This window comes from Haemaphysalis longicornis, unplaced genomic scaffold (genome assembly GCF_048455015.1).
Source record: "Haemaphysalis longicornis isolate Haplotype H1 unplaced genomic scaffold, Haemaphysalis longicornis Haplotype H1 scaffold_1, whole genome shotgun sequence".
NCBI lineage: Eukaryota > Metazoa > Arthropoda > Arachnida > Ixodida > Ixodidae > Haemaphysalis > Haemaphysalis longicornis.
In genome coordinates this window covers 107,667,723-107,802,906 of record NW_027526203.1, presented here as the reverse complement: position 1 = coordinate 107,802,906, position 135,184 = coordinate 107,667,723, and the positions used below count along the sequence as shown (strand labels likewise).

At 47.0% G+C, this 135,184-nt stretch overlaps 1 protein-coding gene and 1 non-coding gene across 2 annotated transcripts; both read left to right on the top strand.

Annotated features, from left to right (window-relative positions):
• Nucleotides 1–26,755: 26,755 nt before the first annotated feature.
• On the top strand, nt 26,756–26,827 carry Trnag-ucc (transfer RNA glycine (anticodon UCC)). The gene has a single exon. It is a non-coding gene; the product is annotated as a tRNA-Gly (tRNA).
• A 10,146-nt stretch (nt 26,828–36,973) lies between these two features.
• LOC144165275 (uncharacterized) lies at nt 36,974–112,539 on the top strand. Its single transcript, XM_077695406.1, has 9 exons — nt 36,974–37,276; nt 67,954–68,060; nt 71,653–71,759; nt 75,890–75,945; nt 81,592–81,683; nt 85,923–86,117; nt 103,438–103,548; nt 108,293–108,347; nt 112,420–112,539. The coding sequence occupies exons 3-8, from the start codon at nt 71,668–71,670 to the stop codon at nt 108,302–108,304; spliced, it is 558 nt and encodes a 185-aa protein (XP_077551532.1). The 5' UTR covers nt 36,974–37,276; nt 67,954–68,060; nt 71,653–71,667; the 3' UTR covers nt 108,305–108,347; nt 112,420–112,539.
• Nucleotides 112,540–135,184: the final 22,645 nt, after the last annotated feature.

Here is a 135,184-nt window from a genome sequence, read left to right as displayed (position 1 = left end):
CGACGAGAAAGTGACTGGCAGGTTGCCGCTTATTCGCCTGTTTTCTTCTATCCAGTATATGTGTTTAAAATTTGGGTTCTAGTTGTGATCATTGTTACTGCGTCAAGGCAGCAGTTTGAATGAACCAAAATTGCATTGTGTCTTCGTGGCCTATTCAAAGCCAGTCAGCGTGTATCTGCCCCTGATTAAAGGAGTGCTTGAGCCGTTCTTAGATTTATGCACTTTGCTAGAAACTACGCGGTATACTTACAGAGAAAAGGAAGTATATTGCACAAGCCGTGACTCCGACTTCGTTGTTGTACCGCATGCGGAGGTACTGCAAGCAAGATTTGCAGAATAAAGTTATTCGAGTGCCCTCCTTTTAGTAAGTTTTGAAATAAGGAAACCCAGTGCACTTGATCGCCGTTATTACAGCTGATGTTTCTTTCGGATCTGCGTACTGAAAATTTCCAGTTTTCGGCAAATCGCTTTCAACCGATTGTAATTGAATGTAATCTGCTTCTTCGGAACCCTCACAGTTTCGAGACGGTGCTACCAGGCTCCAGGGAAATGGAAACTCTCATGCGCAATTCTAGGCGCACTACGTTTTGATGGTTAACATCGTAATATACCTAATGGCTCTACCACGTTTCCTTGAGCCATTGGTCGTCAGCATGAAAGCTTGCTGATTGCAAAAAATTAGTGTGCGAAATTATTCTCTCCGGTTCGTAACACTTGCGCGATATGTCCAGAACAGGGGATTAAAATAGAAAGATGATAATCTCACACAATATGGAAAAGTAACGCAGTTTTTAGACTCCCCAAAACAGAAGACGATGATCTCGCATCAAGCGACTTTAACTACGCGATAACAATTTCTTGAATACACAGTAATACTTCTGTGTGGAGTTGGGCAGAGCCTTCATATCTATTGGCTAGACTTTCTCAGCACTTAGATATTGGACACATGACACACACTTATTTCCCCAGAAAAATGCAGTAGCATAAAAGTTGCTTTATGCAACGGGTATTTTTAAGTGCGAATGCACTTCTTAAGCGAGCCTGAAGCGTCCGCCGCCGTCCGCATAGCAACAGCTGCTGGTGCGCGCGCTCCTCGTCTTCCTTGGCAACGGGGGGAGATGGGCGCGCGCTGCCTGGCCGCTGACATGGCACATACCCACGTGGTGGATTGGCCAGGAATCCCCTCGTCTTCCTTGGCAACGGGGGGAGATGGGCGCGCGCTGCCTGGCCGCTGACATGGCACATACCCACGTGGGGGATTGGCCAAGAATCGGGCGTGAGAAGGGCTAATGCACCCGCTTAAAGGAGTACTGACACGAAATTTCAAAGTTGAGATCCGCTCTAGCAATCAAGTACAACGACAACACAAATAGGTGTCTGTGAACAAATGCATCTTTCTTTCTTTGTAGTTGTGTGTGTGTGTGTGTGATCTCTCTTTCGCGAACATTACCGAACCGCGCAAACGCAACTCGTGCATTCGCACTTTCACATTCTTCCCCTCGGGGAAATGCGGGGAATTTTTGTTTGCAAATGTTTCTTTCACAACTTTGTTGTCCTCTAAACGGCCATGAAATGCGAATGATTCTTGTACGATTTCCTACACAGGTGGTAGCAGCCCAGAAATCCGATTCCAATACCTGAAAATGCTACTCAGTTTTGTTGTGTATTTCAATCGTAATACCCAGCAATACCCAGCAACGATGTTACTTCTAAGCCTGTAAGGCACAATATTTCGAGCTTTCACGCCAGGAACTACTCGGGTAGTTCACCTCAACCCTGCCCGTTTGGACAGTATAAAATTGTCTCCGTAGAAAAACTCCGGAGTCATTTACATAGGGACGATGACAGGATAAGTACGATAGGGGAATGAGGCGTAATAATAAAACCAACGCTAATGTAAACAAATACTGTAAAGAAACCCTATCCAAATTAGTACAGACGTACGTCGGTTTCCGGAGACAGAATAATTCTTTAGGAGATATACTATTGGAAATCAAGGGTGAAGCATCAGGTAGAGCCGCAACAGTAGTTTCTTCCGTGCACAGTGGAGAATTGCAGTTCGCTTTGAAGACCATGCACGTGCTTCAGTCAAATGCGCTATAATTTGCTGCGCAAGTATCTATTGGGCCGCTGTGGCAAAGCACATTAATGTAAAATTTCCTGACGTCATCCATGGAACTACTTACCTGAAAGACCGATGTAATTCGGAGATTGTACACGACCGGCACAAATGTGTGGGCAACCGCCGGCGTCAAAACGGCAATTGAAGCGATGGCCCAAAGCGTGTTGAAGCCATAGGCGTAGTACAGCGCACCGAAGCTCACCACTGTCGTGGATGTCAGCGCTGAAGCAAATACAGACACAGACAGTGGTGCCACGAAAAGTCGCCGACTGCCCAGGAAGGCCTCCTCCTGCTCTTCCAAGCAGCGATCGATGGATAACACCGCAGCTACCTTAGAGCGCCTTGTAACGAAGGATACATACAGGCCGACGCCAATACCGAATATAATCAGCAAGACCAGCAGAACGTAGTCAGCGATGTGCAAGGGCAGAACGTCCATTTTCTTCTAGGCAGACTGCGCTCAAAAAAAAGGGAGAGAAGAGAGGGAAAGTAAGGGCAAGATTATAAGCTAGAAAAAGTTTGTTTGCCCTGGCAACCACAAAGGCGCTTCGCATAAAGCTTTTGCCCCTATGAACAATACTGCCAGCAAGGGTTCTCGCTTTATTTTTTCTGCACTGTCAGAAGTGTTGCATTTGAACCGCGAGCACAGCCACCGTACTTCAGACGGCTGAGATTGACAGATTTTGAGCGACACTCAAAACAACGGAAATTACATTGAAGTGACAAAACCAGCCTTGGCCCCACGTGCCGAAGTGGTGTGCCGGAATATTTAAGCGCGTTCTCTTGTTTAACGGTTAATTGCACTGAAACATGCCCGCATTGAAATAGCTGCATAAATGTTTTATTTATTGATATGCACTTTATTAGCGAGTAAATTTTATATTTCACACCAAACTATAGGGTTTTGAATTTTAGATTTCACGTTTTGTGGGTGCTAGGCAAACGCAATCATTGACAATGAGATGCATATTACTCAGTTCCTGCTGGTGTTTGGCTGCGCAACACCACGCTTTGATCTTGTAAAAAAACATTGCGGGACGAGCAACATCCGTTTCTTGACACTCGCGTATCAGGACCATACGGGCAACGCCGCCTGCAGTGCACCTTTGATCGGTACGAACTACAAATTCAACGCTTTTTGAAATCGTAAGTACGTGTCTCTGATTGCGAAGTCCAATATACAAAAAATTAGGCAAATCGCCCCAGCATTTGTGCAGAGTATCGGTGAGTTGATGTGGGGCTTTGGTGGCAAGGTTTAGTATTGTTATATTATTTTACGGGGTTTTCCTTTATAATTTTATTTGCTTTTGCTTTTCAGTGTTTTCGCATAACGAAATTCACCGCAATCATTCGGCCGGGCCGCTTTCAGATCATTTAAAATATTCCTATTACTTCAACTTTTCGTATTCCTCCAACAATTCCTTATTTCAAAGAAACTTATAGTGAAAGACACTGCTCCTGAAGGCGGTGTAACCGATTCAGCTTCCCCTGAAGCAGTTCCTTCTCAACATACCTTGCATGATATTTTTAGTCAGCTTCAACGAATTACTTACAGTTGCGACGATCCTGAAAGCAGGTTAAGTCCTTCCAACGAGATATTTTTCAGTTTAGAGGATGACGAAAAAGAAGATTGGGCCGCCTCTGAAAAAAGCTCTTCAAATTTTGCGAAGAAAAACTCGAACTTGCCACTACCAGTGTGCAGTTTGAACGTGTACACCGCCTTGGCAAATTTTTCAGTGAAAAAAACCGGCCCCTAATTTCAACATTATCTTCTATCAAGGACAAACAGATCATCAGGTCCGCAGCCCGTAAACTTAAGGGAACAACGTTTTCGTTTGGGGAAGACTTGACGCCATGAACACGTGTGGCTATAAGAAAGCTGGTCGCTTTTGCCAGAACATTTGACAAGCACTTCAAGTTGGTCCTCAACAAGCTTCACTCAGATAAAAAGGTATATGTGTACGATACCGTTAATGACTCAGTTGAAAAATGTACACATAGCTAGATGTAAGCCTAAACTCACAAGCGCCCCCTTTTGTGCCCCAAGCCGCTTTTTCGCTCTCGGTCGCATACACGAACATACGAAGTTTGTTACCCAAACGTGACACGTTTTGTTCATTTATAGATGATAGGGATTTGGACGTAGTCATGCTAACAGAGACATGTTTTAATCCAGATATTGGCGATAATTAAATACTACCACACAATGATCTTTACAAAATTTATAGGAACGACCGCAGAGATAGGCGCCGTCGCGGCGTACTTCTTGCTATAAAGAAAACACACAATTCGCATTGCATTGATTTTAAATCTTCCCCTGAAATTGTTTGAGCAGCTTTGTCTATGTCATCCAGTGTGGTATTGATTGGGGCTTGTTACCGTGCACCAGATTCTGACCATTCCTATTTGAAAGACTTGCGTCATAGCATCTCTCATGCCATTCAGTTGTGTCCATCTAACCATGTTCATCTTCTTGGTGACTTTAATTTTCCGCTTATCGACTGGGAACGCATCTCATTCTCATGTCACGCTTCTCTAGAACTAGTAAATCTAACTTTAGAGTTCAACCTCTTCCAAGTAGTCAAAGGTCTCACCTGTGCTTCCAATACCCCTGACTTGGTATTCACCAACACTCCTTACACAATACTTTCAATTTCAAATGTGTATACCCGCCGCGGTGGCTCAGTGGCTAAGGCGTTGCGCTGCTGAGCACAAGGTCGCGGGTTCGATTCCCGGCCGCGGCGGCCGCTTTTCTGATGGAGGCGAAAAGCAAAAACGCCCGTGTGTACGAGATTTCGGCGCACGATAAAGATCCCCAGGTGGTCAAAATTAATCCGGAGCCCTCCACTACGGCGCGCCTCATCGCCTGCGTTGCGTCGGCGCGTTAAACCCTACAATCAATCAAATCAATCAATTTCAAATGTGAGCGGTTTTCCTGACCATAACCTCTAATTTACTTCAAGCATCCCGAAGCCCGTATCTGGCACAACAAAATGAATTCGCGATTACACTAGAGGAAATTACGCTAAAATTACCACCGAATTAGAACAATTTTTTGTCAAGTGTTATTACCTACATTCAGTTGTCGATCAGTAAATGAAAACTGGGTACTCTAAGGGATAAATTAACTGCGCTTGTCGACCAGTTCGTTCCCTTATTGTGAATAACCAACGATAAATTAATCCCCTGGTTCAACAAGTCTCTTAGCAAACTACGAAACAAAAAGAACCGTTTCTACAATAGGGCTAAACGCTTGCGCACGGATGAAGCATGGCAGGCATACAAACTCTGTTTGAAAACCTACTGCTGAGCAATAACTTCACCTAAAGATAAATACTACTTGCAAGACTTACCATCCCTGCTTCAGTCTCTTCCCAAAAAATGTTGGCAAACAATATCACCTGCCAGAGATACTAACACTATTACTTTACATGGAACTGACAACATACCAATTCCTAGTGCCGATTGCCCCTCTGTGTTCAACACGTTTTTTTTACGTTTTCACTCAGGAGGATTATTGAAATATGCCTACTTTTCCTAGACTTGACGCCGCATAAATGGAACCCATTACTGTCACTGTTGCAGGCAACGAATCACTCATTATTAACAAAAATATCCACATCATCTGGTATCGATTACATTAATTCGACGATACTAAATAACACCCTCGCCATATCAAGCAAAATATTGTCACGGGAAGAAGAAGACGAGAGCTATCGGCCCCACCTCCGGAGAAGAAGAAAAAGACCCAGCTGGGTGGGCTCCCTCATAGCCGACATCGTGTAAATAGTGTAAATACATCACTAGCACCTTCTATGGTTTATTTTCTGTGTCCTCCCGCCACGTAACATGGTTTGGTGGAGGTTGCGGAGATCGTCCCCATCCTGGACCCAGCTTCACTTCGTCCCAGCCTCTGAACATCGCTTAAAGGGTCTTGGATAGCGTCAGCCCGCCCAGCTGGGTATTCTTCTTCTCCGGAGGTTGGGCCGATAGCTTTCGGCTTCTTCCCGTGACATTATTATGCCAAATTTTTGAACAATCTCTAACATCTGGCATGCTATCCGACGACTGGTTAATAAGAAAGATAAAACCAATTCACAAACCCGGAGATGTTCACTCGCCTGACAGCTATATATTCATATCTTTAACTTGCATATGCTGCAAAATGCTCGAGCACATAATCAATTCACGCGTGTACAGTCACCTCGAGACGAACTATTTTTTTCCTAATCAGCACACAGTTGTTTGAATTAACGACCGACTTGCACCTTAACATGATAGCAACCTTCAAACGTGCTGTATCTTTCTTAATTTTTTTAAAGCATTGCATCGCGTGCCCCATTTCCGACTAATCTTTTCTGCTCTACGACTTGACTCTAATATTTTCCTGGATTCGAAACTTCATTCCTTTTCGACAATACTTCACTGCTGTTAACAATTTATCGTCCCCTCTTTCTCCTGTTAATTCGGGCGTACCGCAAGGCAGCGTCCTTGGGCCCCTGCTCTGTTTAATCTACATTAATGACTTACCCTACGAGATTACTTCTTGCATGCGTCTTTTTGCCGATGATTGATCAATATACCGTTCTCAAAACTCCAGTAATGACCACTTAACCATTCAAGGGGATCTTAACCATATTGCTGACTAATGTGGCAAACGGCTCATGAAATTGAACTTTACAAAATGCGAGGCAATGTCCTTCACCCGTAAACAGTTAAAATCTGAATTTTCCCTTTACTTGAATAACACTATGCTTTGCCACTCTTTTTTATACAAATACCTTAGTGTTTTTCGTACAGCGAATCTTTTATGGGCCTTACACATCGCGTCTACATGTGCCAAAGCATCACGTTCACTGGGCTACCTGCGCCTCAACTTGCGAAATTCCCCTACTAACATTCGAAAAATACGCATCGTTACCTTTATTCTGCCAATACAGTCGAGTCCACTTATAACCATGCCGTTTATAACAATATATCGGATATAACGATGAACATCTATGGCACCGTCAACTTTTGTATATTTCTATAGTAAAATAAACCACTTATTACAATGCTCCAGTGCCACAATATCGGATATAACGATTGAATCCGGTGATATCGTGCAACAAAAGTGCAACAGTGACGACTCTAATGACGCGGTGGCGCAGCCTCCTCAGGTAGTGTCTTTGTAGGACGCCCAATGCGTGACACAGTCCCTCGGGGACTTTGTTTCCCCCAAGGACATTTACATCACCTAGGTGAAGCACCGGTAGATGCTCTTGGAAAAGACTTGCGCTAGCTTCACACGCGGCAAACAAATGTAACCGACTGTGGCTTTTTTTCCGCAAATTAGTAGTGGTACCACCTTGCTGGCATGCGAATAAAATGTATTACGCTCTGTTCCGGCTTTTTATTTCGCAGCCCGCTTATAAAAATTATCGGTTATAACGATGGGATTTCCTTGTCACTTGGATATTCTTATAAGTGGACTAGACTTTATTGGAATTCGCCTCAGCAATTCGGTTCCTTCACCAAAATTACTGAATCAGAATGGACAAAAACGATTCAAAATAGAGCAGCCCACTTCATATCAGGTAACTACTTTATCAGCTCAAGCATACCACAAATTAAATTAGTACTTAAACTGCCCCACCCTAGATAGTCGCCGCAATATTGCTCTCCTCTGCCTGTTCCAGAAATATATTACCCCTAATAAACGAACAAGGCTTCAGCTTCAAACACCTCACTCTTTTTCGTGCGAATTGCATAATCGGTTCTGCTTCATGCGCATATACAATAAAACTTATTTATTCAATTCATCACCACTACCTCGGCCATTCGTCTTTGGAATGACCTCCCATTACATAGCCTTCATATCTAATGCAGATACATTTCGCCGTCAGCTACAGCTGCAGATACATTTCACCGTGTGACATGTTCTTGAATTCTGAGTGCATTGCCTATTATGGCGATTAATATTTACGTTGTCTTTTATTTTTTCAAAATGTATCCCTGTTTCGCCATATTCAAGTCAACAAGGGGTGTATACCTTCATTACCTCACCCTGCATCGCGAAGTAAGTGATTTCGCGTATATTTTTGTTGTTGCACTGACCCTGCCTGTAAATTGTATGTTATCTGTCTGTACCTTTCGGCATTCCCCCTTACCCAATGCCCTGTTCTGAGGCCTGTGAGATTTTGTTTGAAGAAGGAGTACAGAACTAATCTCCCTCTCCTGTTGTCCTCTTAAACCTCACTTCACTCAAAATTTTCAGCAAATATTACGACTTCGAGTCAACGAGGGACTACTGTATATTTATACATGGTGTAATCCCTTGTTAAGGCAAACTCGAATATCTAAAAAAATATCGGTAAATAGAAACTTTCTTTCTGCATGCATGAAATAACTTTTCGGGAACAGGTATGTCTCGAAATGTTGACAGAGAGAACATATGACAAATGCTTCCGCAGCTAGCTGATAAGGTCTCCGTTCTAACGGTTAGCTCCCAGTGCGCACAGAATTTCGTCGTGAACGGCAAATTTACGCTGCATGCGGCCGATGCTCCCGCTAGCGGAATGCTGTCCGCCGCCAACATCATTCATAGAGCTGTGGACGATGCAGCTGATCACGCGGACAAACAGGAGCCCCGAGAAGTGTGCTTTCAACGACAGAAACAACAATTATGCTGTGCCTACTTCGCAACAAGGTAGAATGCAGCGTCTGCGATGAACAATTCATGCGATGCATTGAGCAGCTGGAGACCGCTTTTTGGGACCAAATGCGAACGTGAAACAGACGAGCATCACGGAGTTCTTCCTTCCGCAATAATTAAATATCCTGCTTTCCTGCTAACTATCTTTATTGAATTACGAATGTTTCGCTGCTTAGCGGAGGTTTTGTCACCAACTGTAGCTCTTATTGTAGTAACCTGGCTGGGCACAAAGTTTCAGTATTTCGCTTAACTGGAAACTCCGCTTACCTCAAAATGTTCAGCAGCGGAATTTTTGACTACACGTTAACGACGGATGACTGTGTATATGTGTATATATATATATATATATATATATATATATATATATATATATATATATATATATATATATATATATATATATATATATATATATCTTGTGGGGATCTTGTGGGGATCGCGACTTTCACGCGATCCCCTTTCTGGCAAGCTTCCCATCGCGGCCGGCGTGGACACGCGCCTCGCTCACGCGACGGGAACCATACGGGAGGGCGCCAGCGACCGGACGGTTTGTTGTCGCCCTGGTAGAGGCGTTGACCCCTTTCCCCTCTGCCTTACCCGAGAACCAGTTCTTCCTCGATACTAGCGCCACCAAAAGGCGAGGTGTGGTGGGTTGTCGGATGACGTGAGGACGGGCTCTTGTCTTAGGGATGCGGTAGCGCGCGGACGTTTCGGCGCGCTGGTCCTGACCTGGGGAACGCGCCACAAAGGACGCGTCCGGGCGAGCTGGGAGACTGCAACCGCGCTCGCACTACGCAGCGCTCCGCTACTCCGGTATGCCATGGGTGAGTCGAACCATCTCGATCTCTAGCGTTGTTTAATGCCTCGCTCCCAGTGTTACCATTATGGCCTACGATTAGTCTGTATGCAGTGTATTTGATTGCCTTTGTAGATTGCATTTGTATTTGTATTGCCTTTATAGAAGAATTCAACACAGTTCATCCTAATATCTCATTCACATACGAGTACTTTCGCACCGAAATTAGTTTCTTGGACGTTCAGGTTCATGTGCGGGCGGAGCCACTGGAGACGAGTGTGTACAGGAAACCTACAGACCGCCAACAATACCTGCACTTCAACAGCTGCCACCCACGCCATTGCAGAACGGCTATCCCTTATTCCCAGGCACATAGATTTAGAAGAATTTGCTCCAGGCATGAAGACTTTCGTTCGAACGCCAGCCGAATGCGGGGCGTCCTCGTCAAACAGCGTTACCCGCCGGCCCTTGTTGACGATGCCATTTCTAGGGCGGCAAGTTTAAATCGTAACACACTGCTACAGGGGTCGCAACTGAATGATGGGAATAATTCCCGCGCTAATTTAGTCTTAACTTTTACTAGTAGCCCACCGAGCGTGAATAAAATTTTAAAAAAGCACTTCAACATTCTTCAGCAGAGCGAACGACTTTCCAAAATTTTCAGTGATCCTCCGCGTGTAATATACAGGCGCGCAAAAAGCATAGGGGACTATCTTGCCCACGCCAAAGACAGGGACGCCCAGCAATTAGGCTGCCGACCATGTGGCAAAAACAGATGTTTGGCGTGTAAACACGTGCAGACCGCGAGCGTGGCAATTAGCACACATTCGGACTTCCGATATTCTATACGTGGGTCATTCGATTGTGAGTCGTCAAATTTGGTTTACCTATTGGAGTGTGGCGGATGTAATATGCAGTACATAGGACAGACGGATGGACCTTTTCTAGTGCGGTTTAACAATCACCGCTATCACACCAAGGCACTCCCAAACCTTCCCTTGTCCAGACACCTACCGATGCAAAATCACTCTTTCGATGACATTAAAGTCACGCTTCTACAGAGCAGTTTTTCTAGCTGTAGGGAGCGAGAACAATGTGAGTCTTACTTAATCTACAGATTTAATACCCGGAGGGGGGTCTTAATGAGAGTCCTGGGACTATGACTGTAATTCGTACGCTGCATGACCATTGAAGCATAGTGACCCCGGGACATACGAGACCTTGTAGTTTTGTTGTCCTTTTGCTATGCACACATTAAGCCCTTCGTGTGCATCGGCCCTTCCCGCGCAGGGCATTGCACGGTCTGAGGTTTACAGGCAGCCTGTTGCTCCAGGTGTGAGGTTGTACATTGTAACACCAACAACCTACCATTATGTTCCGCAGTCACTATAATTATCTCGTCCGCTACCGACCCCCTACCAACACTTCCCTTCCCGTCCCCGCTATTTTTATTTTTATATTTTTTTCTCTCATTTCCTTGTCTCAACGCCCAGCAAGCATAACATGCCTCATTAATAACCAGATGGTACCCATTGCCTGTTTATGTCACCATATGTCATACCCATTTTGTCCTTGAGAAATGTGAAACGGAATGTTGAAGCTTTTAGTTCCAACCGAGCGTGTAAGAAGTATTTTATTTTGGTGTCTGTTGTGGCTTTTGCCTCGGGTGTTTTGTAATCACATAGTGATCCCCAATGCTGGTGTTCACGGAGTGCACGCGTCCTTCCTGTCTTTCCACTCATGTTTTGCTTTGTTTCTCTTTTTCATTGTTTCCCTCTTTTTTTTTCTTCTTTGGTTGCCACAGAGTCACGCCACATACCGACGGTCGCCTCTCTCTTCTTGTTTTCATCTTTTTTAAAAAATTGCCGCGCTCCGACATACTTTCGTGGATTGGGCCCAGGGGTCCACGCGTGCCGGCGACAGCCGAGTACTAACGGTTAACAGGCCGTGCATTGACCTGGCGCGACACGACGCGACGCCGTGCACAAAGGGAGGCGTAGGCGGAGAAGGGGACGCCTCAAATGGGCTCCCCCATTGGCTTTTGTGGGACCCCCCAAAGTCGCGGAGGCTGCTTGCGCTTCAGATACAGTAATTGGCCCCGCTTGCATTCTTGACCATGCCGCTGAAGACGGTCAGTAGTTAATCCTTGTTACCGGTGACGCGCATGTAAACTCACTGCTCGTGGCGGAGTGTGCTTTGTAGTTTTTCCCTCCCGCAGACACCGGATGTTTTTGGGCCTTTCGCCACCCGTGAACTCGTCGCATTTCCTGTTATCCCCACCACCCGCGTTCATGCAGTGTGTTCCTCCTTGCCTCTTTCTTGCCTCCTCCTTTCCACCTTGTTCCTCCCTCTTCCTTTCGCCTTCTTCTCTTTTTTTTCTTTTTTTTCTTTTTCTTTTCTTTTTTTCTTTGAAGGCTCTTTTTCGCCTGCCTTTGGCAGAATAAGCTCTGTATGGTGTGTGTGGTCGTTTGTGTGTTAGTTTCCCATGTGGCTTGTGTTTCGGGGCGCCGCCCTCACTCTGAGTCCGTACGATTTTACCCAAAGCTTTCATTCATGAGGAAAACCTGTCTCAGGTTGAAACGTTGGAAATAAAGTCTCCGAAGAGCGTACTTCTACTTTGTATATATATATATATATATATATATATATATATATATATATATATATATATATATATATATATATATATATATATATATATATATATATATATATATATATATATATATATATATATATATATCTTGTAGCAAGTATGTATGTAGCGCACATGGAAGAGTAATTGTGACTAGCATCAGTCATAACGGGAAATCTCCGTATGTGGGTATGCGCCGGATGCCGACGAAGAAGAAGAGGACGCTCTTGTTCAAGCTCAGCCTCGCGAAAAGCTGGTCGTTCCAGCTCGCCCCTCCTGCGTTGACGCCTCGTTCACGAATAAACAAGCCCATCCTTCTACAGGAACGTCGAGTATCTCCTTTACAATTTGTGGTGGAGGTTGCGGTCCTGCTCGGGTCCCCATTTGTCTGCCCTGGAGCTGTGCAGTGGAACACTTCCCTCGACGATGCCTCACGGTAACCACCACGAGTCCACACCTCCTGTGGCACCCATCATCTGCCCTGGGACAGTCCGCTAATGGTATCCCCCCTTCTTCAACGCTCAGGACTGGCTCACCACTTTCGAACGGGTGAGCACCCATAACAACTGCGACGATAAACAGAAGCAGAACAACGTCAGTCTCTTTTACCGGTTTTGCAGAGACGTGGTATAAGAACCACGCGTCTGATCTCCGCACATGGTCAGACTTTAACACGGAATTTACCAAAGTGTTCCAACACCCGGCACTTCGGAAACTGCCCGCTGAACAGCATTTGTGCGAACACGCTCATCGCACGAATGAAAGCTCTACCTGTTATATCAAGGACATCCTTGAATTATGTAAAAGGGCAAACAACGCTATCACCGAAGAGGGAAAGATCGGGCATATTCTTAAAGGCATAGAAGACGATGCCTTCCAGATGTTGCTCGCGAAAATCCCTCGCACTGTTGCTGAAGTAATCAATGCTTGCCAAGACTTCGATGAACTCCGCAGAGAGAGGGCTCTCACTCGTAAACCCGCCCAACAAGACCATTCGCTTTGCAGCTTAGCCTCTGATGATAAGGGTGTCCTCTTCGCCCAGATTCAGCAGTTTGTTCGCGAAGAAGTGGCTCGTCAGCTTTCTCTCGTTGGCGACATAGCGAAGATGCATCAGCCCGATTTAGCCCCAACCCTCAAGAGCGTGGTCCAACAACAAGTCGCTGACGCACTTCCATGCACCCGGCAGCCCAATCTCGCGGTAGATCCAGTGGCTTACGCCGACATCACGACGCAAACGTCGATGACCGCTCCTCTGACTTTCGCCGACGCAGTACAAAATATGCCTATAGCCTATGCCGAGACCGTGGCACGGCCCTTCACTGGAGCCGTACCGTCAGCCTACCTTGCGACTGCTGCATACACTGGGAGTCATGCCACTGCCCGGGTTCAACGCATCCGGTCCACGCATGTCGTGCCGCATCCGGCGTCTCCATTCGCAAACCCTTGGCGCACGTCCGATAATCGCCCTATCTGTTATTCGTCTGGAATTGCGGGACATGTGGCACGCTACTGTCGCCGTGGCATGACGGGTACGCGGAACTCATCGTGGTCGTTTCCCTATGGGCCCTCACCACACATGACGCACGCCCCAGCCCCGTTTTCGACGATACCTATCTCGTCCGATGACCGTGACTTCGCCAGCCGTCGCTCGCAGTCTTCACGACGCCGCTCACTCTCTCCGATGCGCCGTCGCCTTACGACTAGTCAGACGGAAAACTAGACGCCGCAGTTGCGCAGGCAAAAACTGCGTCACCGTCGAAATGCCAAAGTCCTCCTTCTTCGCCGCCTAATTTAATCAATTTGTATGTTGATGGTGTTTCTACCCTGGCGGTCATTGACACTGGAGCTGCGGTTTCTGTTACTGACGATAAATTTTGCCGATCGTTTGAACGTCGCCTATACATCGTCTTACGCTGCGCACCGCTAATGCGCAGTGGAACCGCTGGCCGCATGCACTACTCGGGTGACAATTCAAGGGGTCGTCTACATCATCGGGCTCATCGTCCTGGCATCCTGCTCTCACAATCTCATTATCGGATGGGACTTCTTGTCACGACATCACGCCATCATTGACTGCGCGCGCGCTGAAGTAGAGCTGTTTCCGGTACTTGAAAATGATTGTGAGAAAGCCGCGGCAAAGTTGCTTGTTGCTGACGACACGGACATCCCACCAGATTCATCTGTGCTTGTGCCATTGTCGTGCAGCAGTGTTTCGGACGCCACAATCTTATTCGCTCCTTCTGGCCTCTTGCCGCTTCGCAAATCCTTTCCACTGCCTTTCGCTGTCCTCGACATCAAATCCGGTTCCTGTTCTGTGTCTGTCTCAAACCTAAATCCGTACCCCAACAAACTCTTTCGCAGTGAATGTGTTGGCCTTATAGAGAAAGTTGACCCTTTCGTTCATATCGACGTAGCTGAAGAAGTTTCTCCCGTTCATTAACCGCGCTTAGCTCCGGTCGCTTACGTGATATTTATTTATTTATTTAATACATACTGCCAGCCACCTCTTGGTGACCAAGGCAGGAGCGATACAAACTTGCATACTTGCAGCCGCGCAACACAGTACAGTTCACGGTACAGAAATAAAATCACCACATAACAGGCTTGCGTGGGACATGTATACTTGTATACATGTGTACTCGTATACATGTATACTCGTATACATCAGGTGGGACATGTATATCCCACCTGATGCGACTATGTTGCTCAACGCCATTGACGACTCTCTTACTTCGACCCAACGTGACCAACTATTGACCGTTCTACGACGCTTCAGTACATCATTCGACTGTCATGGCACTCCTTTGGGCCGCACGTCAACTGTTTCGCATCAGATCGACACTGGCACCCACGCACCAATGCAATAGCGGCCGTATCCTGTGTCTTCGAAAAAGCGTCGTGTTATTGAGGAACACGTGGAGGACATGCTAAAACGCGACGTCATTCGACCATCGATGAGTCCTTGGGCTTCTCCTGTGGTACTTATCAAGATAAAAGATGGATCCATTCGGTTCTGTGTGGATTATAGACGTCGCAACAAAATAACTCGCAAGGACGTTTACCCGCTGCCCCGAACTGATGACGCTCTGGACAGCTTGCAAGCGGCCGAGTACTTCTCATCATTCGATTTGAGGTCCGGCTACTGGCAAGTCCCCATGGCCTACTCCGATCGCTCTAAAAGGGCATTTGTAACACCAGATGGCCTCTACGAGTTCAATGTCATGCCATTCGGACTCTGCAATGCTCCTGCGACATTCGAACGAATGATGGACAACGTATTGCACGGTCTGAAATGGAAAACATGACTTTGCTACTTAGATGACATTGTCGTATTTTCACCAGATTTTACGACCCACCTAACGCGCCTGGAACGCGTATTGAAATGCCTGACTTCCGCCGGTTAGCAGCTAAACCTTAAAAAGTGCCGCTTCACTTCTCGGAAACTCACCATTTCGGGCCATGTACTTTCAAAAGATGGCGTCCTTCCGGATCCAGCGAAACTCCGTGCCGTGGCGGAGTTCCCAAAACCGACTACGATGAAGGACCTGCAAAGCTTTGTCGGCCTCTGCTCCTATTTCCGGCGCTTTGTACGGAACTTTGCCTCCATCATTGCTCCCCTCACGCAACTTCTCGGTGGAAGTTGGGACATTTCTGATTGGTCCGCTGACTGTGAAAACGCTTTTCTGAGGCTACGCCGTGTCCTTACGTCGCCACCGATACTCCGACATTTCGATCCGCGCGCACCAACCGAACTCCACACCGATGCCAGCGGTGTGGGATTGGGTGCAGTCCTCGCCCAACGACAGGACGGCTATGAGGAATACGTAGTCAGTTATGCGAGTCGTACATTGACGAAGGCGGAAGCGAACTACTCTGTGACAGAGGAGGAATGTTTGGCTATCGTTTGAGCCATCAGCAAGTTTCGCCCCTACCTATACGGACGCCCGTCCGAAGTCGTGACGGATCATCATGCTCTTTGTTGGTTGCAAGGTTCCCTCCGGTCGCCTCGCCCACTGGGCCCTCCGCCTTCAAGAGTATGATATCGGTGTTGTGTACAGGTCAGGACGCAAGCATAACTACGCTGACGCCCTTTCTCGCTCGCCGCTTCCATCGGACGTCGCGAGCTTGTCGATGGCAGATAACACCCTGGCGCCTCTCGCCATAGCGGACATGGCTGCTGAGCAGCGTAAGGACCCGTGGATCCCCCGATATTGAATATGTCTCATGCCCGCCGGCAAACGCTGCTCCAAGATTACTGCGCCGAAAAGCTGCCCACTGCACCGTTCGTGACGAACTCCTATACGGCCGCAACTACCACAACGACGGTCGAAGATGGCTGCTAGTGCTTCCTCGCCACCTACGCAAGGAAATTTGCTCTTCCTTCCACGGTGACGCGCAGTGTGCTCACGCTGGAGTCCTGAAAACGTACGAGCGCCTGACTTAAACTGATAGATGAGGTAGGACTCACGAACCTCGCGATTGTGATGAGTTTTAAAAACTAGATTTGAGAATGTTGCCTTCAGCTGTTCAAAAGAATTACCAGGAGTGTTAATATGCTTTAATAGAGGCAAAGAAGGGCAGGTTTTTGCATAAGAGCGGTGATTGGTAAACCTCAAACGGAAGGGTGTTTCACTCTGGCTGATCTATTGATTGCCCCAGAGGGTGCATTCCAGCAGGTATACGACGTTGGTAAGTTCCCTTTTAAATTAAAATAATAGTTTGAGGCTGTGCTGGCGGTGCGCTTGGTCGTGGTCATTTCTGGGCATAACTTACACAGTGGTTTGCAGCAGGGCATGCAACCAGTAGTCTGTGGTCGGCTGATGCTGGAGTTGGTGAGAACGTCGCCCGAATTTTTGCTGCGTCTATAAACAACGTGTGGCTGCTAGGGAAATATTCTTGTTATGCGTTCACTTTGAACAAGGATATTATGGTGTTTCCTTAGTAGGGATGCAACTTTCGGGGAAGAGGTCGAATGGGTCAAAACGAGGTTTGTTTGTGAAATGGGTTTCGGAGTTTTTTACCGAGAATTTCTGTGTGGTTCAACTAGTTAGCTCGTGTAATCGCGTCGTCGGTCACCTGCTCTGGGTATTTTTGATTCAAGATTGCGGTTATAAGTTCTCGGCAGTCAGAATCTAAATCCGCTTGGCTTGTGCAGGGCCGCCTAAAACGGTGAGATTGACTATAAGGTATTGCGGTCTTGCAGTTCCTGACATGGCTGCTATTGAAGTGCAAATACTGGCGCGTGTCCGTAGGTTTCCTATAGAGATTAGTCTGAAGCCTGCGCTGAGAAACTGTGACTAACATCCAGGACATTTATGCCGTGCGTAGAGTAGGAAATAGTGGGATGCGCAAGGTCAGAAGCCTAGATAAACGTAAGAAGTTCCATTTCACCATACTGCCATATCCTGAATATATCATCTATATACCTTTTGTAGTAGAGTGGCTTCAAATTTTGGTTTGCGAAGAAGTTTGGCTCTAGACATCCCATAAAGATATTCGCGTAGTTGCGCCTCATTTTGGTTCCCATTGACGTTCCGCTGACATGCACGGAATTCACACCATCAAACTCAAAATTGTTAAGCTCAAGGATAAGGTCAAGGTTAAGCTCAAGGATATATGCAGCGATGGCGTAGAGGTAGAACAACCGCCTCGCGTGCAGAAGGACCGTGGTTCGAATCCCGGTGCCGGACAATTCCCACCGGATTAAAAAAAATCTGCGTATTGATGGAATTGCACAAAGGGGCTTGGGGTGCGGCCGGACCCCGGCGACCATTGCCGGTATGCACTCCCTAACCAGAGCAGGATTGGCCACCCTGGTGTAGTAACGGCCACAACCTCCCATGAATACGCCAATTAACCCTCGGCCCTCAGTCCCCAGCGGCTGCGAAGCAACTGACCACGGTGGTGGTCAGACCTGTGACGCAGCAGAGGGTGCTAAGAATCCCTGGATCCGGACAGGCCGCCAATGGAATCTGAACCTGGCAACGTTTAACGCGCGAACCTTATCTAGCGAAGCAAGTCTCGAGGTGTTGTTCGAGGAATTAGAGGGCATTAAATGGGATGCAATAGGGCTTAGCGAGGTTAGGAGGGCAGGCGAAGCCTTTACGGTGCTGAAAAATGGACACGTCCTATGTTACCGTGGTCTAGAGGACAGAAGAGAACTGGGAGTGGGATTTCTAGTCAATAAAAGCATAGCTGGCAACATAGAAGTATACTATAGCATTAACGAAAGGGCAGCAGGTCTTGTAATTAGGCTCAATAAGAGGTACAAGCTCAAGGTGGTGCAGGGCTACGCGTCCACATCCAGCCACGACGACCAAGTAGTGGAACGCCTCTATGAAGATGTGGAATCGGCAATGGCTAAAGTAAAAACACAGTATACCGTAGTTATGGGGGACTTCAATGCTAAAGTAGGCAAGAATCAGGCTGGAGTCAAGGCAGTTGGGAACTATGGTCTGGGCTGTAGAAATAGCAGGGGGGACCTACTAGTTGAGTCTGCAGAACGGAATAACCTACGCATAATGAATACCTTCTTCTGTAAACGGGAGAGTCGGAAGTGGACCTGGAGAAGCCCGAATGGGGAGCACAAAACTGAAATAGAATTCATATTATGCGATAACCCTGGCGTCGTGCAGGATGTGGAAGTGCTCGGAAGGGTAAGGTGTAGTGACCACCGTATGGCAAGATCTCGAATTAGGCTAGATTTGAGGAGGGACCGCAACAAGCTAGTACGAAAGAAGCCGATAAATGAGCTAACAGTAAGACGTAAAGTAGAAGAATTCAGGATCGCGCTGCAGAACCGATATTCCGCCCCTAACGAGGAAGGCGAGCTTACGACACAGGAAGCCAGCGACAACCTTACACGCATTATCACGGAGTGTGCAGTAGAAGTCGGGGGCACTATGGCTAGGCAGAATACTGGTAAACCTTCACAGGAGACGAAAGATCTAATCAGGAAACGGCGAACCATGAGAATCTCTACCGCAGCTGACAGAATAGGACTAGCCGAGCTCTCGAAGTTAATCAATAGGCCTAAGACAGCTGACATACGTAAGTATAATATGGAGAGGATCGAATACGCTGTAAAGAACGGAGGTAGCCTGAAAGCAGTGAAGAGACGTCTTGGCGTGGGGAAAAATCAGATGTATGCACTTAAGGATAAGCAAGGCAATGTCATCACAAATAGGGATAAAATAGTCACAGTGGCCGAGGAGCTCTATAGGGATCTGTACAGCAACCGGGACATACAGGATAATGCCGAACGAGACAGTAATTCAGAGGAGATAGACATCCCACCAGTAACCACCGAAGAAGTAAGGAAGGCTTTGAAAGAAATGAAAGAGGGCAAAGCACCTGGCGAGGATCAGATAACAGCAGACCTCTTGAAGGATGGCGGCGAAATTGTACCTGAAAAACTGGCAAACCTGTATACGCAATGCCTAATGACCGCAATGGTACCGGAATCTTGTAAGAACGCGAACATCATCCTAATCCATAAGAAAGGCGACATGAAGGACTTGAAAAATTACAGGCCGATCAGCTTACTGTCAGTCGTCTACAAGGTATTTAACCGAATCTCTGCAACCTTAGATTTCAGTCAACCTAATAGAACAAGCAGGGTTCCGTAAAGGTTATTCAACAATGGACCATATTCACACGATCAATCAGGTGATAGAGAAGTGCGCTGAGTATACTGAACCCCTATATATAGCCCTCATAGATTATGAGAAAGCATTTGACTCGGTCGAAACCCTAGCAGTCATTCAGGCATTATGGAACCAGGGGGTAGATGAGCATTATGTAAGAATACTAGAGGATATCTACAATGGGTCTACAGCTACCATCATCCTCCATAGGGAGAGCAGTAAAATACCTATAAGGAAGGGTGTCAGACAAGGAGACACAATCTCTCCAATGTTATTCACAGCATGCTTACAAGAACTATTCAGAACGTTGGACTGGGAACAGGTGGGAGTAAGGGTTAATGGAGAATACCTCAGTAACCTCAGATTTGCTGATGACGTTGCCTTGCTAAGTAACTCGGGGGACGAATTGCAAAGCATGCTTTCCGCACTGAACGAACAGAGTAGAACCGTGGGCCTGAAAACTAATATGCAGAAAACTAAAGTAATGATCAATAACCTCGGGACAGCACAGCAGTTTGAGATAGGTGGTGAGGCAGTGGAAGTGGTAAGCGAATATATCTACTTAGGCCAAGTTGTGACCCCAGATCCCAACCATGAGGCAGAGATAATTAGAAGGATCAGAATAGGATCGGGTGCATATGGCAGACATTCTCAGATAATGAATAGCAGCCTACCATTGTCGCCGAAGAAGAAAGTGTATGACAGCTGCATCTTACCGGTACTCGCCTACGGGGCAGAAACTTGGAGGCTCACTAAGTGGGTTCAACTTAAATTGAGAACGACTCAGCGGGCAATGGAGCGGAAAATGATAGGTCGAACATTAAGGGACTAGAGGAGAGCGGAGTGGGTCAGGGAGCAAACTGGTGTTAAAGACATATTAGTAGAAATTAAGAAGAAGAAATGGACGTGGGCAGGGCATGTAATGCGAAGCAAAATAACCGCTGGTCATTAAGGGTAAAGACTGGATCCCTAGAGAAGGCAAGCGTTGTAGGGGGCGGCCGAAAGTTAGATGGGCAGATGAGATCAAGAAGTTTGCGGGGATAAATTGGTCACAGTTGGCACAGGACCGAGATAATTGGAGAATAATGGGAGAGGCCTTCGCCCTGCAGTGGGCGTAGATAGGCTGGTGATGATGATGAAGGATAATGTGATGAAAAGTTTGAAGGGTGAGAGAATAGATAGGTTTGTCACCCGCCGATTGCTCATACGCACGTGATACAGCGGTGAGTCCATCCGCATGCGGAATGTTAGTGTAGAGCGATACGACATCCAGGGTAGCAAGTAAACAGGAATTTCAATCTTCATGATATCCAAGATAAAATCATTTGTACAGTCAAACCCGTTTATAGTGAACTGCAATATGCACCGCGATTAGTTCGATATATCCAAAAGTTCGATATATCCGAACCCGCCTGTAACGAGCTTATTGTTACGAGTTCGCAATCCGCGGGAGCCCCCGCCCCCTCCCCAACTCCGCCATCCACGTATGCAGAAACGAACAGAGTACAGTAGCCATTACCATACCAAAATAATCCATTTATTGCAAGTAATAAAGCTACTTTCCGCCTTAACTGCCCACGTTGCAAAAAAAAACGGTGATTTTTGTTTTCACTTTCGTTTTGGCGGCTTCAACTACCATAGCATTCTCTACACGAAACATTGTTTGCACCAGTTCGAGTCCGTGTCCTCCAAAATCTAAGAGGCATTGCGGAGCACATTGACTGCCGAAAGCGCTTCATTATAAGCGTCGGACGGATTTCACTCGCGACATCATCGGTAACGTTGGCGAGCTCTTCCCACCGTTCACCGATGCTGCTTTCTTGGTCCGGACTCGCTGACTGGGCGTGTTCCGTCGCGAGTCCCGCGCATCGGAAACAGTTACGGAACGTATTGGGCGTCACGTCGCTCCGTGCGAGGCGCAATGTCTCAGGCGCGGCTCTTGCTCCGTGATCGCGGCCAATCCACATCTCAATCGCCGCTCGAGATCATGCATTTCGGCGGCCATCCTAGGCGCCCAGAGTTCGATATATCGGATGGAACTTCGTTATAAGGGATATGTTTCCCGTGTATTTCCGTAACTGAATTATTTTGGTTCGATATATAGCATAATTCGCTCTATCCGGGCTCATTATAGCCGGGTTTGACTGTATCGCTAATGAAGGGTGGAAAGCTGGGGGGAATGCCGCGAATGAGAGCGTCGACATAGCGCGAGAGATTCTCGGTTATAGTACCAACGCCAGAAACAATGGGGCGACCTGGGTTGTTATCTATATGAATCTTCGGGAGTAGGTAGAATCTACCGGCTACTGAGCTTAAGGGTATAAGAGAACGAGCAGTTGTTCCGGTTATTTCCTGATTTTGAACAAGCTCAGTGAGTTTATCTTTGACAATTAGCTTAGAATCATTAGTGGGATCACTAGGGAGTACTTTGTTGAACGTCGATTCTGATAGTTGTCTATGAGCCTCGTTGGCATAGTCAGCTTTGTCGAGGATCACGATGGCGCCTTTTTTATCGGCCGGTTTTATTACTATTTCGGGGCAGCCTGCGCGTTCCTCCAGGGCTTTTTTTTTTGTTGTTTGTGATGTTACGGCGGTAAAAGATTTGCTTTTGGTATGCTGTTCGTACATCGCGATGAACGGCTTTAATGTACATGTCGAGGCATGTATCGCGTTGCGTGGGAGGGGTCCAAAGCTTATGGCTAGGTAATGCAGTTCGGGCTTCGTCGGTTGGAGGACAGTGATGGAAGTAATCTCGCAGTCTCATATTCCTGGGGAAGTTATCCAAGTCATAAAAAAGTTGAAATTCGTCAAAACCGCCAGTTGCGGAGCAAGAGTTCAGACGTTTTGACAGGGCGCTCATCTGATCTGGTGACAGGGTAATGATAGAGATATTCATCACATTTCCAGTGAGATTTTTGTTAGCGTTGATAGCCTGGCGAGAGCTGACAGAAGGGGGATAAAAATTTGGGTTTGCGTTGGTAGACTGACTAGTACCGGCGCTAATGTGAGCTGGTGAATGCTGAGTATTTGACGCGTTAGTGGCGTTTAAGGGGTGATTTTCATGTGCATTTCCAGATAATGGACAGCCATTAGCAGTGGGGCTAACTTTGTTCTTACGGGTGTAGTCATTGTTAGGAATATTATCCCTGGAAAATTTACGGACTTTTGTTTCGGATATAGCGGATGCATTTTTAGATTCGTAGCTGCGTAGAAGGGCCGATTCTCTTTCGCTAAGCTCCTGACTAAGAATTTCCTCTTCCTGTCGGAGGGAATGGGACATAGTCTCGTAGTGATTTAGAATTATCTACGTTAATTGCAATGATGCGTTGTCTAGTGCCTGTTGCCACTTCCTCATGTTGGATGGGGAGAGTTCGGCAGTTGCAGGTCTCAGGCTAACCCTCAAACTCATGGGAGCTACCTCGGCAGACAAATAATGTGAAAGTACGGAAACGTGCAACTCGGAACGTATGCTTTTTTGAGTAATCTTTGTTAATCATAGGAACTGTTTTGACACTGGGTAGGAGGCTGCATTACCGGGTTTTCTGGGTCCTCGTCAGTTTTTTGGTGCAGAAGACACTTTTTTGCGGAGGTTGTACGGGCATGGGCTGGATTTGGTGCGTCCGGAGGCAGTGCGGATTGGCTGCTGGCGTTTTCCAGGGGCACGGTGGTCGTTGGGGCTCCGGTGACTGCTGTGGATCCAGAGGGTGGGCGCGGCAGGCTCTCGGCGCGACGCACTCTCGGGTTTGGGCTGCAGGCGATGCCTCGGTGCTCCGTGGCCGTGGCCTCAGCAGTACGCACGGATGGCAGGCTGCGGCAGGCGTCCGGAGACTCCGGGTGTAGGTCCCTGGCGCTCAGCCGAAGGCCCGTGGCCACGGTGGTCACGGGGCATGCGGGGCTGGCCGGTTGGCACGTGCGTACGGGGACGTCGGGGAGGGCGTTGGGCTGGAGAATAGCAGAGGCAGCGGGGGGAAGTTACTGTCAGAGCCACACCCTCGAACTTGGGGTGCAAGCCATCAGCAGCAAGGACTCGGCGGGCGGGAAGGGGCTGGAAGCCGTGGTCAATGAAGCGGACACAGGGAGGGTGGTGGAAGAATTAGCGCAGAAGAGAGTTGAAGCGTCGTGATTTTTGGTTGTAGCCAATAGCAAAGCGGGAGATTCGGTAGTCACGGCGGCGGTTAGCGAAACGCGGAAGAATCAAGCTGGCGTAGATAGTGGAGATGTTAGGCCGAGATTGAACAATAAGGTCAGTCAGCGAGCGGTAGTTATAAAAAGCACGTTCAGCAGAAGAAGAGCTCACGTAATTAGTTCCAACGCGCGGGAAAACTGTGGTAGAGGTAGCAGGTATGGGAGTCAATGAGTAAGCGTACGTCAGAAATGCATGTGCAGAAATGCATGCGCGCACCTCCAGGTGCCCGTCATGCGCGTGCACTAGCCTTCTGTTTTCTTTTCCTGAGTTGTTCGACACTGTTTTTTTCCCCTTCTTTTCTTTTTTTCCTGGCTTTTTATGCTCTTTGTATACGAAAGTACATTCATTTCCTGTCGAAACTGCCTGTCTGACTGCTTTTGTGCGTGACCCTTACCTCTCACCAAGAGAAGCCAAGTATAGTACTCTCATGTTTCTATGACCTGACTGATTCTTACAACGGATGTGTATGGCCAGATCTTCGCCTGGCCGTGTATGGCCGTGCATGGGCATATCCTCTTTTGACCCCTCTCTTGCCCCCAGTTGCCACGCGATACTAAAAATACCAATTACCTTCTTAATTTCTTTTTCTTCGCACTTCTTTGTCATGTTCGTACCAGGTGACTGTGATTTCTATGTTATCTTTGCTTTATGCCCATTCCAAAACCGTGAAGGGCATACCTTGTTTTCACCCTTCTCTTCCTCCCCCACCCCCTATTGCCAACGGGGAAAGGGTAATTACCTTTCTAAATTTTTTTTCGTTCTGTTTCTTCCTTTTTTCAGTTCTTGTTCTCTCATGTTCCTTCCGCCTGACTGATGTTTTTGCCGATGTCAAATGCGTGCATGGGCATATCTTGTTTTTACCCCTTTTCCACCCCTGTTGCCACGGGCGAAAGGGGAAATTACCTTGTTAAAAAATTTTTCGTACTGTTTCTTTTCGTTTTGGTTCTTTTTTTCTCATGTTCGTACCGCGTGACTGTGATTTCTTGTCATCCTTTTTCCCCCTTCCACTTCTCTCATTTTTCGCTTTTCGCTTCCCACCAACCATGATCCCATTCTACAAACTTTCCCTTCCCTTGCCCCCTGCCCTCGCCCTTGCTAGATTTCCTATTTTCCTATATATATATATATATATATATATATATATATATATATATAAGTGCAAGAATAAATGTTTCTTGGACACCGGCAAATATCAAGAAAAAGAAAGACACACGTCGAAAGAGGAATGGTATAACGTTTCGGCCGAGGGACCGGCCTTCGTCAGAATAACCAGAATAACCAGTTATTCTGACGAAGGCCGGTCCCTCGGCCGAAACGTTATACCATTCCTCTTTCGACGTGTGTCTTTCTTTTTCTTCTATATATATATATAAATATATATATATATATATATATATATATATATATATATATATATATATATATATATATATATATATATATATATATATATATATATATATAGGAAATCTAGCAAGGGCGAGGGCAGGGGGCAAGGGAAGGGAAGTTTGCAGAATGGTATCATGGTTGGTGGGAAGCGAAAAATGAGAGAAGTGGAAGGGGGAAAACGGATAACAAGAAATCACAGTCACACATATATATTGTGATGAGGTGTCGGTGGACGACGAGGAAGAAGAGTACACCGAGCGTGCAGCTGCAACGAGTGGGTGCACAAAATCGGATCGGGCCGGGGATGAGTGGACGCCTGTGACACGCTGAGCTGGAAAGCGCGCCCCTGTGATCGTATTCGGAAGAGAACCTGGGTCGCAACCGCTGCTGTGTCCGTGCGTCATCCGCCGCTGATCACGACAACCCGTGGGCTGGCCGTGCCTGGAGATGGTGACGCGCTGGGTGAGAGAGCGCGGGTCCGGATTCTCCTGAAGGTGGAACCCTCCGCTCACACCCGCTGCTATGCCATCGAGCCATGACTACGCCATCGTCCCATGCCTGGATGCGACGTGGCCTAGAGCCGGTCATCGAGCCAACCGCGCCGTGACGTCCCCGTCGACCCTGCACGCCTCGGGACTTCAACACCCCGAGGGGCTGCGACAAAACCCTGTAGGACGTTTCCTCTTCGTTATTGAGGTATTTTCCTGTTAGCCTCTTGTTTTCCTAACGCCTATATCTTTAGTCTCGCGTCTTTGCTTGCGTGCGCTATCTTCGGCTTCTTTTTGCGCCATGCATAAAGCCACGTTTCCTCGCGCATGCACTGGCCACTCGTGACTTTCACGCCAATTCTGGGCCTATTATATATATATATATATATATATATATATATATATACAGAAAGAAATGCCGGCAGTCTACAACGACAAAGAAGGCATAGAGGAATGGTTAGACTATTTTTTTACCGTTAGTGACAATACATTATTATTTTTTATTAATTACGTGAGAAAGAAAGAAAAAAACACGCGCCCCTCACTTCCAAACGATATTATCCTGCGAAAGCTTAGCGAGGGCTTCGGTTCTGGCAGCCTTGATGCCAAGGTAGCATAAGAGGGTTTCCCGCCAGTTACCCGCTTATGACAGGTTGTAGACGTTCGAGTCACGCCCCGGGGGCTGAAAAGAAGATCCCCTTCTCCCCGTGTAGTCTGAGTGGCGCTGGCTACCACCCTCAAGCGTCAGATACCGTTGTAGTAAATATAAATACCCCAGAAAGTAAAGGAGAACACAGTCGCCCAGATAGCCGAATTGGTAAGGCATTCGAGATCCCATCGAAAGGCGTGGGTTCCATCCCCACTCTGGGCGCGTGTTATTCTTTCTTTCTCGCGTAATTAATAAAAAATAATAATGTAATGTCACTAACGGTAAAAAAAATAGTCTAACCATTCGCCTATGCCTTCTTATATATAGAAATATATATATATATATATATATATATATATAGATATATAGCGTATGAATAAAGTACAATGGGGCCGGTAAAAATGTACAGTAAACGAGAAGACTAAAGGGTAACGAACGAACATGTATGAACGTTTCGGCTTGGGGCAAGCCTTCTGACGAAGGCTTGCCCTAAGCCGAAACGTTAATACATCTTCGTTCGTTACCCTTTAGCCTTCTCTTTTACTGTATATATATATATATATATATATATATATATATATATATATATATATATTTATAGATATATTGTTACGTTGCGCGGGACGTGCACTATGAGGTGAGAACGATGTATTTTACACCATTTACCGTAATTACCCGATTCTAACGCGCTCCCTTTTCCCGGAAAAATGGGCCGAAAAATCGCATGCGCGTTAGAATCGGATACGAAACCGAAACTGCCGAAACAGCGAAAATTTCGGCCCACCCATCGCCATCGCCATCTGAAGATGGCGCCAAAGCCTTTAGCTACATGGAGGAAAACTTCCGCCATGTTTAGCAACAATTTTTTGAACGGAGGACGCTAAAGCGCGTATGGTTTTCTATCGGCGTTCACACAAATCGTCAAATCGTTCCACTTGCGCACTTGATAAAAGCAATGGCAGCAGCGGCTCTCACGCGTTCAAAACGAGCGGTCAGCTGAAGCGGGCGGCTCTGGAGAAGCTCGCGGGATGGGCGTGCGAGGCGTGGGCCACTATCCCATCGACCATGGTTGAATGTTCGTTCAGGAGTGTGGCATCGCGAACGCTCTTGGCGGCACCGAGGACGAGATGTTGTGGTCAGCGGAAAGCGACGAGGAGTGAGATGAGTGAGATTATTTCGGGAAATAAATCGCCAATTTCTCCCGCATTCGTTTGTCTGGGTTATAAAGTTCCTGCGCGTTACAATCGGAGGTGGAAATTTTTTCGTTTTTTTGCCAGGAAAATCGGGTGCATGTTAGAATCGGGGGCGCGTTAGAATCGGGTAAGTACGGTACATGGTGGCTATCACAGTGCTCGCACAGGCTGCACGTTAGCCACTCCCTCGTCGTCGTCGATGGTGGGACATCTGGAATTGTCCACTTGTTCCGTAACATCACCTCCCGGCCAAAGACGACCGTCCCGGTAGCGCTCGGTCACGGTGAATGGATTGGTGCGTTGAGGAGGAGATGCGATGTGTATAAACAGTGAAGTCCTTCCCACGGCGAACGACGATGGCGGTCTCCCGTAAAGACTGGCCCCCGAACATCGACGCCCACAAGGCCACGATGAACATATGAGGGTGCTGGGAACCGCGCCGGACGAAAAGGCTGGGGACACGGCATGGGCGACACGCTTTGGCTGGTCACATCTCGTCGGGTCTCGGTTCTTGATCGGCTCCTCACGGCTGGGGACACAGGGCGGGGCATCGTCATCGTCATGCTGGAGGTGCCCGACACGGCCCGCGTACCCTCGGTGTTTGCGCCGGTACCGATACGGATCGATTGCGGGGCCATGACGGGGAGAAACCAGCACACTCCACCAAACATGTTACGTGGCACGGGACATGAACCATGAGGTGCGGACGATGTATTTTACACTATTTGCATGGTGGCTATCGCAGAGCTCGCACAGGCTGCTCCACGTCAGCCACTCCCTCGTCGTTGTCGATGGTGGGACATCGGGAATCGAATTGTTCCGTAACGATATATATATATATATATATATATATATATATATATATATATATATATATAGCAGTCAAGAAAACCTCGGAAAGCGAAGGGGAGGTTGTGGTGGGTCATAGAAAGAGATGAAGAATTTTTTGAGTCGAAAAGAAAGTGGTGAAAAAATGCCCGCCGGGTGGGATCCGAACCCACGACCTCCAGAATACCGGTCTGGTGCGATATATATATATATATATATATATATATATATATATATATATATATATATATATATATATATATATATATATATATATATATATATATATATATATATATATATTGTAACGAAGAACCTGAACATTAGCAGATGGACACTTTTCCAGTGGCTATGTCCTGTCGTGTCCTGTAGGTGGACAATCTTCCGATAAGGTTATGTGCCATGCAGCGCTTTTGGAAGGAGACGAAGTGTGTCCTCGCACAGCTCGAACCTCAGCTCCGGTGTCCTACGTCCGCTCTAACTCTGCCTGACTTGACGACGTGACCGTTCCCAGGTGTCAATAAACGTCACCACAATATATATATATTTAGGGAGCAGTTGAACTTTTGAAGATGGTAGAGAACACGAGAAAAGAAGCTGCATATATGTAATAATATATATATATATATATATATATATATATATATATATATATATATATATATATATATATATATATATATATATATATATATATATATATATAGACCGGTATTCTGTGTGACTGTGTGACGGATCCCACCTGGCGGGCATTTTTTCTCCACTTTCTTTCTTTCTTTCAAAATTCTTTATCTGTTTCAATGACCTACCAAATCCTCCCCTTTGCTTTCCGAGGTTTTCTTGACTGCCAACTCTTATTTGTGTGTTATTTTCAACGAGCCCCTGATTTCCTATTCTGAATCGCTATATATATCTATATATATATATATATATATATTTATATATGTAGTGACGATGATTTGCGCACCAGAGAGCGTTTCTCAACATCACCTGTAAATCTCCAATGATGCCCCAGTGGTGCCAAGTTGCTTCTTTGTACTTAATCGCCCTCACGGTGTGAGGTTTTTCGTTCTGCGGCTAGTTCGCTTCAATATATGGCTTCCGAATCTCTACCTTTCAAGTGGTGGAGCGTGCGATTCAATACTGCGCTCTACCCCTCTGAGTACACCCCTGGAGCTCTGTTCAGGTCATCGGCTACGGCAGGAGTCCATGCCCATGACAGCGGAACCAGCCAACGTTGCGTGTGCGCGTGCGGCCTTCGCACAGGGCTTCGTGACGATCCCCCCGCGCGACCCCCCCCCCCCTTTTTCACTGGACTTCGCGACGAAGACCTCGTAAAAGGGTGGACATACATCGGAGTCAGCACATTTAACAGGTGGGGCGACCGAGACAAGCTTACAAATGTGAATTTCTCTCTCAGAGAAGGTGCCAGAAAGGGGTTCTTTAACAACGAACGTTCGATCAAAGACTGGGCTGAGTTCCCTACTGAGCTGCGCCGGATCTCTGGGTCTTCCGCCGCTCGCTGCGCCTGTGCAAAGAGGAAGCTGGAGACCCGTGTGCAGCAAGCACTTGAGACGTACACCTCTTATAAAGAGGATGTACTTGCTCTTTGCCGCCGCGTTGACCGAGACATGGCCGAAGGAGACCGGGTGCGTCACATCATGAAGGGGATCGGTCACTTTGCTTTCACAGCTTTTGCCCTTCAGAGCCTGTCAACCGTGGCCACTGTTACCAGTATTTCCCAGAGCCTGGATAAGCTCCACTCGATGCGCCTCCAGCAGTAGCCTGTTACACCACAGCATCTCGGTGACGACAAACTCCGAGTTCTGATACGTGCCATTATTCGCGAAGAGCTGCGCGATCATGGGCTGCGTTTGCGTCCTGTGTCCCGCCGCGCTCACCTGCACCCAGCGTCCGCGAGATCGTTAAAGAGGAGTTCACGGCAATACCCGGGCTGTCGTCCCCTGACCCTACTGCTCCTCTGGCAGTACCTACTTATTGTGATGTCGGTCGACCACCCCTGCCAGTGACACCGGTCTTTGCTTAATCTCCTGCCGGCTTTGGGGACACCATTCCGACAGCTTTGGCTCCGCTGCATCCCTACCAATCTTGGCGACCACCCCGCCAAGATTACGCTGCTGGTCGGCCGGTTTGCTAATACTGCGGCATCCGCGGTCACATCTCCCGGTTCTGCCGCCGGCGTCAACAGGAGGAGCGACGTGGATACGACACATATGAGCGCGACAACATGCGCTTTAGCGATGGTTATTGACACCAAGCTTACCCACCGCCCACACGTCGTTCTTTTTTTCTACCCACTGACTCAGCTGACCTCTCTCGCAGCGCCCGAAATTCGCGACACCGTTCTCTGCTTTTCCGAATCCCTGCCTTAAGATATATATATATATATATATATATATATATATATATATATATATATATATATATATGTATATATATATATATATATATATATATATATACAGCGAGAAATGCCGGCAGTCTACAACGCCAAAGAAGGCATAGGGGAATGGTTACACAATTTTTTACCGTTAGTGACGTTACATTATTTTTTTTTATTTTATTAATTACGTGAGAAAGAAAGAACGAAAAACACGCGCCCAGAGTGGGGACCGAACCCACGCCTTTCGATTAGATCTCGAATGCCTTACCAAGGCATTCGAGTCCTCTCCCTGAAACGTCAGTAAACTTATTTTTATGTTCTAAGTCTTTCTCGTTTGTCTCTGTCTCTACTAACCTTATATATATATATATATATATATATATATATATATATATATATATATATTTCACGCACCAACCAAGTCGAGACCGATCGTCGTCGACTTCCTCTTCTATCAGTCCCTCTCTCCAGCAAATACACTCACGCATACCCGTCGGCTCAGTACCTAACTGAACATCTTCGTCACATAGCCCCCGGCCGGGAAAGCACCGACTCGGTGCTGACTAGGGTGTGCGTCCAAGCTGGGAGATTTGTAGGGCTTCAGCCGCAGTACATGCACGATGTCGGTCTTCCGCGTGGAAGACGATGTGGACGCTGCAACAGGACTGATCTCATACGTCACATCGGTGACCTACCGCATTACCTTGTAAGGGCCATGATAAGGCAAAAGAAGCCTTTCAGAGAGGCCCACACGGTGAGAAGGAGGCCATAACAACACGAGCGTTCCAGGAGGATAATAGACGTTGCGGTGCTAAAGGCCATAACGTGTTTTCTGCGAAACCTGCGAGGCCGAAAGGCGGGCGCGGGTGACCTCACGGCCTAGAGTTGCTCGAGAAATAGCTTCGAAGGCATATTCGGTGGGTGGAGTGATCGATGAGGGCATCAAGGTGTCAAGCGGCAAAGTTGGCTCACGTTCGTAGAGGAGATAAAAGCGTGAAAACCCAGCCGTATCGTGGCGCGGCGAGTTGTATGCAAAAATCACGTACGGCAACGTCAAGTCCCAATTTTTGTGATCCGCTGAGACATAAATAGACAGCATGTCCGTAAAGGTGCCGTTAAAACGTTCCGTAAGTCCATTGGTTTGGGGATGGTAAGAAGTGGTGAGCGTGTGTGTCGTGGAACTCAAACGAAGGGGATCAGGGACCACTTTGGACAAAACGTATCGTCCCGGGTCTGTGAGAAGTTGACGTGGAACGCCGTGGTCTAAAATGACGTCGTGAAAGAGGAAGTCAGCGACATCAGTACCACAAATTGTAGGTAGCCCCTGGTAATAGAAAAACGGGTAGCATAGTCCGTTGCCACGGCAATCCACTTGTTTCCGGAGGTTGAAAAAGAGAAGGGACCAAGAAGGTCCATTCCTATACGGTAGAACGGTTCGCTCGGCACGTCGAGGGACTGTAAGGGACCAGCCGGTGCCGTTGTTAGCCTTTTCCGTCGTTGGCAGGCGTCACAAGCACTGACGTAGCGTCGAACCGACCTATACAGTCCGGGCCAGAAGAAGCGCCACCTGACGCGGTCATAGGTGCGTGTCAGACCTAGATTACCTGCAGTAGGTGCATCGTGCAGTTGATAGAGCACGGACCGTCGAAGATGTTCCGGAACAACCAGGAGCAAAGCAGGGCCGTCAGGGCGAACGTTGCGGCGGTAAAGCACCCCATCTTGTACTACGTACGCCTACAGCGACGGATTATGTGCCGATGAGCGCAGATTGTCTACGATCGCACGTAAGGTGTACTAACGACTCTGTGCATCCTCAATATGAATCAAATCAGAAATAGCCAGGACACAGGCGTCGGAGTCGTGGGCAGAGGAACGCGTTGGATCGACGGGATGGCAGGACAAGCAGTCTGCATCTTGGTGTGTACGACCAGATTTGTAGGAGACAGTAAAGCAGTATTCGTGTAATGTCAAAGCCCAACGCCCTAAGCGGTTTGTAGGATCCTTTAAGGAGGAGAGCCAGCAAAGGGCGTTGTGATCGGTGACAACTGTGAATGGCCTCCCGTAGAGGCAGGGACGGAATTTTCCTACGGCCAATAAAAGAGCAAGACATTCGCGCTCCGTGGTAGCGTAGTTCCGCTCTGATGACGAGAGAAGGCGGCTGGCGTAAGCAATGCCTGTCGTTGCACCAAAACAGCTGCAATGCCGTGTCCACTTGCATCTGTACCTACTTCAGTGGGTGCCGCCTGGTCGAAATGTCCCAGAATGGGAGAAGCAGTGAGAAGGTTTGTCACCGTTTTGAAGGCTTCCGTTTGTTTTGATCCCCAAGAAAAGGTAGCGTTCTTGCGAAGGAGATCAGTGAGTGGCTGGGCGATAGTCGCGAAATTTCTAATGAAGCGGCGAAAGTATAAACACAGGCCAATGAAGCTTCGGGCGTCTTTGGGAAAGCGAGGCTGAGGGAACTCTTTGACAGCCCGAAACTTGTCAGGGCGGACTCCCGCGGCGTCAACTAGATGGCCGAGTACTGTGATCTCGGGACACCCAAAGCGGCACTTTTTGGAATTAAGCTATAGTCCTGCTCGTCGGAAAACGTCAAGGATCGCCGCAAGGCGTTCGAGACGGCTTTCAAACGTGGGCGAGAAAACAATGACGTCATCAAGGTTGCAGAGGCAAGTTGACCATTTAAAGCCCTGTAGCATGGAGTCCATCATCCGCTCGAACGTGGCTGGCGCGTTACATAAGCCGAATGCATTACTTTGAATTGATAAAGACCATCCGGCGTTACGAAAGCTGTTTTTTCGCGATCTAGCTCATCAACGGCAATCTGCCTATATCCAGTGCGTAGATCTACGGAAGAAAAGTACTTGGCTACGTGGAGGCAATCCAACGTGTCGTCAATGCGCGGAAGTGGGTACTCGTCTTAAGTGGTAACTTTGTTGAGATGACGATAGTCTACGCAAAAGCGCAATGTACCATCCTTCTTGACCAGGATAACGGGGGATGCCCATGGACTAGTGGAAGGCTCAATAATGTCCTTGCGAAGAATCTTGTCCACTTCCGCTTGAATGGCTTGGCGCTCCGTCGTGGACACCCAGGAAGGCCGTCTGCGTACGGGATTGGCATCCCCTGTGTGAATGCTATGCTGAACAGCAGTGGCCTTTCCCAGCGATCGTCAAGGTCAAAAATGTCTCTAAACGATGACAATAAATCATGAAGTTGCCTTGCATGTACAGTTGGCAGATCAGAGGCTATCATGGGTTCGAGATCGAGCGGCAGAGGTGCAGTGGTCTTGGCCTCACGCTGACAGTCTAGGCTGGTCGGCGGTAACGACCACAAGGCGGTAACGGCCACATCGTCAACTTGAATCTCCAGTAAATTTTTCCGTGTACAAAGCGTCAACAGAGGATTTTCGGTGGTCGTCGGATATGCTAATCGGCTAATGCATTCACCTCACACTGTGTAATTTTACATAGTGTAGCTAGCGACATTCCCTTTGGGATAACCTGCGGTATATAGCCGAAATTGGTGAACGGCAGTCGGAGGCGAACATCCAAAACCGTGTCGACAGCGTGCTGCGAAGAGTGTGTCGACATTACGCCTGAAGAGTGCGTCAGCAAGAGGCGAAGCGAAGAAATCACCATCAGGGACACGGGGGGACAGTTGCAAGGACACGGCTGTAGTAGCTAGGGGCGGTAAACGAACGTCGGCTGAGGAACAGAAGTGCTGCCTCCGGACATCGTCGTGACCATGATAAGAAGGCAGCTCCAAGTGGAGGACTCCAGCTGAACAATCGATGAGTGCTGAATGGTCCGCGAGAAAACCGAAGTCAAAAATAACGTCGTGAGAGCATTGGTCTAGCACAGTAAACAACACAACGGTTTGTCGGCCAGCAATAATAACACGCTCTGCGCACATCGCGGTGACCGTGGGCGTACTTCCATCAGCGACTCGTACAACATGTGAAGTGGGGGGCGTAAGCGACTTGCCAAGGCGGCGGCGAAGCTCCGAGTTCATAAGAGACATATGCGCACCGGTGTCAATCAAGGCGGTAACGGCCACATAGTAAACTTGAATCTCCAGTAAATTTTTCCGTGTACAAAGCATCAACAGAGGAGATTCGGTGGTCGTCGGATAAGCAGCATCACCTATGAGATCAGCATCATTTAGTTTTCCGAACGGGAGTTGTTATACGGCGTCGGCGAGAGTGGAAGCCGGGGCTGTGGCGGACGGGATTTAAGGCGCTGGGGTGGTGGCGATCAGCTGTATCGGCGGAACGGAGCGTTGACGTCTACTGCTTGCGGCGGGCATTTTTCTCCACTTTCTTTCTTTCTTTCCATATTATTTATCTGTGTCAATGACCTACCACACCCTCCCCTTTGATTTACGAGGTTTTCTTGACTGCCAGCTATTATTTCTGTCTTATTTTCAACCAGCCCCTCATTTCCTATTCTGATTCGCTACATGCATAGCGAGGGCCTCTCTTATGGCAGTCTTGGTGCCATAGGAAGCTTACGAGGGTTCAACGCTGGTGGACCACTCTTGACATGTCGTAGACACTCGAGTCACGGCCCGGGGGTTAAAAAGAAGGTCCCCTTCGCCCCGAGTAGTCCGAGTGGCGCTGGCTACCACCCACAAGCACAGGAAACAAATATACCTTAACATAAATACCCCTGAAAGTGGAGGGGAAAATCGCCCCGCCGGTAGCGCAGTGGTTATCGCACCAGACCGGTATTCTGGAGGTCGTGGGTTCTGCTCCCACCTGGCGGGCATTTTTTGCGCACTTTCTTTCTTTCTTTCAAAATTCTTTATCTGTTTCAATGACCTACCACATCCTCCCCTTTGCTTTCCGAGGTTTTCTTGACTGCCAAATATTATTTGTCTTATTTTCAACGAGCACCTCATTTGCTATTCTGATTCGCTATATATATATATATATATATATATATATATATATATATATATATATATATATATATATATATATATATGAATATATGAGTGGGCACGGTGGCAGTGTCGGGATGCCGGCTAAAAATCTGTTTCTCTTCCTCATCCAGACTTTCCTGGTGTCGTCAACCGATGCGCAGCTAATTAAGATTTTAGATGCGACTGCATCTCATTCACCCGCCTTGTCCATGCAGCGTCGGCGTTGTTGTCGTCCGCCGCTCCCCCATTCTCCTCGCCGCGCGAGCTGCGCTCTCCGCCGCTCACCCCCTCTCCTCTCCGATGCCCCTCCCTCGTCCACACCCCTCCCCTACACTATAAAAAAAATAACAGTTAGCGGCGCCCTGTTTCGATCCCACGACCCTGTGGGCGGAACGCGAGGTACATGGTGCTCTTCCCACTGCGCCACAAAACAGAGACAGAATCAAATGCTACGAACGCGCCTTATATCCTTGACTCATTCAAACTACGTCAAGAATCTACTGATACAACGCATGATGGGGCAATGATTAACACTTGCAATAAAAGAAAAGAAGCTCCCACTTACTGCAACAATGATGGAGTAAAGGTCGTTGCGACAGCGAAGCCCCAAGCATACCACTTAGAGAGATTGACCAAGACTGGCCAATAAAACATAATAATACTCATAAAACATAATAATTATACGCGTTCCCGACACGTTTCACGTGATTTCAGAATCAATCCAACGGAAACACCAAGTGAACCCCACGATGCGTCGCATCTACGCAGAGTTCCCCTCGCGGGGAGGGGGGCACAATTTTTGTACAACGACGGCGCAGAACGTGAATTGGTTTATCATTTTCCATCGTGGGAAGTACCGCACGGCATCACCCATGCCGGCACCGCTCTTCAACCGGAAGATGCCGTTTCGTCGCCAGCGCCATCGCAACTGCCCGGTATAAAGCAAGCCCCCCCAGGATTTCCCAGCAGTGGGCACGGCGGCAGTGTCGGGATGCCGGCTAAACATCCGTTTCTCTTTCTCATCTAGGCTTTCCTGGTGTTGCTGCGGACACCAACGGGACGATCGTCGTCAACCGATGCGCAGCTGATGAAGATTTTGGACAACGACGGCGCGGAACGGGAATTGGTTCGTCATTTTTCATCGTGGGAAGTACGGCACGGCATCACCCATGCCGGCACCGCCCTTCAACCGGAAGATACCATTTCGTCGCCAGCGCCATCGCAACTGCCCGGTATAAAGCAAGCCCCCCAGGATATCCCAGCAGTGGGCACGGCGGCAGTGTCGGGATGCCGGCTAAAAATCCGTTTCCCTGCCTCATCCAGGTGAGGAAAAACTTTGGTAAATGTGTCCGCTCTAATGATGTTTGCCTAATACTGCTGCCGTGCCTTCGGCCTTTGTATGAGTTGTATGAGTTCGCTTGTGATTTGAGTGTGTCTATGCGATTTTTACTGTTACTGGGTGGTGACATTGAGTCCAACCCGGGACCGACTCTTGAAGAACTTGCGCAACAACTATCAGGAATTGCTGAGGATATCAAGGTTATTAAAGAAGGCAAAACAGTGGCCAATGAAAAACTGAATGAAATTCATAAAAAACTAGGAAAACTTACTGCACTGGAGAAAAACGTAACGCACTGCGTTAACAAAGTATCAGAATTGGAATGTAGCCATTCAAGTATGGCTAAAAAACTTGACGACCTTGAAAACAGGAGTCGTCGTTCGAACCTTATAGTTTATGGCGTTGACGAACAGGATAACGAGACTACGGATGATCTCAAGAAAGCTGTTATCAAAGAAATCTTTCAGGATGTGCTTAGCGTAAATATATTGGGTGTCCAGCGGTTTCACCGTCTTGGTCGAACAAAGCAGGGGTCTGATCACAAACCCAGGCCTGTAATAATGAAGTTGCTTGACTTCCGAGACAAATAAGGTGTCATGAAAAACTGCCCGAAATTGAAAGGATCTGCGTTTTCAGTCAGCGAAGATTTTTCACAGGCTATCCGGGATGTCAGAAAAAGGCTGTGGCTTCGCACGAAAGAAAACCGGGACCGTAATGAAAAAGTACGCCTTGTGTACGATAAGGTCAGTGTCTACGGTCATGTTTATCGTTGGGATGAAAGCCGTAACGACATGGTTGAGATAACAAAAAAGCCAACAAGAAGGCTGCGGCGAAACAACCGGCAAACGAAGTGCGCATTACGAGAAGCCGAAGTCGGCAAGTTTCCTCCTCGTGAATGCTCGCAGTCTCGCCAATTAAGTAGACCAGTTAGAAGCAGTACTTTTGGGTCTAGCGCCTGATATTGTTGCTGTCACTGAAACGTGGCTACATTCTAGTATTTCTGATAATGACGCTGTCCCACATGCGATTGTACGAAAGTACCGAGGATCACGTGGTGGGGGTGTTGCGCTCCTTTTCAAAGAAGGAATACGCTTTTCTGTCATGCCCGATGTCGCCGATGTTGAAGCATTGTAGTGTAATGTCTATCTCAAAGACAAACCCGCATAAGTTGGTGTAGTTAATAGGCCACCCAATGCTGACAATACGTATCTTCAGTCATTTTATGACTACATCCACTCCAAATCGATTGGTGTTCTCTTAGCACAGAAACTAAAACGCAAATTGTTCTAATAGATATAATGGTTACACTGAATCTTGACCAGCTCCAACACGTGCACCAACGAAGACGTGCACCAACACGCGTGCAAGGAGCATCGTCTTCAATACTGGATCTAATCTTTGTAAGTAACGATGTCCAAAAAAAAAGAAACGAAAATAGACATACTCGATGGGTTATCCGACCACAAAATGGTTTTATGCACACTGCCTTTGATTAAACAATACAGGCCACACGGTCCAGTAAAACTACTACCCGCATTTATAAGAGCTACTGGTGCTGCTATAATAACATACCTTGCGCACGAGTACTATGAATTTTCTGATATGTGCCTTTCTGAAAGCCGTAGTATTGTTTTGGTTTGGTTGAAATTCAAGTCTCGTGTTGCGTATTGTATGAAAAACTTTGTTCCTACTGTGCGCAAAACAACAAAAAAGTGCAACCTTTGGATTACGCGTGAAATAATCAATATTAAACGTAAACTTAAACGGCTTAGAAAAACTAATAAACACCTGACTGCCCCAGGCTGCCGTTCTAAAATAAACGCTCTGACTAAATGCCTCAAAAATAAAGTTCGTTCCGCTGAGCAACATTTCTGCAAAAATACGCTACAGACGTTCATGACAGAATCACCGCATAAATTTTGGCAATATATTAATTCAATGAGCACTTCACCAGTTTCATCAGATGGTCTAGAGGACAAAGTTAGGGCAGCGCATTTCAATGCTTATTTTTACCCAATGTTCACTACTGATAACAGTGTCATCAGGCCATGCATTGTCAGGTACAATGAAGATGTAACGCTACCAAACGCGCCTGTCACATCAGAAGCGGGAGTACTTTCACTCCATCTGAGCATAAAGGAAAGGAAAAGCTGCGGTCCAGATGCTATTCCAAATGGTTTCCTTAAGCGGTACGTCGAACCTGTTAGTAAATACTTGTGTCTTATATATTCCAAATCAATCAAGGATTCTTGCCTTACATCCGACTGGAAAATAGCTAAAATAACTGCAATACACAAATCAGGCGATAACTCGATCCCTGCTAATTATCGCCCTATTTCGATTACCTCTACCTGCAGCAAAGTTCTCGAACACATTGTGCTAAAGTTTCTAACACATTTTATTGAATGAAACCACATTCTCCACCCAAATCAGCATGGTTTTAGATCCCGATTATCCACAGTTACTCAGCTTGTCGAAACAATGCATGATTTAGCCCTAGGAATAAATGAGCGTTCGCAAACTGCTGCAATTTTCATTTTATTTCTCTAAGGCGTTTGACCGTGTGTCTCACGTTAAATTACTTTTCAAGCTTAATAATTTACTGGGGGATGGGCCGGTTCTCCGTTGGATACGTAATTTTTTAACAGATCGCCACCAATTTCTACAGTGCGGCAACCATCGTTCCGAATTGGCTCCAGTTGTGTCAGGAGTACCCCAAGGATCTCTGTTAGCACCTTTGTTGTTTTTAATTTTCATCAACGACTTAGCTTACCAAGTCGACGCTCCAATAAGGCTCTTTGCAGACGACTGCATTCTCTATAACCAAGTAAAGCACCCTGAAGACCAGTTGAAACTAAATAACTCGTTAAACAAGATAGCTCAGTGGAGAGACGACTGGCAAATGAAGATCAACATCGACAAAACAGTGTGCATGTCCATTACTAAGAAAACTTCCAAATTAAATTTCTCATACAATTTTAACAATATGGAAATTCGAAGTGTAAACCACTATAAATACCTAAGCGTGACGATATCCTCCGATCTTGGCTGGACGGACCATGTCCGCTGCGTCACAAAGAAAGCATTAAATAAATTATTTTTTTATCAAAAGGGCACTTCATTTTTCCACCCACGAAACCAAACTTCTCGCATAAGTCACGTTCATACGGCCTCTCTTGGAATATGCGACTGTTGTCTGGTTCCCTCACACCGCGTCTAACATTACAACTCTGGAGAGGGTTCAACGCAAAGCAGTGCGCTTTATCTACAACGGATATGGACGCACCGACTCGCCAACTGAACTATTACGTCGGGCAGGGCTACCCACCCTTTCCAGCCGCGCACATCTTCTTCGACTAAAGTTTCTATATCAAATAATCCACAAATCATTGAAAATAAACCCTGATTCCTTCTTGAACTCTCGCGACGTTAGACAAACAAGGCAGCGCCATTCTAGGGAATTCGAAGAGTATTCATTAATTAAGAACACTTTCAGCTATTCATTTTTTCCACGCACCATTCGGGAATGGAATGCATTAGGCCCTGTTATCACTCAACAACAAACCATTGAAAAATTTTCCGAACTTGCTGAAAAAAGTATGCTAGGTTGTGTATCTTGATGGATGGAGTTCATACTTACCGTATGCAATAGGTGTGCGTCATTACTCTGTGAATTGCCTGAATACCTTGAAATCTACCTAATGTGATGCTTGTATGCATCTTGGTGTGTGCATTGTTTGAGTATGCATACTTGTTTTCTTTTTACTGTATTGTTTTGATTGTGCGTACTGTGAATGCGCACTGTAGTACTGCAATATTCCTGGTGAAGAAAGAAATAAAAACACGCGCCCAGAGTGGGGACCGAACCCACGCCTTTCGATTACATGTTCGGTCCCCACTCTGGGCGCGTGTTTTTCTTTCTTTCTTCTGTATATTTAAAAAAAATGTTCACTTCATTAACCGTAGTAAAAAAGAAAAGAGCCTAACCACACCCCTATGCCTCCTTTGGCGTCGTAGACTGCTGACCTATCTTTCTGTATTTCCTCAACGAGCCCCTCATTTCCTTACTATATTATTCTGCGAAAGCCTAGCGAGGGTCTCGGTACTGGCAGCCTTGATGCCTAGGTAGCATAAGAGGGCTTCCCGCCTGTTACCCGCTCATGACAGGCTGTAGACGTTGGAGTCACGCCCCGGGGGTTGAAAAGAAGGTCCCCTTCTCCCCGTGTAGTCAGAGTGGCGCTGGCTACCACCCTCAAGTGTCAGATACACTTCAAGTAAATATAAATAGCCCAGAAAGTGAAGGACAACACAGTCGCCCAGATAGCCGAATTGGTAAGGCATTCGACATGTAATCGAAAGGCGTGGGTTCGGTCCCCACTCTGGGCGCGTGTTTTTCTTTCTTCTGTATATTTAAAAAAAATGTTCACTTCAGTAACCGTAGTAAAAAAGAAAAGAGCCTAACCACACCCCTATGCCTCCTTTGGCGTCGTAGACTGCTGACCTATCTTTCTGTATTTCCTCGACGAGCCCCTCATTTCCTTACTATATATATATATATAGGCAGTAGAAGAAACTAAGGAGCCAGAGAAACTATTTTAGAAAACGGTTGACTCACGATTACAAACACACGAACAGTGGTTGACTGACGTTTCGACTGGAGCACCAGTCTTCATCTGAGTCTTCATCTCAAATGAAGACTGGGCCTCCAGTCGAAACGTCAGAAAACCAGTTTTTGTTTTTACTCGTGAGTCAACCATATATATATATATAATATCTGGGAGCAATAAAACATTGAAGATGGTAGAGAACAGAAGAAAACTTCGAACAAGGTAGAAACCACGATTGTTGCCAACGTTTCAGCAAAGAGACATGCCTTCGTCAGGGCAAACCCTCGCCTAGCTGGCACGGTTTATATAGGGGTAGGTCCCCAGGTGAGAGGAGAAAAGAAGTGGACTACAGAAATCGGATTGCTTTGGGAGTATGTAGGCGAAGATAATGAGGCGGAGCGAAGGTTGTATATTTTGAGCACCGACGTTGGTAAGAGGGAAGTCAGCCCGGGGTTGATATTCCGGGAAATTCTTTTAGAGAAGGGATGACAGGGGTTTGTTGCCCCACCGCGCGGCCTACGGAAAGGTTCTCAGAAACGCCGGAAGCAGAACAGGCGGTGCGAGAAATCGTTATCATAACCTATCTGCAAGCCACAGGTCAAAAGAAAAGGTAGAGAAGGGGGAAAAATAGGTCAACGAAAAAAGAAAGAGAAAAAAAGGAAAAGCCACACCCACACAAAAGAAAAAGCCATACCCCAACAACTTAAATGGCACGTGTCACAAACAGCAACATTCCTGGAACAGGCCTCTCCTGAAACTCAAAAACGAAAAGATAAACTTAGGGGGACATACAAAGCGGAGAAGAAACAAGAGAAAAAAATGGAAATCAAGAGAAAAGTTTGGAAGGATGCCTGCGCGTACTAAACCGGAGGCTACGGAATTAGAACAAAAGGAATTAGGTGGCCATGTAAGGAGCTGGATTGGCCAGAACAGGATTGGCCACCGTGGTGTAGTAACGGCCACAACCTCCCATGAACACGCCAATTAACCCTCCGCCTTCAGTCCCCAGCAGCTGCGAAGCAACTGACCACGGCGGCGGTCAAACCTGTGACGCATCAGAGTGTGCTAAGAATCCCTGGATCCGGACAGGCCCCCAGTGGAATATGAACCTGGCAACGTTTAACGCGCGAACCTTATCTAGCGATCGTCTAGAGGTGTTTTTCGAGGAATTAGAGGGCATAAATGGGATGTAATAGGGCTTAGCGAGGTTAGGAGGGCAGGCGAAGCATTTACGGTGCTGAAAAATGGACACGTCCTATGTTACCGGGGTCTAGAGGACAGAAGAGAACTAGGAGTGGGATTTCTAGTCAATAAAAGCATAGCTGGCAACATAGAAGAATACTATAGCATTAACGAAAGGGCAGCAGGTCTCGTAATTAGGCTCAATAAGAGGTACAAGCTCAAGGTGCTGCAGGGCTACCCCCCCACACCCAGCCACGACGACCAAGTAGTGGAACGCCTCTATGAAGATGTGGAATCGGCAATGGCTAAAGTAAAAACACAGTATACCGTAGTTATGGGGACTTCAATGCTAAAGTAGGCAAGAATCAGGCTGGAGTCAAGGCAGTTGGGAAAAATGGTCTGGGCTGTAGAAATAGCAGGGGGGACCTACTAGTTGAGTTTGCAGAACGGAATAACCTACGCATAATGAATACTTTCTTCTGTAAACGGGAGAGTCGGAAGTGGACCTGGAGAAGCCCGAATGGGGAGCACAAAACTGAAATAGAATTCATATTATGTGATAACCCTGGCGTCGTGCAGGATGTAGAAGTGCTCGGAAGGGCAAGGTGTAGTGACCACCGTATGGTAAGATTTCGAATTATGCTAGATTTTCGGAGGGACCGCAACAAGCTGGTACGAAAGAAGCCGATAAATGAGCTAACAGTAAGACGTAAAGCAGAAGAATTCAGGATGGCGCTGCAGAACCGATATTCAGCTCTTAACGATGAAGCCGAGCTTACGACACAGGAAGCCAGCGACAAGCTTACACTCATTATCACGGACTGTGCAGTAGAAATCGGGGGCACTATGGCTAGATAGGATACTGGTAAACTTTCACAGGAGACGAAAGATCTTATTAGGAAACGTCAAACCATGACAATCTCTACCGCAGCTGACAGAATAGAACTAGCAGAGCTTTCGAAGTTAATCAATAAGCGTAAGACAGCTGACATACGGAAGTTTAATCTGGAGAGGATCGAATACGCTGTAAAGAACGGAGGTAGCCTGAAAGCAGTGAAGAGGAGTCTTGGCGCGGGGAAAAATCAGATGTATGCACTTAAGGATAAGCAAGGCAATGTCATCACAAATAGGGATAAAATAGTCTCAGTGGCCGAGGAGTTCTAAAGGGACCTGTACAGTAGCCGGGACAACCAGGATAATGCCGAACGACACAGTAGTTCAGAGGAGATAGACATCCCACCAGTAACGGCAGAAGAAGTAAGGAAGGCTTTGAAAGAAATGAAAGGGGGCAAAGCACCTGGTGAGGATCAGATAACTTCAGACCTCTTGAAGGATGGCGGAGAAATTGTACTTGAAAAACTGGCAAACCTGTATACGCAATGCCTAATGACCGCATGTGTACCGGAATCTTGGAACAACGCGAACATCATCCTAATCCATAAGAAAGGGGACATGAAGCACTTGAAAAATTACAGGCCGATCAGCTTACTGTCAGTCGTCTACAAGGTATTTACCAAGGTAATCGCTAACAGAATTTCATTTCAGTCAACCTAAGGAACAAGCAGGGTTCCGTAAAGGTTATTCAACAATGGACCATATTCACACGATCAATCAGGTGATAGAGAAGTGCGCTGAGTATACTGAACCCCTATATATACCCTTCATAGATTATGAGAAAGCATTTGACCCGGTCGAAACCCTAGCAGTCATTCAGGCATTACAGAACCACGGGGCAGATGAGCATTATGTAAGAATACTAGAGGATATCTACAATCGGTCTACAGCTACCATCATCCTCCATAAGGAGAGCAGTAAAATACCTATAAGGAAGGGTGTCAGACAAAGGAGGCACAATCTCTCCAATGTTATTCACAGCATGTTTGCAAGAAGTATTCAGAACGTTTGAATGGGAACAGGTGGGAGTAAGGGTTAATGGAGAATACCTCAGTAACCTCAGATTTGCTGATGACGTTGCCTTGCTATGTAACTCGGGGGACGGATTGCAAAGCATGCTTTCCGCACTGGACGAACAGAGTAGAACCGTGGGCCTGAAAATAATATGCAGAAAACTAAAGTAATGATCAATAACCTCGGGAGAGCAGAGCGGTCTGAGATAGGTGGCGAGGCAGTTGAAGTGGTAAGCGAATATATCTACTTAGGCCAAGTTGTGACCCCAGATCCCAACCATGAGGCAGACATAATTGGAAGGATAGGAATGGGGTAGGGTGCATATGGCAGATATTCTCAGATAATGAATAGCAGCCTACCATTGTCGCTGAAGAAGAAAGTGTATGACAGCTGCATCTTACCGGTACTAGCCTACGGGGCAGAAACCTGGAGGCTCACTAAGAGGGTTCAACTTAAATTGAGAACGACTCAGCGTGCAATGGAGCGGAAAATGATAGATGTAACATTGAGGGACAAGAAGAGAGCGGAGTGGGTCAGGGAACAAACACGTGTTAAGTAAGGACATATTAGTAGAGATTAAGAAAAACAAATGGACGTGGGCAGGGCATGTAATGCGAAGGCAAGATAACCGCTGGTCATTAATGGTAACAGAGTGGGTCCCTAGAGAAGGCAAGCGTTGCAGGGGGCGGCAGAAAGTTAGATGGGCAGATGAGATCAAGAAGTTTGCGGGGATAAATTGGTCACAGTTGGCACAGGACCGAGGTAATTGGAGAATAATGGGAGAGGCCTTTGCCCTGCAGTGGGCGTAGATAGGCTGATGATGATGATGATGATGACGATGATGAGGAGCTGAGGGAGGGGTCACATTCTTTGCATAACGTACAAGCAAGACAGTGCTTAATGCTGTATTCCCTGTGAGTATCGCAAGGACTCCAAGTTATCCCTAGACGCATTAATTCCAGCAAGTTCCATGGAGTTGAATTTGTGAATTAAATAGAATTCTCGGTATTCTCGGTCCCTAGGAGGCTTAAAGTTTGACTGAAGTATATACAACTTAAGGTCATCAAAATTATGCCCTGGTTGGTGGAAATGCTGCGCTACAGATATGGAGGATTTGCTTAGAGTATCTGCCCGGTGACCGTTAAGGCGTAGGCTCATAGGTTGACTCGTTTCGCCTATATACTGTTTGTGACACATTGAGCATTCTAACATATACACACTGTTGGATGAAGTACAAATAAAACTTGAATTAATCTGGTGAACATAATTACTGGCTGTACTTTTTACAATGCAATCTGTCTGCAAGTGCCTGCAAGTCTTTCATCTGGGATGGGAGCAGCTGGCTATGACTGGTTGCTTTGAAGGCCCTGTAAAAGGCCCTGCATGCAGTAAAATATCTTTTAGATTCCTATTTCTCCGGTAGGTATACCTTGGTGCTTCCGGGAACGTCTTTTTAAGTCGGTCGGTACTGGCTAAAATGGGATAGTATTTCCGCAAGGATACTGTTTACGTTTGGGAGGGCGCTTGAAAATTTTGTTATCAGGGCAGGCAGCCTCCCGCTTTCATTTTGTCGCTGATTGTTGAGCACGTCATCCCTTTTGAGATTAGATGCAAGTTGGTACGCCTGATCGAGCGAGATTTTGGGGTGGTTTGTGTTCATAAGGGTGGACTTGTGTTCATCTAGGTGCTCTACGTAGTCACTGCCATCACTGCATACTCTTCTAAGCCTGGGTGCTTGTCCTACAAAGATCTCTTGCTTGCAGTATCCCGGGTGATGGCTTTTATAGTCTAGGTACTGCTGCCTGTCAGTTGGTTTTCTCAAAAGCGTGGTTTTAATTTAGCGTTGTCTAGAATGACGGTAGTATCCAGGAAGCTCACTTCTTTTTCAGAATGCTGGCAGGAGAATTCAATAGTCGGGTGCGAAGAATTGAGATGAGATATAAACGTTTCTAGAGTCGCGTGACCATGTTCTCCTAATCATGAAGATGTCGTCTATGTAGCGGAGTTAAACCGGAGGTTTATGCGGAAAAGAGTTAGGAGGGTGGCTTCAAGTTGCCCCATTAAAATATGGCATATGTCGGCGGTAATGGAGTACCCATGCTGGTTCCGAAAAGTTTCAAGTAGTAGGACGAGTCAAATTCAAAATAATGTAGAGTTAAAACTATTTTTAACAAATTTATGTACACTTTGGCGCAAGTTTGTGCGGGTTTTCGGATAAAGCTTTTCAAATAGCTTCGATTCCTTCGACGAAATGGATGTTTGTATACAATGCGGCAAATTTGGAAAATAAGAAAGTGGAGAAAAAATGCCCGCCAGGTGGGATCCGAACCCACGACCTCACCAGACCGGTATTCTGGAGGTCGTGGGTTCGGATCCCGCCTGGCGGGAATTTTTTCCCCAGTTTCTTATTTTCCAAATTCTTTATCTTGACGAACTACATCCTCCCCTTTGCTTTCCGAGGTTGTCTTGACTCAATTCTTATTTCTGTCTTATATATATATATATATATATATATATATATATATATATATATATATATATATATATATATATATATATATATATATACACTCTGAAGAAAGGGAGTCCTCTCCCTGAAACGTCAGTAAACTTATTTTTATTTTCTACGTCTTTCTCGTTTGTCTCTGTCTCTACTAACCTTATTTTTTTCGCGCTCTGTGTGAGTTGTTATCTTTTCAGACTATATATATATCTATATGTATATATATATATGCACCCCGGTATTTTATTTAAATTATCAGTCGTTGGAATTGCCACGACCTTCACGTATGTTTAATTGCACAATAATTCACAAACAGTACATAAGTGATATTCACACATTGAAAACGAAAACATGAATGGATGATTTGTTTGTCTTTGCTTGAGAGTTCAAAGAAAAGTTTTCGACTCCAGTAAGGGTAGCCAGTTCATTGGTTTGACCCGTTTAAGCAGATAATCGGCTTTTGACTGTTAGTCATATAAGTATGCAAATGTGCAGCTAGAAGCGGCAAATGCAACAGATATTTTCCCGCAAGAATAGGCACAATGTACAAACTAACCGATTTTGTGTAATGCAGCAGTTTGAATCAAGCAGCTTTAAAATACATAGAAAACGTGGCGGGCCAGGAAAAATTTTGAAATTTGTGTGAATTAACCGAACGTTTGAATTATCCGAGTTTGTATTATCACGAGTGTACTACTGTATATAAATATAACATTTTGGGCGTTTCATGCGCCGAAACTACACCCCAGCATGATGCCTGGGGTAGTGGAGGGCTCCCGATTTTTTGACTACCTGGGAACTTTTTTTAGGCGGGAGGTGGGGGCGTTTTTGCTTTTCAGAAAATCTGTAAAGCAGCTGCCGTGGCCGGGAAACAAACCCGCCTCGCTGTGCACAGCAGCACAAGGCCTAAGCCCCTGAGGCACTACGGCGGATGTAAAGTTCACCATGATACACATTTTGTTGCTTCCCAATCAAATAGCATAGGTAATGTATTATTAGTCCCTTGCTTGCGTGTACACTACCTCGGTAGTATAATCTATGGTGCTCTGTACATTGGCGGCGGTAAAAATTTAGAAGTGTCTGGCAATAGCGGTGGCGGTGGTAGGGTATTGGTGATGGTAATATTTGCATTTTTTAGCAGAGTAGAAAATTTCTTGGTACTCGCCTGATAATATTTGCGCATCCAAATAACACTGGAGCATATGCTCCATTTTCATTGTCTGGAAGAAAGGTTCACCCAAGTAGTTTTGCTAAGACCTAATGAAAATGTTTTGGGAGTTCTTGGAATAATTTCTTGCCATACATATTAATTACAGTAGCGCTATCGGATGCCGCAATACCGCGCACTACATACAAATATTCTTGTATATTTTGTGGTGTTTCGCTACCCATAGCTATTTTTTTTAGAAAATACCGCTACGTCATCTCCGCGAACCAGGGGTCCGAGTGTTGTTTTTCATAGAAGTCACCTGACGGGAAAATTTATTTAAACTTACAGTTCTGAGATTGGCACACCTCTAAACACATAGTATATGCTGCTTGCTGTTGCACGGTATTTCCTAGAATTATTCATGATGATGGAAGCGAATGCTGAAATGCTGTCCTTAACAAATTCCACTTGACGATGCCCCTTGTTTTCGTTCGAATCAACCATTTAGAAACTGAAAGTTTAATTCTCCGGGCAAGGAACGGTAGCAGTGGAATTGCCGAAGATATTTTTGAAAAGACCGGTTACAATTAGAAAACGAGAACGGTAGAAATGGTAGATGACAAACCTTTTACAAATGGTGGTCTGAATATTGTTGATGAATACAAAACCGTTCATCCGTTTGCACCAGACGCCGGTTTTTACGCGCACCTTTATACAGTTTATTCTTGCTGGTCTTAGCTGCCGTTACAGTTTTGCTTTGCAGAGTGTTACTTTCAGGGCACGAGAAACTAGATCTTGCCTATCTATTTCAGCCGATGTTGAAGCTTCTTTCCCACCACATTAGGGCCAACTAGAGTCAACTAGCGCCATTCGCAGGTGTTCTTTCTTTCTCTAAAACTAGACCGCGCAAAAAATTCTGTTCGGAAGATGAATAAACCAACGGTCCGTTTTATAGCCTGAGAAGCCGCCACAGAACGCGCACTTCATGGTAAAGAACACCGAGCCGACATCAGTGAAACACTTCGTTTCTGCTCCGATACAACTTCTGCGCAAGGTTTGTACCCGGCGCAAGTGATAATGCCGCGTCTGTGAAACATTCGGTACGGTTTCTGAAGCCGCTCTCCTCCAGAGCGCTGGAGGAGGACACCTGCCTCCGATCTTGCAACAGAAACAGAATACTGGAGTGTAACCTAAAGGGGAGAGGTTTCTGTTCTCGGCTTCCCGTATTTCAGAGTTTATACCTCGCTTCGACAAAGCTTTGTACGCAATATAAGTGAACCTGGAGAAAACAAGGCGGCAAAAATTCCCAATTTTTTGTTACATGCAGTTTTCGAGTTAAAGCTTACGGGAGTGAAGCACAAAAGGGCTCTAAAATAATATACATCAGTGACGATGAGCTCACCCTTGAAGTATTTATTTCACAGTGAAAACTGCACGATTTAGGCCAACTCCTTTCCCACAAGCTTGTCACTTCACGGCACTCGAAGGATTCAAGGTCCCTTACCACCGTGTTCACAAACGTAACTTAGGTAACCAGTTGGCATTTTTACATTTTCGGTGACTTAATGCGTTCCAAGGACCGAAATTATGCTGAAATGGCGCCTTTTCTTGAATTTGATGAAATTGGTGCGATTGCCGCACTCGAAATTGGTAGAGGGTGTTAGCTGGGATATTCTACCGGGTGGCGGCGTACTTCGTTCTAACCGGCGAAGACGGCACTTCAAACTGGGAGCTTGTATTGGAAAGACAAATCGTTTTGTTTTATGGCAGCAGAACTCATCCCCGACGATCCGAAACCACAAATAGCAGTGGACAGGTGCGACTGCACGTCGACAGGCCCATTCAGGACATAGTTCACACCGCATTCACACTTGGAAAGGCAGGGTAATTTGCGGTGCCGGCAAAAATAGCTAAATTAGTGCATTTCTCCAGCGGATTTTTCAGAAAAGTGCAGAAAACAGTGACTCGCCAGCGTGGCGAATTCGTTACAAGGTTAGCCGACGCAACGACTTCGTTAAATAGGCCCCAAACACATTGAATTTAATGGGGTTGGCAATGGAGAATTGGAAAACCTGGTTAAATCTAAGAATTCGTTACATGGAAGTTCGTTACATCCAGTGAGGGGGCGCCGGGGAGTATAGCGACGGGGGAGATGATCGGCATAAATTCACCCTTCGAGGTCTGATGTCGTCCACTGCTACCCGAGCTCAACAATGAGTGTGGCCTTGCTTGAGATATCTTAAGGCTCAACTTAAAGGTTACCTTACGTGCAGTATAAACAAAGCATCTGGTGTTCGTCCGGCGTCATGCTCTGACATCTAACATCGTCAACGGGTGCACACTAGAAAAATACTATTTCTCTAAATCCACTTCAAGCTGCGCATACCGGCGACATCGCAAGGCCCCAAAGCCAAACAGAAGTAACCTTGGGTGCTCTTGTGCATGCACGGCAAATGATGCTGTTATTTTAGCAAATCTATGCAGACACATTGAGTTGAATGAACTTCAATATTCAGCAGAGCTTTGTGGACGAAAATCTGTGATGTTGCAGCGCGCGTTGCTACAGGCGCTTCTGGAGCATGCGTCAAGAAATCAATGAATAAACGGATCAATGACAGCGTTAGCCCTAAGGCCAATGACCACACGAAATATGTGCCCGTACTACGGACCTTGCATATGTACTGTGAAGCGGGAGACACATGCATGTCTGGAGCATGCGATTGGCATGCGACTGATCATTACGACTGATTGTTAGGACCGGTTTTGGCGTCCTACGCTGATCGGAGGAGCTCACGACGTGCTACTGGCGAGCAAGATGCCGTCGTGCCACCGTTGACACCGTCATGAGGCCACAGCCAATGAGAGCCCAAAGTTGTCGTCACAATGACGTCACTGAAAGCTCCTTTCAAAGCCCGATTATTTTGTGAGGAGCACCTCTCCGCCGCCGCCCCGCGCGCTCTCCGCCGACAATATAAACACCTGGTAGAAACATGTTGCTAGCGGTACCAACAGCAAGAACCAGCGAAATCGTCTCTGCTAAACGTCCGCACACCGCTTTACTGAACATATAAACTGGAATGTATAACGCAATCGCACTATTCAATTTCACTGCAAGTTATCAAATGTCTTCCTTTCTTTCTCGCATTTCCCTTGCACATATATAAATTGGCCGGAGTGTGCCTAAACAGGGAAGCAACAATGGAGCGTAAACAGTGGGTGGAGCGACACCGACGACGCAGCGTACGCATGCATCGGACCATGTGCTCCAATTCACGCGTACGACGTGTTGGGGCGACCGTAACGATCTGTCGAATGCCATCGCATGCTGTAGTCGTGCATGTGTCTCGCGCTTGAAGCCCAGCAGAGGGTTACACAGACACCGGGTGCCACACACTCCTGATGGGACGTCAGATAACGTCAGATGTGGGCCTCTGTCCTGAGATATTTCCGGTTTGGCGACACAAAAGTGTAAGATCATAGCATTTCTTTAAGATTTCACACCCTTTCGCACTGTCCTTACTCCATAAGGGAAATTTGCTATAAATTTATTTCTAACAAAATGAGGATTTTTTTAAAGGTTGGTTGCAAATTCTGCGTGTAAAAGAATCTTTTACAATGGTCCTGCGTTCTGGTTGTCTCATACTGCGTTTCCATCAATTTTTTCCACGCCGGTGCAGCAAACGGGAAAGAAAATTTTTACTGGCAGTTTCGTAGACCTGATGTTTTCAAAGTTTTATGACCTTCTGCGTGGCAGGAAACCATATTTTTTCTCCAACCGGATGCACAGCTATTGTTACAGTAATACTCACGTCTTGGACACAGTTCATTGACGTTGTTGACACTGCGAGATGAGATCGAGCACTTTTAAATGCTCCTATTCGACATACCTTAACCTGACTGTACCATACGGTGTAAAAATTAACAGATGGCACCAGCTGATTGATTTCGCTCGCTGTGGACAAGCGGCGCCGCAGAACAGACGCACAAAAATTAACAGATGGCACCAGCTGATTTATTCCGCTCGCTGTAGACAAGCGGCGCCGCAGAACAGACGTGGAGCAGCAGTGCCCACACTGAATTGCTCGTTACCTGTGCAGATGGGTTTATGATGAACGCCATAAAAAATAGCGGTATATAAGTTGTGAATAAACCAGGCCTAAGTGTGCTTTCGGCCAATTTCTTGAGTGTTTTTTGCGGAGCGGTAAATGTAAAACTTATCGAACCTGTATGGTCTGTGTAACCATAATCGCCTCGTTCTCGTAAAGCTTATGCGCAAGGTGTGTTACATCTCCCAACATATGTGCAAGAAAATGACCGTCCACTGTGTGTTCTCTTATATGCGTACGCGAGAAAAGCTCATACCTTCCTTCACTAGGTTGAGAAATCGGGGGTGTTCGAACAGTACCAGATACGGCATGTCGTTATTTGTTTAAAGAGGCATCTGGTCATCCCACGAGCGGATACGCAACACCAAAAAAGAATGAACGCAATGAATTGGGGATGACAATTTCCCACCATGGTGCGCGGGTGGACAAATGACTACCCCAGCATAGAAATTACCTGAAATTCTAATCACAAATTTCGCCCATCACTGCAACTCCTCAATTCAGGTTTTAATTCGCTCAGACAATTTCCCCCGACCATGACCTGAACGCAACAAATTTCACCTCAGGCGCACCTAATCACCACCCTTATGTCAAGCCCCACCCGACCTCAATACAATGGAAATGAATCAGAGCTGCCGTTGCTTCACCCCCCTCCCACCCCGCGGGCCAAAAACAGAATCTGAGCTGCCATTGCTTTAGCCCCCCTCCCCCACCGCGCGCCAAAAACAAACTGATTTGTGTGCAGAGACGTAATGCACTTGCCGACGGTAAAACAAAGTTATATACTTAGTTTGCCTAGATGTGCTACTAGCAAGGGATTAGCAATTTTCTAATCGACGCAGAGGCAAAGGACATCATCCTTCCCATTCAGTGTTCTCAACGTCCCATGTAAATTCATAGAGCGACCAACCGCCTTTCAAAAATAAAATCCGCAAGTAATAGGTTCAAACAAAGTGCAAACTCCAAGGAGTTTCCAGTTGTATTATCGTTTAAAGTGAATACGTAATCAAAATATATTTGTTACCTGGTTCTGACTCTCTCAGTGGCTAAGGCGTTGCGCTGCTGAGCACGAGGTCGCGGGTTCGATTCCCGGCCGCGGCGGCCGCTTTTCTGATGGAGGCGAAAAGCAAAAACGCCCGTGTGTACGAGGTTTCGGCGCACGATAAAGATCCCCAGGTGGTCAAAATTAATCCGGAGCCCTCCACTACGGCGCGCCTCATCGCCTGCGTTGCGTCGGCGCGTTAAACCCTACAATCAATCAATCAATGGTTCTGACTCTGTTTGAAACAACTTTTCTTAGCCATGGACAATACCAATTTCAGAAGGATGGCGGGATATGCCGTCGTAAAATTGTGTACGTGCTTTATTTGAAATCATTAAACTCACCTCAAATAATAACCTCGCTCAATCTCAAAAACGCTTTCTTAGGTTGAGGCTAGAACCTCGGACTTCGCTCGTGCTACGTCGCCACCTGTGACTTTACTTCAATGTCTTCCACATGCGAGGGGGACATTTTACGCCAATTTCTCTGCAATTCTTAGAACATATTAGTCGAAACTGGGCGTTGAGGGGAAACCGACAGATTCGGAAGGCGCCAATTCCTAGTGGCTACGTCCTCTGCGCGCATAGGTGCCCAACCCGCAACTAACACCACACCGGTCGCCCGATGATCCGAAACATGTGCATTTGGTGCGCTATTGGAGCGCAAAAATAAATTTGTAGTAATTATTGATATAAAGCAAAACTGAAAAACACTGTAAAAAACATTTCGGCAACTACGAAATGAATCAGCCGTTTGATCATTTCTTTGCCGTCTTCTACACCTAACATCGTACAAGAGTTCTACCACCCAAATTTGGAATGACAACCATGACATTTCAAATATATTTACTGTTCTTTTCAAATGTAGGGCACCGTGTAACAAAGAACGACCGCAGAAACAATATGTGCCTGTCTTCACACGGGCTTTTTTACGTAGCAGAGTGGTTGAAGGGACCCGTAAGAACACTATTGGTACAACTGGCGTTCAGACTGCTGACTGGTCTTGTAAGGATCACGATGCCGGGATGCCTGTTTGGACAAACTATACAAATACAGGAATACAAATATAATATACAAATACAATGCACGGACGCCGAGCTCGCGCTAAGATTCCGAGTCCTCGTAACCGGTTGTTGCGGGTTCTAGCGCGTTATAACGCGGTCCACTCTGGGAGAGATGTGAAAGCCTACGAACAAAACCATCCGGGCCAGCCAGTCATAGAGAACTTTCAGCGGCAAGTTGGGAAATCCATGTGAGGTGCAGGAGCCAGGTCTCTCACGAAGGAAGAAGGGCCGCCAGCTCTGCTTTTTCTCCAGCTTTGCCTAACTCGAGCAAGCTGCGGCAATTTTTTTACTGATGTCTTCCTTCGCATGGCTAGTAAAGGGGACATAATCGTTTACGCTACAGGTTCCAAAGGCGGGTCCGATGTACGCGCCTCCGATACTACGATGAAAGCCAAGGAAGTGAGAAATAAAAGTTCGGACGCTATACTGTTTAGGTGGCGTCCAGAGAGCATCTGCTATCAAGTTGCGCCCCTCTACTGCGCTTTGGCAAACCTTTCCGAAGAGGTACTGCCCCGTTGGAGCAGTTGTGGAAAACAAACACGCAATCGACCAAATGAACTTGACGGCCGTCTCATTTAAACAGCCATGAGACAAATAACGTACCATTTTGCGAATAGTTGCTGCATATATGCGAGCTAAGAATAAGGAGGCACAGTGCTTCTCGTGTTAAACCACGTATATCTCCTGATTTCTCTTTCACACAAGGCGATACATTTAAACCGAATCGACACTGAAACAAAGCGTACGGTCTGTGAGGTTACCTCCTATCTACATAATATGTCGCTCTTGTATTTACAGAAAGTTGTCATTCTGTCTTCACAGCGGCGACAATTTTGGTTCCAGTCCTGTTCATGCCAAGGGCGACGATGACGGTCACTTCTCGCGTAAGATTAGACGCGTATAACTAACACAATTCCTTTTAAAAAACAAGGCATAGTGCCAGATCATTCACACGGAGCTTCCGCGTTAAGCGAAATAGAACACGAGCACGCGCAATGCATCTTGCACTGAAGCGCTGACAGCGGCCTGACGACGGAGGTGAACAAGTATAGGAGCAGAGGACTATGCCCGGGATTCACGTCGGTCAGGTGCTGAGATTAAGCAGCCTACCAGCTGCCCCCTACAGCGAAACCCAACCCTTTACCCTCGACAAGCAAGTCGTCTAATCGAGCATCCGAAGAGAGCAACCGCATGCACAAGAGAACCGGATGGTCAATGTCGTCCCCTTTAAACAAACTCTGCAAGTCCCACTGTTCGCGACGATGGTGAGAGCTGGGTTAGCGTATATGCTGGCACAAATACTCACACACAAACCAAAGCGGACACGCACGAAGAGATGAGTTGTGATCCCTAAGAGAAATGCGACCACACACTATAGTTGCTCGTCTGCGATGCGTGTCTGCCGTCGTTTCCTCACGGCTCACTTTGTCGACATGTAGGATGGCCACAGATCGAACGTCGCACTGTGTCGAGCTATCATCGACATCCTTCTTTTTTGCCCACCGGGGGTAGGTTTACAAACGTAGCGTTTCCGGACATGTGCATTTTCGTTAGTCACAGTCAACCTTGTGTCGCAGCTGTTCTGCCGGACGCCAGGAATCTAAAGCTCCCCTATGCCGACGAATTCCATTTCACATAGCAGATCGGCGCCCCATGAGTTATCATGAGAAGTGGCACGACACAAAAAACCAGCTCGTACGCTGCTCCGCCGCCACCACTGCACGTATTTGTTGCACCCGCTACCAAAAAGTAGCATGTAAACTGTAACTTTGCACTTTAATATATAGCTTACAGCTTCGGTTTACTTACTTGCGTCTGCTATTCCAATGAGGCAACGTTTCGAAGGGGTTCAACTTGTATTTTATAAATGAGCAGGAGGACGCGGGTTAGATTTCCGGCCGTGGCTGCCGCTTTTCATCGTAGCAAAAAGCAAAAACGCCTGTGTGTACAAGATTTCGGAGTGTGTTAAAGATCCACAGATAGTCAAAATTAATCCGGATACATCCACTACGGCGCGCCTCATCGCCTGCGTTGCACCGGCGCGCTAAACCGTACAATAAATCAATCAATTGTATTTTATAAACACGGCCCCTCTAAGAGTCCCTTTGCTGCCTGTATACACACCAGTTTAGGTTTAGTGCCGAGAGCTGCGCTAAGGCTTCAAGTTTTATCACAGCGTTTTGTGTAACGAAATGTTATACAGGCCTTAAATACAAAATAAAAGCTGGCGTAAAACTTGGGATTGACTCGCCGATAAAAGGAATATACCATACCCAGCCGCAGCGTCTCTAAAAGGGGGCGAAGACGTGTGAGATACGCGGCCACATGCCACAACTGGCACCGCAAGTGGGAACAACAGCGAAACAAATGACATAAACGATATGCCTCCGCAGGCTTTGAGAAATCTTGGGCGGGAGATTTTGTTATCTTTCCACATCCGCAAATAGAATGCAAGCTCGAAACAAAATTAGTGGCACAGGTACAGGGTGGTCAACACGGTGTTTTCGGTGCAATACCTGACTGCTATGTCAGGTAATCGTATGACCGTTTATGTAGTCACTGCTACTAAGTATGTAGTCACTGCTACTTATGAAGTGTCTGCACGCTTCTGTTCATTAGAAATTTCTTGTGAACATTAGCTTAGATAGGGTAGGTTTCTAAGAACCCTCCAAAACGTTTTTCCCGTTTTTCTTTTAATCTGAAGGGTCTTCAGTACGTACTACCCAGACCCAGAACGTGCTACCCAGGCCCAGGCCCAGACTGAGGGCCAAGAATACATTAGCCAGATGTTGCTACTCTGTCCTAACGAGATAATTTCAAAACTTGCTACACGGATTCTTTTGTCTTTCTCGGTCTTAACGAACTTCTTGGGCTCGAATGACGTCATTTGACTGATGTCCCATCTGTTGGCGGGCTTCCTTTCCGTTGCACCATTAACCACATTCGAAAGCCGCATTAAAAATCACCCCAAAATCACACGTCGAACTGGAAGGCGTGTGTGCTCTCTCTAGCAAATCACTTAAATCCGCTCTCTGCTGGCGATAACTACAGCTTTTGGAAGTGCTTCCATGCGTAAAATAAAGTGTCAGCTTTTATGGCAGTGTTACCGGGCCCCTTAACTCCCAAATACCCTCCCCGCAACAAAATTGTGAATGACCGGCCGCCGTTAGCACTGAACAGCAGAGAAAAAACCCCTTCAATATCCGTCGGTTGGTTGTTTCAGACATCCGGAAAGTAGGCGGAGAAAATACCTAGAATGATCGGGAGGAAGAGGACGATCGCAGCAGCAAAAGGATCGTCACGCAAACCCTTCGTCTCTCCATTCCCAGAGAGAACGTAAGCACGGATATGCGACGAGTCATCCGGACTGTCCTATGAACACTGCAAGGTGGTGGACTTCATCGTTTATCGAAATAAAGCGCGTAAAACGAGCATGTTATCAGCCTCCATCCTGCAACGAATGCTTACTTCCTTCGAATGAACGAGATGAAAACACCTCGCACAAGATGTCCGTGGTGTGCGGCGTTTATAGGTGTCAAGGGCGGGCCGCGGTGAATGGCGCCTGCCAGAGCTATTTGTTTCTGTACGTGGCGACTTGTTTTCACCGGACACAAGTAGTTCTAGGCACTGTACTAATAAAATATCAAACTTTATTACAGAACTTAATCCACAACCGGTTTGATTTGGGAATATACTCCCAAGAGCAGTGCGCCCACATCGGCTCAAACTGCCAAACGATTTGGTACGCGTGAGAATTTTCCGCATCCTTTACCGGTACACTGCTGGCTCGCTCACTGGGTGTTTCTGCGAGACAAAAACCGCCAGATGTACACCTTATTCCATGGCCGGAAGGGAAATAAGGAACAGAAATTCGTTCTTTTTTTGTGATTCCTCTGAAATTCTGACATCTTTTGCCCCCGCATAAGGGCGTAGAGGACTACGGGTGGATAACGCTTTCATCTAAACAAAGCTGCTAGATGGCTTCAGTCTCTGTGTAATATACTTGTCGTTCGACCCAATGTGAAGTACATTCTAGTATAAGGAAAGGAGCTCTAAGTATCCGCACCTATAGAAGCCAATTCCGTCTGCACAAGCCATTTCGGTTCCATGATTACGACTTTTACTCTGAGCTGAATAGTTAGGTGCCTTTTTAACTATTGAAAACAACCGACATTCTAAAATGGATATGATGAAAAAATTTTAAGAGCTAGATGATACCATGCATTGTGTGGTAAGGAAAGTTTTTGTCTTTTGGCACGAGATCATGTTCTCTGGGAAGTTTAAAGTAAAAAAAATCCAAACCGATTCGTGTAACATGATATAGCAAAGTGATCGATTGGCCTAGTAACATTATCGATTCAGGTTACCCTAGCTGACACGCATTCAATGACTCCTCATGTATTTCGGTGAGCATTGTAGCTTAAGGTGCTTTGCTTTTTGGTTTTAGAAGTTAGCAGCCCTTCGCCTTCTTGAGTGTTGATGTAATTAACCTTGTTAAGGCGCTGCTTAGAATAGGTGCGTGAAATTGCAATGTTACAGCAGAGCGCATGCACGCCTATCCCCCGCACGGGGCACCTTGAGTATTCATGGTGACGGTGAGCAGCGACACCGCGGACCCCGAGCTCCCAACATAAGCCGTGTCCAACCGTGGCGAGGTGTTTAAAGGTGAAGGGTAGAAACCGTAAACGGTGGCCGTCGGAGCCTTGGTCAAGCTCCGGCCGATGGGCTCCCTGCCTGTCTACCAGGCAGGGAGCTCCGGGACCTCTTTGACTACCAGGGTAAGGTCAAAGGAGAAAGTACCCCCGTCTCCCTGCTTTTCAATGTATCAAAGCCCTCTCCCAAAGCCCGATACTTTTTCGCGCTTTCTGATCATGGAATCTCTTGACAAGACAAAACAAATCACTTCGCAGTCCGTGTTTCTAATCTCCAAGTATCTTGAAAGCCTTGTCGGAAAGTCCTGCAAGGCTAAGAAACTCACAACGGGAGAAGTTTTGATAGAAGTAGAAAACAAACAGCAATCGTCTAACCTCCTCAAGCAAACGCGCATGGTAGATGTCGACATCAAGATCACGCCCCATCGCAGTCTCAATAGCTGCCAGGGCGTGATCTCTGATCGGGATCTAATGAATGAGACTGAAGCAGATCTGCTCGAGGGCCTCCGAGATCAGGGCGTGACAGCAGTGAGGCGAATCACCATACGCCGAAATGATGAAATAATTCCTACCAAGCACATAATCTTGACACTTGACCGTTCAAACCTTCCAGAGTCGGTGAACGCAGGTTTCTTGAGATGTCCAATCCGACCCTACGTGCCGAACCCACGCCACTGTTTCAAGTGTCAGCGGTTTGGGCACGGCACAACGTCTTGTCAGGTAAATTGACGTGCGCAAAATGTGAAGCACATGATCATCTAACTGACAATTGTAAATCCGAGAACTTCACCTGTGCGAACTGCCAAGGACCACATGCTGCCTATTCTAGGAGCTGTGAAAAGTTCAAACAAGAAAAACAGATCATTGCCTTGAAAGTCAACGAAAACATCACCTTCCCAGAGGCGCGGAAGAGGTTCGCCTCCTTCCCTCTGGGCAGGTACGCCGACGCAGCTCGCCGGGGGGCGGAGCGGCGTCTGGTTTCGGCGGGGACCCAGTACCGCGAGTCTGACTTGGTCCCGCCCCCGCCCCCCCCCCCCCTGGGTTGCCTATGGCAGCCCAACCCGCCTCCGCACCTCTCGCTGAGCCAGCAGCGGTTGTGGTGGCAACCTCTTCCGTCGGGACCGGTGCCGCTCCCATCCCTGCCTCCCCATCGTCCAGTGCGTTGGAGAGTGCCATGGACACCACGACCCCCGCACCGGCTCCCACCGCCACCGCACCACCCGTGCCACTTCTGGTGCCTCCGATACCTGCGGCGGTGGCGGGTCAAACGAAGGGCCCTCGAAGGGGGGCCAAGTCCGGGGGGCCCGGTTCGACGGGTACACCCAGGACATCGGACGACGAGATGGACGTCGTGCCATTCTTGCCTGCAACGCAGCGCAAGGATCGGCCTTCGACGTCCAAACCTACAGAAAGGCCCAGAAAGCCTAATCCAAGAGTCACAGCCCCGAAAGACGACACATAAACATATACACTCCAGTAGCTCTCACACTAAATAATGGGAAGAGAAAACATTGTTCAATGGAACTGCCGAGGCCTTCTGAGTAATCTTGACGACGTATATGAGATTCTGCATGCCAATCAGCCAAGTTTAATGTGTGTCCAGGATACACATCTGAATTCTAAGCACACAAATTTCTTGGTATACAGAACCTGGTATACAGAAAGGACAGGGATGGCTGCACACACTCTTCTGGCGGTGTGGCCATAATCGCCCGCAAATCCTTAGCATGCCACCTTGTCACCTTGAACACCGTCCTTGAGGCTGTAGCAATACGCTTAATAATATTTAATAGGTTGATAACGGTATGCTCCATATACATTCCTCCTGATGTTACACTTTTGAGCTCTGACTTCGAGGCACTGGTTGACCAGCTGCCCGAACCGTACATTCTAACAGGCGACCTTAATGCTCACAATTCTCTTTGGGGCTCTTCTCGTACGGATGCCCGGGGTCGCCTGATAGAAAGGTTTCTTACATCCTCTGGAGCATGCCTTTTCAACAATAAACAGCCTACATATCATAACATAGGACACAACACATACTCATCTCTTGACTTGGCTATTGGCTCCGCAGTTCTCTTTCCTCTTCTCGAGTGGGGTGTGGGAACTGACCCATATGGCAGTGACCACTTCCCCACCTCACTTACATATACAGGTAAAGGCCCAAGCAGTTCATCTTCCCATAATAGGTTCAATGAAGCACGAGCTAACTGGAATACATTTACAGAGACATCCAAACTACACCACACATCCATAGGACACCTACACGTTGAAGAAGCTACCCAACTCCTCACAGCGCACATCCTCGACGCCGCCGAAAAGTCCATTCCCCACGCCTCTGGTGCCCCGCGCAACCAGCGGAGGCCGTGGTGGAATGAGGACTGTAGGCCGGCGCGAGAGGCCCAGAACAAGGCGTGGGGTATCCTTCGTCGGTACCCCACGTCGGGAAACCTCCTCTTGTTCAAACGGGCCAAGGCATTAGGAAAATGTGTGCGTCGTGAGGCAAAACGAGAGAGTTGGCGTTCCTTCATAACATCAATAAACTCCTACACAGACACACGGAAAGTATGGACAAGAATACGCAAACTCAGAGGACAACAAACACACAGCCTGCCTCTGGTCAGCACAACAGGGGACACACTCCAAGACCAGGCTGACACCCTCGCACAACACTTCCAACACGTGTCCAGTTCAGCACACTACACAAACACTTTCATGAAACACAAACAAACGGCCGAAAAGAAGCCTATACTAAATCACAATAGGTCAACATCTTCTTATAACTCTGAGTTTTCACTGCATGAGCTGAGGGCTGCTTTGAGCACGTGTAAACCCTCAGCTCCAGGCCCAGACAACATCACATACACAATGATACAACACCTGCACGCAGACACTCTTCTAACACTTTTACACCTATATAACAAGATATGGCTTTCGGGGCACATTCCAAACTCTTGGAAGGAGGCTATAGTTGTAGCCTTCCTGAAGGAGGGAAAGGACCCGTCATCCCCCTCAAGTTACCGTCCTATTGCCCTGACGAGCTGCCTGTGCAAGCTCTTCGAGAAGATGATAAATCGCAGGCTCGTGTACTTCCTTGAGTACAGCGGTCTTCTCGAGAGCTGCCAGGCAGGCTTCAGGGTCGGGCGATCGACGAACGATCACATGTTATCTCTTGACTCGTACATCAAGGATGCCTTCGCGCATAAGCAGTATTGTTTAACTGTGTTTTTCGACCTTGAGAAGGCATACGACACCGCTTGGCGTTATGGGATCCTTAGTGACCTCAAGTCATTCGGTGTTTCGGGTAACATGTTGAACGCTCTTGTCAGTTACTTGTCAGACAGAACATTCCGAGTAAGAGTCGGTGGTGCACTCTCAAAGGTTCACGTGCAAGAAAATAGTGTGCCACAAGGTGGCGTGTTGAGCTGCACTCTCTTCATAGTAAAAATGAACTCTCTTGGTAAGGCACTGCCACCTACAATCTCTTATTCCATGTATGTAGATGACGTGCAGATATCCTATAAATCATGCAATATGTCAATCTGCGAACGTCAAGTCCAGCTTGGTGTAAAGAAACTTGCCGGCTGGGCAGACAAGAATGGTTTTAAATTGAATCCTGTAAAAAGCTCCTGCGTTATGTTTTCCAGGAAGCGCGGGGTCCATATGGACCCAGACATTACTCTTAATGGCGTGTCGCTTCCTGTGAACAAGGAGCACAAGTTCTTAGGTGTTGTGTTTGACCACAAACTCACATTCATTCCACACATCAAGGAACTTAAAAATAAATGTCTCAAAACAATGAATATATTTAAGGTTCTCTCCCATCAATCGTATGGTTCCGACAAAGAACTCCTACTACGGCTCTATACTGCTTTGGTTGTGTCTCGTTTAGACTATGACAGTGTGGTATATGGGTCGGCGACTAAAACAGCGTTGCGAATGCTTGACCCAGTGCTACACTTGGGGCTTCGTCTTGCCTCGGGTGTTTTTCGCACTAGCCCTGCCGAGAGTCTTTATGTAGAGTGTGATAAGTGGAGCCTTGAGAACCAACGAACGTACATGGACTTGCTTTATGCTTTTAAAATTTCGTCGCTGAATAATCATCCTTTTTATCCTGTCTTTAACGATACATCAACATCTCTGCTCTTTGTAAATCGCCCATCCGTTCCTCGGCCCTTTTCACTTAGAGTGAGAGAGCGAGCCTCGGATCTCAGTGCTTTGTTTTCAGATGTGTGCAGGTCATCCTTTTCTAACAGTTTACCGCCTTGGCAAGTTCGCCCTGTGTCGTGCGACCTTTCTTTTATGAGACTTGACAAAAATCGTGTACCACGAGCTGCAATACTGCAGCACTTTCTGTCTTTGCAGTTTAAATACACGTGTGCAGAATTTATAGTGACGCTTCTAAAACCTCCACTATGGTGTCGTGCGCTGCTCATGGTCCAAATTTCAATGCAGCCAGAACCATGAGCGTGCACACAACAATTTTTTCAGCAGAAGCGTATGGAATTTTACTGATTGTACGACACATTCTTGAAACTCAAATTCCCAATTCCATCATCTACACAGATTCTTTGAGTGTTGTTCGCGCACTGGCATCGCACAAACCCTCCAAAAACCACATTGTTAATCTTGTATTCAACGCTATCATGTCTGTGTATGCACAAAAGCATGCGCTGGTCCTCTGCTGAGTCCCAGGACACGCTGGGATCGCTGGAAACGAGTTGGCAGACGAGAGGGCAGCTGCTGCTGCACTCAAGAACACTGTAGACATTACAATGATACCCTACACAGACCTCAAGCCACACATAAGACAACACCTGCGCATAACATGGCAAACACACTGGGACGAACAGACAGACAACAAACTACATGTAATAAAGCCACACTTGGGACGGTACACATCTGACTCACGCAACAGACACACGGAAGTCGCCTTGGGTAGGCTGCGGATAGGGCACACCCATGCGACGCACTCGTATCTGCTGACGGGATCTTCTAGACCCCAGTGAAGCAGGTGCGGAGAGGCCCTATCCGTGGTGCACATACTAATCACATGCAGGGCACTTCACACAACACGACACAAACACTTCAGAGAACTCTACAGACAACATATTCCCCTACATCCATCTCCGTTTCTGGGTGACGATGCCATGTTTTCCGTTAAACGTGTGTTTGAGTACTTGTCAGATGTGAATTTTTTAAACCTCATTTCCTATCACGCATAATCAAATCTGGCCCTATACACCAGCCATCACCATTGCCGTTAATTGATTTTATTTATGTTTTGGCTTTAGTAGCCACTATTTTATTTTAGATACTTTTGTTTGGCGCTCTTTGCCCCAGCTGGCCTTGCGCCAAAAAACTCTAACCATCATCATCATCATGCACGCCTATCAGTATTCACTGCACCTGTGGCAGTCACTGCGTTCTTTAGACGGGCTTGGTAACGGGAAAGTGATTGGGAGCACTATCGCAAAGCGGTGTTTTATTCCCACGGGGTGTTTTGCGCGCTATTTGCTCTGACCTAGCTAAGACATCAGTGCCTTCCTATTTCGAGCAAGCCGCGAATTCCCAGCTGGCTCATTTGCTCCCCGTGAAATTGACGCACACACGCACGCACGCACGCACGCACACACACACAAACACGCAAACACACACGCACACGCACGCACACACGCACACGCACACGCATGCGCACACGCACACACGCACACACACGCACACACACACGCACACACACACGAACACGCACACGCACACACACGCACACACACACACAGAGCGCAGCTGGAAAGAGCAGAGAAGTGGGGCATGACACCCATGTGGGCGCCTGTTTGTCACGTCCTACTTATCTCTAATTTTACTCAGGGCGATTTTATCTCGTGAATCTGTCCAACCAGCACACCCAAAAGACTCTTTTGTAACGTTAAAACATGTATTTATCTACCGTTAAAAAATGTACTGATGATTTCTATACTCAGCGAACTCAAGGCGGCGCGCGCTACTCTGCTGTTACCTCGCAGCTCATCACCGCCGCCGGCGGTGATGAGCTGCGAGGTTTAAATTTTTCGCGCAAATTTCACGTGGTTCGTATTAGCGGTGACCGGAACAGCGCCTGGGAATAGTGTCAGGGGGAGGGCGCTCCTTGGCGGCAACGCATGGAGAGTGTGAGAGACAGTGAGAGAGATGACGCCATTGCAGTGCGTGCCGCCCTCCTCGTCATCCTTTGCCAGACTTGGCCAGACGCTCCTTTCTGTTTTCTTTCTGCCTTCGCTGCTTCGTTTCCTTACTCGGTTACGCGCACATAGACAGACGCCGCCCCTACGAAGCCCTGGTACTGGCTGCCAAAGGGCTGCCCCCTAATAAGTATGTGCTCTAGAAGGAACGAAAAAATTTATCGTGCAATATAATAGCCGTAACATTAAGCTAGAGAACCACTAGGCATATGGGCATACAGAGGAACCACCGTGTCCCTTTGGCTTCGGAGCGTGGTCTGTCGACTCAGCCAATATACCAGTATGGTGCCTTTTAAGCACGAGAGCACGACATGTCCTGATGCAGCAAAGTCGTGATTCTTACGCCTGCTGAGCGAAACAATGTGATACGGAAGAATGGGGAGCCAGCAAAAAGCATTGGTCAACGGGTATACAGCATGTGATAATTCTTAGGTAGTTGTCCTAAATTTGTTGCATTTACAACCCATGAGTCAGACGAAATCATTTGGGCGCCAGTAACCAGAACTAGGATCAAGAGAGCACGACCATACTAACATTTAAATCTCACGTTACTTGCTGTTGCGGTCGCCGACCGACGTGATTTTTGTCGTCGCCGTCATGATAATGAACCTCGTAACTGCAAGAATGACCTCCACAACATATGAACCAAAAGAAGCTACACATCCAACATACTGTGCCGGTAGCTGGCATCATAAAGACGCTCTGATGTCAGACATCTCAGCCAACATGGCCTCATGACATTCCGCTAAACACTGAACTTGCTATTCATCGTCTGCGCCAGAGAAGTAATGCGTCGTGCTTTAATTTTTTTATTTACTTCCAAGTTGCTGCCAGCAGAACTGCATATTCTTGCATGAGGTTTCGTATATGACCAACAAAGGAAAGAATGTTTGCCAACAAAAGCAGTTCTTTATCCTAATGATTATGGGCAGATGTAAGGTGTGTCATGAAAATAAATGGTTGTTTAAGAAAACTTTGCTCGGCCAACCACTTCTTCATTTGCCCTCCAGCTTTACATGAAAGTCGAATTTTATTTTGTTTAGCATGAAGTACGGCGATGCGCTTACCAACAAATTTGCCAAACAATTGTCGCATATGCTAGAGTCGGTAACCATTTTGTACCACCTCGTAACTGGTCCAACCTGGCGTTTCCAGAAAAAAAACACGAAATTCCGCGAAATGGCATCGCTCATTGTTTTCTGGATTCGTTCAGTGAAGTTGCCTTAACAGGAACCTGTGGCTTCTTATAACGCGGCTCCGAATGGTCGTGGAATACGGGACATACCCCCTGCAGGTGATTTGCCAGTGACGATGGCAGTGGCCTTCATAGACTCAGGACCAATCCACCATGTGTTTCAACGAATCTGTGTATTGCTTCCGCTAGGTTTTCATACCCTGGGGCAAAATGGCGCAATAAAAAGTTTAATTTAGCGCGACGACAAATCACCCACCCACAATCACCACATATCACTGCGTGAGATGGATTGGTGAGTGAAAATGACAGCTGCCGAAAAAAGCCCCTGGGCGATTAACCAAGTGTCGTTGTCTGAATTTTTAGAATCAAATTCACTTAAGCAGACTTAAGTGCCCCTAGTAAACCTTTCATTAGTTTTCAAAGTAAGTTGCCAGGTACTATCTCTGTTCTTGGGATAAACAAAATGTACCTCAATGTACAATCTTTGGGCGAAGTTTTAGCAACAACAAACAAGCGGTTCGGTACGAACAGTTTTTTGAAATTCTATTTGGTTGTCTAATCCTCTGTACAGAGCATAAGGGTAGCGACAACAGAAAAGTGATGTGAGAACTCTGAACGCAAGGCTGACATTTCTGGCACACGCTGGAAGTCGCAACGAGAAATAGTCAGTTGGAGGAAGGGAGTCCACATGATTTATTGAGCTCTCGTGCGTTTTATACTTTTGTATATTTGTAGAGACGTTACACAGACAATTCCATACAGTGCGCCCTTCAATGTTTTGAAACCAAACATGGGCCTGTGATATGTACTGTTTCAAAATGTGCCCCACCATCACCCTCACCATCATCGTCATTACATGGAGCTCCCACGGGGCGCCACCGTCGCGAAAAAAAAAAGAAGTAAGGGAGCACCCTCCAAGCTGAAATCGCACCGGTAACCTTCTTGTGTGCCTCTATTCGCAGTTCGTAAGCACAGAGACCTCCCACTAACCTTGTTTCTCTCGTTTCATTTCCACAGCTTACTATCACAAGCGTGTTCTACTTCGGCTGTCGGTCCCGGTCGGCCGAGGTGACGGCATCTGAACAGAGAGCATCGGTACGGATCACTGCAGTGTTGTAGCGGAGGTACGGCTGTGGTGGTTGTGGATTTTTCTGTAACGCAGTGTCTAGAGTGCCGCGCAACGGCACTCCATCTCGGCGATATATAGCCATAGCTAGAGTTCCTAGGGAAAGACATTTTAATTTTTAAGGATGGGCTGACACAAGCCACAGCGTCTGCCGTTCTGGTGCCGTTCTGCCGCTCTCCGTCTTAGCTTCCTGTTGCTCAGAGTCGTGGTTCTAGTCCCGCTTTCGCCTCCCTTGTTTTTTTTACGTTTAGTTTATGTTGATATTTCTGTTGCGTAGGTTAGTTTTCGGTGTTCTAATTGATTTTTTATGCACGTTAGGTGATGTCGGCTTAGTTTACGCTACGTTACGGTCAGTTACGTTACGTTAATGGAGGGCGAAGCAGTGCAAGGCGCGGAATTTTTTCATCGAATGCGGGTGGACGTCGCTATAGTGGAGTGCCTATAGTACCGTCAGACAGCACTCTAGACACACCTTTTGGGTAATATCCCGACGATAGCTGGGCAATGAGAGATTTGCATTCGAGGCTCCCTGTGGGAGTCTGAACTGCCGCTTCACCCACTGTGACACGTCTGTCTATGAGTGTCGGCGGATGTGTTCCGCCGACACAGGGCGCACCCCAAGCCCCAAGCCTCGTTCTGCAATTCCATCAACGCACGGACTTTTTTTAATGTAGTGGGAATGGTGCGGTGCATGGATTCGAACCACGGTCCTTCTGCACGCGAGGCAGATGCTGTTGTGGATGCTGGTGTGTGCGCGAGGCGGATGCTGTTGCAGCCCCTGTTGTGATATTTACCGCACACTTAACCACAGCTTCATCATCATCATCATCATGATTACCAGCCTATCTACGCCCACTGCAGGGCAAAGGCCTTTCCCATTAATCTCCAATTACCCCGGTCCTGTGCTAACTGCGAGCAAAATATACCCGCAAACTTCTTGATCTCATCTGCCCATCTAACTTTCCGCCGTCCCCTGCTACGCTTGCCTTCCCTAGGGATCCACTCTGTTACCCTTAATGACCAACGGTTATCTTTCCGTCGTATTACATGCCCTGCCCACGTCCCTTTCTTCTTCTTAATTTCTACTAATATGTCCTTAAAGGGACACTGAAGTGATTTGTAAACATCGCCGGATTACTAGCGGAAATTCTAGTCCGGAGTCCATAGGTCATGTTTCGACCGTTTTGAGCGCGTTTACGCGAATCGATTTAGTAGAAAAATCAATTCGAAAATGCCGTCCTCCTCTCTTCATCCTCGCCCATTTTCTGTGGCCGACCTTCCGGCGGATTCAGTCGGCGCAGCGTTTAGTCCGCCGGGCGCCGACAGGTCACCGCAATTCGTTCGCTCAGTGAAACAAAGCCACGACACATTTGTGAATGGAAGAATGGCCTTTCTTTACTTTGTTAGTTTGTACACTGTGTCAAACTCAGAGTCCGGGTCGCTCCACACAAGCGCTGCACAAGCGCACATGTGACGCTTCGCTGACTGGTACGATAGTAGGAAAACCTAAGGCCACTTGAAGGCGGGAGAAGAGTCAGCGAAGTCAATATAGGTACAAAGGAAATAAAATCAACTGATACTTTTACCGTACAGCGTAAAACTAGGGTGCAGGAAGCACCTTTTTTGCGCTTGGCTAAGGCGTTGCGCTGCTGAGCACGAGGTCGCGGGTTCGATTCCCGGCCGCGGCGGCCGCTTTTCTGATGGAGGCGAAAAGCAAAAACGCCCGTGTGTACGACATTTCGGCGCACGATAAAGATCCCCGGTGGTCAAAATTAATCCGGAGCCCTCCACTACGGCGCGCCTCATCGCCTGCGTTGCGTCGGCGCGTTAAACACCACAATCAATCAATCAAATCAACTTTTTTGCGCTGGTAGGACACAGTGGTCAGCAGCGTGATCACACATCTGCGAACGCTTTTCTGTCTAAGAAATGCAATTGTTAGACGTGAGATATTGTGGAAGTTTGGGGGACGTTTACTGCACGAGCGCTATACAACGAATAGCCACCTAAGCTGCTTGAAATGCTAAAACTAAACAAATCTGTAAACTGGTTATACATTATATACCTTATATTTCCATCCCTGGCAGCACTGGCCCGCGGCCGAGTGGTCTGGCGCGCTAGGACAAATTCGTGACAAATTCAAGTGACAAATTAGAATCCCCAAGGGTACATTCTTTTTTTTGTAAGTTGATCTTTTCGTTTGCGGCCGATGTTTCCTATGCTGAGTTCACCATTTTTTGGGCCGTAACGTTCACTGCTCCACGAACTAGTTCACAGAACCTGCGCACGCTGACACTTACGTGCTAGCGAGTTCTCATTGGCGTGCTGTAGTCATAAGCACCGACGGCTTGCGGGCAGTGGGCACAGGCCAGAATCAACGGACCCTTGACCTGGTGCGAAGACGCTATTTACGATAGAGCCATGAGTGAGGCAAGCTCCGGATATGGGGGAAAAGCGCACGGCATTTGAGCTTCTGCGGTGACGCGGAGGGCGTTCATCCACTGCGTAGGCCTCGGCTAGTGAATGCTACGATTCCAAGCCGTCCTGGGAGGCTTCCCTTAGACATTTTACAGCCGACAACATGGCAAAATTACGGTATGACGATTACTGAGATATCGAGAATGCCCATCCAACGATGCCGCCGAATGTCAAGCATATTTAATAGAACCGAAACCGACACTTGTTTGAACGCTAACCTCGGACATCGTCCAATCAAGGTGCATCTCCTCCCGTCACCACACCCTTTAGTTGGTGCGGCCGCCCCGTGCCGCGCATGGTCGTTTTTCTTCTTTCACGCTTTATAAAATAATTACCTACTTATGAACCGGATAAACGATGAAAAGTGTGTTAATTTGAGCCAGTCTACGCAATGCAAGCAAAACCGGGAGGTTGACAAATTCACTTCAGTGTCCCTTCAATGCGCGTTTGTTCGCTTACCCACTCCGCTCTCTTCTTGTCCCATAATGTTACACCTATCATCTTCACAGCTTAGTGCCAAGTAAATGACACTTTTTTCTTTCCCGCCCACCTCTCGCGCTGTTAAGATCCCGTCTCCCTCTTCCCACGAAAAAACACAGTCGAGGTTTGCTCAAGTCAATTCAAATTTCCCGCTGTCCGCTGCTCGAGCGCCATCTGCTGGGACCTTTCGTTATTGTGGGACTTCTGGTAGTAATGCCAGGAGGGCTAGTGTACCGCACGAGACTTTTTGTATTTTTAGATCAAACCATTTTATTCAAGGCCTATTTTTTTAGTTTCCAATCGCCAAAATCAAACTGCCAGGTATTTTTAATTAAAGGGACGATGTTAATATCCCAAGCACTGATTTCGTACCTTAACTATGCCTAATGTTTTTTTTTTTTTTGTCAGCAGTGTTCACGATTTACCTTGCCACCAGATTCAGTATTTTGGAAATGTTTTGCCTGCGTAAACTTCTCGTTCAATAGTTGTTTTAACTTTTTGGCGGAAGGCTGTATCGAGGGACAGACAGACATACAGACCGCCAAATTTTCAGGTTTAGGTATCCCAACTGTCGTCTTTAAGCACCTAGCAATGTCTAACAAGCGCACCACTAAACCAATTCACTAATGCAGACAAGCTTGTGAAGAATGTCCCAGGACGAGCACTCCCCCGGGCGTCATGCTTGGAAGGACGCTGACTCTCCTGGTGGGGATTCTACTGGAACACCGGACATACCGAGGTGAGGTTTTTCTTACACAAATGATGCCATTACTTCTATTCCCCGCCCTCTAAACAACCGGAATCTTCATCTTAAGACCACCACTGTGCGGATTACGACATAGCCATATTTACACCCAGCCACATTTAAAAATCTCCCCCCCCCCCGCTCGTCGGATTGGTTGAAGATGGACAAACACCACTTCTTTATTCGCGTCCGGCATATTTTTTCAAAGTGTACCACGTTTTCAAGAAAACATGTGCTTACTTTGTATACACACTTGTATACCTTTTGCGTGGACGGGGGGCACATGTAGGGGAGTTTACGCCCGCCTTGATTGGCTGCATGCTCTTTAGTTGATGAAAATGTTACGCATGCTAGGAAGGATAAATGTGGGCGCCTTTAAAATTCAATATTCAGCAAACGTTTTTACAATTTAGAAAAGTCTGAATTCTTCCTTGAATGCGTAACCTATCGGACCACGAAACCCTTTTTGCAACATGCGCTTTTTCAAGTGTAAACTAACTATAGTCGGTAGTTGCATTCAGCCCCTTGCCACTACGTTTGTAGACCCGTCGCCACATTTCCCCTTTCCATTCAAGGGGGAATTTGCATATCTATAAAGCCGATCGTCTTACCTCCAAACACCTGTTTATGATGCGGGGCATTTATTTTGGAGATGGGATCCTGCAAAGTCTGTGAAAGTCTCTGAACTCAGGCAGCGTTTCTTTTTATTTCTTACTTGGCCATCAGAGGACATATTGGTGTCATGCATATACGTGCGTCCATAAACGGCCCCGTTCCCTGTTAGTGGGAATCTTCACAGAAATAAGCTATTGAAATCTTGATAGAAACACCAGTTAAGTTGCGCGACCTCATCCCTGGTGGGAAATATTTTATTTACGCTTTAACCGTAATATACTTTTCTCCCATACTGCCGAAACACCATATCTTGAGGGCAGCCCCAAAAGCTAATTGATTTGATTGTAGAGTTTAACACGCCGACGCAACGCAGGCGATGAGGAGCACTGTAGTGGAAGGCTCTGGATTAATTTTGACCACGCGGGAACCTTTGACATGCGCCGAAATCTCGTACTCACGGGTGTTTTTGCTTTTCGCTACCATCAGAAAAGCGGCCGCCGTACCTGGGAGTCGAACCCGCGTCCTCGTGCTCAGCAGCACAACGACTTAGCTACGGAGCCACCACGGCGGGTGCACCCCAAAAAACAAATTATGGGTGTTGAACATACGGGAGACCCAGTGTAGAAATTCGCAGATATATTCGGATCGCTTATTATTTCGTGACCAATTTAGTGGTCATGTCAGCAAAAATTTCCACCGTCGGTTTATGGACCGGCATCCGCAGCTTAATGTGCAAAGAATGTGATCGGTGACCTTGCTTGGAGACAGAGAGAGAGAGAGAGAGAGAGAGAGAGAGAGAGAGAGAGAGAGAGAGAGAGAGAGAGAGAGAGAGAGAGAGAGAGAGAGAGAGAGAGAGAGAATAAACGTTCTTTATTCATAAAAATAAAAATAAATTGGAGTCATCAGGGTGGCTTGCTTAGTCCAGGACTTCCACCCTGGGCCACGACGGCGTGAGCTCGGGCCGCGTCAAGAGCCCTCTAGCCCAGCTGACGCTGATCCTCGAGGCTGGAGCTGGTCAAGGAGCTCTCCCAAAGCTCATGGGTGGTATAGGGATTGGGGCGGGACGCGGGGCTTGGTCACAGCCTCCTACAGTGTGATAGAATGTGAGGGGGGCTGAGGAGCTCGCAGAAGCGACAGTGCGGGGGCAACAGGTAGGAACCAAAATGTGACTTCAGGTCGAGTAGGGGAAAGTGTTCGTCTGAAGTGCAGGGAGCACTCGCTCCAGCTCTATTGGGAGTTTGTGTGCTGGGGTACTGTTGTCGCTCTAGTCGGTAGAGTTGTGTGATTTCTTGGTACGTGGCTGTCGGGTGCATGAGCTCGGGCTCACTTCCAGCAAAAGCGGCTCGGCGGAATAGCTCTCGTGGCAGGAGATGGGCGGTCTCATTGCCCGGAACGTCGAGGTGATCTGAGGCCCAGATGATCTTCATGAAACGGTTGAGTAAGAATCTCGAGAAATTTACGCATACCGGCTGTGAGTCGGTGATAATGACAGCAGCTGTGGTTTGACTCACGGCGAGGGCGATGGCCGCATCCTCCGCTTGCAGTGGGGTGTGGTGTGGTATAGTGAGAGTGGTGTGGTGTTGTTTCTTTATGGCTACAACAGCGATAGTGGCCTGAATTGCGGGGTTTGCGACCGCATCCGTGTAGGCAGTGGCGGATTTCTTTCCGCATTGCTTCGAAATTGCTCTGGCTCAGGTATTTCGTGTCGCCGCGTGGTGGTCAGCGTGCACGTTGCGTAGTAGAGAAGGAACAATTAGGCATTGAAGGATTGCGTGTGGGATGCTTCTTAGTACAGGAGGTGAATGATATAGTGGGACTAAATGTCCCAAGCAGGATAGAATTGCTCTGCCCACTTGTTTGGCTCCCAGTCGCCCTCTCTGGCTTGAGAGGTGGGCCCCGATTTATTCTTTTGCGGTGTTGTGGATTCCAAGATTGAGGAGTCGGTCTGTAGAGGTGCGTGGTAGGAGTCCGATGACATGCTTGTAGGTTTTCCGTATTATAGTATCCACTTTCTTGAGTTCTGACATGGACAGAACAGCGTATGGTATAGAGTAGATGATCCGGAATAGGATGAATGCTTGGACAACGTCCTCAAGCTCGGCTGTGGGGGCACGTCACGTAAATCCTTAATATAGGCCTAAAGAGTTCGATTTTCTAGGGCTTTCACTCATAGCTATGGAGCGAAGGAAGGCACACACAGGCCCAAGTGCGGTTAGGAAAGTGAGGGCGTAGGTTCAGCAATTCGACACGAATACAGCAATCCCGCGTTATAACGAAATCGCTTTATTCGAAATATCGCTTTATTCGAAATTTCTTCTGGTCCCAACGAAAACGCATGCATTTTTAGGTCGCCTTACTCGAAGCGCACGAAGAGCTAGACCCGCTTAGAACGAAGTGGCGAGCGGAGGCGAGTCAGGCGGTCAACATAGCAGTTAACAAGCTGGTGTTTCCCCGGAGATTTTCTCGAGCGGGTCATGCTCGATTCGCCCCATCCGACTTTAGACAAGCGGTCCAAATGCGTTGTAGAGTGATTAAATTTTGTTCTTAGTTATTGGTGCGTGAACGCTGACAGTGGAAGCGTAGAATTAGCAGTGTCATCGACAGCGGGGCGCCGAAAAACTTTTGTTTTGCAAACTTCACGGCTGCACACCTAGGGGAAACAATTCCCCAGTGATCATGCAAAACCCTAGTGCAAAACCGATAAGCTTTCGTGGTTTCGCCGTGTACCCACAATAGCGGTTTATTTTTTTTTGTTTTTTGACTCAACAAATCAACCTCGGGCTCGAGACACGGAATTTGCGACGCTTTCCAGCGCGAAACTCTCGTAGCGTTCCGTGACGCCCGCACCAACCTCCTGCCCCTCCCCTACAAAAGTGGCTACTGCCTTCTCCTCTTCATTCGCTCTGCAGTCTGCGAGTCACTGCTTGGTCAAATTGGAGAAGGGGCTGCTCGCGCCCCGCAAGAACATCAAACAGCCAGAGCTCACTGCCTGTTTTGCACCTGAATAAATTTTTGCTTCACTGTTTTGTTTTGCTTCACTGTTTTGATTCCTCGTAGTTGTGGCGCAGTTTCAGTTTAACTACTTTAGCTTTTTTCGAGTGGTCTCCTATATGGAAATACCGCTTATAACGAAACTTTTCACCATCCCGCTGACTTCGTTATAACGAGGGATTACTGTATTTTATTCACTACATCATAGAATTCACTGCATCTACATTGCTGCCCGTGTTTGTTTCTTCCAAATATAGTGCTGGGTCTTGATTCTCCCAGTTTACACGCTTGGCCACTTCGATTGGCCATACCAGAGCATTATGGTTAATTTGGGGTACCAAAGCTTCTTAGGATGTATCCACTCGCTGATAAAAAAATAGTGGCGGTTTCTATAAATTTGGGGTGCGGTTATAGAGGTAAATATCTGAGTCCTGTGGCGCTTTATATCAATAAAAACTGGCTATAACTAACATTGCGAAGCATAAGAAATAACTCTCGTGTTTTTGCGGCGGACGCAGGACTGTCATGACCAGTACGCCGACATCTCATGCTGGACAATCCGCGGAAGAATCAGGTATGTCTACACCTGCGTTCGCAAAAGAAACGTACTTTTTACGCATTTTGTACGTTACGGCCTCCTCAGCACTCTTTTCTTTTTTGGACATGCTTCATTCTACGTATTTTTGAGGAACTGGAGGGAATGAATTGGCAAACGTTTTCTCAGCTAACAGGGCCGACATGGTTTCGGTACGGGCTAAGATCATTCTAGAGCCAAGAAGTAGTAGATAACGTTCTTTAGACAAAAGGGAAAGCAAAAGGGGTGGTCGTGAGGCGTCCCTAGTCCAGGATGCATCTTGACGAGGCCGACTCGATTCCTATTGAACATGCCCATTTTAATCAGATCCGTCGAACGTTTGTGAGGGGATATCATGCCACCATCTGATTCCTTGCCTTTCCTTTCCACAATTGTCGTCTCGTTTCTGTTTCAAGGCCCTGCAGTGTCGGGTTTTTTCCGTCTCTCGTGATCTCGCTTCGTTGCTTTGCGCATCGACCGCCGGGGTTTTTGTGTCAAGCTTATACAGCTCGGTTTACGTGCATTCTCCTTCTCTGCGAACAAACTGTCACGTGCTTTGAAGCGCGAGGCGTTTGAAAACGAATACCCCGGGTTTTGTGCTATTAGCACGCGGTCAATATCAAGAACGCACGTCATTCGAAGCAATTACATTGACCTCAAGCCTATAGTGTACGCCTCAGCACTTATGCAACTTGAATAGACTACCTAATAATAAGCGTCAGTTTCAAGATCAGTGGAGTGTCGGAAATACGTTTCTGAAAGGTTCGCCGCTGTGCGACCCGCGTCGGACATGACTAAGTTCGCACCGACCTCTCTTTGTCAGCGTTCCAAGCCCTGGCGCCTCGAGTTTCCTCCAGCTCCTCGGGGCGGCACTTTCGTCAAGACAAGTTGCCGTTCTTCATTTTGAATTTAATTTCTCCTCGATCCCCACACCAGAAACGCCGCGTATAGTTCGGACTCGAACTTCCCCGGTCACCCACCATTGCAGAGTGGAGAGCCTCATAATTTTCCTTGTGCTCCGTCACGGGTTCGCCGGCGCTATATCTGCATTATTATACACAGCAAAGGCGCTTGATAAGCTTTTCAGGGTACTGTGATTGGAATTCCCGCGCTTGCTCAATTTTTGTCGCCCAACCAGTTCTACTCCCCATGCCTTTAGCGGCTTTATAATGGGCCAGCCCGGGCTCGCATTACTGCAATCGTCGCCAAACCAATGGCGCTCACTCTCACCTTCGTGTCGCCACGACGCGTGCTTCTTGAAGACCAGAAGGAACTCAAGCGTGCTGCGGAAGGGCACCAGTCACTTCCTTCTGTAAGAACGACAAACACCATTTTAGATGCTTCTTTTACGTGCTGCTCGTACTGTTTGCGTGTTTTCGCTTCAAAGAATTGCTTGCGCATTATGAATGAAGTTGACAACTTCTTCATGGCAGTGCTTTTTCAACTTCTTCAATGGCTTAAAGAGACCTGAATGAGCTGGAGGAACTCTATGCAGAGAAGCATTGAGCTGGACTTCATAAACTAAAGAAGGGCAAGTCTTGTCCTTAAGCGTAATTCAGCCATTCAGAAGCGGGCTTTAAAGGGGTCCTGAAATACCTTCCGCCAATGCATGCATGTACATGTACCCAAATAAAGCAATGTATTTGCAATCTCCTCCCGCAAGAATTTTGTTAAAGCGATGAGTATTAGCTGAGAAATCGTAAATCAAAAACCGCGCATTATCGTCGCTCCGCGTTTCCTCCTCCTTTCGACTTACTCTCCGTTGTTGACGGCGCGCGAGCCTTGCCTCCCATGATGCTGCGCTCCGAAGCGGTGACGTACTTCCGATATTGCGCTGCTCAGACTGTCGTCTGCTACGGGCAAGCTTTGTTGACACCATGAATCCCGCACTCCGTTCAAGGCTGGAAAAGCGAACGAAAAATCTGGCCGCATGTATGCGGCGGCCTGGCCTTGCCCTTTTGCGGTGTACGTTGCTGGCGGCACATGACTTTTTATCGGCGGCGAACTCGCAGCCGCACACCGAGGGTCGTGCACTCGTTCCCTTGATGCACCGCGCACTGTTTATCCAAAAAGCGCCGTATCAGATGTGGCCCCGCTGGTGCCGGGTCTTATTTTGCGGCGGTGGTAATTCCTGCCGGCGGCATGTGAAAAAGTCATATTAAACCGATACAGAACCCGTGGACAAAACGCTTCAATCATGTGACCAGTTTAGTTCAGCTTGGGGCGACGCGTGGTGGAGAGCGGCAACGTTGGCAAAACATGCTCCGGCGCGGCTCTGAGCTTTCTAGCGCTGGAGTGAGCGCCATTTCTTTGACAATCTCAAACATCGGTTGCCTTGGCAACAAGGCACAAACCACTCCAGAAGTCAGTTACGGTTGCATGATCCCGGTTCAGCTTGGGGCCCCACTTCGCGACATGTGGGCACTGCAGGCGTCCAACTCACTCTATTTGGGAAGTGCGAGATGCGTTTGGCATTACAGGAGGCGATGGTGTGTGTATAGTGGACGTGTGTTGTGGACGCCTTTGTTTCGCGATGAAATGCGACGTTGTGCTTCTGCGGGTGGATAGTGCTTCCCATGGTCTGGATTATCTTTCTCGAGCGACGTACGACTCAACCTCGCATGGGGTATGTGCAGTGTGCGTGGCTAAAAGCCATCTCGGCTTGTGCGCCAGAGTTGACTTGCTGTTCGTCCCCGCAAACCGCGCGCGAGGTGAATGCCGAATTTACGACGGGCAGGAGGCAACTCATCCTTTGTCAATCGTGGTTCAGACTTTCAACGCATGTTGTGACGTTGTGTTCGCTAGAAACGCATCTCTGGATTGTTTTGAAGTTGAATAAAATGTATGCGTCAAACCCGGGCATTCGGCTCAGGGCGTTCTCTGCGATTGCACGAAAGAAGTGCCACAGGGCTTCAACGCTTTCTTTATGGAACGTACTCAGGTAAGAGAATATCCATGTCGTGTTATGGCCGTGTTGCATTCAATACAAACGGTTGAGCGTTTGTTTTACACTTGTTTCGTTTGTCGTAAAATGCCCAAGCACTCCCACACTCCGCTGGCAGATCAGCCGGCGAGCCGACGCTGAGCAGACGACTCATCTCTTTGCCGGAAGTGCGTGAAAAAGCCGCCCAATAGCAGGATGTCTAGCTCATGACGAACATCTGGGAATCGATGATGTAGACATGTGAAGATGGCGGCGTCCAAAAACACGAAGGGAAGGGTGAGAAAAAAACGACAAACTTTGCAACAAAAGTGTGAGCTTTCCGCTGCGCGTAAAAGAGTAATACTTGGCACAGAGGACGTTGACGACCCAGTCTAACGGTTGCGCTAGTTCATTTAGTGTGCTCAAAATGCCTTTCAGGGCCCCTTTAACAATTTTGGGGACGTAGACTTTACAAGCACGGAGTAGTTGAAATGCATGACAAAAAATTATTGAAGCTCGACTTGGAAAATTGAAAGGTTATATCCACTTCGAAGGAATTTGTTGACTTTTCAGGGAGGAAACTGACGCTTTTCGAGTGAAGCATTCACGTTTTTCGTTTCCCAAAAGGAACACCGTAAAAATGCCATGTTTCGGTAACTGCAGAATGGCTATCTCTCTTTGCGCGGAAGAGGATGGTACAAGCATCGATCTCTAAACTGCTAGCACACAAAATTTAGATACGCTTGGTTCAAAGCGGGTACTGAATGAAATTTCGCTATGTGCCGTAAAATGGGAGGGGACATCAAAAATATTTGTAATGCTTCCATTCCATTTATTTCTTCCTTAAAGGCCCAAATGCATTACATAAGGGCGGGGGGCAATAAATGTAGGGACGACAATGAATAAGTACAAGCGAAATGCAACTGTGCATCAAGAAAATAATAGTGACTCATATGCATGTGACTAATATGCATGTGACTAACATGCATGTGACTAACATGCATAGGCTCGTTTCTGAAGTCCTTGGGTAACTTTAATAGCCACAGACACGTAAACAAATACGAACGTTTTGGTATAATATCGACAAAACCTATTCTAAAAGGGAAAACAAGCTTGATACTTTGGGCAGTCATGCATGTATAGGTGCATAGCACTTTATGGGCTCGCCTTGTCGTCGTAGCTCGCTAACGGTCGATGCGACTGCCGGAATCAGGCGGCGCAGCGAGATAACGGACCCAAGTAGAGCCTCAGGGGCTGAAGCTGAGGCTTCGAAAGCCAGGCGGTTTAAGTAGTCATAACCGTTCGAACCTCGTGAACCGCTGGCGCTTGTCATACAACTCCCTGTTGTTTAGCGCAAGGAAAACTGCAGGTGCAGCCACGATCATAAGATTACGGACCAGGGAAATGGCAATTTTAGGTTGTTTTTTTTTCCTACAGCAGACCGATAAACTGTCGAATGCATGCGAGGTGTCGCATAAGTACTGAACTAATGAAAACTACCGCACATTGTACTCCGGGCTGCCGTGCGGCAGAGGAATAGCTCAAATTTGCTGCTTTCGTGGTCCTTAAACTTCACCTCTTGGATTTACATTTCAGTCAAAATCTGCGTATATAACTAGCAGCCCCCGCGTTCATTTAGTTAGAAACGCTCTTTGGGTTCGTTTTTACGATAGTAAGCGAAAAAAGTGGTCGCGCAAGAAAAAATGGCGCGTTCGAAATGACGCAAAAAGGCTCCAGCCACGAAATAAAAAAAAATGGCGCGTTCGAATTGGCGCAAAACAGCTCCAGCATACGAACTTAAAGCAAACACACAAAGAACAGAACTACCGCTGGCGCAGTTTCCGGTAGAGGGCGCGCGAGCACTGCGAAGGCGGAAAATTTGAAATGCATTGGGTGGCAGCAGTGAGCGGATAACGGCGCTGCAGCCCATTATGGCGAATCACTGCTCTCCACTTCCGACTGCTTTCACATGGAGTTGAACGGCTTTAATTTTACAGAACGCTTCCGCTTTATGGACGATACAATTCTTTTCAATGCTTTCGCTTCCAATGATTCAAAAACATTTTAGGCTAGAGTTGGGCTAATTGCGCCCAGAGGGCCTAGTTTTAGATTGGTCGGCAGCGCTCTTGCTACATAATCGCCGTTCCGACGTTAACTTAATGTGAACGATGTTGATGGTTGTCACTCAAAAAAAAGTTCTGACTACAGTAACCCCTGAAGCTAACTGATGGCCACCTGGAGAACAGTTCCAATAAAAAAACAAGAACAGAATGGGAGAGAAGATCGTTTGGCTGAGAAGCATCGACCTTGTCTGTGCCTGGTTGTCTTTGTATAATGAGCTCATAACTTTATTAAAAAATCCGGATATCTTGGATATCTCATGTTTGTATCTTAGGCCGGTCCCGAAGCGGTGGAATGGCAGCCATGGCGGTATTTTTCTGAGCATTAAGTTGGGAGTAGTAAAATGGAGGAAATATTACGCAATGATATTCATTTCAAAGGATCAAGGAATGACGCTTCTTTTCACCTAATAACACTTCTGAAACGAATAAAATCAACATAATCTTTTTTTTTTCCTTAACCGCTGGTAACACAATAATCTTATTCATTTCTAGAACAGAGGAGAAAGGAATCTGAAAGCATTAGTATCTTTGTGAGCTTAATCTACTGAGCGCCGTTTTATCTCTTTGGAGAGATTACAGAACCTCCGCATGCACTTTCAGTGCTTCCCCGTGGATCACGCCCGTTCCTTGTGGGGAAGCCGATTCCACCTGACCATCCTGGCCGTCTGACACTTGGTCAGCCTGCAGAAAAAGTCAGTAGTGCGCTACCGTTCTTTAGCATGGGAGCTCTACAACTCTCGTTTAGCTTTGCGGATAGGGTGCTGGGGTCCTCCAGCCGAAAGTTCGCCCTTGAAGAAGGAGAAGAAGAATAAAACTTTTTCGTTGCCCTACGTCAATGGAATGTAGTTAGAACAAAGGGTCCTAGAGTGATATACTGCAGTGGGACATATTTTAATTCATAACGTACACAGAAACAGTTTAATGGCAGCTGCTAAAAATGAACAATGCCTCATTGTATGTCCTATATTACAAAAAAGTGATACGCGTACTTAGTTCATTGCAGATTTTACCAGTAAATGGGGAGATTGAAGAAATAAAAGCCCCAGCAGCGAAAATAACACTTAGTGACAAGTAAACAAAATCAAACATCCTATTTAGTTAGTGACCTCCTTTGCACAGATATCAGTTCAATGAACCTATATACATGCATATCATTTATATAAACCTATCGAACAAATGTACCAAACCGGCACAAAAACTGCAGTAAGCGGAATGTGGATATTCATGTCAAAATTTTATGTTATGGTTCGTCAAAAACGATCGAAAGCAACGCTTAAACGTTGATGAAAGAATTTGTGTTTTCATGGTATAAGCTACTTTTTCCAAGTCCTAATTGAAGTAAAACCAAACGTCTGTTTGCAGTAGTTCTCGCGTACCTTTGAAAGTAAAAAGTTATTTTGCAAAAAAAAAATTCGGGGTTTGTTAGTCTTTCCAAGTTCTGATAATAATGTAGAGAAGGTCGAGTTCGTTGAGAAGGGGTAAGGCAGTTGTGCAAAGTTAAATGCTATGATGTTAGTTATCGGAATAGTTTAAGATCAAGGAACATTGAGGTAACGTGAGCATTAAAATGACTACAGGTGATTGTCCGCACTACCGAATATTTAATTTGCTCTTACTGTGATATTAAGAGGTGTGAAACCCCATGACCCGCTACAGTAGTTAATATAACCGTGGAAAAAACATAGTACAAGCCAATTAGGGTTCATTTCTCTAAATAACGGCGCGCTACAATGAGCACCCGTACACCATAGGCAACGTTTTTATGATTAGATTAATGTGAGCATAAAATATCAAGAGAAGGGTCAAGTTGAATTCCTTAGAAAGTGCATTCATTAGTCGGTATGATGGCGTGAACATTGATGTTTACAGGGTTGACGTCATAACGAGGACTGTGGCTGTGCTGAAAAGCACACATTTTGTCTTAGATGGTTTAATGAACTGATGAGTCTGATTTTAGGTATTATCGCGCCGGCGCAACTCAGGCGATGAGGCGCGCCGTAGTAGAGGGCTTCGGATTAATTTTCACCACCTAGGGATCTTTAACGTCAACCGAAATCTCGAACACGCGGGCGTTTTCGATTTTCGCCTCCATCAGAATAGCTGCGACAATCGTGCTGTCCTGTCGTCACCGTCAAGGACCTCGTAGATGAACAGGCAAACACGTCGTTGAATTTTTCACAGAGCCAAATGTTGTCTCGCAAACCTTTTAGTGAAGGCCGCCCCACGGAATTCCTATCAATGCCCACACCCTATTTCCGAGATGATGATCGGTGTCATGATTCCGAAGGTTGTGGCGTGCGGCGTTCACTATTTGCTGACTTGTTGTAATCACGAGATGGCTGGCCCCATCCGCACGTTTTGGGCATCCTGGGGCATCCAATATTAAGTAGTCATCTTCAACGTTCCGCAGCACGGCGTTCAACACTTTAGTGGGCTTAATTCGCTGGCAAGATTGGATGAAATAATGTGCGCTGTTTTCTAGACGGCTGTAGCAAATTCTCCTTCTTCATTTTCCTTGGGAATACTGTGCCTAACTCGTCACGCCATCAGAGAAGTGGTACACTATAAGTCAGAAGACAAAACTTGCGTAAGCATTCATATATAAACGATATAAGCAGTCACATCAAAATATAAAGCCCTTCGGTCGTCGGGGCATTGCTTTTGGAAGGAGCGGCTGCATTCCCCATATATGCTCTCGAAGCGTTACAGGTCATCTCAGAGACCGATTAGCAGCAACATGTTTAAACATACTCTTAACTGTACACGGGCACCTGAGACCGCACGACATTTCCTATTACATCATCCTCTACGGAACCTCAGGGTCAGTTATGAGTCGCAATTTCTCGACCGGTTACCCCGGAGTACCGTACGGTGCCGGGCCAACCTATTCGGGCACGGACTAAGCCGTGCCTACAGAGGACAAGACAAAAAAATTGTAGGAGGTGCCTCAGTGTCTCCACTTCTTTATTGTGCATGAGCCCTAGAAGGAAAAACTCAAAAAAGTATTTGCTGAGTAGATCTGTGGCAAGCGACAGGATAACAAAACGACGGGGGAGTGTGAAGAGAGGAGGCATGACGCCAATCTGACGGCGGTCACGCGACCTTCACGCAGCTGCCGGTCTGTTGCTCGGATGGCACCAGCCTTCGAAGAGGCCCGTTGTTTGGATGGCCCCAGTCTGACGAGGCCCGTTGTTTGATGTCCCGGCGTCAACTGGTGTGTAAAGGGAGCGCACCCCGAGTACGGGCACATGAGATAGAATGGAACTGACGGTGGCGAAAGGACGATTCTGCGGAACCGAACAAACGATCCGTAGCCAATACTGCTGCTTAAACAAAAAAACATGACCACTAACATCTAACATTCTCAGTACGCAAAGTAGGGTTGGACGAGGTGCAAGGGGAGCGTCAGGTCGATCATTGTGGCCGCACGGACACAAAGGCGGATTCGCATGGACCCGCACGAACGCGTTATCTCCGGTCTTGGCTTGAGATCCGCTATTTTGTTTTTCTGTAAATAGGCCACGTCCAACGAACGTGAACAAAAAACCACTTGACTGCGAAATTGCCAGTTTTTTCTCAGGCGTGAAATATTTTTAAGGTGACAGGTGAAAGCAATGTCCCTTACTTAGATGTTAGCAAGGCTTTGAAAATCCTGTTATAACACTCAAATTGAAACGGTTACAGCTAATTTCCGCTTACGTTTTGGATCACCCTTAAGCAACGGTTTACGTAATGGCGGGCGTAGTTTATGTAACAGTAAAAGAAAAGATGCGTCTCAAACTTCTGCATAATTATCGTCAACCTGTCACTTTCACAAAAACATATCCTGCATCAAGCACAGTACACTTTCGCACTCACGTCAGCCAGAACAATAAACTGAACCCCGGTGGGACGCGAAGAACTACCCGAAACGGTGGCTCAGTGATTATGGCGTTGTGATGCTGTGCACAAGGACACGGGTTCGATTTTCGGCCACGGCGGCCGCTTTTCTGATGGAAGCGGAAAGCGAAAAACGCCCGTGCGTTCGAGATATCAGCGCACGTTAAAGATCCCCAGCTGGTCAAAATTAATCCGGAGCCCTACACTACGGCGCGCCTCGTCGCCTGTGTAGCGACGGCGCGTTGAACCCCCCAAGCAATCATTCAACCCCAAGAACTACGCCAACCTACGGCTTGCCACAAGTTTGCGCATTACAACACTTGCAGGTGCAACCACTGCAGGAGTAAAGTGACCTGTTTGGTTTCATGGCACCTTTACATAAATCTAACTACCCGGAAGACGTTATAATTATTGCTAGAAGGCCCCAAAAGTGGCAAAGACGATTGCACCGTTGCTTAAACCAAGCTCAATATTCAAGACAAAGGCTATGTTCAGACTACCGACGCAAAAGCCATATCGTGATCTATAGACGTAAACAAACGGCGTGTCACGCAGTTCAGTTGGCTGAGACGTGAAATGACGTCATTCTTTAAAGTTATTAAGACAGTTGCGGCAACGGTCTGAACACGGCCTAACTTGTACATAGGCGTGCGCAATTGATCGAACAGGTCACGCGGCAGCATGGTGCATGACCGTCTTTAATTCTTTGACCGAACCAGCCCTCCATAAATGTTATTATTTGGGTTTTCTCTCAATTTTGGGTAGCGACGTTGTGGGGGTGAAGCGACCATGTACTGTGGTTTTTAAAAATGATTCACGTGGTAATCAAATCGAAAGGGATTGAATTTCAAAAAATAAATTTTATATAAGAAACAAGTGCTATGTTTTTATTGCGTTCGAGGGTTTATAAGAACGCAGCTCTGTTCACATCTTCCGTCGGCTCGTCTCGACAAACATTGCTCCGTAAATTCCCGCAAGAGCTCCTATTTGATTTGAATATTCCTGCCCCGGGAAAGATGGTGCAAGTGTGAAACAATACGTTTGGTGTACAGAGCCGATCCTACGACTCAAGCCTTCTGGACAGTGGAGCAGATATTTCCAATGTGGCTGTTTCCGCTGGGAGCACACCGACTACCTGGCGGAAACTGTGGCTCTCAGACGAGAGCTTGCTGAGTGACGAGGGACAGCCGGCGGGGCCGGCTGATACGACATTCATGTTCTCGCCTCTTGTGCAGCCGCCTGAAGGGGTGAGTTAACAAACGACTTAATGAACGTCCTCTCAGAATGCGGCTATGAAGCCGTTTATTTCAAGCAGTGTGCTCAGGCGGCTCCGTTGCTTTGGATGGCCCTGAACACTGAATGAAAGGGAAACAAGAAGTTAAGTAATTTGGCAACCTTCACGACAGATCCCATATCTTCGATTATTGAACTGTCCACTTGAATGTAATCGGAATAACAAGTAGTATCTGTGATTCCGATATTTTGGGTTCTTTTGTATTGAGGGCCTGCATACAGATTTTCTGCAGACCTATCTTCAGGTAGTGCACTTTTTAAACAAGCTCGTTGTGAAACATTTGTGGTAGTTAAGGAAAGAAAGTTAAGAAAGGAAAGAAAACAAACAGCAGATAATGCAGCAAACATCTTAAAAATACTCATCTACTTTGTTATAAGAGGCCAGGAGTTGGAAACTGACATGAACGCATAGGACTTCATTACGTTGCATCCGAACACTGAACAGGGGTTTTTTCGAGAACATTTTATGGTTGATGTTGCGTTGTACCTAACTCATTCATTGTGAAGAGGCGCTAGCGTTAGTTGTTCACTGATTCAACTCTTCCACTCAAGTGCTCCTGTAGGGCCGCATACGAACAGATGTCACTACTTACAGCTAAATAAAGCTTGTCAATAATAGGGCATTCATAGTTCCCTATATTGCATAGGAGTTTGGGACTGTGTAGCCTTTTAGGGGGAGATGCTGGTGCAAACGAATAAGTTCTAAGCTGCTTTTGTATTTTAAAACAAGGGAGGAATTTGTCATTTTTTCGGTTGTGCGGAGTCGCACCGAAAACCCCATGTTCGGTTTTTACACAGCGGTACGTAGCTAGCCTCCTGTGATGGTCGATGTGTGGAAATTTATACATTGTGTCAAAGAAAAAAAATTCCCCTTCTACTTTATCCCAAATGCTCTGTAGTCCTGAAATGGTTATCTTTGACCGCTAGGAGGACTTTATCTGTAAATCAGGTGTTATTTACTTGACATAATTTGTTTTTTCAAAGTAAACTTGTAAACGTTTCAAAATTTTTATGTGATGTCTATGCAGATACGTCTGCAGAAGGAGTATGGTTAGGGAAAACTCTTTTGATGACACTTTTCAAGAACAAATTATATGACAAGAAGCCGCCAAGACTGCTCTAACATTACGCCGAGGTTGATCAAATTTGCTTAAACATGTATTTCACAGTGAAGTTGTAAATATTCTGAAATTCCCATGTGCTCTGAATACACGCCTTTCTATGGAGGGAAACAGATAGCCCTATGTTTGTCACCTACAATAGCACCCTTGCCTTTCTAAGTTTCCTTCAGCGAATCAATAGGAAGTATGCTCAATCGCAAATTACAAACAAACGTGTTTTGTTGTTTTGCATAGATGCGCCAATTGAGGTGAAGACCCCAAAAGCTTCGCTGCTTGGCCTTCTTCAGAGAGTAGAAGGGCTTGTTCATTTTTTTCAGTGCGCAGCACTTAAGAGTCCGCTACTCTGGTTTGATGGCTTTGTCGGCCTCATAACCGAGCGAGAAAGGAAACACCGAAGACAGAAAGAAAACAGGCGAAAATTTGTGGCGAAAGTGTGAGGGGGAGGGCGGTATGCCAAGGCGGCGCTACAGAAGCCCAGCACGCGCTGCGTGATGGCAGAACACACGCCCTTCATCGTCCTACTCATTGCTCCCCTCTCTTTCAATAAAGGAACTCTTTCCCTCCTACTCCTGCCATTTGCGCGGGAGATTCGAACACGATTTACACACAACATGCTTGGCGGCGGGCGGCTACACGCTTCGAGATAACGGCAGAGTAGCGCGCGCCGCCGTGAGTTCGCTGATCACGCCATCACTTCCTGAGACGCAGCAGCTATGCGCTGTGACCGGGAAGACTGCATTTTGGGATGCGCGCAAATTTGGCATTGGGTAGTATAGTAATCATCGGCCATTTTTTTACTGCAAAGCAGTATATGTCTAAACCCCCCAGCTTTCAGTCCGGTGTCATCGATTGACTCGGCCCCGCTCCGGGACTCCTCCTCACCACCGCTGACACCTCTTTCACAACTATTTTCCTCCTTGCCTCCACCGATGCCCCTTTGGCAAGTTGCGCAGTCGGAAGCTAACGGCGGTAGTGCGGTTATCAGATGATTGCGAAAAATAAACGGAAGCACGGGTGTGCGTAAAAAATATGCACTGACGATTACTACACTCCCTAATATGAAATTTGTGCGCGGCGCGAGCTGCAGTCTTCTCGATCACAGCGCATTTCTCTTGCGTCTCAGGAAGTGTTCGCGTGATCAGCAAACGTACGGCGGCGTACGCTATTGTGCTGCTACCTCGCAGTACGCCGCCGCCGGCCAGCATGTTGCAAATAGTGTTTGAACCTCCAGCTAAAATATCACGTGGTTCGGATTAGCCCGGGACATTGGAGCAGCGAGTATGTTTTGGCATATTGTGTTCGAACCTCCCGCGCAAACGTCACCTAGTTTCGATTGGCGGAGGATGGAACAGCGTCTGTGGAAAGTGTCAGGGGGAGGGCGCTCCTTGGTGGCGACGCATGAGACTTGTTAGGGAAAGGCAGTAAGAGTGATGACACCGTAGCCGCAGGTGTCGTACTCCACCTAACCCTTCGATAGACTCTCCTCTCCGTTTTCTTCCTTTTGTCGCTGCTGCGTTCGCTCACTCGGTTACGAGGACACAAACAGACGCCGCTCCCGCGAAGCCCAAGTAACGAAGCCCAAGTGCCAAAGGGCTGCCCCCTAAATCGACCTAAACCCGCCCTTGCCATTTCCGCTCAAATTCCACTTCGCCAAGTAGCTGCGAATCCCTCCCGGTAAAAGAGGAACTGCCCCAGTTGTAACGTCGGCTTGAGCCCATATTTCTTTTTCAGCTTGGAAGGCCTTCCGAGCGACATTTTCACCGGTGTCTTTCACGCCTATATACGCATGCGCCATCACCGGATACCGGGTTATGCGGCATGGTTTGCGGGTAGAAAAAGGGGGCGTGCAGGCACAGCTAAGCTTCATGCCGATATCGATGAAATGCCGGTTGTGCTGGTGGGAGGTTTAGATGTTGAACATTGATGGCTGAATGCGGTTAGTAGGCTGTCCTCTTTAATCTAGTGGTGTGGGTGTAGGTTGATGTGTTACACAGACATCTTATAAAAACAGTAAGATGCATACGAGGGGGAAGGGTAACGGACAGCCGCATGTTTGTACGCGTGCTTCCAGGTTTTGTACGCGTGCTTCCAGGTGCTTCCAGCTCAAGGGCTTCCAGGTTTTAAATCGTTATGGGATGGATGCATGCCGTTCGTTTGGAGTAAGAAGAGAAAGAATTGAAGCGTTGTCCCGAACACAAGCGCGATGTGGCGCAAAAACAACGGAAAGCTGTTGGCGCCGCCGTTACCGCCTCAAGTTCAGCTTGTCGAGTAGAGGCAACTCCGTTTAGGATGAAGAGCAACTTGCCCGTTTGGAACACCTGCGTGAGCCAATAGCACTTCTTCCGAGGGCTTTCAGGGGATATTTTCGACCACGTGTGTCACTTCTAAGCACGCGCACACGACCAGTCGCCGGTTTATAGGTGCGCAGGCTCGCAGTGGAGAAGAGTGGGAGGCAAGAGGGAGCGATAGGTTTCATGCCCGTACTGATGGATGAAGTGTCCGTTGTGCTGGTGCGACATTTAAACTTGGACGTTAGACGTCCCAATGGCAACTGTCCGGAGTCCTTAGTGGTACAGCGGACTGGATCTGTGTGTTAGGCTATGTTGAGACTACCGGCCCAGAAGCCGTATGGCGATCTATGGACGTAAAAAACGGGATGTACCACAGTTAGGTTGGCTGAGACGTGAAATGGCGTCATTATTTTAAGTTATTATGACAGTTGCGGCAACAGTCTGAACCCGGCCTTACACAAACAGTAAGATGCTTATAACACGGGAGGGACACAGGCAGCTCCATGTTCGTCTGCAAGAACAAAGCTTGGGTCGTTCAGAGCTCCATTCTGCTGATTGGCTAGGAAGTATGCTCCATCGCAAATTAAGATAAACTTGATTTGTTTCTTGCACTCCGTGGCCTGCGTCCAGCTCTGCAGGTCATTCTTACTTACACAGTGGAGGAGCACTAGTTTTAATGCAGAGCATTTCAGTAACTCACGATGTCACCCGCGTTGACGTCCGTGGTCCGCACCGCACCCCTCCCTACTATATAAAAAAAATACTATCCGACGCCCGGTTTCGATCCCTCGACCCTGCGGGCAGAACGCAATGTACATGGTGCTCTACCCACTGCGCCACAAAGCCGACACAGAATGGGACGCTACGAACGCGCCTTATATCGTTGACTCATTCAACTTACTGCTGACGAGCGCTCTCTCGTCAGCAGTTGCCACAAGTGCAACACACATTAACGTAACGCAAACTACTTAACGTCGTGCGCCCCCGGAAATGCTCTGCATTTGATCGTGCCCCTCGCGAGGGGGATGTTTCACTGCGTCTTCTCTCGGTCGCGGGACCCGTGGCGCCATCTGGTGGAGGCGCGGCACAACTCGTAGCACTTTCTTTGAAAAAGCGCCTCGAAAGTGCGGCAAATATGAAATAGGGATAACGCGCTTTCGAGGCAATTTTTTCTTTTTGTCTTTCCGCTTTTTTTGTCGCCGAATTGATACCCCTGTTAATATTTTTCAGCAAACTTGTTTGTGTCGTATTAGGCATAATCATGCAAAGCACACCGCAGCTTCAGAAAAGAACAAGGAGAGCCATTTCCATAACGCCAACTCTTATCGCGAGCGCAAGCGACGAGGCAAATGCACGCGCGTCCACCTGGCGTTATCGTCGAGCGCAAAGCAACTATTATATCTTCCTGTGCGAACAGTAGTGCAAACAAGCTTTGTGAGTGCCATATTTTCAGTAGGATAGGGGCTAATATAATGCTTCCCTCAGCTGCGATACTGGCTGTGATACCGTCTACCGGCTGCGATAGCTCTTTGGATGAGGTCCAATGGTGATTAAAGCCCTGCGAGATTGAATGTATGCGTGTGACACAGCTCGCAAAGTTTCCCGGAATAAGGAGTTGTCTGAGATCCCGCATGATCATTGCGTCGTAATCGCACCTTCTCCTCAATGTTTCGCACCTTTTTTGCACAATGTTTCGCACAATGTTTCGCTCAATGTTTCGCACAATGTTTCGCACCAATGTTTCGCACAATGTTTCGCACTTTTCGCACCTTTCCCTCAACTAACACAATGTTGAAGTATCGTAATTCATAATACCATCTAAGCCTGGCCACAGCTGCACTGCAATTTGGCGCTTTTTGGCCACGCATTTAAGCCAACTACCACCCCAGGCCATAAATTGAAACATCGTAATTTTTTTCCCGTGGTAACTTTAGAAGCTTCTACTCCTGAAAGAATAGTATCATTCTTATGTATTACAAAAATGGTCAATAGTTTACTGCCGCAAAATCGATGCAAAACAGGTAACGGGCTTGTCCTAGGCAGACAGTGGTGTACGAGGGGGCAATAAGAAATCAAAATGTAGCACTGCTACATCTTTAGACACGCAAAAAAGAACAATTAAAATGAAATGAAGCAAAAGTGTTTTCAAAACAAACGTTGAGTTTTGTACTCAGTATAGCGTATATATATATATATATACTCATATAATGCAGTATACACAGTATAACAGTATATACTCATATAATGCATTAAAGAAATAGAGGTTGAGGAAATGTAGATAGATATTATTTAAAGGGATGCTGAAGCGCTTTCCAAAAAAATTGAGTTAGACACACGTTTATATAGTTACTTGCGCGCTGAATCCGAATACCACATTGAATTTTATCGCACATGAGTCCAACCAGCATTTATTTTGCAAAACGCGCGGTCCCGTTTGAAAGACGCGCGCTTTTCGTCTTTTGACGCCCCTGATTTGTTGCGCCCGTCATGACGTCAAAGGAGGACACCCTTCGGCCGCGCTGGCTTCGGAAGCATTGGGAACGATCGCGCAGCAGCGGTGCTTGCCTTTTCGGCAATTTAGCTTGCAGTTTATTGTTCGCACATGACTGCAAGTTTATTTTATAACTTCCCGTGCTGTTGGTTCAGTTATCTTGGAGCTTAAATTTGCTTTACACGACCGGGGTCCCCGAAGCAGTGCATGTGGCGTCAGCCAGAGGGTTCTGCAAAAATATTTAGGAACTAGGCAACCAGCATATGGGGTTTCTATTCCTTATGTTAATATTAGGTACTGCCTGAACTGTTTGTTACTATATACGAAACCATTTATGCCGGAGAATAACCGGCGTTTTATAAACAATCTACCAGCAAAAAGCACGTACGTGCACTGCGCGAAAAAATAGCGTTCATGCGCTGTAAACGTATATGCGAGACAAATGTTGCCGCTACACGCATAAACCAACAAGCGGGCTGTGCTTCCGAATTTCCTTTTTTCGTTACTCATCCCGTTACCCATCCTGATACACAGCCCCGTTACTCATCCCCATACACAGACCCACATGGGCGCGCGCGCGCGCACGCGCGTCATTTGGGCGCGGCGCTAAAGCGCCTCCGCGATCGCTAGCTGCACTTCGATGAGTGGCGTCTTACTGCTTCAGTTGCATTTATTCTGAAAACATTTTAGCATACTGGTGCCTCCGCAGCATTATCGGCTTGGGTTTTTGAAGACTGTTCTAAGCCTATGGGGAAAGAAAACCAACGCGTTTGACGAAACAGGTATTTCCTGAACAAATGTGACTTTGGTTCTCGAATTGAACGAAACAGAAACATCCCGGGCCAAAGTACACGAGTATTCACCATCCTTCCTAAATCTAGCATCTAATTTAAACATTCACGTCCGTCGCATAAAAAAAGAAAAGAAAAAAATTAGAAAAACGCACTGGAGCGTTTTCCAAAGTATCTAACGTAGTTTAGTATATTCTCTGTCATCAAGCACAGCCATCTCGGTTGTCGCTTCCGTATGTTATCAAACATCCCGGCGTGGCATTATCCTGCTTAGGAATACGGCATGATAACGTATGCCTCGTTTGGCGTTCGTGCATACTTTTTGAACACGAAAGTTGTACAAATAAGTGCTATCAACCACAACAACAACAAGTATCATTCACTAGGAAACACGGCTAAAAGAGCATGGCAGAGGCGGCCGATCGGCCGGAAGTCCAGGTATGACGTTTTTCAGCCGGTTTTCGCCCGCGCTTTTCGGTCTTCCGGCATAGCGCGGCGAGATGGGGGCGGGGCATCGGGCCACTTTTGTTTTCGCATTGCGCCGCTTCTATTGCATGTATTGCGAAAATATTTCGTACACGGGAACTATTCAATGTGGACTTGCTACTAGTCAACTTTTCTTTTAATTCTAAAACTGCTTCACCTTCCCTTTAAGCAAAACCATTCCAGAACGAACTCTAGGCTGACAATTACTCCTAGTTGTTTGAATAGAGAGAGCACTTCTTAACACCGCAACGTGTACATTGAGGCGTTTTTTTTTTTTTTTTTTTTTGTGTCTCACTTGGGAGGAGGCAACCGAAAGGCGAAAAGCGGCATTTCTTGTTCCTCGCTGCGCGCGCATGCGCTGTTCACGTGTTTACCAGCATTGCGGAAACGTCGTCTGCAACGTGCCTCGTCAGATGAAAAGCAGCCACACCACAATATAATACACAGTTCTACAGCCACGGAAACGGTATTGTAAAATGGATACCCCGAAAACAGTCGAAACACCAAGCCAGAAGGGAAAGGTCAGACACTATATCGGCCAGACCGGCAGATGCTTAAACGTTCGCCTCCAAGAGCACAAGAACAAGGTCAGGAGGCCAGCTGGCTGCCCACTGTAAAAATGTGTCTCGGGAAACTCGTGTCATCAACTGTGCAACCAAGCAACCGTCTTGTATTTTCACCGCTCGGGCCTGACAAGAGAAATTGTGAAAGCGGCAGAGATAGCAAGGTCGGGGGATCAATGCGTCAGCAGGCCATCTGTAGCTTTATCGAAACTTGAATTGGATTTCTTGTCATAGGCGGCACGTCACGGTTTTTCTTTTCTTGTTTTGCCCACCGTTTTTTATGTTTCCCTTTCCTTTCCCCTCTCTTCATGCTGGCCAGACGCGCTGGTTCTGCAATAAACTTTTTGTTGAAAGTTAGCGCTCGTCCCGTCCACTCTTCGTCCTGTGTTTTTATTTAGCGCTTGTTTTCCGTCTCATGCAACACCAAGTCGCCAGGCACAGGAAACAGGATGAGTGCGGAGCTGCTTTACACCCGCTCAATGACTCACCTGCTGGGAAAGTGTTCGCCTAAAGATGCGCCGTTGCTTCCAAAGCAGTACAAAAGAGGAACACCAAGCTCTCCGTACCATTGGTTATACACACGGTTCTCCGGTGCAACTGCGTTTTTCCTTTGGATTATGGTTACTCGTGGCGCTTTCTCCCAAACACCTCCATGGAATCGACAAAAAACCCCGCCCTATTCATATAAGTACCCGTTGGCTTTCGGCCTTGCATCTCGCTTTCGTGGTAACATAAAGAACTGTAACGTTTTACTTACTACCAAACAGTTCATGTGGTATATTATTGCAAATGTTACGCATATAACTGCATCGTCAAGAATTTCGAAATTCAAAGTTACATCTCGCCATCTGGCGGTTAGCGCGAGCGACTGAACTTTCCCGTTGGGTTGCTTCTCTCTCCGTGGTGGGTCGCTTGAGGCGCCCGTGCCTGTCCCAGATCGCAAAGTTTCATCTACGATGTTTCAACGCCACCACACCAAGGAGGTTAAAAACATTAACCTCCTTGCACCACACAAGGGCTCGGGAGCGAGAAAGCGGACGTCTGCATATATCTTTCGCGTCCCATTAGACTGCTTAATGGAAAACAGAAGTACCACTTTACGTTCTCACCAGTTACCGCGAATTGCAGACGGCGGGCCGGGAAGGGCGTGACAAATGCGAAACTTGCGAATTCGAAATGCGGCTGTTACTGCATAAAGACTTGGTAAAGAATACGTTCGCACCATCTTTTCCCTTGCTTGGTGAACATTTACAACGCGCTTTCCTTAGGTGTGTCCTGCTCACAAACGCGGCAGCCGTTCTTCTAAGGAGAAACTCGCGACCCGACGCCGCTCGAGAATGTAAAAAAAAGACAGGCGCCAAAAAAAAAAACCCGGCTCTTTTTCTGTGTTTAGCCCCACTGCTCATTTATTGCTGTTTATAATTATATCGAGCTGTCACTCATTCGGCGCAACAAAGCTTATTTGTAGACTGTACTTTTTTCGTAATACACTTTCCAAGCTACACGTAGTAAACCAACTTGTAGCAGTGCACCAGATCTGCACAAAACGAGATTCCGCCTGTCACGCAGCACTATGGCGCAAGCGCTGTCTCTTCCATAACCTCAGCCTCACAAGAGAAACCGTCCATCTTGATCAAACTACAATATCAGCCCTCTGCTGCCTTAAGAAGTGCCCTCAGCAAACAATGTTGGCGCCTTCGTTGGTGCGGTCCTTGAGGCCATAGTGTTTCATACAATGATACCAATAGAGGAATCTGGCTCTGCGATCGTCCGCCGCGATGGACATGCTGGGTCCAAGTAGATTTGGTTTGGCACAAGGTGGCTTGAGGAAGTAGTAGGAATTAGATCATGGATCCAGTTTCATTTCATCCTAGATTTGCATGAACGCCTTTGCCTGTGCTGTGTGTAGGGAAAAGCGTTCAGAAATAACTTTCTTTTCGAACGGAATGCCGCACGCCCGCTTGCGCTTCCCTGAGCGGAAATTTGATTTGATTGATTGTAGGGTTTAACGCGCCGACGCAACGCAGGCGATGAGGCGCGCCGTAGTGGAGGGCTCCGGATTAATTTTGACCACCTGGGGATCTTTAACGTGCGCCGAAATCTCGTACACACGGGCGTTTTTGCTTTTCGCCTCCATCAGAAAAGCGGCCGCCGCGGCCGGGAATCGAACCCGCGACCTCGTGCTCAGCAGCGCAACGCCTTAGCCACTGAGCCACCGCGGCGGGTCCTGAGCGGAAATGTTCTATAACTAAACTGACGAGTCAGTGGGTTTATCACTTCATCGCCGAATAGCGAGCACGACCACACAAGTGACAGCGCTGTATGCATCGAATTTATATGAGAAGTAGGAATTGTAACTCGAGCTAACGCGGCAGAGCAATCCATATTTGCTGCTGACGCAATCATCTGAAGGCATAAGAGGGCCACTCTTCGTTCGAACGCCGGCTCCTCCAGAGTACACCAGCCATACCGGCGGCCGATAGAAACACAGCTAGATGACTTTCACCGATTCAGGCTGGAATAACTCCTTCAAAAGTAAGCGTTTTCTTTTTTTAAGAGCACGAAGAATTTTATTCTTGAGAATTACTACTACCAGTGGCGACACCGGCTTACAATAATTTTTAAAGATGTCCCCCTACCACCGAAATTGGCGGCAAATGGCGGACGTGTTCCGCACACCTCAGCGACTCCTCCTCGGCCTTTTGGCCATACGCGCCGTTTTATTTAGTATAACACCACCTCACACTCGAGCCACTGCGTCTGCGGCGCTTTCCAGCGGGAAACTCATCTAGCGTGACGTGACGCCCGCCCGCCCCCTATAAATGTGTCCGCTGCCACTTTTATGTGCAGCGACCGCAGCGTCATGCAATGTTAGGTCAAATTGGAGCAGGGGTTGCTCGATCCCAGCATGACCTTGAAACACGCAAAGCTCACTGCGTTTTTGCACCTGAATAAAGTTTTGCTTCCGTGAATACATTGTGCTTTCATTCCTCACAGCTGTGGCGCAGTTAAAGCCCATATTTTAGCTTATATCGAAGCACTGCTTATAGCGAAACTTTTTGGCCTTCCCGCTGACTTCGTTATAATGGGAAATTACGGTATATATATATATATATATATATATATATATATATATATATATATATATATATATATATATATATATATATATATATATATATATATATATATAAGGTTAGTAGAGACACAGACACACGAGGAGAAAGACGTAGAAAAAATAAAAATAGGTTTACTGACGTTTCAGGAAGACTTCCTAAAACGTCAGTAAACTTATTTTTATTTTTTCTACGTCTTTCTCGCGTGTCTCTGAAACTGGTACTCTGAAGAAAGGGAGTCCTCTCCCTGAAACGTCAGTAAACTTATTTTTATTTTCTAAGTATTTCTCGTTTGTCTCTGTCTCTACTAACCTTATTTTTTTCGCGCTCTGTGTGAGTTTTTATCCTTTCAGTCTATATATATATATATATATATATATATATATATATATATATATATATATATATATATATATATATGATTGAAATAAGAGTTGGCAGTAAGGAAAACATCGGAACGCAAAGGGGAGGATGTGGCAGTTCATTGAAACATAAAGAATTTGGAAAGAAAGAAAGAAGGTGGAGAAAAAATGCCCGCCAGGTGGGATCCGAACCCACGACCTCCAAAATACCGGTACCGGTCTGGTGCGTTAACCACTACGCTACCGGCGGGGGGATTTTCTCCTCCACTTTCTGGGGTATTTATGTTAAGGTAATTTTGTTTCCTGTGCTTGGGGGTGGTAACCACCGCCAATCGGACTACTCGGGGCGAAGGGGACCTTCTTTTTAACCCCCGGGCCGTGACTCGAGGCGAAGGGGACCTTCTTTTTAACCCCCGGGCCGTGACCCGGGCCGTGACAGAAAGTGGAGGGGAAAATCGCCCCGCCGTTAGCGTAGTGGTTATCGCACCAGACCGGTATTCTGGAGGTCGTGGGTTCGGATCCCACCTGGCGGGCATTTTTTCTCCACTTGCATTCTTTCTTTCCAAATTCTTTATCTGTTTCAATGAACTACCACATCCTTCCCTTTGCTTTCCGAAGTTTTATTGACTGCCAACTCCTATTTCCGTCCTATTTTCAACGAGTCCCTCATTTCCCATTTTGATTCGCTATATATATATATCAGGGTGTCGAACCGGAACCGAACCGAACCGAAAACCGGAACCGAACCGGTATTTTTGCCGGAACTGAACCCGAACCCGAACCATTATTTTTTGAGCCGGCTGAACCCGAACCGGAACTGAACCGAAAAAAGAAATAGCGGTTTCCGGTTCTCGACAAAACGGTTCGACCATCCCGTTATTGATAACGGGTGGTAAGTGTCATTAGGGGCTTCTTTCTTTCACGCGCCATCAACTTCGCAATCTCTCGCTCACTTTTACCCGTTCAATGAATCAAAACGCTCCGAACACGCTCATCACGGTCACAACATGGTGACAATTTGATTACTTGATTGATTGTGAGGTTTGTTAATGCGCCGACGCAAGGCAGGCGATGAGGCGCACCGCAGTGGAGGGCTCAGGATTAATTTTGACCACCTGGGGATCTTTAATGTGCGCTGAAATCTCGTACACACGGGCGTTTTCGCTTTTCCCCTCCATCAGAAAAGCGGCCGCCGCGGCCGGAAATCAAACCCGCGTCTTTCGGCTCAGCAGCACAACGCCATAGCCACAACATGGTGAAACGACTGCACACCAGTATAGCAATTAAGGCTCCTAATTGCAATGGTATGTTGCTGATGGTCGAGCAAGCAGGGTGCAAGGCTGGGAAGAAGAAATGTCAAACTCTTGGCAGCCTGCACGATGTTTGAAGCACCGAATTCACCCTTCCCGCGGTCGCCGGTGCGCCTGTCACCACGCCCCCACAAGGGGCCTTAAAAGGCTCAATAAAACGTTTGTCGCTCTCTCTTTCTCCCTCATTGGGACAGTGCAAGTGCAATCAGTCCACGAGATTGTTGCACTGTGTACCAGCCAAGGTTCAAGCCCTACATTTGCCTATGCCTATTTACAGCAGCTAAAGAGTGTTGAAATTTTGGCTTTTAGGTACATGCATAATCACAAGAATTAAAACAGCGCCACTAACAGGACGCACGAAGAAAGGGACGCACATATGTTTGTTATTGGTTCGAGACATCGGCTTTATACAAGCGAGGCGAACCTCACGAAACGAGGAAGAGGGGGAAATAGGGCGAAGGGGCCGGAGAAATAAGGTTCTTAAACGTACTGCACGGGGAAAGAGAACATTGATTGATTATGAGGTTTAACGCGCCGACGCTACACAGGTGATGAGGCGCGCCCCAGTGGAAGGCTCCGGATGAATTTTGACCACCTGGGGATCTTTAGCGGGCGCCGAAACCTCGAACACACGGGCGTTTTCGCTTTTCGCCTCCATCAGAAAAGCGGCCGCCACGGCCGGGAATGGAAACCGCGTTTTTTTGGGCTTAGCAGCACGACGTCTTAGCCACTGAGCCACCGCGGCGGGTGAGGTAAGCGAAGATACGTGTCTATTCGAAATTCTAGAGACTGTGTTCTTTCGAATTGACAGGTGTGCCCAGCGTTGGGCACTGTACGTTTGGTTTCGCTGATTTCCACTAGCGTCTTTGGTAGTCTCTTGTACAGGTAAAGCTGCTCTTCACAGGCGAATAAAACGCCATGTTGTGTGCGCGGGCGTGTGTTTGCGCGCTTTACGTGGAAGTTTTGATTGATTGATTGATTGATTGATAGTAGGGTTTAACGCGCCGACGCAACGCAGGCGATGAGGCGCGCCGTAGTGGAGGGCTACGGATTAATTTTGACCACCTGGGGATATTTATCGTGCGCCGAAATCTCGTACACACGGGCGTTTTTGCTTTTCGCCTCCATCAGAAAAGCGGCCGCCGCGGCCGGGAATCGAACCCGCGACCTTGTGCTCAGCAGCGCAACGCCTTAGCCACTGAGCCACCGCGGCGGGTTACGTGGAAGTTTTCTTTGTTGATTGTTTTGCAGGCAGCATTCGCTCTTGATTGTCGCAGTAAGCCCGATAACGAAGGGGCCGCAGCCCGTGGTCGGCGATATTTTTCCGCCGCGTCATCTTACATGCTTGGCCAAGGATCCTAAATGGACCATGAAAACAAAGCCCTGCCTTGCCTTATTTGAAAGATCTGCCTTTGGTGACTCGTTAAGGAAGTTGTTTTTACAAGAAGTGGTGAGAAACACCGAAAAAACTTTCAAATTTTCTGCCACCCAGCATCAGCAGTGACGTAACAAGGAAGTAATTCAAGCAAAATTGGCAATGTCTTAAGTCATTATTAGCATCTAAGCAGTACAATAAACGAAGAAAGGGGCACCAATAAATAACACACTCATGTCTCTTGGCGGCGGCTTTGTGTAGTCTCTAGGATGACAGTAGGGGTGGTGAAAAAGAGGCTGGTACATTTTCTGTTACACCTGGCCAATATTTTCAAATTTGACAGTAGTATTGCAGCTCATTTTCAAAAAACCACTAGTTCGAGTGAAGAGAAAAAGTACTTCAGTTTTGATGAATTTAAAGTATACAAAACTGATTTTTCACGCCTTGCTAATAATTCAGTTCTGAACCGGTTCACGAACTGGAACAAAATAAATTTACCTGAACCCGAACCGTAACCGAACCCGTATTTTTTCGGTTCGACACACTGATATATATATATATATATATATATATATATATATATATATACCGTACTTACCCGATTCTAGCGCGCCCCCGATTCTAACGCGCACCCGATTTTCCTGGCAAAAAAAACGAAAAAACTTGCACCTCTGATTGTAACGCGCAAGTAACTTTGTGACCCAGACAAATGAATGCGAGAGAAATGGGCGATTTATTTCCCGAAGTAATCTCACTCATCCCACTCCTCGTCGCTTTCCGCTCACCACAACATCTCGTCCTCGGTACCGTCAAGAGCGTTCGCGATGCCACACTTCTGAACGAACGTTCAACCATGGTCGATGGGATCGTGGCCCACGCCTCGCACGCCCATCCCGCGAGCTTCTCCAGAGGCACGCACTTCAGCCGACTGCTCGTCTTGAACGCGTGAGAGCCGCTGCTGCCATTGCTGTTATGAAGCGCGCAAGTGGAACGATTTGACGATTTGTGTGAACGCCGATCGAAAAGCCTAGGCGCCTATGCTTCCTGCGTTCGAAAAATTGTTGCTAAAGGCTTTGGCGCCATCGTGAGATGGCGATGGCGATGGGGGGGACGAAATTTCCGCTGTCTCGGCAGTTTCGGTTTCGTATCCGATTCTAACGCGCATGCGATTTTTCAACCTATTTTCCGGAAAAAAGGTCCGCGTTAGAATCGGGTAATTACGGTATATATATATATATATATATATATATATATATATATATAGGCCTGAAATAAGAGTTGGCAGTCAAGAAAACATCGGAAAGCAAAGGGGAGGATGTGGCAGTTCAGTGAAACATAAAGAATTTGGAAAGAAAGAAAGAAGGTGGAGAAAAAATGCCCACCAGGTGGGATCCGAACCCACGACCTCCAGAATACCGGTCTGGTGCGTTAACCACTACGCTACCGGCGGGGGGATTTTCCCCTCCACTTTCTGGGGTATTTATATTAAGGTAATTTTGTTTCCTGTGCTTGGGGGTGGTGACCACCGCCAATCGGACTACTCGGGGCGAAGGGGACCTTCTTTTTAACCCCCGGGCCGTGACTCGAGGCGAAGGGGACCTTCTTTTTAACCCCCGGGCCGTGAACCGTGCCGTGACAGAAAGTGGAGGGTAAAGTCGCCCCGCCGGTAGCGTAGTGGTTATCGCACCAGACCGGTATTCTGGAGGTCGTGGGTTCGGATCCCACCTGGCGGGCATTTTATCTCCACTTTCTTCCTTTCTTTCCATATTCTTTATCTGTTTCAATGAACTACCACATCCTCCCCTTTGCTTTCCGAAGTTTTATTGACTGCGAACTCTTATTTTAGTTCTGTCCTATTTGCAACGAGCCCCTCATTTCCCATTCTGATTCGCTATATATATATATATATATATATATATATATATATATATATATATATATATATATATATATATGTATATATATATAGATATATATATATATGTGTGTGTGTGTGTGTGTGTGTGTGTGTGTATGTATGTATGTAGCGATTCAGAATTGTAAATGAGGGGCTCGTTGATTAAGAGAGAAATAAGGGTTGGCAGTCAAGGAATCCTCGTTAAGCTAAGGGGAGGATGAGGTGGGTCATAAACAGATGAAGAATTTGGAAAGAAAGTGGAGAAAAAATGCCCGCCAGGTGTGATCCGAACCCACGACCTCCAGAATACCGGTCTGGTGCAATACCCTTGACTGCCAACCCTTATTTCTCTCTCTCTCTCTCTCTCTCTCTCTCTCTATATATATATATATATATATATATATATATATATATATATATATATATATATATATATATATATATATATATATATATATATATATATATATATATATATATTGCTGTTTATTTAAAAAAAATTCAGTCGCCAGTAAGCGGCCGTCCTTGTCAGCTTTTCTCGTCCTGTCCCTTCAGCTGTTTTAATCATGGATATTTAACTACTCGCTAATCTTCGCACTCTTGTTCAGTGTGTAGTGTGTCGAATAGTCGAAGTCGCGGATATTAAAACACGGGCGAGGCGTGTGTAATCGCGCGTAGTGTCTTTGACATTAGTGGCAGAGGATATCTGTGTAGCGAGTAGGGAAGGGAAGGTTGGAACGGCCAACCTTCGGAAGAACTGACTATGTAGGTGGTCACGGCCACCGGCTAAGCCGCCTCATTCCTTGGGAGGCAAGCACAACCTCCGGCACATTGTTATCGTGTGGCAAGGCCTTGATAATCTCGAGAATCTTGAACGCGGTGGTAAAATGCAGCCAAAAAGAAGCTTGTGGCAGGCTTGATGACAGTTCGTACTGTTCGTGACATAGCCGATGGGGCTGCAGGGGCGGCCACGGCTATGGCTGTTTCTTCGGAAGTGATATGAGCGATGGTGGAGGATAGCAGGATGCAGCTTCGGGGATCGACTGAAAGGACTGCGTGGGCATGGCAGTGCGAGTAGGTTACCACGTCCGCGTATCCCGTGTCGGTATCGGTATTGTTCAGCTGTAACTTGCGAACGCTTCTGCGCGGCCGACATTGTAGGTAGGGTGGATTTGGCGCGGAATAGATTGAACTTTGACGTGGGTGCTGTGGAGTGAAATGCGTTGTCGCACGCCGAATGTGGACCAAATGCCGCAACCCGAGGGTTTCCTCCCCGCGCGGACCAGGATGTTGAGGGAAAGGCGAGGAAGCGGGCCGACTTGCTATGCTGTTAGAAGTGTCGAAAGCGAGTTCTGGTGGCCGTTTTTGAGCCACTTCTGCTCGCCGGGGTAACCCCGAACATACTGTGTACACGAGCAGCTTTTTATGATTTTGTAATTAGTGTGTCGAGTTCAGGGTACTTTTTTTTCAGTTGGACGAAGGGAGCGGCACGTCTGATGGGAGTGGCCAAGACAGACTGAAGGATTCGGCCGGTGAATCGCTGTCGGAAGCCGAGCCGTTGGGGGAAGACTCTTCGGATCAGGTGCGTTAGTAGCGTGACTTTGAAAAGGCTATGAAGGGCGTTTTGAGCACACTAAATGAACTAGCGCAATCCTTAAGCTGGGTTTTCAATGTCGCCACTGCCAAGTATAACATTTTTACGTGCAGCGGAAAGCTCATACTTAAGTTGCAAAGTTTGTTGTCGCGTTCCCACCCTTTCCTTCATGTTTTTGGGCTCGGCCATTGCGACGCACGTAGTATGTCATCGATTCTTCCAAGTGCGTCAATAAGCAGAAACACTGCTATTGGAAGGCTGTTCGCACTTTGGAAGGCTGCTCGCATTTCCGGCGAAGAGAAGCGTCGGCTGCTTCGCGTCGAGGGGTTTCGGGGACACCTTTGGTTAATTACCGCTTTGTGCAGCAGAAGAGGAGAAGAGGAGTTACGGAAGGTTTATTGGATAATAAGGAACCAATGTCGCCCAATGTTTTTAGAGTAAAGCGTAAAGCAAAAGCACAGCGAGCGGTATTCCCGCAGAGAGAAATCGCAGTCGCAGCCGGTACAGTGCTGTAGCCGTAGGTCAGCTACGGTGAGGGCTTTATGAAACCTTACTGCGCAACTGTTATTCAAGAAATGTTCAGTTAACCAGCCAGGAATCTTTGCACTCATGTACAAAACATTGATGGGACACAAATGATGGGTCTAAATGGGTCTAAATACAGGTTATTTCAGCGCCGTCTCCGTTTTTTTTTTTTTGTGACGCAGTGGACTAATACTTCGTGCCCCTCAATCAAAGTGGCTGGTTCAAATACCGGCAGGGTGTTGCTTGTTCTTTGTTTTCTACCTTCTAAGTGGCATAGTTTGGGAATCGTATTCGCGAATCCAAAACAGAACTTTTTTAATAAACTGTGGAACTACCATAGTCATAAGTACGATTCGTTGAGTTTTAAACTCGTAGTTTGTGTATGTAAATTGGCAATTGTGCTTTAAGAGGGCGAGATTTGTGTATTTTGAAAAAATTGGTATGTCTTTATATAGGGTCAAGATAGTTTCCGCTCATCCACTTAAACAAAGCATAAGGTAGGCGGGGGGGGGGGGATAGGAAGGAGGAGGGCCGGATATAGGGCCGCGGCTACCGACCAAACCATCCACGTATCGCAATGACAGCCCTCACCACGTAAAAAATGAACAAATAGCCTTTCTAGATATAAAAGGGGCTCCATGCCATCAGAGGTCAAAGCGAGGGCGGAATCATTGTTTTCTGCTATTATATGCACAGTCGAACAAAGAGGCAGGCGCACACGGCTCCTCAACCCACACTAGTCTTCCGAGACCACTCGTAATATCTGTTCCGATGTAATTGTCTAGCAGTTGATAACCTATAGTCGCATAGGAGTTCCCCGTATGCACGACGCACTCTAAAAATAGTGCCTGTACCGCACCGTGCAAAGCTTCCGCTGCTTTTTGTGTCGATCACGTTCAGAACCGATCGGAATAACTGGATGCAATACCTCAACTGCTTGTGTACGCGCGAGCATGGCGTCACCACAGCACAACCAAGCTCGACATTGACGCGAACGAGCCGCCAATTAAGCAATACAGTCAAGTCCATTTATCATAGCGTTTATAACAATATATCAGATATAACGATGAACACCTATGCCACCATCCACTTTCGTATGCTTTCTATGAGAAAATAAACCGCTTATTACAATGCCTTAGTGCCGCCATATCGGATATAACGATTGAATCTGGTTCCAGCGTTCGCCAAAAATGCGCGCTCCCGCTGGCTCATAAAAATGTGAAATGAACGTGTTCAACAACAACAACATCCCTTTCACGAGTCGACTATGCCTCTTACGAGAAAGTGGAGAGGAAGAGAGCGGTTCTCCTTCCGAATCCCAACTCCTCGGCGCCACCGCATTGGCATCGTCCCCGCACCCGCCCGCAAGATCGCGGAGTCGCTCGCTCGCGATTCACACGTTCGCTTGTTTTCTCACGTGTGCACTGATTTTTGAATTTGACTGGGTGCCTCCTCAACTGCCCCCGTTTTTCCGCGGAAGGGACGTCAGGGCCGATATTTTGGAAACGTCTGAGTGCCTCACTCAAAGGCCACTGTTGCGCGGATACAGGCTGCTGATAGCGGTGACAGTGACGACTCTAACGATGCGGTTGCGCAGCCCTCAGGTAGTGTCTTTGCAGGAGGCCCGACGCATGACACAGTCCCTCAGGGACTTCATTTCCTCCAAGGACCTTTCTTTCAGCTAGGTGAATCACCTACAGATGCTGTTGAAAGAAATGTGCACAAGCTTCACGCGCGGCATACAAACTAACTAACCGAGTATGGCTTCTTTTCCGCAAATTACGACCTTGCTTGCATGCAAATAAAATGTTTTCAGCGCTCTCTCGTCTTTTTTTTTCGCAATTCGCTTATAACAATGATCGGATATAACGATGGAATGTCCTTGGCACTTGGATATTGTTATAACTGGACTAGACTGTATTATAAACCGACGTTGGTTCGGAAAGCATGTACGTTCTCTCTAACAAATTTTGAGGGGATTCGGTAGTCATTGTCTTAGATATTTTAGTCTTCCGTATGTAGGGCATGTTCCTTCCATCAGCTTTTCCAGCCGTGAGTGGAGTGCAGGATTCATAAGCAAAATGATAAAAAAAATTACAGCATCTTCCCACGTGGGAACCCTGAGGGGATGCAAAGCAGTGGAGTAGTAGCGTGTTAATTGGAATTTAGAGTAAAGACACGTGTAGTAGCGCATTAAATGTCTTCTTTATTTATCGAGTAGTGGGGAACGTTTTGCGGCTTCTCGTTCTCGAAGCGAGGAATCCGCTGTTCGACGCTGGCGTTTCGAAGCGTTGTCACGTTGCCGAACGCCATCTGGATCAGCTACTCGCCGCTGGCGTTTCAAAGCGGCTTCTCGTTCTCGACGCGAGGAATCCGCTGCTCGACGCTGCCGTTTACGTTCGGCGTCTCGAGCTCTCCTCTGTGCAGCCTTGTCTTCGGGGGTGCTCGCGGTTCTGACAGTGTGCTGGCTGGCGCTAGTTGAAGGTGTGCCAGCCAGTTCGCTGACGGAATCGTTGGCGTCCATTTGCACTCATCGGACGGCGCAGTACCGAAGAAGCAACTGAGCGGAGCGTGGATGGGCTTATTTGCAGAGCAGAGGGAGTGGAGAGGAGGAGCAGCGCGCGCTAGCGCACAGGTGGTGTGGAGAGGACGAGAGGTGCGGACGCCGGACGACGGAGGGTCGACTGAGAGATGCTTTGCGTCTAAAATGGCCCAAATAGAACGCAGAAAGTCAGACGGGCCCGACCCTAAGCGAGGCTGCGGCGCAGAATATCGCTGCAGCAGACGACGCCGCAACCGGATGGCCTTGCAGACGTCACCGAGAAGCGAGCCATCATGTGTAGTCCCACTCGCGCGGTGCGGGGAGGTGTACGAAGCGAGGGTGAATCGCGACGCGGGCGAAAATGCGATGTTTTGATTTGCAATAGCTCCGCTAATACTCAACGCTTTAACAAAATTCTTAAAGATGGATTACTAGGAAATTCGTTTACTTGAAAATGCGAACACCAATGTATCGGCAAAAGCTTTTTCAGGGCCCTTTTAAGATAGAATTGTGGAAGGGGTGGCTTCTAAACCACCGGCTAGTAGGGGTACGCGCAGTATACAAAGAGCGGTTACGTGCGCAGTGGGACTGGTGGTGTAGGACGGCCGCGTGTGTGTGTGCAGAAGACGAGTAATGCGTACTTCTAGTGTGCAGAAGTGAGGCGTCGGTGCTCTAAATGCCCGAACGTGTAGTCAATGGCTTGCTGGGTATTGTCTTGCCGGAGAAACACTTCTTGAGGTCTTTCCTCCCTATCCAATCAGGCGAAGCCGTTTTGCTCTTTACAATAATTTTTTCGCCTTTCAACCACCTGACCATGCAGCTCTTGTCCTGAACTAGGAAAAACAGCAAAATAATGGTGCTCACGAACCAAGGTTCGTGAGCGGCCTAGTGTGTACGTACACACTAGGCCGCTGTAATCTTCACTTTTTTTTACAGATTGGGTAATGGAATCACCAATAATCAGTATACGGGGTTTAATTCCCACGTACGTCGTTCGCAGTAGGCGAGGAAGTACTGAAATGTGCACATTTTTAGCACTCTTTCATTTAGCCCGCTGATTTTGAGGCTCGCGTTAAATATTGGCACATAATGATGGACATGTCATCTGGCATGACGAAGATTTTATAGGCAGGCTTGTTTGTTGAGCCGCTCGTTGAGCATTCACAACCATTCATTCCTACGTAACACTTATTACTCTTTGGCTGATGTTTTTTCCTCAAATTGGGCGGAAATATGCTTTAGCAAGGCCATCTTACTTCTTGTGCAATTTCTATATGCGACATAATACTATTCAAAAACATGATATTCAAGGGACAATCTTTGAAATACAGTTCCCACAACATTAAATTGTTGCTGAATAAAGGGGGACCTGGGTTTTTGCGGCTATAATACTTCGCATATACGGTGGTGCTTTAGGCAATGGATAAAATGTTCAATTAGGAGGGGTTATTGCAGGCTTTGAAGTTGTGAAAGGTGAATTTGTCCCTGACTTTAGGTATATGGACATCACAAAGCACGAGGAGGCCCACTTTATCGCCAAGCTCAGTAAATGCTACACCACCAGTAAACTCTGAAGTATTGGTATGCCCAAGCGATAGCATTCATACGGATGGCTCTTTGCGGTAAAGGTCTAAGCGACGCCTTCTTTTTACTTGCAATCCGCAGGGAACTGTGTGAAACGCACCATTGCTGGCGCCGGCTGGTTTTATCGAACTCGTGAGTACGTGAGTAGCCGTTCTTCTATATTGAGAGTTCTTTGGCGGAGTACTTATGGCTCCCTTCTGCAGTCTCTTTTAAAGTCAACGACGCATTTCTACAAGTCAGTTGAAACGTGTTTTAACTCCTGCAGTTATTCTCGCATAAACTGCCTTGTAATAAATGGGCGCTCCTTTTTATCGAATCCTTTCACGTCACACCGCGTGGAAACTCTCCCATTGCAAAAGTGTTTTTCTTGCGAGCGCTAGAAAGCGTGCCTATAGCACATCAGTAAATTGTCTTCTAGGGTACCACATATGTTCCCCACAAACCGTGACGTTACGTGGTTTTTCCGCGAAGTTGAAACGCTGCAACTAGCATGCTCAGCTTACCGTGTTGTCTTCCATTTCGAGGTAATCATGGCATTGTAGTGTAAAAGTGTGCAGGTGGCCAGCGTGCATCACGGCGTGTCCTTGAAGCGCCGCGGTAACGAACGCTCGAGTTCAGTGGATTCGTGAGCATTGTTACCGCCTCTGTATCTGATATCAGAATTCTTCCCTCTGCGTCAGTCTGAGCGCGAGAGTTTCTGGTGGACAGTGCTGCTCTACTTCGTGCTGATGACATTGCTGCTTCCTCAAGAAGCTACGAACGGGTATGACGGCGATCTGTGCGGAGGAACATGGCTCGCTCACACTGGTTCCATTCTTCACTATAAGCGTAACAACTCGAAGTGAATTTTACAGGCGTCCCAGAATCGCCTGCCCGGTCGTTCCGCGTGGTTCGTAACTGTAAACAAATAATTTGAAAATCAATTTTTTGGGGAGAAACGGAGTATTTAAAGCGGGCCGTAGTGGAGTGCTTCAGACAAGTTTGACCAAGTGGAAATCTTTAACGTGAACGAAAAGGTCCACACAAGGGTTAAACCAATAATTATGGGAGGGAAACGAGTCAGGCCTACAGAATATTGTAATTACATTCCCAAGGCAATTCTCACTGTCAGTAAAGGGATCGTGCTTTCTCTTTCCTTTTCTTTTATTACGTGCTACCTTAATTGCTGAGTTCGAAATTCCGGCTGGTAATTTATTGGCGGTTGGGAGGTAGGTGAGCTGAAAATTGCATTTGCTGAGCGTCAAGAAACCTTGTCAGTTGAAATTCACCCGTGAGAGAGAGAGAGGTAGAATAAACTTTGTGGAGCATCAGCTGAGTTAACGACGAGTGTGCACCAGCACTTAGAGGGTGACCTATGGGCGTCTCTTTCAGCGACTCCGTGCTGCGCTCGGATCCTCGAGTCCAGCCCAGTGCTCCACACTGATCGTCGATTATACGGCGAGCTCTATACGCCATACGTTGATTTGTCGCAGTCAGCCGTATATTATTTAAACGCACGTTGGCGCAGAGCATGAAATCCTCTAGTGGTTAATAGCAGATGTGGCTTGATTTCCCGTCTTCCACGCGGTTATTTCGAGAGAAAGACCAAAGCACTCATGGCCGGATGCTTAGCAGGCAAGTGATATAAAAACTAATTAAATCCAAAGTAGTTCTATCTGCGATAGTGATCATTGGCATTGCGGTTTACCGGCTTTCCACGCGCATTTTGCAGTACTAATTAAGCTCTCCTTTTTTTTAAAAATACGTTATGTTACATGTTAAGGCAAAATGGGGCAATACAGCCGTTAGTTTTAACGGGAAACCGTCCGTCTTTAATTGGTGTAACTGTGGAATCATGTGTGCCGTGTGCACAAATGTGTAATAAATTTTTTTTACCGCAGAGCAACGGAAGCCGCAATGCAGCATTTAGTTTCATTGATGCATCATTAAGAGAGGCTGGATTTTTAGGCATCAAAAAATAGGCAGGCAAAACAACGTTTCGGGGCTCGAAAATCGTAAATATAGGGAGCATAAATTTTTACATCAATGCAAATAATTTTAAACGAAGGCGTGCACGACCTGTATCCACGCAGGAAAACCGTACTCGTCATTGCTTATCACTTATCACAGAATCACTTATTGCTTATCGCTTATTGCTTATCACAGAAAGGCGCCACAAGTTGAACATAGCCGTTGAATTGTCCTCTAAAACTGCGGAAGTAATGGGGTTTCACTGACTTAATTCAACATGCGCACTGCCCACATTTATGTTCAATGACCACTGTCGCTTGCGCAGGGACCTCATATACTGAAGCAGGCATGAAAGTACACTTGTGAGCTGTGGATACGGATTAAAAAACACTTAATTCATATCTGCCTGGCACAATTGAATTACAACGCCAAAAAAACAAAAAATAAACGCACCAGAGACGACGATTTATGAAGAAATTAACAAGCTTTTACATGAGTACAGTTAGGTGCAGCTCTAGTACTCCCGTCTCTGGTCATTAATCCCGTGGTGTAATGGCGTCGTCGCTGCGATATGGGTCGAATGTCTGTAGACAGTCTTACAACTTCCAAGCAGAGGTCATTGCAATCAGTAAGTATTTTATTTAGTGCAATGTGAAAAAAAATTTACATTTTAATGAAAACAAAAGCGCCTAGCGCAGATGCGCGACGGCCAAACGCTTCTGAGTGCTTAGATTAATTGAGCTGACTTGCATAGAATTCACGAGAGGTAATAAAAGCCAATGAAAGTTCGCGAAAGCGCCACAAAATAAAACAGTTGTTAGGGACAATAGTAAACCTTGCTCGCCATTCGCAACGAGTTTGTATATGTTAAATACACGAGAGAAACGCATTAGTTTCAAATGACAACGACGAATGATAAAACAACGACAACAAACGCCAAGTATACCTGCCTGCAAAGCTATGACAATGCTGCAACTGCTCTATAGCCCGGCAGAATTTCACAGTCGCGATTGTCTATCAACGATAACTTGAATTCAGGCCAAGCAACGCCGATTTTGGTATCCCGTATGCAGGAAAACATGATCTGTTTCCCTATTCTGGCACTCACACAGACGAACACTTTCACATACGATGGTGAGAGCACTTAATGTAGTTAGTTGTAAATAATTTGAGTCAAAACAAATTAGTCGTCAGATCACACAGCCTCCCGTCACAACTAGGGTGACGAATTTTTTATTTTTGTCTGTCTGTTTATTTCAAGAAAAAGCTGTATTGGGATTTATACTTAGAACCGAGCTGAGCAATGTCCCATAGGGTAAGCAAAGTGCCAATAACTATCACTTGAACGGGTAAAAATTCTGACACAAACGAAAATGAAACGTCGCATTGTGCAAAGCACGCACTCTTTACACTTAAATACATATTTTCTACCAGCCACCTGTCTGGCCGCGTGGCCGAGTTGGTAGGGTGTTGGGTTCGTGTTGCGGGAGGCGGTATGGTTCGGTTTCGGCTGGCGGGACTGCTTTTTTTTCTTTCTCCGACTCCCTTGCAGCAGTTCATCTTTGGGGAGCATTGGAACGGGCTAACGGATTGCGGACTAACCGTTTGTCGTCTCAAATTTGCTCTCGAAAGCGTTTAATGATTGCGACAGGCGTAGTTACTCCTTCAAAAGACGAACCGTTAGTTTTTTTTTTTTTTTTTGCATTAGAGTGTAGGGAGTCCGCGCTTCCATCGCGTACTCTCTCCCTCTTTGTCTGTGCTGTGCTTTTAGGGGTGTGCCAGGAGAAAGCAGCCATGCGGGCGATACTGCGACCATCGCGAGCACATTGCTCTATCACCTCGCTCAGCATGGTCACGCTTGTGGAAGGGTACCTCCAGGTAGCGAGGAGCAGTGTCGTAGCGCTGGCCTAGGGAAACAGTTAAACTGAGCCCGATACCCCTGCCGAGTGGCGATAAAAGATATCGCAGGGTGGCGGGGTCACTGCGGGCGATTTCAAGAGAGCGTTCTGTGGTTCTTGTTGGCGCTCCTGGGTGGTGCAGTTATGCTGTCCAGCCGCAGTTGCGACACTCTGTGGTCTATTTACTTCGAGTTGTACGTGTACATGTAAAAAATGTTTTTTTTTATGTGACTGAGGGTCGGAGACTGTATGCAGTGCGCCAGCAAATCAGCAGCGTTGAAACCTCAACCTCAGGCTTAAAAAAACAGACGTGCAACCGAGAAGTTTGTTGTTCATTGTTCCCAATCTTTCTTGTAACAGCGGCTTCCCTGACTTCGGCTTCTTTTGCTCCTGTCCGATTGCTGCTCGGACCCATCCGTGGATGCGGACATGCTCGGCCGCACCTTCCGGAGCCCATGCTCAAGAAATAAAAAGAGTCACCCTTTCTTCACTTGTGCCTGTTTATTTTGGTGTTGTACGCCACAGGAACACAGGAACTAGGCCAATGCGCTCATGCTGGCGAACTGAAGAGCAGGGACACACTGTATCTCGTAGAAAACGTGAGATACAGCGCGAGCTCACGGGACGCAGACTAAAAGACACACACGGCGCTGACTAACAACCAAGTTTTATTGCTTGCAGGTGGTGTTAATTCGCGCTAATTCACGTTAGGTCGCGTAAATTCGCGCATTCTATCACGTTTTCAACATGCACCAGCCAGCCCACTTGTTCTCCATTCTAAGATACGTGTCTTGTAGACTTATATCTCGCCCTAGTGGCATTTACATTGAGGGCAAGCAAAATTGTTCCCCAACTTTTGTGGGCACTGCTCATGAGTACACAGGGGTGAGTTATCGTTCATCTTTCACTATTTTGTTCCTAACTATAACCATGATAATCAATTGGAGATAGGATGCAGCGATAGCAGCAGTGCTTCGCCAATCCCCAACTGAAGTATTTGCCCCCGCATGAAAAAGGTCTGCAAGAATCTCAAAATACATCACTTCATGTCGACTCACTTTATTTGATCGTTAAATGAGAGATTAAGAGATCCCTCCAATGCATGCAAGCCATCACAGGCACAGGGAAAGCTCGCGGCGCAATGCAAACAAGCAAATGCCTGCCATGGTTCCAACCCCTTCCATGGAGGTGTTCGAAGAGGATGAAGAGCGCGCGAACAGAGTAATTATGGTCTCTTACAGTTATACACCGAAGCTGATGAATGTGTCGCCGCACCTTCTATCGATTTATCCCAAGAAGATATCAAGCTTATTAAATTTTCTCTGAAAAAAATTATTGATAGTTTGCGCTCATTTTCTGAGTGTCTCTTGCGTTCTTCATCATATGTCACCAGTCAGCGTAGCCGAAATGAGCAAGTTCCAAATAGCCTCCATATTAGGGTTGGTAAACCTCCGTTCACTGTGTCTGAGCTATTCGCCTGTTTGGTCATAAACACGTCATGTATACGACTGTATTTTCTCCAATAAATTCCAACACCAGCTCCCCCCACCGGTTCAGTTCCCGAAATTAAGCCGGAAGTGATGTCCCCCTCTCTTCCGGAAGTCATATTTATACATCGCACGTCATCTAAGCAACATATAGCAAGGTACAAAGCCTTGACGTGTACCTAATCCTTCGAACTCGCTCTTCTAATCAATAGCGGCGTATCTGAACGACCTTTATGCTTCCCACATACACGTAGCGGAATCTGCGATTAGAATGCTATGAGTGAAGTTCCGAAAAAACAGAAAATAACCTTTCACTTGTCATTCTACAATAAAGGCGGCATTTCCCGGCTAAACCTCAAAGTTTGCCTTCTGTGTGCGCCGATAACCCCTGTTCCATTGCAGCCTAAAGCTGCAACGGTATCGGTAGCCTAGGTACAGCAGCAGCTAAAGCATTAGGTTCTCTTGTTGTCGCAACGCTTTGCCTACAGTCGGCCTTGCACCATAAAAATGCAATTATCATCATCAGTGCTGTTGCAACCCCGTTCTAAACGCATATTCTGTGTGCTGTTGTTAACTGGCCCTGGCATTTGCCTTTCTTCATTGAGCGCCCATGGTGTCAACCGATGACACCCCCCCCCCCCTCCCCCTCCCCCTCCCCGCTGCGTACATTTGTAAAATGCAACAACCAGCGTCTGGGTATGTTGCACGTGATCAAACACCGTGATACTATGGTCCCTAGAAATATTTGCTAGTCGGCCGTCCGCGCGCTTTCTCTATGGGAAGGCGTGTCCGCGCCGCTGATGCACGTGCAGCGCTGCGCAGAGGGCGCTGCGAGCAATCGGAGCGCCCGAGCGGCCGGAGCGAGAGCGGCCGCAGGCCGGTTGTTGTTGTTAAATCTTTTATTCAAAAAGGGAAGGCCGGAGGCCCTGTGGGGGAGTTGGGAGGGGAGGATTTATGGTTGAAGGGGGCTCGTATGAGTTCGTGGTCTTCGGGAGGCGGCATCAGTTTTCCACAGGACAATTGTTCAGCATTGAATGGTCCATTCACTGGTGTAGGCCATCGCTATATAACTCGTGCTAGACCGCTCTTAGTGGCGAACCGTATTATAAGGTTAAGGGTGTGTTCATCTAATGTGAGGGGATCGATACGGCTTGAGGGATCTGGGTTTGGGGAAGTGAGAGAATTTGGGGCATATCCAGACCAGGTGGTGCAAATCAGCTGTGACGGCTTGCTGACAGTATGGACATTTTGGGTTGATGTGGGGGTAGTACCATTTGCGATTTCACGCTCTAACTGGCCGACAAACCCCGATGCGCGCTCGCGCTCCGCGGCAGTAGCGCGCGGCACAGACCGGCCTGCGGCATTATAGGAACCCGACACTCCAAAATTCCGCAGGCCGGTCTGTGCCGCGCGCTACTGCCGCGGAGCGCGAGCGCGCATCGGGGTTTGTCGGCCAGTTAGAGCGGTGAAATCAAATTGCACGAGGTACATCAGCTCACAATTTAAGGTACGATAGTACTATAAGAACTTCTAGTTTCCCGCCCCGAGTTTTTCGCGAATTGGGCTACGGAGCCTCTTTGCGGCCGCTGAATTTCGCGAGTGAGACCGAAGGATGAAACCGCAGCAACCAGCGTAGCCGTTTCACCATTATTAAAGTGAAGCTTCCTATGTCACACTGATGGCCTATGTCACCTCGAAAAGGCACTGCAGGAAAGCCAACTGTCTCTGACGACGGTGATGTTTGTGAGTAAAGTGAGAGGGAAAAAAACGCTTCCCGTGGTCAGAATTGAAGCTGGGTACATCGCGTTATGAAGCGGACGTCTATCTCATTGCGCAATTCCCACATGGTCAAAGCAGCTTGGATTTGGAAAGGAGTGTATGGACGTGCAGTATACCGTATACGTGCAGTATAACACAGTATACCGTAGTTATGGGGGACTTCAATGCTAAAGTAGGCAAGAATCAGGCTGGAGACAAGGCAGTTGGGATCTATGGTGTGGGCTGTAGAAATAGCAGGGGGGACCTACTAGTTGAGTTTGCAGAACGGAATAACCTCCGCATAATGAATACCTTCTTCTGTAAACGGGAGAGTCGGAAGTGGACCTGGAGGAGCCCGAATGGGGAGCACAAAAATGAAATAGACTTCATATTATGCGATAACCCTGGCGTCGTGCAGGATGTGGAAGTGCTCGGAAGGGTAAGCTGTAGTGACCACCGTATGGTAAGATCTCGAATTAGGCTAGATTTGAGGAGGGACCGCAACAAGCTAGTACGAAAGAAGCCGATAAACGAACTAACAGTAAGACGTAAAGTAGAAGAATTCAGGATCGCGCTGCAGAACCGATATTCCGCCCTTAACAAGGAAGCCGAGCTTACGACACACGAAGCCAGCGACAACCTTACACGCATCATCACGGAGTGTGCAATAGAAGTCGGGGGCACTATGGCTAGACAGGATACTGGTAAACTTTCACAGGAGACGAAAGATCTAACCAGGAAACGGCAAACCATGAGAATCTCTACCGCAGCTGACAGAATAGAACTAGCCGAGCTCTCGAAGTTAATAAATAAGCTTAAGACAGCTGACATACGGAAGTATAATATGGAGAGGATCGAATACGCTGTAAAGAACGGAGGTAGCCTGAAAGCAGTGAAGAGACGTCTTGGCGTGGGGAAAAATTAGATGTATGCACTTAAGGATAAGCAAGGGAATGTCATCACAAATAGGGATAAAATAGTCACAGTGGCCGAGGAGTTCTATAGGGATCTGTACAGTAGCCGGGACATACAGGATAATGCCGAACGAGACAGTAGTTCAGAGGAGATAGACATCCCACCAGTAACGACCGAAGAAGTAAGGAAGGCTTTGAAAGAAATGAAAGGGGGCAAAGCACCTGGTGAGGATCAGATAACAGCAGACCTCTTGAAGGATGGCGGAGAAACTGTACTTGAAAAACTGGCAAACCTGTATACGCAATGCCTAATGACCGCAATGGTACCGGAATCTTGGAAGAACGCGAACATCATCATAATCCATAAGAAAGGCGACATGAAGGACTTGAAAAATTACAGGCCGATCAGCTTACTGTCAGTCGTCTACAAGGTATTTACCAAGGTAATCGCTAACCGAATCTCTGCAACCTTAGATTTCAGTCAACCTAAAGAACAAGCAGGGTTCCGTAAAGGTTATTCAACAATGGACCATATTCACACGATCAATCAGGTGATAGAGAAGTGCGCTGAGTATACTGAACCCCTATATATAGCCTTCATAGATTATGAGAAAGCATTTGACTCGGTCGAAACCCTAACAGTCATTCAGGCATTACGGAACCAGGGGGTAGATGAGCATTATGTAAGAATACTAGAGGATATCTACAGTGGGTCTACAGCTACCATCATCCTCCATAGGGAGAGCAGTAAAATACCTATAAGGAAGGGTGTCAGACAAGGAGATAGATTCTCTCCAATGTTATTCACAGCATGCTTACAAGAAGTATTCAGAACGTTGGATTGGGAACAGGTGGGAGTAAGGGTTAATGGAGAATACCTCAGTAACCTCAGATTTGCTGATGACGTTGCCTTGCTAAGTAACTCGGGGGACGAATTGCAAAGCATGCTTTCCGCACTGGGCGAACAGAGTAGAACCGTGGGCCAAAAAATTAATATGCAGAAAACTAAAGTAATGATCAATAACCTCGGGACAGCACAGCAGTTTGAGATAGGTGGCGAGGCAGTGGAAGTGGTAAGCGAATATATCTACTTAGGCCAAGTTGTGACCCCAGATCCCAACCATGAGGCAGAGATAATTAGAAGGATCAGAATGGGGTGGGGTGCATATGGCAGACATTCCCAGATAATGAATAGCAGCCTACCATTGTCGCTGAAGAAGAAAGTGTATGACAGCTGCATCTTACCGGTACTCACCTACGGGGCAGAAACTTGAAGGCTCACTAAGAGGGTTCAACTTAAATTGAGAACGACTCAGCGGGCAATGGAGCGGAAAATGATAGGTGTAACATTAAGGGACAAGAAGAGAGCGCAGTGGGTCAGAGAGCAAACTGGTGTTAAAGACATATTAGTAGAAATTAAGAAGAAGAAATGGACATGGGCAGGGCATGTAATGCGAAGGCAAGATAACCGCTGGTCATTAAGGGTAACAGAGTGGATCCCTAGAGAAGGCAAGCGTTGCAGGGGGCGGCAGAAAGTTAGATGGGCAGATGAGATCAAGAAGTTTGCGGGAATAAATTGGTCACAGTTGGCACAGGACCGAGGTAATTGGAGAATAATGGGAGAGGCCTTTGCCCTGCAGTGGGCGTAGATAGGCTGGTGATGATGATGATGATGGAAGTGCACATGTAATTAGTCCGAAATATTATCCACTCCTCCACTCCGCAACGATGGTTGAACACGAAGCTTTCTTCGCGTGAAATCAAACGGCAAAGGGTCGATGTCAAATCCGGTGCGATCGTAAGTCCAAAATGCGTGCGAGTCAAAGTCAAAGCTCAATGAGTCAAAGTCAAAACTCAGACGACAAGCAATCGCTCACAAGAAAGCTTCGCCTTCAACCATCTTCGTCGTCAGACAGATGGGTGTATGATTATTTTACGCAATGTTCAGACAGTGATATCCCGTTCAAAAAGAACTCCCTGCGGCACCAGAAGCTCCGTTTGTTCCACATGGAAACTACCGGGTTATTCCCGAACGTCATTGACGGCGACAAGCACGCAGCCGGCTGGTAGGCTGAAAAGAAGAAAAGCGAAAGCTTTAGTAAAATGTTGTGCCAGAAAAAACTTGCTCCTAAATACTTTGGGAAGAGTGCGGGGGGATAAAGCAAGGTATATGTGGTAATGACAGTATAAATAAACCTCAATATTTTTACTCCTTGGTTTTGAACAGCCGCGATTATAATGATTGGCCATAACACAAATATTCTCCCGTTTTGCTATCCCGGGTGCATCTCGCAATTCACTGCGAGTGTGTGGGTGATCAAAAAGAACACGTCCAAGCAAGCGCATTTACTGATTTGCAGCCTGGTGTTAATAAAAATCAGTTGCACGTACCCAATGCTGGCGAATGTTTCAAATCGTGGTATTCACGAAAATTACAGGCACGCAAAAGAGGTTTGATAGTAGCGAAATGTGTGAACATTTCGAGGTGAGTGGAGTGTTGGGTTAAGAAAAACGCCAAAAATGTATGGCCAGATGACTGGAATAGGAGCTAGTGCTGGTAACAAACGCTCCAATGCACAGGGAAGCTTCCGGAATGCAGGAAAAAATACTTTGCAGGAAAAAACAATTTTCATTAGGTATTGCGGAAAAAGAACTGCGTGATGCTCGCCTGTTTCGCGTTCGCATCTGGTCCCAAAAAGTGTTCTCGAGCTTCTCAATGCCGCATCAACTGTTGGTCGCCAACGTTATATTCTATCTTGCTGTGAAGCAGGCAAAGCATACGTTTTTCTTGTTCCTGCCGTTTTTGGTACTTCTTGAGACACGTCGTCGTCCACATGATCAGAAGCGTCTACCACACGTATATCAACGATGTGGGCGCCGGACAGCACTCCGCTAACGGGACATCGGCCGCGCACAGTGCGTACCCCGCGCAAATTTGCCGTTCGCGACGGTGTTCGGCGCGGCGTAATGGGAGCTAAGCGTTAACCGATAGCTTATCAGCTGCCTGCAGCGGATGCTGCATTTTGTCCTCTTTGTCAACATTTCGAGATATCCGTGATCCCCGAAAAGACGTTTCTAGACAAAGGGTGGAAAATGTCGCCTATGGCAGGTATATGCACGGCAAAAAAAAGTTTCGACTTAAACTATATTTCGAGATATCCGAGTTCGAGTTATGGAGAAGTCACTGTATCTGATGACTGAAGGTGATAAAACTTCGTATGCATGTGCACACGTCTGTTTTTTTTATTCGGCATTTACATTTAACAGATCCCCAACTGACTGGACGTAACTGAGGGGGCCGCGAAGACGTGCGCTTAAGGGCCTCCACATCAACGATGCGAAAGGTCAGGAGGCACCGGTTCGAGCTGCTTTATTTACATACACGTACAGGGGACAACATCTTGGGAAACTTGCAAAGAAAAATTCCCCCGCATTTCCCCGAGGGGGAGAATGTGAAAGTGCGAATGCACGGTTGTCGGCCCGCTTGCGGCGCTTGCGCTCGGCCCCCGCAGCCCACCGCCTCGCTGCCTTCTCTTCCATCTCTTCCATCGGGTTTGTAGTATCACGTGTACACCACGCAGTTATCAAGCCGCTATAACGCCGCTGAGTCGCCAACGCACGCCGCTGACGACGTAGTTTGAATGCGTTAAAGATATAAGGCGCGTCAACACTGATATCACCGTCGCGTCCGTGGCTTGATCGGTAGAGCGTCGCGCTGCGGCCGCAAAGTCCGCGGATCGAAACCTGGCGCCGGATGCTGTTTTTCTTTATAGAGGAGCACTGCGGACGCCGCCGACGCCGCCGCCGCCGCCGCCGACGCCGGCGGTGGATGGTTTGGGGTCGCTTATAAAGAGCATTCGCTCTTAAAAAACGGTTCCAAAGAGCCATACAAAAAAAGCGGAGTGCTGACACTCCACACACACATATTAACGCGCTGAGGAATTCATCAGTTAAAGGGACACTGAAGTGATTGGTAAACATTGCGGGATTTCTAGCGCAAATTGTAGTTCGGAGTCCGTAGGCATTGTTTCGACCACTCTGGCCGCGTTTACGCGAATTTATTTAGTAGAAAAATCAATTCGAAAATGCTGTCCTCCTCTCTTTACGCTCGCCCATTTTCTGTGGCGTTTTCGTGTGACGTCAGCAGGAGATGAGCTGGAAAATGGCTGCGCTACTGCACGGTTCGCCGACCAGCCGACCTACCGATCGAGTCAGTCGGCCCAGCGCTTCGTCCGCCGGCCGCCGACGGGTCGTCGCTGTTCGCTCGCTCAATTGAAACTAAGCCACAACACCTTTATGAATGAAAGAATGTGCCTTTCCTTACTTTGTTAGTTTGTACACTGTGTCAAACTCAGAGTCCGGGTCGCTCCACACAAGCACTGAACAAGTGCACATGCGACGCTTCGCTGACTTTACGCTAGTAGGAAAATCTAAGGCCAATTGAAGGCGGGAGAAGAGTCAGCGAAGTCAATATAGGTACTAAGAAAATAAAATCAACTGAAACTTTTACCTTACAGCGCAAAACTAGGGAGCAGGAAGCACTTTTTGCGCTGGGTAAACAAGCACAGCGGGCAGCAGCACGACCGCACATCTGCGAACGCTTTTCCGTCAAAGAAATGCAATTGCTAGACGTGAGATATTGTGGAAGTTTGGGGGACACTTACTGCAGGAGTGATATACAACAAATAGTCACATAAAGTACTTAAAATGCTTAAAATAAATAAAAGTGTAAACTGGTCATACATTATAAACCTTATAAATCCAAACCGGCCAGTGCCGGCTCGTGGCCTAGCGGTCTGAGGCGGTGGAATTTGTTTTGAAAGCCCAAGGGTACATGTATTTTTTTTTGTAAGTTGATTTTTTCGTATGCGGCCGATGTTTTCTGAACTGAGTTCACCATTTTTGGGCCGTAACGTTCACTGCTCCACGAGCGAGATCGCAGAACACGCGCATACTGACAATGACGCGCTAGCGAGTTCTCGGTGGCGTGCTGTTGCCACAAGCACCGACTGCTTGCGGGCAGTGGGCCCAGGCCTGAATCAGCACACCCTTGGCCTGGTGCGAACTAGCTTTTTACGAACAGACATGAGTGAGGCAAGCTCCGATAATGCGGGAAAAGCGCATGGCATTTGAGAGTCTGCGGTAACGCGGAGGGCGTTCATCCACTGCGTAGGCCTCGTCTAGTGATTTCTACGATTCCAAGCCGCCCTGGGAGGTTTATCTTAGACATTTGACAGCCGACAACATGGCAGAAGCGCGGTACGGCGATAATTGAGAAATCGAGAATGCCCATCCAACAACGCCATCAGATGTCAAGCATGTTGTTTTACAGAACCGAAACCGAAACCGAAACTTTTGATTGCTAACCTTGGGCATCGTCCAATCACGGTGCCCCCCCTCCTGACGTCACAGCCTTTAGTTGGTGCGGCCGCCGCAAACCGTGCATAGTAGTTTTTCTTCTTTCGCGCTTTGTAAAATAATTACCGATTTGTCAACCGGATAAACGATGAATAGTGTGTTAATTTGAGCCAGTCTACACAGTGCAAGCAAAAACGGGCGCTTGACAAATTCACTTCAGTGTCCCTTTAACAACGGCAGATGTATTCACAAAGAACGGTTGTTCGCTTGGTAACGTAGCTGAAGTCCCGCATGATGTTTCCCAGCTGGAAAACCATGCCACGCCGGCAGTGTTCCCGAAGCCCCCGAGTGTGTGTCGAAATCAGCTCGACACATACTAAGGGGCTAGCGTAGCGACACGATTCCGCGGTTTTTGCAAGGCTCGATCCTTCATAACACGCGAAAACGTGCTTCTGTCACTTCATGCTTCGGTTAAAACTCTTCGTACTGGTAGGAACCAACTTATTTGGCTAATCTGGTTTGTTGACAGAAATGGATAGGGTTCGAAAAGGGGCAGTTAAAATGGGCTGAACCCGCCCAGAAGTAGGGCACAACTACGAAGGCAGCAGCGGCACGGCAGAGCGCCGTCCGCCGCTGCCCATCGCGCCGGCCGGGCACCGCGCTCCGATTGACTGCAGCGCCGCCGCTGCATGCATGACAAAGGAGCCAGCTTCGCGTCCGGCGGATGGCAGACTAGCAAATATTTCTAGGGACTGTAGCGATACGTTGCCTTCTGCATTTAACGCCGGGTGAGGGGGGGGGGGCAGACCAAGCGGCCTGTTGGCGAGCTTTGGTGGCTCGCGTTCGTCAGGTTCTCCCATCTGTATATAATTTTAAGGACGATAATCTTTCTTGAGCTACTTAAACCCAGAAATTTTGGTCTGTCTGTCTGTCTGTCTGTCTGTCTGTCTGTCTGTCTGTCTGTCTGTCTGTCTGTGTGTGACTCGATTCAGCCACCCGACCAAAGTAAAACAATGCCTGCGCAATAGTCTTATACAGTCACAGCTAAATCCACCCGTCTAAGGCCTGTGTAATGTTCATACTTGTCAAAATTGTTGAAGAAGAACAAGACATTACGCAAATATAAGACAACAAATAAACACAGAAGTGATATTTGCAGTGTTCCTTTATAAAAAATCATACATGGCTGATTTTCGCGAAAAAAATACTTCAACTGCAGAAAAAAAAATTCATCCGCCGTCGCCTGCTGTCGACCGCTCCACTATAGCTTCTGGCGCCATTTTAAGAAATTAACCGGCAATAGGTACGAAAGGTTCCACTAGATAGGTTCCACGTTCCACTTGCAACGCACGTGGAGTAGAGAAATGCGCTTCTATAAACCTTGAAGTAGGGCGCCTCGATTCACGCGCGTCTTCGCAGTACGGTAGCGTTGGCATCGAGACACCCGGTTTGGAGCCGTGGAATGCATAAATTTAAAATTATTTAAGAAACCTTTGGTGTTTTTGCCTTGGGAGGAGCGTAACGCAATAGGAAAAGCATGAGAGGTGAGCGGGAAAACGAAGAGAGGCATTTACTTGGCAAAAGTCGATAAAGGCTATCGTCGTTTGTCGACATTTGAAACGAAAGGAGCAGATACGCGGCCAATTTTTTTCGTAGCGTAAGCTAGACTTGGCGTGGTTGAGCAGTTTAGCGTGTACCTTGAAGGGCCGTGCTGCGCAAGTGCGCGTGGATTGCATTTGAATTGGATTGGATTGAATTGGATTATATATTGGATTCCAATCCAATTGGAGTACAGGTGTGTAGAGAACATTGCACATTCTGCACATTCTGTGTCTGCACATTCGCCGGTCTGCGCATTCCTGAGGAGTAACGACATAGCCGCGGCAGACGCACTGGCGCCGGCGCGTGTCCAGCTCTGCGCCTTCGTTGCGCAGTAGCCAAGTCTGACGCTGCGCCGGAGCCGCTTGATAGCCGATAGCCGTGCTACGCATCTACTATGAGCAGGGACTGGACTGGACTGGACTGGACTGGACTGTATTGGATTGGATTGGAGTGTATTGGGTTGGAAATCGTTTTAGCAGCAGTTAGCTTGATAATCAGCTGATCCTAGACAAACAGGAAACCTAAGAATAACCAGCTGAACCTTAGCTCACGCTACGTATATCGTGGCATAGCCGAACTAAGCCACTGCTAATATTTTTTTCTTTTCAGGGCCCCGGACTTTCGGGGTTTTTCTCCTTTGTTTTTGTGTGTCAATACAGGTCATCACAAACAACAACCAAAGCTGCAACACCTAAAAAATAACGGCAAACACACTTAGTCCCTCGCTGTACACGTGTTGATTAAGCGGCACCATGAAAACAGAATTGCAAATCCCTGCCCTCAATGCACCTTGAAAAAGTGTCCACTATGTCCTGGCGCCAAACGAGAGGTTCAAATTGGAAGTACATTCTGAAGCTACCTTGGCATTGCCAGGAATGCAGTGTGAGCATCCTAACTACGTTGGAATCAACGTAGTTACTAACCGTTGCTATTCATAGATATTTCCCCACCCTCACCTGATGTTTGCGGTGTGTGAATTCTACGGGTGCGCTGACTGGGGTGGGGAGAAGGCGAGGCCATTGACTATGAATATGATAAATAAAGGCAAGCGATCACTGTATTTTTGTCGCAAGCGATGCATTGAGCAGTCTGCGGCTGGTTCCACAGTGGCGATTGGCCATTTTGCAACGTATCCCCTCGAAAAAGGGGAACAAAACAATTTGAGACTATATAATAAATGGCGCCCCTTCACACCATTGCTTTCGACTTTTAACTTTGGCTTTGTTTCTCTTTATTGCTTAGGTAAAGCTTTGATTATCTATTTATAAGGTCATCTTATTTCTCTTGTGTATGTATCCTTCCAAGAAATTACATAATTGGTTTGGCAGTGACCACGAACTACAACCAATACCGCTCATGGAAGAAACGCTGTAGGGACACGACACCTTAAAATCCGACGTCTGGTGTTCGTGGGAAGCGCACACGTTTGCACCACCTACCACACGGAGTCTGCATGCACTGTGGTGGTGGTGGAGATATATTAAGAAAGCAGGGAAGAGAAAAGAACTGGGGATATTGTTGAACTCAACGGGGAGTTCACCCTCATACAACCCAGTCCAGAGAAGGGAAGGGGGTTTCAAATGATAGGAAGACAGAGAGGGAAGAAGGAAGTGAGTGGGGGAGAGTCTATGAGGCGTTCGTCTCGTCCAAGGGTCGACGGCTACAAACGACTATTCCTGTCACAACCAGGCGGTTTAGAAGGTTCTGGAAGAAATCTCCCGTCGGAAGGCGTCCGGACCCGTCGGGAACAGGAAGTATTCTGTTTCGGCATCATGCGTCAGTGCTACCGCGCGCTTTCCCACTAATATTCTTTCAGCGCGTGTAGAATTTATCGCCGTTAGGTTAGAGCTATTCGAATGTTCTTCGTACAAAATTTTGTTTACAAAAACGTTTTTGTTTGTGAGTGAGTGAGTGAGTGAGTGAGTGAGTGAGTGAGTGAGTGAGTGAGTGAGTGAGTGAGTGAGTGAGTGAGTGAGTGAGTGAGTGAGTGAGTGAGTGAGTGAGTGAGTGAGTGAGTGAGCGAGTGAGTGAGTGAGTTAGTGAGTGAGTGAGTGAGTCAGTCAGTCAGTCAGTCAGTCAGTCAGTCAGTCAGTCAGTCAGTCAGTTAGCCAGTCAGTCAGTGACTGAGTCAGTGAGGGATTGAGGGAGGGAGTGAGTGAGTCAGTGAGGGATTGAGGGAGCGAGGAGGAGAAGGAGGAACAAACTTTTATCGAACAACAAGTCTTTTGGCATCGCTGATGGGTGGGGTCCCTAGTCTAGGACTCCACTGAGTCTGGCCTTCTTCCGGGCCAGGTTGACCAGATGGAGCTGGTCTTCCAGGCTGGAGCTGGCCAGGGCTGCCTCCCATACCTCAAGTTTTTTCTCTGGTGTTGTGTGTTCACGCCAATGGTGTTCACGCCAATTGTGTTCACGCCAATGTGGTATAGAGCGGGAGTGCTGCTGCAGGTTGGACATTCTGGTCGGTATTTTCCTGGGTAAATGAGGCTATACCTGTGGAGGTTTGGATAAGTATTCGTTTGAATCTGTCTCCAGGAGGTGGCTTCCATTGCGTTTAGCTTTTTGTGAGGGGGCGCGTAGAGTGCCCTGGCTTCCCTGAGTGCTTTCAGCCGTTGGGAAGTGGGTGAAAAGCAGCGTGCTGTCACCCGCCCGGTCCATCAATTCTCGGGCAGTGCTGTTAACCGCTTCGTTCCCCGCTAGTCACTCGTGACCGGGAGTCCAGGTAAATCTGTGGGTGCCATTAGGTCTTCTCTTGATCTTTTTCAGTATGTTTGCTGCCACCCGTGGTATTCCTCCTTTAACGAAGTCGTAGCAGGCTTGCTTGGAGTCCATAATTATGTACAGCCTCTTCTGTTGTCTCTCTCCGTGGGCGAAAGCAAGGGTTATTGCTCCGGCCTCCGCTTCCTCGGGATACGTGTTCTTAATAGTCAAGCAGTCTATTAGGTTGTGGTCAGAATCTATGACAGGCGCTACCGCATCTCTGTTGTTTTTGTACATTGCTGCGTCGGTGTAGACTGTGTTAGGGTCTCCATGAAGTTTTTTTCTAGATATGCTATCCTTGCTTTTCTTCTTCCTTGGTGGGCTGTCTTGGTCGTGTGTCTTGGTATTGGTGATATAAATAATTTTCTGCGTATGTCTTTGTAAATGTCGACTTTACTTGCGATGTTGATTTTATCAGCGGGCGTGCCTATATGGCTCGGCCTGTTCTAGTGAGTTGCAGCCTTTGTTTTTGAGCGATCAGCGTGGCTTCTTTGATCTCCTCAAAGGTGTTTGTTATGCCCCTTTTTTGCAGCTTACTCCTGGCCGTGCAATGAGGAAGTCTGATTGCGGTTTTATAAGCTCGCCTTAATATCGTTTCAATTTGATCGTTGTCTTGTTTGTTTAGCCAGTGATATGGTAGCTGTACGCCACTCTGCTGACCACCCAGACGGAGAGTGTCTTCGTCTGTCATTCCTGTTTTGTTCCTTCTTATTCTTCCGATTATTCGTGTTATTTGCTGTGTGGTCTTCTTGAGCATCTGTATAGTGTAGTTGGCCTTTAGGTTGCTCTGTATCCAGAGTCCGAGTATTCTGATTAATGAGACTTCTTTGATTTTTTGTCCTTCCAGAATGACATTTAGGTCTCCCGGGCTTTTGCATCTGCTGTTATAGACCCTGATTATTTCTGACTTCTCTGGAGCACACCGGAGGCCGCTGTCCTTGGCGAGAGATTCTACGCAGTTCGCCGCCTCTTGAAGTGCTTCTTCCTTTTGGGCCAATGAGCCTTTGGTTGTCCATTAATAGTTTCTTCATTGCTTTATTATAAATATATATTATGTGCTCATTCCACTTAAGATATGATGTAATTACTACTCCCAAGTATTTTTAAGAAGACACGATGGATAGACGCTGGTTGTTAATGCTGTAAGCGAAAACTAAGGGATTCTTTTAGCCGGTAACGGTCATTGTAACCGACTTTTTAAATTCATAGTCATCTGCCATTTCGAGCACCATGTTTATACTACAGCTAGCGAGGTGTCTATGTCTGCCTGATCACTGGAATTGCGTATTTCGTTATACAAGATGCAGTGATCACCAGCAAAAAGCTTTATCTTGACGCGTATGTCACTAACGATATCATTTATAGAGACGTTAAAGAGGAGCGGCCCTAATACTGATCCTTGCGAAATGCCTGAGTCTACATTTGCAGGTGACGATGCTGTATCATTGATTTGTACACATTGTTTTCATGGTGACAAATAAGCTTCAATCCAGTTAACTAAAGTGTCGTTCTTTAAAATAGGTTTTAGTTTAAGCAGTAGTTTGGATTTGCGTAACGGGGCAGTTTTCCTGAGCACGTAATGCGCAGAAGTGCTCAGAAACTATTAAAAGTGGTGAATTTGACAGCAGACTCTGGCAAAGATCGTGAGGATGAAAGGATGAAGATGGCTGTAATAACGTGTATGCACCTTTTATCGCATGGACTGAAGAATGTTTCCCGACGTTACGGAGTTAGGTTGCGTCTTTCTGCTCCGAATAACCTTAAAAAGCTGTATAAATTTACGGAGTTCGGGTGTCTTTTTCTGCTCCCAATACGCTCGACAAGCTGTGCAATTTGGTAGAAACTATAATTTGCCCGGACAGAAGCCTGGCAACAGTGGCAATGTCAAACACGCTTCACCGTTGGTCCTGTGCAGCACCGGCATTTTTTACTCATCGCCGTTATCATGCGACGACGTGTATTTTAGATGCGGAACATCTCATGCTCGGGGCTGTGTCCCTCCCTCCCTCGTCGTTGTCCGCCATCCGCACCCCCACTGCGCATGCCTGGCCAGGCACCACTGATGATCATTGTGCCAGGTTGACCCTAGGGATTGGCCAACCAAAGAATACATCACGAGATAGCTTCGCGTTCCACCCCCGTCGCAATCTTCACGTAGGGGAACCCTCAGCACCACACCCCCACTGCGTATACCTGGTCAGGCACCGCTGACGATGATTGTGGCAGGATGCCCCTAGGGATTGGCCAACCAAAGAAATCCATCACGAGATAGCTTCGCGTTAAACCACCGTCGTCATCTTCCCGTAGGGGAACCCTGAGTAGTATGCGAGGCATTCCTCCTCTCCTCTCCGACGCTCCTCTCCTCTCCGGCATTCCGCCTCTCCTCTCCGAAGCTCCTCTCCCCTCCGGGATTGCGCAATGAATGGCAACACCTGCGGCTCCAACGCACGAAAATGCGAAGCAGCTTAGGGTTACAGACGCGACCGTAGCCGCTGCATACTCCGCTGGGGGCGCCACTGTAGCTCCGCGGTATAAATGACGCCCGCGTGCGCTCCGCTCCCCTCATTCTCCTCCCGCAACGTCGCGATCGAACAGAAAACTAATGGGAACTTGAGTCGACCCCATGGATGCTTCGCATACTACTCAGGGTTCCTCTACGGGAAGATGGTGAAATTCTTTTTTTTCCGTTTCAGGCAGGTACATCAATGTACGGCTCATGGAGCACGGAAGGTCACTTCAAAAGAATCCCAATGCGCACATCACTTTGCCCTGCACGACCCACATCAATAAGCGTCAAGCGAGCTGTAGACCGGTGCTTGAGGGCACGTGTATTTTGTGGCGCCACAAACAACAGCTCGCACGAGAGGCTATTGAGGCGTTTTAAATGAAAAAAAACAAAGGTAAAAGTGTCAGCCATGCGTCTGTGGTGCCACATGAAAAGCAAGTCGTTCTATCAAAAACGATCACTTAGGTTGTTGGGGATATAATCAGGGGGGGATATAGTTAGGTTGGGGGGGGGGATGTTCGTTTGAGTGTATATCAATCTTCTGCTCATCGCACTGCAATATCGAGGGCCATGTGTTTGCTCTGGTAGTATCATAAAGAACAGTTGCGCGTTATCGCCGTTTTGTGCCTCCTCGTCTTTAGCGCTATTTCACTAAGCATCAGGTAACCTCACGTGTCTCTGCATTCGTTAATTGCCGCGTTACCATGTTTTAAAGCGGAGCTTTAGTGTTGTCGCTGATGGCGTCTTTAGCACGAAAGCGCCGAAGTGAAAGAAAAAGACACTTCCGGTGGCCACAATGGAACCTGTGTCCCTCGCCTTATGAAGCCGGCGTCTATTCGATTGCCTCATTTCGGCATGATGGAAGCGGTTGGGAAAACTTAGACGACAACCACAGAATCAGTCTCGAGAAAGCTTCGCGTTCAACCATCGTCGTCGTTTGACGGAGGGCTGCATGCTTTTTAAGTCTATTCGGCGGGATATGATTAGAATCAGATGAAAGTTGAAAAAAGTGGTGGCTCATCGGTAACATGACACTATGAAATACTGACGGTTCAGTGCTACAATAATCTGTTTTGTGTCCCGTACAGATGCTGAAATGGCAATCGTCCCACACTTATATCACTTCTTGATAGCTACTTGTTCTGCAACTACAGGTTGATACTGGGCGGACATTTTATCATTAATTGCCTTACGATATCATCCTTCCAAACCTAGCCGTGGATGTGCCAGAGGTCGAACGGTTTTAAAAATGGCATTAACGCTGCAACGCGCGTATGTGCTATACCAGGTTCGTTGATTGATGTTTTTATTACTAACATTGCTTTCTGAGCACGAGGACGCGGGCTCGATTCCCGGCCGCGGCGACCGCTTTTCTGGCGGAGGCGAAAAGCAGAAACGCCCATGTGTACGGCATTTTGGCGCGCGTTAAAGATACCCAGGTGGTCGAAATTAATCCGGAGCTCTCCACTACGGCGCGCCTCATCGCCTGCGTTGCGTCAGCGCGTTAAACCCTACAATCAATCAATCAACTAACTTTGCTGATTGGAGTCTGCGCTTATAGCGTAGTAAACGCTACTATAACTGATCACCTTCCGATATCTATTGCTTGTGGTAAAAAAATACCTATAGGACTCGTGTGACACAAAACCATCCCATCAATATTCCTGGCATAAACACAGGGAGTCTAGACACCTCTTCTCGAGAAACAATGCGAACTGATTGGCCCGCTGGGCAACAAATAACTGATCTTCTCACTGTCATAGTTACCCTGTTGTTAGAGAAATGAACCTCATTCCGGTTCCTGAGACAGAGAGAAACAACATTTATTTGTCCAACATGGTTTTGAAGCAAAGGAGGCGGGGCCTGTTCACCCCCCTCAGATGGCAGCCAGAAGTCTTTGGGCTCCGGCGGCGCCTTCAGCCATTTGGACAGCCCGGATCAGTACGTCCGGGTCGGAGCTGCGCAGAACGGTCTCTCACTGCTCCTCGGGGTTAATTAATAACGACGCACCTAATGGATTCTTCTTCTGGGGAGATTCCCAAATAATATGGCGTAGGTCTGCCCTGCCCGTACATAGCTTACATTCGCTCGTGTAGAGTCCCGGGTAACAATGACTGTACATGCCCGCATTGGGGAATGTATTTGTCTGTAAGAGGCGCCATGCCACAGTCTGCCATTTGTTGAGAGTCCAGTGAGGGGGAGTATACTTAACCCGTTCCAATCGGTAATGATTAATTATGGCTCTGTACGAGACCATGGGGTCCCTCCCCATCCCAGCGCGCGAGAAGTGCTCAGGTGTTTCCTCGGCGTGATCGGCTGGGGTAGCCAAGCCTCGGGCCGCGTCGTGAGCGTTCTCGTTACCGGGAATGGAAGAGTGTGCCGGCGTCCATGCGATTTGGACCTTCCTCCGCTCTTTGAAGCCGACCAGAATTCTCAGTGCCTCGGGCGAGATCCGTCCCTTTGCAAAATTCCGAATTGAAGTTTTACAGTCGCTGACAATAAATTTAGCTTTCGTGGAAGCCATCGCCATAGCAATGACCGCCTCTTCTGCCACTTCCGGCGACGTCGTCAGTATCGTGCCGCTAGTTACGGAATAGCCGTTGCGGTCGATAGCTACCAAGGTCGTGGCATCGTGGGCCGCGTATTCCGCAGCGTCCACGTAGACCACGTCCTCGGTGTTTTTGAATCCCTTTTGTAAGGCTTTCGCTCTTTCTCGTCACCTTTCTTTTTTGTGCTCGGGATGCATATTCCTCGGTATAGGGGTGACGTGCATGCATTCCCATACTTCACTTGTAATCTCGCGTTGGTGCTGAACTGAGATTCATACCAGATTCGTAGAGTAATTAAAATATGACGGCCAGTCGAGCTCGTTGTGAGTCTCTCTAGCTGGGCAACTCTTCGCGCCTCTATTAGTTCCTCCGAGGTATTATGAATTCCTAACACCTCGAAACGTTCGTTGGAAGTGGTACCTGGTATCCCGAGAGCTTGTTTATATGCTTAATTTATTTATTTTATTTATTTATTTTAATACCTTCAAAGCCCAGAGGGCGTTACAGAAGGGAGTGGTCACTGGCATTATCACCAGAAAAAAAAAGTGAAACAAATCATTGGGGACAACCACAACAAAAACAATAGTGGACAACAAAAATGCAAGTAGCATACACAACAGAGTCAATAGCATAAATGCAATTATAAGGAACAAAAGTAATTTTCAATGGCCATCTAAAATGAAGATGCCTCGATTATACTAGCTATTGCACGGGGCAGGTGATTCCATTCGTTAGGAGTTTTGGGAGTGAAACAGGCAAAAAATAAGTTAGTTTTGCAGTAAGCAATGTATACCTTATGGCGATGGTCACTACGGGATGATACATATGACGGCGCAGAAAGAAGTTCAATTTTGAGGTATGTGTTTAAAAAATAAATTGTATGAAAGGCTGACAAATGGGCAATTTTTCTGCGTAGGGCTAGGTTGGGAAGGTTTAAAGTACGTTTCGTAGCAGAAACACTAGGTGTCCGAGCATAGTTAGAAAGGAAGGAGCGTGCACTATGATTTTGAACCATTTCTAACGTGTTAGTGAGATAATCATTATGGGGATCCCACACCGAACACGCGTACTCAAGTTTAGGCCGAATTAAAGTTTTATATAACAGTAGTTTAAGCTGAGAATGCCATAGAGAAATTTCGTCGCAAGTACCCAAGCATACGGTTCGCATTATTAACAATGAAATTTACATGAAGTTGCCAAGAAAGGTTGTTGGTGATATGAATTCGTAAATATTTGTATGAAGCAACAAGTTCTAGTTTAGAGCCCTGGATATAGTAGTCGTAAATATTGGAGGTATTAGGCTTACGAGAAAATATATTTTTTTTTTGCATTTGTTAGTATTTAGACGCATTTTCCATGTGTTACACTATGCAGAAATATTATGGAGGTCCCTCTGAAGTATGGAAGTGTCATAATCTGCAGTAATAGTTCTGTTAATACCGCAACTATCTGCGAACAACCTTATGCTTGAAGTAACTACTGAAGACAAGTTATTAACATAAATCAAGAAAAGCAAAGGACCCAGCATGGAACCCTGTGGTACCCCTGATGTCACTAGATAGTGTGGTGAATCAAATTTATTGGCAGATACAAACTGAGTTCTATTAGATAAAAAATTTTCAATCAAAGAAAGAATGTTTGGATCAACATTTAGTTTGCTTAACTTCATACATAGTAATTGCTGATTAACTAAATCAAAAGCGTTAGAGAAATCAATAAAAATACTATCAATGCAATGTCCGTTATCAACAGCATTGTCAAAGTCATCTATGAAACAAATAAGGTGAGTCTCAAAAGAAAATTCTTTACGGCATCCATGTTGCTTAGGGGTAAAAAATGAGTTATCTTCTAGAAACGTAACCAAATTAGAATATAGTATATGCTAAAAGTCTTACAAGAAACACGCGTTATTGATATCGGCCTGTAATTAAGGAGGGGGGGGGAATGGATCACCACATTTAAATAATGGCACTATTTTACCGATCTTCCAATCGTTAGGTAATAAGCCCGTAATATAGCATTGATGAAATAGATTGCATAATATCACAGCTGAGTACATCTCTGTATTTTTTAAAAACTTTGCGTTGATGCCGTCTACACCTGATGACGAAGACATTTTTAAGTTTATAATGAATTTCACCACACCATCAAAATCGAAGAGTACAGCATCCATAGTAGGAAAATCAGCATGAAGAAAATGTGGCATTTCAACAACAGGGGAGTGCGAAAATGATTTTGAAAATATCGAGTTTAACACAACACAACACTGAGACGGTGGGATTGCGGCACCATCACAATCGGTTAGTGAAACAGTATTCACTGGTTTGTTACCAACAATGTTCCAAAATTTCTTAGGATTGTCAACAAGGAGCGTAGGGTGTGTATCATGAAAAAAAAACACGTTTGGCATCCTTAAGCGCATTTTTATAAATGGCTGAGCACGCGCGATACGCGGACCAACAGTCAAAGCTATCATTTGTTTTGGCTTAACGAAACAGCCGCTTTTTTTTGTTAGTTAAGTGTTTCAGCGATACGTTGAACCAAGGGGATCGATGCTTACAGGCAGTTACGCGCAGCGGTATATACGTATTTACAAGGTACTCTATTTCAGACTTGAAAAGTGACCAGTTGCTTTCAACGGACCGTTTGAAAAAGTTAGGCATGTAACTGTCCAAAAAACTTGCAAGTTCATGGTTAATGGATAAAAAATCAGCTCTACTGTAGTCTCGAATATATTTAGATTTTGTCAGAGGATGAGTAATTACGCCTTTGAGGGAAAAGTTGATCAATAGGTGATCGCTTAAGCGAAGCAAAATAATAAGGAATGAATAAGATCGGGACACGTAGTCAGAAAAACGTCCAGTGTGTTAGCGCTTGTATCAGAAATCCTTGTAGGTTCATTTATAATTTGGGTAATTCTTTTGTTTAAAACTGCTATTCTTCGGCGCAGGCTACGATTATGTTTCTGCTTACTGAGCCGCCATGCAGGCCATTCTTGGCTTCCCACATGTGCAGGAGCCTGCTGTCAGCCATTTTCAGTGCGTCTTCCTCAGGGATGGTTTTAGTAGCTCTTTCTACGCATTTGTGTATATTTTTAGTCCAGGACTAGATGTCCTCAATTTCGCTACTCAAGTTCTCTGCTATTCTGATATCACGAAAAGAATCCCATTCCGTTATCCTGATCATGTTACTTCTTGGTTTGGAAGTACCGGCCTTCACAGTGGTGGATACAATAAAGTGATCGCTTCCCAAATTTTCTTAAGTGTTTACCCAATCCGGATCCGACGTGTTCTTGACGAAGGTCACGCCGGGAGTGGTGTCGCCGCATACGCTGTTACCCATCCTAGTGGGATGAGCGGAATCGGTCACCAGAGTGAGACCATGCTGCTGTGCGTCCATCCAGAGGTTTCGTCCTTTGGCGACCTCCCCACCGTAACCCCAGGCTGGGTGAGACGCGTTAAAGTCGCCCGCTATGACGAGTGGCTGTATTTTGACTGTCTAAGACCTTACAGAATAGGGTTCCGAACCTGTGCCTTTTCCAACGAAAATGCTGCCTTCGCTTCCCTTTTTAGTCGGAATATACACGGATAATTTTGCCTGTCCCCTGTCTCTTGCAGCGCTATTATGTCCGGTGCCTGACTATTCACCAAAGGATACAAAAGTGATATGAGAAAGCGTCACAGTTTTCCGTAACCTAATTCTAGACGAATTGCAAAAGAACACTCGCGAGACTTCCGCAGTTTCGAAAGCTGGGAAATGCCACGACTCGCACGAACTACGGCACACGAATGGTACGCCGCCATCTTCCCTTTTATTGAAACAAGAATTAAAATTTACGCAAAATATTGTTGATTATGTCTGATATTAAGAGTACTCTTCCTTCGTACTAATATCTAGGGTTCATTTTTTATTCGAAATCGTACTTTGCAATTTTTAGGGTTGATTGTTTATTCGAAATTGTGCTAATTGATAGTCACTCGTATATTGTTTGTATACCTGTATGCTTGTGGTATTCTTTTGTCTATTTTTTCTCCTTCATTTGTCAGATACCTGGCTTTACTGCAATAAAATATTTTGTGATTTGCATGGAGTAAGTACAGTCATGGTTATGATGGCAGTTAGCCGCCGCTGCCGCTTGCATTGTGCACTAGGCAATGGACCCGGTCTCGTTCGTTTGGTGGCTTTTTGTCCACG

What these genes read in the sequence shown, in the direction of transcription:
- LOC144165275 (XM_077695406.1), top strand. Translation starts at nt 71,668, where the DNA reads ATGTCCCAGGACGAGCACTCCCCCGGGCGTCATGCTTGGAAGGACGCT. An exon ending in GGAACACCGGACATACCGAG is followed by an intron (nt 71,760 to 75,889) that starts GTGAGGTTTTTC and finishes CGGCGGACGCAG; the next exon opens with GACTGTCATGACCAGTACGC. An exon ending in TTGTGCAGCCGCCTGAAGGG is followed by an intron (nt 86,118 to 103,437) that starts GTGAGTTAACAA and finishes CTTTTTTTTCAG; the next exon opens with TTGGACGAAGGGAGCGGCAC.